Here is a 144,179-nt window from a genome sequence, read left to right on the forward strand (position 1 = left end):
GCAGGGGGGCTCCGTCCAGAGTGCCTCTGAGCGCGGGCAAAGAGCCTTTCCCTCCCCGCAATCGGTGACGCCGGAGCCGCGACACATCCTTTCAAAGTGGTTCGCGGAGAAGCTTCTCGTGAGAAGAGCAACAAGCGAGAGAACCGTGTTAAGAATGGACTTTTCACAAATATTGCTCCGAAATTCTCACTGGTCCTGTTCAGATTTTACTCGTGGTGGCGATAGTCTGCCTTTCTTCCAAGGAGCTCAAGGTACTATCAGCCTCCATTTCTCTCTCTCTAACCCCCACCCACCCCCGCCGGCTTTTATCCTCACAATAAGTCTGTGGTGTAGGCTAGCCTGAAATTAATCCTGGGAACTGTAGAGTACCCCTCTCGGGAGCTATAATTCCCAGAATCCTTAACAAACTGCGGTTCCCAGGATTCTTTTTAGGGTGGTGGGAGACAAGGGCTTTACATGCTTTACATACATGGTGCTTGTGCAGCCCCTGTTTCATAGGGGGGGGCTTTAACCTGCGTCTCTCTACTCCCAATCCAATACACTCAACTATTGCCCAACCCTAGCTTAAAAGATGCCTCTCCTGCCAGTGCCATTCAGCAGGCAGGAGAATGTGCTTGTCCTGTAGTAAGTTGTGTTTACAAGGACAAGGAAACGCTGCAAGGTGCCAATCCACCTGGCCTGCTGCCCTGTCCAAGCCTCTGAGTAACAGATCATTCCACTGCTTTAATGGTGTTTATGTTTTATTGTTATACACTACCCTGATGTTTTGATACAGCCATATGCATATATATAGTGTATACAAATAAATAAATGTCATATAATTTAACAGTATTGTAAAGCCAACATATTCAAGGTAGGGAACCCTTTTCATACTCAGGCCTTATTCTCATCTGCACAACCTTCCTGGGCGAGTGGCACATGCCAGTGGTGGGTGGGGGCAGAGGTAAGTGTGTGTGAAACAATGGGTTTGATTATTATTATTTTTTGGCCTGCGTGCAGTAGACTTGGTTCTATCCACACTCACAAACCTTCTCTATTCAGACAACCAAGAGCCATTATGAGAGTTCAAGAACACATTCCAGACAAACAAAAAAGTCAATGAGGTTCTATAAAGCAGGTCTGGCCTGGGGAGAGGGCCACATTCAACCTCCAGGGCTTGTGTTTCCCGCCCTTTTTGTGCCCTCTTCCATGTTGTCCGGGGGGGGGGGCGGTTACATCTTCCATCTAGTTATACTGCACTACTGGCCTGGGGCATTTAGAACCACAAGACAGAACAATACCTGTAAAAAAGGGCATAGCTTCCAGCTAATCTTGTTGGAAAGGAAGCATTGCAATTGCCAAGTGCATTCTATCAACTGTGGCATCTTGGAATTTGCATTTAGTGACTAGTTTCTTGGCAGTTGGTACTAGGGGACATGAAGAATCTTGTCTCTCTTCATGTGAACAAATGAGAACCCCTTCCTGCACCTGGGAATATAAGACCTACAAATGAGCATAAACTGCCTATGCTGGATTACTGTGTAGACTGTCTAAATCAGTTTGCCAGACAGCAAACAACCAGGTGCCCTGGGGAGTTTATATCCCAGCTGTGAATTTGAGGGACGGTTGTCTCCAGCACTGTTGGTTTGGCAATACAGTGGTACCTCAGGTTACATACGTTTCAGGTTACATACATTTCAGGTTACAGACTCCGCTAACCCAGAAATAGTGCTTCAGGTTAAGAACTTTGCTTCAGGATAAGAACAGAAATCGTGCTCCGGTGGCACGGCAGCAGGAGGAGGCCCCATTAGCTAAAGTGGTGCTTCAGGTTAAGAACAGTTTCAGGTTAAGAACGGACCTCCGGAACGAATTAAGTACTTAACCTGTGGTACCACTGTATACTACTGCTGTAAATGGAGGTTTCCTCTAGCTGTCATAATAGTCATTGATTCCGTTCCATCTAAACTTCTTTAAAAGCTACATATAAAAACACAAAAAACTGGTTGGGTAAACAATATACAGTACCAGAATAATAATTTTAAAAAAATCTTTTTAAATTTAAGGAACAAGAGAGGGAGATGACATGCAAGAATCTACATTCATTCAGAAAACTTTATCCCATTCTTTCGCCAAAAAAAGCTCTCCAGAATGGCTTATTGTTCATTTTAGAGATATATATTTATATATTTTTATATAACAACCAGAGTCCTTGCTTTCAGACATGACAGAAAAGGAACAAGGGATGGGGAGGGAAGAGAGCAACTGCCAAACTCCGCACCAAATCCTTGATGTTACAAGGTTCTTGTCCTGATCCACCGGCCCAAAGCAGGGCTTGTAGGAGTGGTTTGGTGCAGACACATTGAAGAAAGATGTCAAAAAACAACAGAATGATCAGTTCCAGTGCTTTATTTTAAGAAGGAAACGTAGGCTTACAGCACAGCCTGCAGAGCCCCACTGCCTTTGCATATGCAGGACGGACACTGCAACAGTGAGAGGCCATCATGACTAGTCTGCACCCAAGCAAACGTTTTATACATTCTTTATGCCCAAAGCAGCATGTGTCACTTTGGCCAGAACTTCCCATCACTTCACCTGACCGGATGAGAGCACAGGTGGCAAATACCCAAGTCTTACAGACAGTTCCCCTTTCTGGGCTCAGAGCCCAGCACCCCAAGCCCATCGATAAGGATAACATCAAAGCAAGGCAATCAGTTTATATCACAGCAAGTGAATATAAACATATATGAGTTCATTGTTACAACATCTACCAGTTAATTGTGGGGTTATCTTGACTATGAAGATGGTGTTTGCAGAGCTTCCGGAACAGTTCTTGTAACAGGGGATTGCTGTGGGGTTTTTTGCTTTGACAGTACCTGGGAAACAGCCTGGTGTAGCCAGCCTTCTTGGAAGTCACTGCAATTGAGCCATACCTTGTTGACCTTAAAGGATGACGACTTGGCGCTCTGAGTCCTTGCCGGAATCTGACACCACCTTGTTGGTTCTGCAGTGCCAACACCCGCAAAGCTGCTCTTCCTTACAGAAGAGTTGGTTCCAAAATCTTCGGGTGGGGTGGGGTGCCTGGCCCAGCCAGCTGAGAGTAACAGTCAGTGGAGTTGTTGTTTTCCCCACTACCTCCTGCTGCTGCTTCTCTTCTGCCATGAATGTCCTCTCTATGGGCACTTTCAAAGAACCACCTCTCCATTCTGTATCATGTAGTCCACCATACATGGGAAGGGTTCAGCGGTACAGCATATGCTCTGCCTGCGTAAGGTTCCTCCTTTTGTCTCTAGCATCTGTCCTGTTGGGTCAAGTCAAAGGCCTATCTAGTCCAGCATCTGGTTCTCACAGTGGCTAGCCAGTTGGTCTAATGGGAAGCCTGTAAGCAGGACCCAAGTACAACGGCACCCTCCTCGCTTGTGATTCCCAGCAACTGATAGAGGCAAAGCACTGGCATTATGGCCATAATGGTGGCATCTAAGTTGGTAGCTATCACTACACCAGGTATGGCTGGGAAGACCCCTCCCTGGAATCCTGGAGGTCTGCTCCTAAGTCAGTGTAGATTACTGAGCTAGACCAATAGCCTGACTGTGGATAAGGCAGCTTCCTATGTACCACCCCATTCTCTGCTTCTGTGCAAATTTGAGAGTGCAGAAAGACCCATTTCCTGACAGCTATCTGATATGCTCCAAAGTGAACTGAATCTATTGCAGTGTGTGAATGGTGCCCTATATTTGACCTCACATCTGCAAGAGACCAGGGTGGGAAGGTGTCGTAGAAGGCCATGAAGTATGCTAGTAGAAGAGATCTTGCATGATGCTTTCTGTGTTTAGTAAAGCCATCCGTACAGTGCCAATGGAGCCACCACACCTTTTCCTCCAAGCCACGAGAGGTTGAGGACGGTCTTTGCTGGAGCATCAGTCAGTGCCACCTCTGACAATCCCATAAACACAGCTAGTTGCTGGCCAGGACCCTTCCCCGCCCAGCCTGAAAGCCTTTGAAGAAATGGGTGCTTGTTGGGTCTTCAGCCCCACTACCGCATGCGATGTATGCCACCCTTTCAGTTGCAGTGCTTATGTGGGTGTTACTGGAACTCGCCAATAAGAATTATGATAGAGATGACAGCTCCCAATTGGGATGGCTCCAGGGGGTGTGTTTTTTTTGGGGGGGGGGCACTTTGGCTAGATATCCTCCATAAGCTTCCCACAACAAGTCTTGCTCTTCAGCAACACTATCACCAGCTGCTGCTTTTCCTTATCACGGCTATCCCCTGCTTGCATGCCAGGCAGAGCTAATGAGTAAGCGCAGAGTAGCACTAACTGATCCTTTGCCTGCTGCTGCACCCTTGCCTAGGCAGAAATGAGAGAGATGCAGGAAACCAAGTAGGTTGCAATGGGGGGCAGGAGGGGCAGGTCCAGGGGGCTCTTGGGAGTGGGGCCTTGACTGATGCCCCATCATGCTGACCCACCATGCAGTCATAATAATAAAATAAAATAAATAATAATAAAAACCACCAAAATAAGTGACATCTGATTCTCCTATGTTAACCAGGGGAGATGAGGGCTGGCTAGCTGGTTGGCCATTCATTATAAACCCTTTAACACAACGGCAGGTGTGAAGTAAATTACTTGGGGGAAGTAACTTGTTAGTTCAGATTAACATGTGCCAAAGCAAACACCCACACAGATATGTTAGCACAGATTTGTGTTGCCTGTCACATGCTCATCAAAGGGAGTTACCAGGAAATATTTCAAAGAACACAAGGGGGATAAGTAGGAGGTTGTTTACTTAAATGTTTGATCTCCATTGCAGGATGCTTTCAGTTTAAAAAAAAGCTCCTTGGATTGTGTTTTATTACGATTGTGGTTTAAGTTATTTTGTGGGGGGGGGGTTATATCATAATATGTTTTGATGATGTAAACCATCTTCAGTTCTCCCCTCTGCCCTTTTTAATCTTATGTTTGTTTTTGTTTTAAAAAAAATCTTATTTCTACATGTTAATATTTATTATTACCATTATCATTGACAAGAGATTTCTACCATGCTCCTACAACTCTAAAAGGGTTCAAGTTAGAGAAAGTTTTGCAAATCAAAAGAAAACTGGTTCTCCCTCCTTTGTAACAACATTTTTTAATATTCAATGTGGCTAATGTCACAGTTTGACTTCACCCCAGAGGTACATTCCATTGTCGCTCAAGACAGAGGGATGCCAGCAACAACATGTCACAAGTATAACCTGCCCTTCATCATAAGATGTTCTCAGGGCGGGTCACACTATATACCAACGCAAAACCACATATATACCAAAACCACATATAAAAACAAAACATGCTTAAAAACTCAATATACTGTTCAATGAAGACCCACTTCTGTTTCACAATTCAGCAGAAAGACCCATTGTTATTCAAAAAGCCTGGAAGAAGAGGAAGTTTTTCAAACTCTCGGTGTCTTGATTAAATACTTGTTGGCCTGATGAAAGACCTAGCAGATAGCATCCACTCCTTGTTAACCGTACCAGATTAATTTGGGGCTTTATCCTTTATTAGACATAGCAAACCACACATTATCAAACAAACACCATATACAAATTGTGCAAAATACGAATTCAGCATAACAAAGTTTGTCCCAGTCAGATCTTTAACTCCAGAGAAAATCAATTTGCATAAATAATGCAATATAACACTATCACATCACCAATCAATTAAGAACCACTAAATCTCTTTATAATGGCCCAGTCTTTCTACATGGACAGCACTCAAAAATTCAGCCACTATTAAATTAATTTGATCATTCCTGTCCAAGAGCAGGTCCTGAACCGTTGGTGGCATAGAATTGAGCCTGTTAAGTTGTAAGGCCTCTAATAATTGTCTTCTGGCATAAATGCCAAAATCACAAGAGAAGAAAATATTTTGGGGCTTTATTTTCTTTCCTAATGTAATTGTCTACTCAATGACACTTTAAAATTGGGAGAAAGTAATCACGCAGGATCTTAGGGGAAAGGAACTGCCCTCAATTCATTATACCGTCACAAGGGACTCCTAATAAGGCTTGGACATATCAGAGATAGTATGCACTACCTTTGACCTGTTGGATCCTGTGCCAAGAGGGCTCTCAGTTGGTGGGTTCCTTAATGGATCTAGGACCCAACAACTGCCCCTATCTTACCAGTGCATGGTGCCCGCTCTGGTTCAGCAGAGACATAACGTACATTGCATCCTCCATGCAGCGTATATTTGCACAACTCTATTTGGGGAGTAAAGCTCCTAGCATGGCAGCAGCTATTCACACTGATCTCTAGATTTATTGGCCATGTGCAACAAACAGTGCATGCAGAAGTTTGCACCATATGGATGTTGCTGAAGATTCTCAGCACCTTGCCAAAGTCACATGCCTGTCACAGCATTTTGCCAGGGCCAAGTGGGTCAGCAGCTTGCAAGCTATAGCTGTCTCAACTGGCACTACTGGTTGCAAGCCAATCAGCAGCAGGTGCAGTGTGTGTGTGTGTGTGTGTGTGTGTGTGTGTATATATATATATATATATATATATATATATATATATATGCTTTCGTAGATTTTCACGGGTACAGGAATGCAGGTTTTGGTGTCCTCGGGTGTCTTCCCGTGTAAAAGTTGGGGTGTCTAGGCGACGTTTCGACGAGGTCTCACTCGTCATCTTCAGGCTGGTGCTTTCGGCTTCTTGTTACTGGAACAGAGCAGGATCTCAGTGTTTGAGTTCCTATAAATACTGTAGAGGGGGTGTGGTGTATAGCTTCCAATGTTCTGGGCAGAGAGGAAGTTCCCAGGCTAGTGTGCCTTTTCTTCTTTTGTTCCTTAATTACTTGAGAGATATCTTGAGTGATTTCTTGAGTGATATCCTGAGTACCACTTAGGTGGGTCATTAGGTGTGGATTAGTTGTTAAAGTCTTTGTGTCTTGACCTCTTGAACTTTGTGAAGAGTTTTCCTGAGAAGATGGCTGTACTGTACTTAGTTGTGCTCTGGCTTGGCTTCGTGTATAGGGGCGAGCTGTGGTTTTGTGGCTTGTGTCAGCCAGATCTGTGTAGGGATTGCAGGGGGGTGCAGCATCCGGAGGTGCCACCATGGATTGGCTACTGGATGGTGTCTGTGATTCATCTGTGGAGAGGGTCTGAAGCTAATCCAAAAGGAAACACCCCCCAAAAACCAAGACACAGAAGAAAACAATGGCATGGCCCTCCTTCCTTATATCAAGGGCACTACAGATAAAATTAGCAAAATCCTCCATAAACACAATATCAAAACAGCCTTTTGCACCAACCAAAAAATAGCCAATATCCTCAGAAACCCCAAGGATAAAATCCAGTTGGAAAACCAAGGGATCTATGAAATACCCTGCAAAGTCTGCCCAGCCACGTACATTGGACAAACAAACAGACGAATAAATGCACGTATCGCAGAACACAAGAATGCCGTCAAAAAAGAAGAAAAAACTTCCTCTCTTTTCCAACACATGAAAGAAACAGGACACGAAATTAATTTTGCAGATTCCAAATTGCTCTTTAACATGGAACATCACCACAAGAGAATAATCATGGAAGCCATCGAGATAGAGAAACACCCTCACAACATGAACAAGCGTGACGACACATCCCGCTTGCCAGACATCTGGAAATTAGCCCTCCCCACAAAAACTGACACCAGATCCAGAGGCACACAGAACGCCAACACCAATCAACCACACCAGACCCAAACCCAGACCCTCTCCACAGATGAATCACAGACACCATCCAGTAGCCAATCCATGGTGGCACCTCCGGATGCTGCACCCCCCTGCAATCCCTACACAGATCTGGCTGACACAAGCCACAAAACCACAGCTCGCCCCTATACACGAAGCCAAGCCAGAGCACAACTAAGTACAGTACAGCCATCTTCTCAGGAAAACTCTTCACAAAGTTCAAGAGGTCAAGACACAAAGACTTTAACAACTAATCCACACCTAATGACCCACCTAAGTGGTACTCAGGATATCACTCAAGAAATCACTCAAGATATCTCTCAAGTAATTAAGGAACAAAAGAAGAAAAGGCACACTAGCCTGGGAACTTCCTCTCTGCCCAGAACATTGGAAGCTATACACCACACCCCCTCTACAGTATTTATAGGAACTCAAACACTAAGATCCTGCTCTGTTCCAGTAACAAGAAGCCGAAAGCACCAGCCTGAAGATGACGAGTGAGACCTCGTCGAAACGTCGCCTAGACACCCCAACTTTTACACGGGAAGACACCCGAGGACACCAAAACCTGCATATATATATATATATATACTGGATGAGTTTTGACCTCAGCTAACATTCACACAACTATGTTCCATGCGTGCATGGATTTACTCAAGCCACATATTCCACATCTCTAAAAAGTGACTACCACATTCATAGAATCATAGAATTGGAAGAGACCACAAGGGCCATCGAGTCCAACCCCCTGCCAAGCAGGAAACGCCATCAGAGTACTCCTGACATATGGTCGTCAAGCCTCTGCTTAAAGACCTCCAAAGAAGGAGACTCCACCACACTCCTTGGCAGCAAATTCCACTGTCGAACAGCTCTCACTGTCAGGAAGTTCTTCCTAATGTTTAGGTGGAATCTTCTTTCTTGTAGTTTGGATCCATTGCTCCGTGTCTGCTTCTCTGGAGCAGCAGAAAACAACCTTTCTCCTTCCTCTATGTGACATCCTTTTATATATTTGAACATGGCTATCATATCACCCCTTAACCTCCTCTTCTCCAGGCTAAACATGCCCAGCTCCCTTAGCCGTTCCTCATAAGGCATCATTTCCAGGCCTTTGACCATTTTGGTTGCCCTCCTCTGGACACGTTCCAGTTTGTCAGTGTCCTTCTTGAACTGTGGTGCCCAGAACTGGACACAGTACTCCAGGTGAGGTCTGACCAGAGCAGAATACAGTGGCACTATTACTTCCCTTGATCTAGATGCTATACTCCTATTGATGCAGCCCAGAATTGCATTGGCTTTTTTAGCTGCCGCGTCACACTGTTGGCTCATGTCAAGTTTGTGGTCAACCAAGACTCCTAGATCCTTTTCACATGTACTGCTCTCAAGCCAGGTGTCACCCATCTTGTATTTGTGCCTCTCATTTTTTTTGCCCAAGTGCAATACTTTACATTTCTCCCTATTAAAATTCATCTTGTTTGTTTTGGCCCAGTTCTCTAATCTGTCAAGGTCGTTTTGAAGTGTGATCCTGTCCTCTGGGGTGTTAGCCACCCCTCCCAGTTTGGTGTCATCTGCAAATTTGATCAGGATGCCCTTGAGTCCATCATCCAAGTCGTTGATAAAGATGTTGAATAAGACCGGGCCCAAGACAGAACCCTGTGGCACCCCACTAGTCACTCTTCTCCAGGATGAAGAGGAACCATTGATGAGCACCCTTTGGGTTCGGTCAGTCAGCCAGTTACAAATCCACTGAGTGGTAGCATAGTCAAGACCGCATTTTACCAGCTTCTTTACAAGAATATCATGGGGCACCTTGTCAAATGCCTTGCTGAAATCAAGGTAGGCTACATCCACTGCGTTCCCTTCATCTACCAGGCTTGTAATTCTGTCAAAAAACGAGATCAGGTTAGTCTGACATGACTTATTTTTCAGAAATCCATGCTGACTATTGGTGATCACAGCATTCCTTTCTAGGTGCTCACAGACTGTTTGCTTAATGATCTGCTCCAGAATCTTCCCTGGTATTGATGTCAGACTGACTGGGCGGTAATTATTTGGGTCCTCTCTTTTTCCCTTTTTGAAAATAGGGACAACATTTGCCCTCCTCCAGTCTGCCGGGACTTCGCCTGTTCTCCAGGAATTCTCAAAGATGAGTGCCAGTGGTTCTGAGATCACATCTGCCAGTTCTTTTAATACTCTTGGATGCAGTTCATCTGGCCCTGGAGACTTGAATACATCTAAACTAGCCAAGTATTCTTGTACTATCTCCTTAGTTATTCTGGGCTGTGTTTCCTCTGCTGAATCATTTGCTCCAAATTCTTCAGGTCGGGCATTGTTTTCTTTATCGGAGAAGACTGAGGCAAAGAAGGCATTGAGGAGTTCAGCCCTTTCTGTATCCCCTGTTTGCATTTCACCATCTTCTCCTCTGAGCGACCCCACTGTTTCTTTGTTCTTCCTTTTGCTACGAACATACCCATAAAAGCCTTTTTTGTTGCTTTTAACCTCTCTAGCAAGCCTGAGTTCATTCTGTGCTTTAGCTTTTCTGACTTTGTGTCTACACGTGCTGGCTATTTGTTTGAATTCCTCTTTGGTGGTTTCCCCCCTTTTCCATTTTTTGTACACATCCTTTTCTAATCTTAACTCAGTTAAGAGTTCTTTAGATAGCCACCCTGGCTTCTTTAGGCACCTTCCATGTTTCCGTCTCATTGGTATTGCCTGAAGTTGTGCTTTTACTATCTCCCTCTTAACAAACTCCCAGCCATCATGAACTCCCTTTCCTTTTAGTATTACTGTCCATGGGATCTCACCCAGCACTTCCCTAAGTTTTATGAAGTCGGCTTTCTTAAAGTCAAGAAATTGAGTCCTAGTATGCTTGGCTGCTCCTTTCCGCTGTATAGTAAACTTCAGGAGAGCATGATCACTCGCACCTAATGATCCTTCCACTTCTACCCCACTAACCAGGTCATCGACATTGGTTAGGACCAGATCTAAAATGGCTGTTCCTCTTGTTGCTTCTCCCACTTTCTGGACAATGAAGTTGTCTGCAAGGCCAGTGAGGAATCTGTTTGACCTTATGCTCTTGGCTGAGTTTGACATCCAGCAAATATCCGGGTAATTGAAGTCCCCCATTACTACTATCTCCCTTCCTTTTGCATGCTTGGCCATCTGTTCCAGGAAGGCATCATCTATGTCCTCCGTTTGGCTTGGGGATCTATAGTAAACTCCCACAATGAGGTCCCTGTTATTCTTCTCTCCCTTAATTTTGACCCAAATGCTCTCACTTTGGCTTTGAGGTTCTAAATCTTGGATCTCTTCACAGGTATACACATCCCTGACATATAACGCCACTCCTCCTCCTTTCTTGTCTGGTCTGTTTCTCTGAAATAGATTGTATCCCTCCATTATTACATTCCAGTCGTGGGACTTATCCCACCAGGTTTCAGTGATGCCTATTATGTCATATTTAGTTTGCTGTACCAAGAGCTCAAGCTCATCTTGTTTATTACCCATGCTTTGCGCATTAGTGTACAGACATTGAAGTCCATTAATCATTCCCCCGTGTCTCTTATTTAAGGATTTTTTCCTCCCATCACTAGGTCTGCGTGCTGTTTGCTCCATTCGGTCTATGACATTTGGACTCCTACCTTCAGGAGCACTGTCTCCCTCCCCCACATTAGTCAGTTTAAAGCCCTCCTGATGAGGTTTCTGAGATTTTTGGCAAAAACATTCCGCCCAACCGTTGTGAGGTGCAGCCCATCGCTTGCCAGAAGTCCATCTTCAAGAAACTGCTGTCCGTGATCTAAGAATCCAAACCGTTCCTGTTTACACCATTTGCGAAGCCAGCTGTTCACTTCCACTATTTTTCTCTCTCTCCCTGGGCCACGTCGTTCAACTGGGAGGACAGATGAGATGACAATTTGTGCATTTAATTGCTTCAATTTCCTGCCCAGAGCCTCATAGTCTCTTTTGATCTTCTGGAGGCTATTGCTTGCAGTGTCATTGGTTCCCACATGAACCAAGAGGAAGGGGTAAGTCTATTGGCCTCTTCACCCATTCAGCTGTACATGTGTCACTCAGTATACCAAAGAGGCTAATGGCAGGATGGGCTTCTATTCATGGTCTCAAAAGAAACAAGTCATTGGTACGCATGCTTGGGAATCACTAGTTTAAATCAAAGATATGTCTTGTGGGCAATATCTAGTTCCCTAAAGCCTGGGGGTTTATGGACAGTCTTCTTAGGACCTACAACATTTGTCTGTGGACCACACAAATGAAAAGTGTGGTTGTACACACACAACACTAAGTTATAACTGTGTCTGTGTGAGCTAAAAGACCACTTCTGAGGTTTCCCTTGGCCCATGAAACAAGAACACTTCTCTGTAGTAGCACTCTGTTCACTTGGGTGTTTAAAAACCAGAGAGCAAGTTTTAATTAAAAGAGAAAACCCAGAGGCATCTCAGCACAATGTGATTTGCAAAGGCAGCACTGAAAAGGCCATACAGCAAGTGGACTCCTACACAAAAAGAGCCAAATCCTATACTGTCCAGTCCTTCAAACACCATCAGCATGGAAAAAAACATTTAGCTATAGTGAAATAATATACTGTTCAACACTGGCATTAATTGTTTGAAAACACAGCACACAACAATAGCAGGGATAGGTATACGAGTGACATATAAAAAATAATTTAACGCATGTTAGCTCTTGTCTCTGATTCAAATCTTTCTTACATTATTTCATGTAGCTATTGCTTTCCCTTACCTGGCACACGCAAAAACATATTAAAAGCGACATTCCTTTGACATGTTGCTCTCCGCAGAATTGCTCTTGCATGCACCAACAGCACATAAGGTGTCCGGTTAGGATATTTTCCAGTGAAATCTGGACATACAAAAACATGTCTGATGTATTTCACCTGAAGGGTTTCAAACAAAGTCGGCCAAAGACTACCTGTGTAAGCCTCACTGAAAGGAATGGAGATTATTGCCTCAAAACCAACTAACAGAATCTAGCATTTATGTAGCACCCCTCCATACAATCACTTCAGAAAATCCTTCAACTTTCAAAAACGGATTGGCATTATTACCCCCATGTTACAGATGAAGGGCTGACACAGAACTGATTCACACAAGTATTTCTATCATCTGAGGACCTCAAACAGTGGGGGTGACTTACATGTGTGAACAGACTATTACAGTTAACTGCGAATCAGGTCAACCAGGTGCCTGTGAGAAAACCTCAAGCAGGATCCGAGCACATGAGCACTTTGCCCTCCTGTGGTTTCCAGCAACTGGTATTAAGAAACCTTCTTGCCTCAAAGTATGGAACAGAGCATAGCCACCATGGCTAGTGGCCACAAATTTGTCTTTTAAAGCCATTCAATCTGGTGGCCATCATTGCCTCCTGTGGAAGCAAGCTCCAGTTGGACTGTGCGCTGCCGTTATGCTGCAGCCCGGTTTTCTCACCACTTCATATACAATGCTCTTCAGGGCTGGGAAAGACTCTTGACTGAACGTCCAGCGAAGAGCCACTACAAGGAGACATTTGACCTCCAAGTCTGGGGGTACAGTAGAGACACAATTCTCGTTCTCTGGCCCTTTATATACACAACACATTCTGTATTTTTTTTTAAATCTGCCTTTGAATCTGAGAATAAGCTTGTCTATTATTATTTCTTACAAAATAAAAACAAACTGTGCACGTTCTGTCAGAAAGCATTTTGGAAGTTCTTATGAATCACAAAATCCCACAAGAGACGTGTTTGAAAAACCTCAAACTCCCGTCCAACAATGCCCTCTACTGGAAGAATTAAAGCATGCAAGAAAGAGGTTTGTCTAACAATACAGTGGTACCTTGGGTTACAGACGCTTCAGGTTAACAGATGCTTCAGGTTACAGACTCCGCTAACCCAGAATAGTACCTCGGGTTAAGAACTTTGCTTCAGGGTAAGAACAGAAATCGTGCGGTGGCAGCGCGGCAGCAGCAGGAGGCCCCATTAGCTAAAGTGGTGCTTCAGGTTAAGAACAGTTTCAGGTTAAGAACGGATCTCCGGAACGAATTAAGTTCTTAACCTGAGGTACCACTGTACTGCATTTGAAGAGGCCTCCATGAGAGAACACAAGAGGCATTTTCTGACTGGGGGCGGGTGTCACCAAAAGACAAGAGTAAATTACTTTCTCTGCATCGCCTAAACTTCCTGCTGCTTTTTGCATTGTTCTGTCAGGGTTTGCTGGACATATATACTCAGCTCCAGAGTTGCTTGTTAGACAACATGTAAAGTACTGTATCTAAATTCATGTATTTGTTCAGCCTCTAAATGCCTCCCCCACCCTGAAAAGACTAATCGATGCTGCTGCTCATCCTGTCCATATACCTATTGTAATGTATGTAGGTGTTCCTAAATGCTACTTTATAACTCCGCCCACAAATGTTAAATCCAGTATTTTAGGTATAATGGCAGGGATTTAGGTGTGGAACTGGATTGTCCACCTTTGGGTGTTGTGTTCAGCTGCCTTTTCTTTTTTTTCCCTTCTGCATTTTTTTAAACAATCCAACAAATAAGCACCTGTAATGAAAACCTAAAAAGAAAAGAAAAGCAGGACTGTAAAGCTCTTAAATGAAAAGGAGGCAACGGATGCATTCAAAGCCATCACAACAGTAATGGATTATTTTTATTTCAGCCAGGTAAGTGAACAGTTAGTGTTAATTTATTAAAGGTTTCAAGGTAAAGAAATCAAATACTGTATTCCAAACAAACAATTCAAATTTATTAGAGAAAACGTTTGCTCCTTAAAGCTAATGGTGTCGTCCCCCGCCATCACGTGACGGACATTTTGCAAAAACAGAACCGTCTTTCCAATGTGAATCAACAAGGTAGAAAAAGGAACTTAGGAAATTAATCTGTTCTTTGCGAGGTCCATAATTTTTGTAGTTGATCAGCCAGGGCATCTAGTTAAATCACTGAAACATTTTAAAATTTGAACATTTTATACCACTACGTCATTTGTTCCTTGTGGTAAATATCAACAAGAACTTCTAAGAAATAGTATGCATTAATACTAAACATGTGGTCTGACACATTTGAAATTTTAAAAAGTGTCAGATATATGGCATAGTATTCGTCTTGTAACAGCCCAAGAACTTTTCAGCATACTAAAAATGTATTTTAAGTAAGGTCCAGTTCTCACAAACAGCAGAGGAGATGGTTAAACTTGCTGGATTGTACCATTTTCAGATTTCAGGTGGGGGTTCACAGGATTGAATACTTCTCCATATGAAAAAAGAAGAAAAATACATCTGCATGTAGAATGCTGGCATGAGAGGGGAAGAGATATTTTCTTTGCATGCAGGTGCATTCAGGTATGTAAGAACACAGGTCTACCACGTCATCTGCAGACTGTGGGAACTAGCCCTCCTCCTGCCCATGGCCCAATAATATTTTATTTTTTCCCCAGCTCAGCGTACCACAAATAAGGATTTCCGGTGCTACAAGGAATAGTTAACTCATTGTGCACGAGTTTCTGAAAGGAAAGATTGAGGTCTTCTTCCTATTTTCGGTGGATTTGATGACAACATGGGCAGTCAAATAAAGTTTGGGGAAGATGGAAACACAGTTTAATAATAATAATAAAAATGAAGGCAACAAGATTCATTACTTTACTGCTCACACTATACTAGTTTTGCGGTTTCACCTGAAACCAACAGCAATCATGAAACGTCATGAAAGATTTAATAAAAAAAATCTCCTAGAGCAATTACTAAAAGAATAATTATATCACACTAGGTCAGTAAACCCCAGAAGAAAAATAATAAAATAAAACCAGTGTCGTCACATATCTTAGGTCCATTTCCCACACAGTATCCACTTTTTAGATACGATCCATAAAAATCTGCCATGTTTGGCCACATTGCACATTTTTTTGTCTTTAAAAAATGTTTTATACAGTTAAAAATGCCTCTTTTCTCTTTTAGATTCCTGGTACGAATTCTGAAGCTAATGTCCAACCCTAAAGTTAAAAGATCAGCTAAAAGGAGTTTAAATTATTATTTACAAATCCAGCAGGTAAGAGTGTCCATCATGGCTTCTTTCCATCCTCCTAGCAGCTGTCCGTCTTGTAGCAGCTTCTACAGGCATTGGGCTCCTGGAGGCTTCATCATTGATCATCTGTCATTTTGAGCAATTCCAGAAGGGCCCCAACAGCACCGAAATAACCCTTCAAAGTTATTGAAAGGAGAGGAAGGCGTTAGTACGTAATGTTATTTGAGCTCAAACCAATTGTCACAGAGTCAATGAGTTCAGCACAACATAAAACAAATGCGCTCTCTCTCTCTCTCTCTTTAAACAAAGGTGCAAGTCTGAAAACATCTGAAACATCAGACAAGCAGGTACTGCAAAACAAAATACAGTGCTGTTTGAGAGCAGAGGAAGGAATCCATACCAGCCAGGGCCAATTCTACTGGAAATTCAAGTGAATGCTGGGAGCAGCAAGCAAGCATATTGTCTATTCAGTAGAGCTGTTCTCAGAAGTTCTGAACGCTTAAAAGTAGTTGGGCCCAGTAAAAGATGACATAAATATTCCACATTTTGTACAAGTACACTGGACATGAGGCTTTTACACAAAAGCCAGAACTGATTTTATTTGCATGCATATGTCACTGGATGTCATTTGGAACTTCTTCCAGTGGAAGAAATGTTTGGACCCTTGGAAGAGAGTCATCGTAACATAAACAGGTAATTTTCCTTGCCTGTATTTTACTTGCACTGAGCTGTAAGTAAGGCGCTGGGTACAAGGCCTGAGGACGTGGATAGAGACTACTATAAGTGTACTATAAGAGTCACAAGGACATCTAAGCTTGCCGGTATGTTGTGGTATGGAAACAGGCCCTAAGGGAGATTTCACAGTTTCTTATAGCTTTATCGTTCTACTCTCAATTGGATAAATGGGGGGGGGGGGACATGGCCCAGCTTCTTATGCATTACAGGTGCCATTTGGAAACTACTTTAACACAGCGTGAGAACCGTAACTATGTGCTGAATTGTTTGCACCATTTCACCATGTGAGTAAAGCAGTTTTCTCCACAATGTTGGAAAGAGTCAGAAAGGGTTATGTGGAGAGGAAGGAGCATTTAAGGTCGGGGCAGCCCCGGCTCGACCCTTTTCTTTCTTTGCAGCAGCTGCGGTTTCCCACCCACCCGCCCTCTAGGTTTGCATTCAGACTTTGCTATGGGCTTCGGCTGGTCGCCGCAAGGGGCCTGGTAGGAGTTTTTCCATTTGGCTAATTGGCTGTATTTTAGAAGCCACTTGGTTTTTTCGCCTACCTCGTAGTAAAACGTCACAACACCTTTGGTTTGGGCGGTTAGACATTGGCAGGGGTATTGTTATGCAAATGAAGTCGGGGGGGGGGGAGGAACGCCATCACCTCCCCCAAATCTTGAAGGGTAGTTCGTTAAAAGACTCCGGGGGGCGTCGCCTCGTCCGAAACCTATGGAAGCTAGGGCCTAAAGGGTGCTCCCGAGCGGTAACCCCTTGGGGAGCACCTCGGGATGTGCATCTCGGGGGCTCCCCCTGTTGGTGCTTAACCCTTCCTGGTTAGACCGGATAGTCTGTTAGGGCCAATGCCTAAAGCCAATACCGCTCTTACCTGTAATCAATAAAGTTGTGGCCATTTTTCGCCCATTAACCTAAATTATGGTGTCCGGTGTCTTTATTTATTCCATCTGTGGGAGGGGGCAGGAATCGCCACGCAATACATCATGAATACACAAAAGATTGTGAATTGTTGTCCTGAGGAAGAAGTGCCCCTGATGCAGGCAATGTATTCTATTCAGAGCCAGTTTTTTTGTCTTTTCTGTTTTTGTTTTATTTGGCATTTTAAATTATGCTTGTTATACCTGGTTGAATTCTTTTATTCCTCTTAATTTCATTGTAGTGTCCATGTGAAAGCACATTTGCAATTTTAAATTTATTTGAAATTCATTTTTGGACAAAGGGTGGATTATGAAATTTTGCAATAAAGAAATGAAAGCCACCTGTCAGGAAGAGATGTGAGGAGGAAGCATGCAAGCCCAAAACTATGTGAAACTTGTACATGTCCTGGAAAATGATAGCATTGTGCAACATGCAAATGTAGCCAGAAACTCCCTGGATCTATCGCTACCAAGCACCTGTGTTCATGAAAACTAACTACAAATACACCTATTCGACCCTATAACACAAAAGATTTTATATTTGCATTCCATTGCTTCAATACTAATTAAGAAGCCTATTCAACTTCTACAGTTCACAGTCTTTCCCCACCCCAGCACAGTTTTGTTAAGACCCATCAAATATCCCAAATTAAAAGTGTTTCTTTCCCATCATCATTGGCTGGCTGCACATAAACTACAATGGCAGATATCACCTCTATATTTGAATGGGTCTTTCTATTTACATTTTGGGAACTGGAGAAAGTCCAATCATAACTCAAACCATGACTTCACTAGCAGATCAACTGAATTACATATACAGTGGTGCCTCGCAAGACGAAATTAATCCGTTCTGTGAGGCTCTTCGTATAGCGGTTTTTTCATCTTGCGAAGCAAGCCCATTGACAGCTTAGCGGATTAGCGCTATTAGCGGCTTAGCGGCTTTTAGCGATCAGCTGTTAAGCGGCTTATCAGCAGATCAGCTGATAAGCGGCTTAGCGGCTTAGGAAAAGGGGGGAAAAGGGGGGGGAACCGCAGGAACTCGCAAGACATTTTCGTCTTGCGAAGCAAGCCCATAGGGAAATTCGTTTTGCGAAGCGCCTCCAAAACGGAAAACCCTTTCGTCTAGCGGGTTTTCCGTCTTGCGAGGCGTTCGTCTTGCGGGGCACCACTGTACATATTTCTTTTGAACAGTCTTTACCTCGTGTTCCAAAAAGAGAGCTTTGAGTTGTCCCTTTGACCAGTAGTCCATGGCATATGCAAGTACCTTCATAGCGACCATGTTTATTCTCAGGAAGTTTCCGACAAACACCACCCTCTCAATGTTCTGCAAAAATTAGGAAAATATATACATTCAACAAGGTGCCATGTTTAGCTTAAAACTTATGGAATTGACAGCTATGATATTCATTCAGTGTTCATCAGATGTCTCCTAACAGTAAAGCATCAGAAAGACAATCAAAACTAGATTACCTTATTTCAATGGGATTGTAAATCAGTGGAACATTTCCCCTTAAACTAGAACACTTTTTGAGGGCAATGTTTTGAAGTTTCTGTACAGTCAAACCTCTGCTCCTGAATGGCTCCATTTTCGAACGAACGAGGTTTGACTGTAGTACTATTAAGACCATCAGAATTGTTTGACAGTGGGATGGACCCCCTAGGGAGGTTGTGGATGATTTTCACTTAGCAACTACCTTTTTTAAGTAAAGCAGCCCTCATGATAACACAACCTACCAAATGTCCTCCAGATAGCCTATAAAAAACTATACCATCCCATCTTCTCTCCCACCCGTACATATTGTGATACGTATTCTGTGAGAGATGAACAAACTAAGGAAGAAAACAGCAAGGGAGAGACACTCTGGGCTCCAGTCCTCTACACACACCCATCAGTATTTAGCATGACTGATCTGCTTTGGAAAGAACAGGACAGCTAAAATTGTTCAAGTTCACACTACTTAGGGCGGTCAAAGTGTTATCCCAATAGTGCAGTTTCAGTCCCAAACTGACAGTCCAATTAACACCCTTGGGGGCTTGGATGACTAAATAAGCACCAGCCTCTTCTTATGAATCACTGCAAGTTATTTTTTGCTTGGAAATCTTTCAGGTGTTAATGTGATAAGGACTGGTGTTAATCAAGCACATCTGAAGTCTGCCTCCCCTGACAACTCAGTGCTTTTCCGACATTCCAGTCAGTAAAATCAGAAAATACTTAGGTTTGGCATTTGTATGGTGCTTTTTTGAACTTCTCTTTGAAACCTCCACAGAACATTTTTATCTTTACGAGTACCCTGTTAAGTGGGCTGGTGCTGCTTCCATCCCCAAATCTGAAGCTAAGTGATGGCCATTTAGGGCCACCCATCTTGATTTGAGCGAAACTTGATTTGAGCGAAACCTGGGACACAGTCCATGCCCTTTACTACTTAAGCTTCTAGAAATGTTTTTTAAAACAAACAAGCAAAAATCCTAAATGTTTATAGAAACATGGAGGCTTCATTTTTATGATGACTTAGGGATAAACACAATGTATTTAGCTAGCTGTCTTACTGTGTAAAAATGTACATGGCTCAACCATGGTCTTAAGAAAAAATGGGGAGCTTAGGGAGGAAAGAACAATTTGCTACTTGCATTCCACCTAACAGAGGCACAGAAGTTTGGCTTTGTATTAGGCAAGCTTCCCATGTTCAATTCTCTGTTAAGGTAGCAATAATGGTTTGGAAGAACACAGGAAATGAGCCATAGATTAACAAACTCCAGACCTTTGTAAAAATGTTGTTTGGTTCAGAAGACCATTGGGATGCAGGTGCAAGCACAGAACCCTAAAATCCATTTTTTTCTCTGTCAAATATAATTCATTAACTCATTCCTTTATTTGTATGCCGCTTTTCCGCACACATATCATGCTCAAAGTGGCTTACAACAAAGCAACGGATGCATTTCAAACAATCACCACAAAAACTGTTTCATAATAACACAGCAAAACAATAACATAGCAACAATTTCATAACGTAGCAAAATAATAGCAATTTCATAGTAACAGTTTATCTGAATCTGTGCAATCCCATCTATTCATATTTGTATCGTATCACAAGTTCCTTCATGATATTCATGCCTTCAGAAGCAAATCACCATCATCCTCTTTCAAAACCAAGTATGTCAGGCTACAAGTGGCGATAAGTCTCTTCATTTTAAATGTACCCTGTGTTGCTCACTGTAGCTAACTCTCTATGCTTTGATAGCCCTGTACAATGCTGCTTGAACTCCATGCCACAAGGCAACACTGTAAAGAAGCTGAAAGCAAAGAGAAAGACTACTTGTTTCCCCGAGAAGCTTCTAAGAATACTTCGATATGAAAGGTTTCTTATATTCAGGAATATTGAAAGACGTTCTCAGTCGCCAACACTGAAGCAATTAACAAATTGATTCGTATGTACTGGATTTGCTGGGTTTGTTATATATTAGACTTCTGCAACTCCACCAAATGCCTCAAAGTTATGGCAGACATGTGGCTGTTGTCAAAACAGTGAACCTGTGTCTTTTCCTTCTCTCTCCCTCCCTTACTGCAAGAAGAGAAGCTACAGGGCACCAGGCAGAGGGCCTTCTCAGTTGTGGTGCCCATCCTGTGGAATGCCCTCCCATCAGATGTCAAGGAGATAAGTAACTATACAGCCTTTAGAAGATATCTGAAGGCAGCCCTGTATTAGGAAGTTTTATTGTTTAATGTTTTGTTGTGTTTTTGTATATGCTGGAAGCAGCCCAGAATGGCTGGGGGCAACCCAGTCAGATGGGTGGGGTATAAATAATGAAATTTTTATTTTTATGTGCAACGGAGTATTCCATTGTTGTTGAGTTTACCTGCCTCAACAAGTGACGCACCCATTAAATGAACAGGAGGTAAAATATGGAGCTTACATTAAATGTTAACTATAGATAGGTAAGAACTGTCCCTGCCCGCAGACTCATAAGTCTACTAGAAACAACACAAAAGGGGGGGGGGAAATAGGTAGAGAACAAGAAAGTAAACACTGGAGCAGCTGCTGTTTCAATGGCTGAAGGATGCCCTTGGCAAGAGGTATTGGCTTCACAACTACAGGTGCTGACTTGCCAAAAGCCACCACTGAGCGTCACTGCTGAACAGTGATGCTCTTCCTAGCTCTGCACTGCACTGGTGGCCAACTTGCAGGTGTCAAGTTAACAAATGCACACCTTCCAAGGTGCCATGCCATAGTCAACATCACTATCAAACCAGGTTCCATCAGGCATAAGAATATGACTGGAAGCTCTTGTGGGTTGACCTTAAAAAGAATGTAGAGGTGTTTTTGGACGCTACAGGATTCTCCAGACGGTAGCCCAAAATAATAATCATCCAGAATGCTTGAATGAATGACAACCAATTCGACAGCAAGCATTCAGGAAGTATTTCACACAAAGGACCTATCAGTGTACAAAGTAGTATTCACTACTAGCCTCATTCACCACCACATCAGTTCACACGGTTACACTGTTAATATTGGTGGTCTAAGAGGACAAAGCTGAGAAGCAGGCTTTGCACAGAGGTGGGATTCCATTGCTGGTGCTCAACTATAAGAATACGCCAGGAGACGTCAAGCACTGTGTATGAATGAAGAGGCACTGTGATTCTGTTCGTTTTAGCTATTGAAAAGAAAACTCTGTGGATCGTTCTGTCAAAGCTTCACATGAGAGCATGGTGTGCACTGCAAAAAAATATCCTTCGGTATTTAACTAATGGAAAACCAGAGATCAAAGTAACACAGTAGCACAACAGCAGCTTTCCAAAGCTTGCTAATCAGCATGTTCTTACCTCATTCAGAGCACACATCCGAGCGATGGAGCCGATGTTATTGGTGATGGTAACTAAGGTCGCTCTTGCTAGGTCCTCTTTACTGATGGAATCTCGCTTTTCTTTGCTCATCATGTTGCCGAAGCTGTGTGATAATACTAGAGGATATGATCTTTCTTACATTTTTCAGAAAGGTCAAGGTATCTAAAAAATACATTTTTCAGTAGTTTGCCCGGGACAAACAGGCGTCACCATTGCAGGATGCAAGACACGCACACAGACACAGAGGCCAACTTTGACAGGTAAGCAGACAACTTTACATCATATGGCTGGCATGGGTTGTCCTGCTCACCTGATAACGTCACTTGTGCAGCGCTTCCCAATTGCCTGACAGTCAGCTGGTTGTCAGGTACTTGGGAACCATGGTGCAAGGGCCTCTGACAGCCCTACGCCCAGCAAACGGCTGACAAAGGTTTCTGCAGGGATCAGTGCGCGAGTGCATTCCACATGGAGAACTCAAGTCACACGGCCAATTCAGTAGGGCTGAACTCCTCGCCTCTCAGCTGACAGATGGTAAGTTCAACCCTGTTTTCTGCAGTGATCCACTGCATGATCAATTTCCCCATGGGGAACACAGTCAAGCAGCCAATCCAACCGCCTCTCTACCTGTGCCACACCTGTCATCACACATGGGGGCAGGTGCGCAGGTAGAAGTTTGCCAGCCCTGCTTTAAAGGCTATTAATTTTGGTATGAAATACACAGAGAAGCTGTTGGATATTGAGGAAGGGAAAAATTCCTTTCAAGGCAAGATTAATGTACAAGCAACACATCCTGAAAGCAAAGCGATATGATACAAGTGAGCTAAAATTAATCAAACTAGGGTCCTAAGCAGTACACATAATTAATTATACCCACATAAGCATTACACATGGAGGCCCAGCTATAATTTTAAATACAAACACAGGCAACCAAAGTTTATTTTCAGGAAAACTGTTTCGGGAGGGTCCAATTTGATGCAAAACGCATGCAAAACCTTTTCCACAAAACCTCTTATCCACTCCAAATTAACCCCCAGTGATCTGCCCCTCCCCCCACCCTCGTGGTATTTCAAATGTGCAGGGAAAAAGCTTAGCAGGGACAATTTGAAAGAGAAAAGCAACAGGTAAGGAAATGGTTACGCAAAGCACACACACTTCTTTCTACTCCTAACTGTCCCTCCTGAAGCAGCTTTTCCTGAAGAACAAAATAGCTACCTACTCTGGTTTGGTTGCATGCAACATGTTGTTAGGCTCTCAATATCTAAATCCAAGATTTCCGAAACTTGGCTCTCCAGCTGTTTTTGGACTACAACTCCCATTATCCCTAGCTAGCAGAACCAGTAGTCAGGTATGATGGGAGTTGCAGTCCCAAAAACAGCTGGAGAGCCAAGTTTGGGAAAGCCTGATCTAAGTAATCTCCCATCATCTGCAATAACTCATTTATATGTGACCAGTTGATATTTACCTTGATGCTACGGCAGATCCCTGAAGACCAAACCGTTCATAGTCTCCTCCATAAATATCCTTCACCAGCTTATCAACATTGGTGCTGTCCCCTTTAGCTGCCATTTCCAGAGCTTCTTCAAAAGTCTCACAGCCAGTCAGCAAACAACACAGGCCCAGGAATGTACCACCACCGAGACTAGGAGGAAGAGAAGACTCATTTCAGCCAACTTGCAGATTTTCCTGTTTTGTTTTATGCTGGTTTTGCTGTATATGTGTTATTTGTTTATTGTTGTAAGTCACTTTGAGTTACTTTTGTTTGGGTTTTTTCAAAGCAACTAACAACTTTAATAAATAATAATTGTTAGTAGCAACTGCCTGGATTCCTAAATAGCCTGTTCTCTGGGCAAGCTTCAAATTCCTTTCTTCAAGAAAGCCCTCAAATTGAAACTTCGCTATGATGCACTGGTTAAAGGGTGGTGGAGGAACTGCATCTTGATAGTTTCAGGTATGATGCATCTGGTTGTAATCTGAAGACTGTGGTCTGTTCAAACGTAATCAGACATGGCTCCCCTGGTCAGAGCAGGAGTAACAAGTCATAAATCCTTGGTTTGTCACTATGTCGAAATCTGGGATTGTCTCTCCCACTGGCCCCCCAAAAACATGATCAGAAAGCCAACAAGAAGTCACAGCTTCATGTTGGCAAGCAACAGTGATTTCAGGAGAAAAAAACCACAATGACAAGCCGTGTTTCATGGCTTATTGCTGGTACCAGGGGAGGGAAGCAGGAAGGATCAAGCAGTTGCCACCAGCATCCTGTTCAAATCCTGATAAGCCATTGACCATGCCTTATCGTTCTGTGTGAATCAATCTATTGTCAGACTTGCAGGAAGGAAGATAGGAGCAGTACCTGATTTCTAGAAGAAAATGCCTGTGGAGACACCCTGTTTGAAGATAATACTTTTCAAGAATCTGATTTTCAAGCTAAGCTAAAGCAATAAATTGTTGATATCACACCTGCAAAATGTTGCAGATCTCTTAAGAACATTCTGCTCAAACATGTTGGCTAACAGTCCTGTGGAATTAAGTGGGGAAGTCTGCTTTGGTCTCAGATCCATAGAGTGTGTTCAGTAGTTCTGGGGAAGAAGGTGGGTTCAAATCACAGGCTGTGCCATTGTGTCCCTTAGCTCTGAAGCCTCAGCTCAGGGGCATTTTATTTTTCTGCCTCACATATGCTTGAGGAGGTTTAGATAGCATTAACCTGACTTCAGGAGGCCCTCTGTAAAAATAATAAAACAATTCAGAACCTCCAATCTAGACAGGTTGGTATTTTCTTTTAGCAATAGCTGTTTCCTGCAGATAGTATATTCACCTGGTCCCCGTAACTCTCTTATAGTTGTCCTTGGAATACACAGCTAAGATGCTGACCCCGGAGCCTATGTTAACCAGCAACATAGGAAAAGGATTATCAAGGCAGTAAGGCTTTTTCTGACACCGTTCAGGATCTGCGGGGTTTTCAAAATAATAGCACTCCGGGTGGCCATTGAAACCGACAGAATCCACATAGAGCAGGCCCTGGATCAAGCAGTCCAACTCATCTAGCTTATGAAGCTGGAGGTCAGCGATCTGGAAGATAAGTTAATAAATGAACACTCGTTGATACAGTGTTAAGAAACCTAATGGAAGAGTCAAAAGGCCCTGCTGAAGTACTTTGTACTGTTTGAGTTGCACAACAGGTCATCACTAAAGTAATTAAGAAGTATTTGCACAGGAAGTTCATAATCAAGCAAGCAGGTTGGCCATCAGCATGAAAACAAGCACATCACAAGGTCAAGCCATGTTGTGCATTTCGAGGTTTGGGGGTTGTTGTTTTTCACTCCTTGAAGACACTGCGATACAGACCATAGTTGCTTGGTTTTTTAAAGGAAATCTTAAATGGTTTCGAAAGAAGGAACTACCCATCCCACTTTCACCTGAAATCAAATAGGTTTTTAATTTTGTCCCCAAAGCCTACACAACCTGTTTTCCAAGAGATGAGTCAAACAAAATGCTTTTGTAACTTATGAGAAGCAATATTGCCCTCAGACATTTTCATTTCCCATAACAATGTATGTTGCCAGCTTTAAAGTGCAATTATAAAGCCAGAATCCAACTATGCAGCAAAGTCCAGCCTAACAGCAACTTTAAAACAAACGTGACCTTTCAAATTTGAGGGACAGGCAACATGGCCTTTGTCCACTGCCTCACAGAAAAAAAGGCCTTCTCTCTAGTGCAGAGGTTTTCAAACCGTGTGCCATATAGCTGCCAGCTCTATAGGCAAACGGTGACATAACTGGGTTTCTGAGGCTTGCAGCATGTTTCCCCACAGAGGAACTGCAGAAAGAATGCAGTTGGTCAAGGAAGCCGTAGGCTCAAAAAGGTTGAAAACCTCTGCTCCAGTGTGAATACCAACAGCCTGGGGATATGCTCTCCGCCTTGCACACCTCTGGTGCTGATCCCCACTTACTTTACTCAGGTACCAAATCTGCAGCCGTGAGATGCACACAGCGAAGAGCAAATACTCCACTGAATTACACACCCTGGGTTTGAGCTCCCTGGCCAACGGTTGCCAATCCCTCAGGTTGAACAAAATTTGTGCAGTTGAATATAAAACACCACACAAAAGTCGAGCCTAATTAAAAATCCACCTTTGCACTGAAGTTCCCATTAGTCATTATAGTTGTGGGTGGTAGGGAAAGAGGACTAGTTTTTACCATGAAAACAAAAACACACATACACACGTACCAAGAACTGGTCTGTTTTCTTAGTCAACCCTCTACAACCACACAGGCAATATAATTGAGTTTTGCATAATGAATGAAGGGTGTATAACTGAAACTGTGGTCCATCACAGGACTGGAAATATCAGCTGCTTCTGTTACAGTGTTGAAACAGCTCTGTTACCATCCCTTCCCTGGAGGGATCCATTCGTTAGTGAAACGTACAATCTGAAACCCATAGCTGTGGAACATCAGTTGTTTGCGTATAATGCATGCTCTGAAAATTGTGTTGGGTGGGGGTTTTAACTGACATTTCAAAAGTCGGCAGAGAATAATCGTTCCCACCTCTCTTCTAGAATTAAGGTGCCATAAGGTGAAAAACAAAAGAACGTGTATGCATGTGTTACATAATCCTCAGCGGCATGCTCACCCACAGAAAGCAATACAGAAAGAGTATCATCTTACTTACCTTGCCTCACCCATCGCCTCAGGACAGCAGCAAACACTGTAAACATTCTGAGAACTGTAAGTTGACACAGACCTGCCTGAATTCTTAGTGGAATCTGTTCCGGGGTTGTGTGATTTTGAAAAACAAATGCTTCTCTTGTACTTTTAAACAAGAAAAGCAGGCCAAGGAAGTACCGTATTTTTCGCTCTATAGGACACACTTTTTCCCCTTCAAAAATTAAGGGGAAATGTGTGTGCGTCCTATGGAGCGAATGCTTGGCTTCAGCAATAGCAACGCGAAGCCTCCAAAGCGCAGAGGGAGCGCTCCCTCCGCGCTCCGGAGGCTTCATGTTGCTTTTGCTGAAGCCTGGAGAGCAAGAGGAGTCAGTGCGCAAAGACCCCTCTCGCTCTCCAGGCTTCAGGGATAGCCACATGAACCGTTTGGAGCGCAGCGGAAACTCGTGCTGTGCTCTGAAGGCTTTGGACTTCAGCAGAGAGGGAGAGCTGCGCAGCGCCCCTTCAGCGAAGTGGGAGGAGAAATGGAAGGGGCTCCGTTTCTCCTGCCACTTCGCTGAAGGGGCGCTGAGCAGAAAGGGGGAGAAATTTTTTTTCTTGTTCTCTTCCTCTAAAACAAGGTGTGTCCTATGGTCGGGTGCGTCCTATAGAGCGAAAAATATGGTAGTTACTGTGCCTATGGGAACAGCTGGTATCACTCAAAGAAAAATTACATTGGGGGTTTGGGCATCTTTTTACAGGACTTCCTGACTTCAGGCAAAGTTTTGGAAGCAGCCAGAGAAGAACGTTCTGCAAAATTTATAGATCAGCAACTCCTGCTAATCTTCAGAAAATACCAAAGCTCCCAGTACAAGATCTCCATACAGCTATTTAAATCAGAAACTTTTTTTAAAAAGTCAACCTGCAATCCAGCATTGTTTTCTTTCTTTTAAATTAAGTGTCATGCCTATAGTTCTACAACTACGGCTCACCTGAGCAGACAGCCATGTTTGGAGGAAAGGAAAGCAGTAGCGCCACCAGTTATGTATGGTTTCTTGAAGTGATTCAGAAAACCAGTTCACTGAGCTCTCTCTTAACCACTCACTCAAGCGGCCAGTTTTCCTTAAAAAGCATGGATGTGTAATCCTATAATTCAGTGGTAACCTATCGGCCCTGCCCTCACATCTTTTACACACATACAGCAACCACATATTGAGGAATACCTGCAAAATGCATTCAGTTACTCCCCATAATCTGATTGTGTACAAAGCTGCAGATAGAAGCACACTATAGCCATTTCCCCGAACATGAGGCAGCTGCACAACCTCCATGCCCACAAAAACACCAACAAGGAACAGTCAACCTGACCCCAATGGAACACCAATGTCTGCTAACAAAAAACCAGGAACTTGCTTTGCTGACAGACTCCGACTACAATACACAGTTTGAGGCTGTGTGGCATGCTGAGTCGAAGCTGTGCTTTCCTGCATTTAGTCTTAATACTGATAAAAATAATAAATATAAGGAGAAAATTCTGAGCATGGTATATGTGTTAACACGGCATAACAAATATTGCCACCCCTGTGCCTCCTTTCTCTCTCCCCCCAGAGACACCGACAGTAGTTAGCACTTGTAGTTAACTACTCTCCTCAGTTTGCACTTATTGAAGCTTAAAGGCAGGTTTGCTGGCTTGGAGTGACAAAATAAACAATGACGTCCTAAGGTCTGACTGACACAAACACACCCCCTGTATTTGATCTGGCAGCACCAGGAAAGGGGTAGGAAAGAGCTCCTTAAACCAAGACATTGTGCAAACAAAACATACCGTTCGAAAGTCTTCTTCAAACTTGTAAGCTCCGCCTCCCGTGGCACAAAGCGTGGTGTGCAAGCTTGAGAAGTTCTTTTCACTACCCATCTGTATGAACCTGTGCATAGCACAGCTTGGAAAACGGATGAAATGAAGGTTCCCTTTCCGCCCACACATAGTCAAGTTTTTCAGTTCGAGGTGGACATCTCGAATCCCAGTTTTACCGTAAGCTGTATTGGAAGTCAAGTACTTTCTGATGCTTTTCAGGTTTTCCACCTCCTCCTGTTCCTCCTCAGCGGTAATGTCCTTTGGTTCAAAGTAGACCAGTTTCACAAGCGTCCCACCAATATCCATGCCAAACCAGGGGAACGCTGGAGAAGGGACAGGAATAGAAGGGAGACAAAAAGAAGAATTAATGTGAGCATTCTTAAAGTATTTCTAAAGGTGGGACTTTAAGGGTAACAAAGCCATTAAGCTTAGAAACGTGGCGCTGATTGGAAGTGATATTCATGCCCATGTATCTGAAAGCTTTTGTTTGTGTGTTTTAAGTGAAGTTTCAGGTGGCCTAGGATGCCATTACAGAAGGGGGTGGGAGCAAAGGGATTCCAGCAGGGATAGAGTCCCACGGAAAGTTTAAAGGTCCTCTCTTGGATATAATTCAATAATAAGCAGCAAAGCACAAATCATATTTTGGTTACTTATTTAGTACCTCTTCAAAGCAACCGTATCAAGACAGTTAAAATCATACTTCTCTCTCTCTCTGAGCCTGACATGCATATTTAGCATGCAAAATCACTGAATTGTTTATTACAATGGTAGTTTAGAATTTAGAACCAGTAAACTCGGTCACAAATATGCATTCTCCTAACCCCTGAACCTCAACCCCCAGTTGGCTGCAAAAACAACCACCACACCACTTTTCCAAGAGTTGTGTCAGCAAGTTCTGAATATTTCCACCCATTGTTTATTTTCCTCTATCATCTCTGCCCAGTTTCATTAAAATTTAGACTGTAAGCAACTTAGGACAAAGACTTGTCCCTTTTTAATTAATGTTATCCTGTTGTGCCAGGCACATTCACAGTACTAAGCATACAGGTATTTCCTGACATAGATGGAAAACAGAGCAGTGAAAAGCAATCACCTCCCAACCCTATTTCCCATAGCAACTTCCGTCTTAATGATAACCTGCACAGGTTTCCACAATGCTGGGGCTGATGGAGGCAAAGCAGCAGGAATACTTTGTGCTCGGAAGAAAGAGCAAGCAGATATCTATGTTCTAGGATGCAGCCCACTCACTATTCTACTTTTAAAAAGCAGCACTGCCAACACCACCCTCACTGCCCATGGAATTGTTTACCCATGCCTATTATTAAGCCTTACGTTCAAACTCAAAAGGAACAGCACACAAATGTAGAATTACGTATTTCTTATTACAAACACCTCCTCAAATCTGGATCTACGCACAGCAGGTATACAGTATGTTATTATGGTTGATTCTTAGAATTACTGAATAGAATGAGCCAGGATAAAAAGGGAAGGGAAGAACACTTCCTGGCCAATCGCTTTCCCTGTCTCCCTCCTTTGGGGAAACAACGCTCCCAAAATAGTTCCTCTGGTTCTATTTTTGGAACTGACACAAGCGCTACAGGGGGTGTTAGGAACATGCCTGCCCCAACCAGTTGCTCCAAACTGAACAAGGAAACAGATGGAAAACAGCCTCCCGTCAAAGGATAAGATGCCACCAGAAACATATGGGCTGTTTACATAATTTATCCTCTGTGTTGCTTATGCATCGTTGTTGAAATAAGCTACATTTATTTATTTGCTACTGGAAAACATTTAAACAGAAAGTCAATTTGAACAATCCATTTTCTGTGTTGTGGCTGCGCCCAAACCACCACAAGCCCATGTTCACGCTCCACACATCTATTATAGCATAAAGGACTAAAATCCTGGGAGTACATCCTACTGGAATTCAGTGGGATTTACATTGAAGAAGTGTTTGAAGCTCCCATTGTTCTAGGCGCACTTTGCAAAAGGGAATTTCTTTAGCACGGTCAGCTTCTGAGTTCTGGGCACAGTACTGCGCCCTCAGATTTCAGTTTAAAACTGCAGTGGAAGGAAAGGAGGACCTTTTTCTGCCTCCCCACTTCCAGCCACTCTCTGAAGACTAGAGAAGAGACCCTCTTAAGAGTATTAAGGGGGTGGTCAGGGGAAGGACTACTAGACCATGTGAAAAATGAACATAATATTTTAGCTGCCGTTCATTCATTTTCAGCTTTGTATTCTTGTTATAAGAAAAGTGTGCCTAGACACTGTTACACCCATAACCATGCTTAAGGTGTCATTTAGATCCTAGCTTTCATATCTCAGTTTCTAACACTGCTTTGAAGTACACATGCCTAGGATTCTATTTCAATGGGATTGACTACTGAGTAGGCAGAAGGCCACTCATCTATAGGCTGCATGAAGCATTGCAATGTCATTGTGTATTCTGGGAGAGAACTATATTGGCATGCAGGTACTACAGGCACCAGATAAGGCGGGGGGCGGCGGCATTAAGAGCCCTTTAAGTGATACTGCTGCTGCAAGGCATGAACTACAGTGGTACCTCAGGTTAAGTACTTAATTCATTCCGGACTGAAGAAACCAGAGGCCTTTCTCCTGGGCATGGTCGGCCAATTGGTGCTAAAGAAGGATAGAACAGCAGCAAGAATACTCATCGCAAAGCATTGGAAGACACAGGCTTACCCACCATGGAAGAGTGGCAGATGCAGGTAATGGACTACATGGAAATGGCAGAAATGACGGGCAGAATTCGAGATCAGGGAGAAGAGTTGGTGGAAGAAGACTGGAAGAAATTTAAGATCTATCTACAAAAACATTGTAAAATTTTTGAATGTTGATGACACTGAGATGAATTGAAGAGGTTCTAGTAAAAAAGGCAAAATAAGAATATGAAAGAAGGGATAGATATCAGATAAAAATTAGGATTAAATAGTATGTGAAGAAAGATAAATTAAGGATAAAATTAATAAGAAGGAATTTGCTAATTAATTTTAAACTGGAATACAAGAAAGGGAGGTGTGAGGAAGTCAAGGAAATAAGTTTATGGACGGCAAGAAACTAAAGAGAGGGATTTTTATTTTTAAATTTTTGAATCTTTTTAGTGTTTTGTTCTTATTTTCTTGTTTTTTCCTTTTTCCTTTTACATTTGTTAATTATATTTGAATGTTTATGTGTTTGAGTGCTTATTTGTTCTGTGTTTTTCTTTATGTAATTTCTTTCTTTGTTAAAACTTAATAAAATATCTTATAAAAAAAAATTAATTCATTCCGGAGGTCCGTTCTTAACCTGAAACTGTTCTTAACCTGAAGCACCACTTTAGCTAATGGGGCCTCCCGCTGCCGCCGCACCGCCAGAACACAATTTCTGTTCTCATCCTGAAGCAAAGCTCTTAACCCAAGGTACTATTTCTGGGTTAGCGGAGTCTGTAACCTGAAGCGTATGTAACCTGAGGTACCACTGTTCTGACACAGGGATGTGATTTCCATGTGGCAAACAAGGCCTCATTTAACTCAGTCTGGAATAGCAAAGCAGTTGGGGCAACAAGTGAGTGAAAAATGCAACTATTCTGCACAAATTTGAAGGAAAGAGCAGAATGTTGTCCCTTCTTCCAGTGACTGGTTTTTTTTGGGGGGGGGGGGAGTGGACTAACATTCTCAAGTTTAATTTTTAGCTAGCCATTATGAAGGGCTTAAGAACCAACAGCACTCTCTCTGAAACCTCCAAATGGGCAGCCTAAAAAACCTAAATATATTTGGTTTACACAATTAATTACAAATCAAAGGATGAAGAAATCTCAAAGAGAAACAAACCCAGCCGGTGCTGTAGCCAAGGTATTTCTATTCCCCACCATCTCCCATTCCTATACTTTTTCTGGACATGTCACCCACTCTTGGATAAATCTAACCTGTTGTGTAGATAAAAAGAGATAAAGATGTACCGGAATCAACCTTGCAGTCTAGAGCTAAGGCAGATAAAATAAATCCAAATACAATTAACAGAGATACCTAGACATTTCCCCAAACCCTTCATTAAAAGAATTATTTTCATCTGTATTTCCATTGTGTTGCTAGGACAAGGCTGACCATAGAAAGAGGCATAGTCAATTTCATAATAGTGGGAAGGGTGCTTTAAATTCCTAGAAGGCTCCCTCAGATTCTAAATGCCTACTGGTGAGCAGGCAAAACACTAGCCATGCTACAAATAGTTGCTGTCATAATATTCAAACGGTGGGTGTTGTTCAGTCCAATCAGCTTCTGGAGACTGCACAGCTTCTGGTTTTGGATTTTCATTCTGCGTTTCTGGCAATTTAGAGGAGAAGCCTAATGTTTAAGCTCTTACTGATAGTACCCTTATGACTGAAAGGTAGTGTTAGTATAGTATACATGTTAACCCAAAAACTTGATCCTATGAGTACTCAGAAGCAAGTCCCACTGAATTTAATGGGGCTTCGTCTTACATAAGCATGCAGAGGATTGCAAGTTAATGGTTCCCCACAGCCTTTTATGAAACCTTACACTTATTACAAATTGTTATTATGAGTTTCCCCTTCTTGTTTGTAATGTTACCCTGAGGATTTAAGGTCTTTCATTCATATTCCCAGAGCATCTCAAAGTCCATTTTATAGAAGTTTTAATTTCTAGCCCTTAAGAGTTAAAGAACATTATGTACCTAAAAGGAAAACTTCAAATAGGGCTCTTCTACACCCACAAACACACACAGTTCACAAAAAGCTTTTGTTGCTTCCAAACCTGTTTTACTTCACAGTTAAAAAAGCTAAACACCTCATCCTTTTGCATGTCTAACTGCTTAACGTATAGCAGTGGTTTTCAACCAGTGTACCGTGCAACCTGGGGTGCCTGCTTGCACAGCTGTTTATTGCAGCAGCCCTGGCTATAAGCTCTGCAGGCAAATGGTGCCTTTGGGAGGAACCTCTTCTTTGGGGTGGGGGCAGCTCAGAGACCAGTGACAGCAGCAGCAGCAGCAGCTGCCCAGAGGACTCCCAAGGAGAAAGGAGAGGAGACTGAGGGAACCCTCCACAAGGTAGGGTGTTTGAAAAAGGGTGAGAGGCTGCCAGCTGTGCAGGCAAGGGGTGACATAACAGGGCTCCTAAGCCCCACGGGGGTGCCGCAGAAAGACTGTAGCTGACCAAGGAAGCCATGGATTCAAAAAGGTTGAAAACCTCTGCCATACAGATTTCCTTTTCAATTCTACTAGTGTAATACACAAAAGAATCTGTCAACTAATGGGAGGTTTCTGCAAAGCCTTCTCTCCCATTGCAACACAAAATCATAGTTACACCCTCACCAGATGGATTTGTCAACCTAAGATGACAAAGTTGCATGACAGAGAAGCCATGCTGGCAGAAATGTTCTCTTATTTACCGGGTAATATATCCCAAAATTTAATTATTGCACTTCAAATACCATAAAGAAAATTTGTCATCATAGTGATCCCATTTCCAAGTAATCAGCTTCTGACTGGCATTTCTACAAACAAGCAAAAACAGGAGCCAGATTATTTCACACTCTAAATATTGATCCCCGTAATTTTTTTTAAAATGACAACGACTTCAGCTGTAGCACATAAAGGCTGAAGATTAAGCCATATTTGTGTTGAACAGAATCTGCGCTATGATCTCTTAACAAACACATCAAGGTGTGTTTGTTTAGTAGCTCCCAACGACAGGTTGTTCATAATGCTAGGAATACACATACTTGACTTTCCATTATTGCCTACCCCCTGATAACACCAGATTTCCTCCACCCAAAGCCGGTGCACAACTCACATCCGCTCACAAAGGACGTGTACTACTGACCAGCGAAAGAATGAAAGAATGATGCCTCATAGCTTGAACTGGCTGCAGCAACAAGTAATATTTGAAGTTCTACACCATTTACACAAAACTAACTCCCTGCTCTCTCACACACTAAAATGTACTCTGTTGTTAAAGTTGTTGTATCTGGGGGGGGGAGGGGGAAGCACCCCAGCACAGTGCATGCCAAAGTCTGCCCGATAGGAGACTAATCTATAAACCACCAGGGAATACTGTCAGTATATGTTTCTGCAGTTACCTGGTGCAACATAAAAGATCTTACTTTTAAAGAAACCCTTGTATTTAAGTACTAGCCTGGTACCCATCGGCAAGCAAGGACTGGAAGCAGGCAGGTGCATGAAATTATACCCAAACAAGTGAGTCACCCAGGCAAGTAACATCTCCACACACAGGATAGAAGCAGAATGAGCTGCCCTCTCTCCAGCACCCAGCATACAAATGCATTCTTTCAGTCAGTCCCCAACAGGCTGGTAACTTCTTTGGGCGGCGGGGGAGTTGTTACTTACAATGTCATTTTCATAAAACTCCAGAAGGCTTGCGGCCAGCGGCAACAGGATAATATTTTAGATTATCTAGATTAAACGCTGCAAAAGCTCACATCGTATTGCACTATGGTGCACTGAAGCTCATAACACTAATCCCATTACAGACTTACACCAAATCCTGGTTTTTAAACAACCAAGAACTCTAATTACAGGTAAATTCACACTCGCTCTATCGACTTAATTATTTGTGGATGGCAAATTAAAGGAACTTGCCCATTTGCACCACAGCGAAAGAGTTCGTCTGGCAACAGGTGTTCACCAAAATGAAAATGCAGAGCCAGCATAAGTTAGTCTCATCTACTGATGAGAAAGCTTAAAGCTATACTTGAATCTATACAAATCCATGGCCACCATTGATTGGAAGGCCTGTCCTTACCACCTGGAGCCTGGCACAGTCTACACCTGCACTTCAGTGCTACTCCACCATTCCTGTACGGTGAACTTTAAATTCAGGGAAATTTCAAAACACAGCTTCTGTTTACTGAGACACGCAAGAGGGGAGGAAAGTGAACAGTGTAAATAAATGACATCCAGTTGTGCCAATGCAAACTCTGCATCAGGCTACAGCCTGTGCAGACACAGTAGGTGCGCTCTCTCTCTCTGGATCATAGCTTATGGCTACAAGGACCTGACCTCATGCATAATCTGCGCAAATGGAACCCACCTGAACACAGGAAGATGCCTTATTTGAGTCAGACCATTGATCCATGCAGCTCAGTATTGTCTACACTGACAGGCAGTGACTCTCCAGGGTTTCTGGCAGGGGACCCTTCCTGGAGATGCTACGAGTTGAACCCACCTGAGCCCTTTCAGTGTCTTGCACTTCCTCTTCCCTTTGCAAAAGAGGAAGAGGGATTCTCCCATTGTTGGGAAGTACATACATCTTGCTACAAACAGAAACGCAAGTGTATTTTGACCTGGGTTTCCACTCTTATCAATTTTTAAGAGCAAGCAAAGAGATCCTGAGAGTTTACTCAGTCTGTTCTTGACAGTGGGCTTGTTTTATGTTCTGTGTAGAGAGTAGCTGCCTCTTCTCTTCCATTTGGGGGCAGACAAACAGAGAAAAGGATTTCGACTTCCCTCTTTCACCATCTATCACCCTAAAGCACATTTCAGTTTGCTTGCCGGTGTCAGCACAAACAACTTGCAGGCCCCCGGTGTTAGGAATCGTATTAATTCCTACACTACTTGCAAGCCATTAATCCAACACAAAGGAATTTGAACTGCAGAGAGGAAATCATATGACTGACCTATCATGGGCACGCAAGCTTTAAAATCCACATGAGGGCAGCAGAGAAATTATAGTACACAAACAAGACACTGGACAGTGGTATTGCAGTTATGTTAATTGCTTGTTGGCATCCATCTGTCTTGGAGGCGATGGAAGAGTGCGCCTTCGGGGGTGAAGTCAAACTGTTGGAGGGTTGCAGCGCCTGACGTGCTATGTATTCCCATGTGCCATGTGTATATATCCATTGCCACACTGGATTAGCTCATCCTGACCTACTCTCCAAGCAAGGCCTTTGGGGGCACACATTGAAGAAGACAGGCCAAAAGCTTTCTGAAAGACAATTCTATTTCTTCCAGCAACAATTTCGTTGGGAACAGAGTACATAGATCTATTTGGGTTTAACGTCTTCTCTCATATACATAATAGACATTAAACTGATAAAACCCATTCTGATTCCAGACATTCTGGCTTACTACCATTATGGAAACTGAACCCCAGGCCAATACTATATGCTTACTGTACCACACTGGTTAATATTTATTTCATTACAATAACTGTAACATGACAAGTCACAGGTTTCAGCTTGTGGATAGCACCTGAATATCCTAAGATTATTAGTTTTCTTGGGTATGGAATTGTTGTTGGTTGTTTTTTTTTTTTTTAGAGCATCCTTCCTTTAGGATTGAAAATAAGATTTAAAAGATGCCTTTAATGCTGTGAAATTCCCATGGCATTGGAGAAGTTACACCCCACCCCACACCCTTGGCAACTTCTCACTGAATTGTCACACACCCATTATTAACAAATCCAATTAAAATGTTAGCACTGTACAACTGTCTTTTAAAAGAAATCGCTGAATATTTTATATTATCTAAAATTATCATACCATCATTATTCATTGCATTGTTTGGGATTGCTTCTTTTTACTTCTCATCTGTTCAAAAGAACTTGTTAGCAATTCCTGTGCCTAGTCTCATTATTTTAACAAAATCCTGAGAGATGGGAGAAGGTGTCCACTACTGTTGTTATTTCATTTTGAACCAGGTTATAGGAACTTGCACTGGCACAACCCAGTTCTAAGTATCCGCCTGCCTTTTTAAAAAACTACAACTCCCATCAGCCTCAGCTGACATGCCAGTGCTTGCTGGAGCAGGTGGGAGTTGTAGTCCAAAATATCTACTGCAGGGATGGGGAACTGGCTCCAACTGGTAGTCTGGATCCTTACCTCCTCCATCTCGGACAGGTGGGCAGGGCTTGGTTGAAATGGCCAAATGGGCAGCCCTAAATAGATCTGCAGGCCAAAGTTCCCTCCCCACTAATCTAAAAATGTGCCCGACTGGGAAAGGCTTTTATAAAACTGTGGAATGTTGAAGGAGGAGGACGAGGATGTCAAAGGGTTCAAAAACCAAATCCTATGTGAGGAACAACAGTAGGAGCTGGATATGTTTGACCTTTTAGACAATGGAAAACAACTGCCAGGTAGAAGGGGGAACTTGTTCTGGGCTGCACCAGAAGGCAAGACTAGAACTAACAGGTGGGAAATTATTAAGGAGGCAGCAGAGTTCAGCTAAGAGTTAGGGAAAACTTCTGAATGCTAAGGGTTGATCCACAATGAAACAGGATGCCTCAGGAGGTGATTGTCATCATGAAGAGGGTGGCTGGATGACGAGAGTAAGTGGAAGGAGCCAGGAGAGGCTGAACAAGGGGAAATCCTAGTGGGGTGGGAGGGGGTGATAACTTGGCGCCATCATAGGATTCTGACCCAGGGGAAGGTCCCAGAGGATTGGGAGATCTGGATTCAGAGGAAGGGCCCTGTCAGAAGAGCAGCCTGCCTCCGTGGCATCGAAAACCCCAAGTGATACATCACCAGCTGCGGCGGTGGCTCCAGTGCCTGGGTTCAAGCCCAACTATGAGTAGGCTATATCAACACAACCTCCATCTCCCAAGGACGCAGAGGCGCCTGAGTGAGCAGGCCATGCTAGCCCAGCCTCTATGGAGGAGTTCCTGTTTGCTTGCCCAGCCCTGAGGCTCAGGACATCAAGCATGTGAATAAGCTGTGCACACCTTGCTCTTCAAAAGGAAGAGTGTGGGGGCCATGCCAAGTATCGGATCAACATCTCAGGTAAGCCTACACATGTACGTATTTTACTGCTCTGTCATGTTTTACCTGCTTGTAACCTGTAGACACACGTTGGGATGCTACACCGACTTCATCAATAAAAGTTTCAAAACCTCCAGTTGTGAGGGTTTAAGGTCTGAGAGGAAGAGCAAGGGCAGTGATGGGCTCTCATTTGACAAGAGGTATTTAGCAGAGACTCAATGGTATAACATAGTTGCAGCCTCCATTATACATCCTGCATTAAGGCAGGGGCTGGATTAGACCAGGCATGGCTAAACTTGGCCCTCCAGATGTTTTGGGACTACAATTCCCATCATCCTTGACCACTGGTCCTGTCAGCTAGGGATGATGGGAGTTGCAGTCCCAAAACATCTGGAGGGCCAAGTTTGACCATGCCTGGATTAGACGATCTCAAAGTTCTCTTCCAACTCTGGGTGCTCTTAACCATTCAAAGAAAAAGCATATGACTGTGGCTTAGTTCTCAAAGTCATATACTTTTGGGGGGTGGGGGCATGTATGATGGTATGCCCATGGGGGGGGGGTAGAATCCTACATAAAAAAGGAATCCCCCCCCACAAGCTTAGGCTAGGTTGGAAGGCCTTCTCTTGACATCTAGCTTCCTATGTGCAGGGAAGTTCTTTTTTCTGGACAATTCAATCATGTGAGCCCCTCGTGCTTTTTGAAGTGGTACAGCTCAGACCCATGTTTGCCACCTCAATGAGAAGGAGGTCTAAAGCAAACAGGAGGTATCTAAAAGATTACAAGGATCACTTAACTTGATGGCTGCTAACAGCTGGACAATCTAGGGGAAAGTTCATTTGTGGATACTGTGAGAGTACCTTTAACACAGTTCCCGGGTGCACTTTAAACTGGACTAATTGTCCAGAATTGGGAAGGGGGGGAAACAGTCAAGTTGTGTGTGCTATCTAGATTTGGAGTAGGGAATTCTAATCTACTTTACTGATTGAGGGTATAGAGCAAAAAATGGGTAGTTCTGCAATTATCTAGATGGCCTACAAGGGTGAGATCTTTATGTACGAAGTTCATGACTTTTTCTCCCTTGCTGGAAAACCCTGTGCATAGCAACAAGGTTATCGCCCCAGAAAATGCATGCTTACATTTTCATTCATATATTATTATTTTTTAGATCTTTACATGGAGACATGAATCAAACAACAAAGCAAAGCCTGCTGCACATCACACATTACTCTAATGTTCAGACTGCGCACGATAAGATCACACCAGGTCATTCGTTATTGCAACACATTGCAAGTCATCTGCCATGCAGTCAAGAAGTGCAGGAGTCATAAGTGGAAGACTGCACCTCTCACCCTATTCCTGCGACTGCAATCTGTTTTAAGCTGATTTTAATATTATAGTTTTAAATTGCTGTAACTTGCTCTGGGGTCTTATGGTGAAAGGCAGGTAAGAAATGGGGTAATAATAACAACAATAAGTACATGGTTGTGAGGGATGACACAGCTTCTCCCTCCAGTCCTGATGTAATCACTTGCCTAACAAGTACTTAGGCCACACCTAACCTCAAGGTGGGTAATAAATAATAACAGTCACCACCAATAAGCTAGTTCTCTTGATTTCTTCAGATTTGGTGACTTGCAGCAGAACACAAGGACTCTGCTGAACACCATTGGGTTTGCATTTTCATGACAGTTCTGCCTATGATGTTTAATCTGTCCTGCATCACTCATATATATACAGATGCATCATTCATACATATACAGTGGTACCTCGGGTTAAGTACTTAATTCGTTCCAGAGGTCTGTTCTTAACCTGAAACTGTTCTTAACCTGAAGCACCACTTTAGCTAATGGGGCCCCCTACTGCCGCCGCACCACCGCCACACGATTTCTGTTCTCATCCTGAAGCAAAGTTCTTAACCTTAGGTACTATTTCTGGGTTAGCGGAGTCTGTAACCTGAAACGTATGTAACCTGAAGCGTATGTAACCCGAAGCGTATGTAACCCAAGGTACCACTGTACACATGATGCAGGTTAGAATCAAGCCTAGACTACTTCACCAATACAAAAAATGCCTAACACTGTCCAGTTTAGGGTTGTTAAAGTGATTTCTAGAATGAGGAATTATTTTATTGGATTTATGGAATCACAGGATTGTAGCATTGGAAGGGACGCCAAGGGTCATCTAGTCCAACCCTCTGCAATGTGATCAGGGTTCTGAGGGCTTAGGATAGGTGACAAAATGCCATTTCCCTCCCCCCCCCCCCACTATTCTCCTTCCCATCAGTGGTTTTAGTCAAGCCTCTAGAAAAAGATACTGTATTTTTCGCTCTATAAGACTCACCAGACCACAAGACGCACCTAGTTCTGAATCCCAGAAGCCAGAACAGCAAGAGGGATCGCAGCGCAGCGAAAGCAGCGATCCCTCTTGCTGTTCTGGCTTCTGGGATAGCTGCGCAGCCTGCATTCGCTTCATAAGACGCACACACATTTCCCCTTACATTTTATGAGGGAAGAAGTGAGTCTTATAGAGCAAAAAATACGGTAGTTTCAAAGTTGAAGGGAAGCCTATGGACTGGATTGAATAGTTAAGAGAATCATTAATATCATAATAAAATATAAGAGTGAGGGCAGTCTTCTGGGTGTGCAGGACCCGGGCTATTTAGGGTTTTACGAATGATTGCCAGCACACTGAAATAAGTTTGAAGCACTGGAAAGTCTTACGGTCAACTCTGCTCTCCGCAGAGATGCAGAATTTCTGAGCATTTTATAGGTAATAACACCATTATCATCACCACCACCACCACCAATGAAAAATCCTCTTGGTTTTTTTTGTGAGGAGGGCACAGAAAATGGAAATACGTGCAGCATTTATTTGACTAGCACTACTCAACTAAATTATAATCCTGGGGCATGAAAGGGAACATTCAAAAGCATTAACTCTTGAATCCTCAGATAAGGCTACTTCATTTGCATTGGTTTGCAGCCAGTTTCTGTACAGGCTTTTTTTTTTTTTAAGAGTTTGTTTTGGTAGCCAAGGTACACAAAGCATGAAAAGCAGTTGCATACTGCCACGCCGGAAAAAGTGCTTTCTGGCAGGCAGGGAAGAATATAGACTCAAGGATAATTCTATACACAAACAGATATTGGCCTATTCGTATGCTGGTCAGCCCTGCCCTGATTCAAAGCACTGGACTCAAATCTGCATCTCTCTATATTCCCCACCCTTCAAGGTACTTTGTGCAATGAACCTTGGGCACATGCAAGCTGGAAGAGCTCAGCTCATCCAGGGAACGTCTGATTAAAAAATAACTTTTGAGAAGTTATAGTTTTGAGAAGAAAGAAAACGAACTACAATAGTACCACCTGCCACTGCTGCTATTGGATAACTCTTTCTCTTGTTTTTCCCTCTGCCCAAGGAGGTGGCTATGACCAGTCTCTGCAAGGAAGCTAGGCAGCTCAGAGTTCTTTCTCCAGAACTGGGATGCATGCCTGACCCCATGGCATGCACTGAAGAACTGTGAGCACTCTCTAAGAAGCTGCTGCACAAGGGAACCCTGAACCACAAGTAGGTTGAACAAAATAAACACTTTAAACCAGGGTAGTCAACCTTTTTATACCTACCGCCCACTAATGCATCTTTCTTGATGGTAAAAATTTCCTTACCACCCACCAGTGCTCGATGGAAGAATTCAGCTTGTGCCATAGAACCCCCTACCGCCCACCTAGAATCCTACCACTAGTGGGCAGTAGGGACCAGGTTGACAACCCCTGCTCTAAACAGATGCAACCCATAGACATCACCTGGCTACCAAGCGTGAGATCACCACAATTTCCATCTTGAGACCAGTAATGAAGGTTCCATCACAATGCAATGGAATATATCTGTTGAATCCAAATAGAGTTTCAACATAACACAACATGAGGTCCATTTATTTCAAGTAACCTTCTTTCTCCACAGGTCTGGGTTTCCATGCTGCTTGCTACCAAAAAAAGAGAGATCTCAACTAGTGTACATTTAATGTCTATATAGCTCTGGCATTATAACTGGACTGATTTTTTTTTTCTTCACACTGAAAAAAAAATGTTTTGTGCCATGCAAGAAATTAGTGGTCGGAGATGTACAATTTCTGGAGGCATGTGTTACCAAGACCTTTTCATTAGCAAGTTCCCTTCCCACAAATCAGCTGATGCAATTTTTGTTGCACCCTTTAACATACATAGCTAACAAGCACCTTTGCAGGCCAATGTTGAATAATCACATTAAACCAGTAAGACTGGATTTTTCATTGTTATGTTCTACTCAGATCTGTTCAGTGCCAATTCTATTTTAGTTTATTAATGAGGGCCGGGGAGAATCACCCAGAGCTTTCTTTCCAAGATGGCCCAAATGTATCTCAGTGTAAAGATTCTGTACTGTCGTTTTACATTATTTTTGCCCATTCTCTTTAGAAAAAAGTATTAAAATAATATGTTATTGTATCTTTAAGGTCTATGTAAAACAACACAAGTTGCAACCTGTTTTGCAAAGAATTTTTTTTTAAAAAAAACCTTTGCATTTGAGTATAAACTGGAACTAACATTATCAGCACAAACGTACTGGCCTAATATTTATTTCATTTGTTTATTAAATTTGTCAGTTGTTTTATCTTGCCCAGGACAACACAAAGTGATTTACAACCAAACAAACAGTCAATATACCCCACATATATACATTAAAATCAGAAGGAAAGAGAAATAAAAACATCCCGCTTTGCATTTGTTGAAGATGAAATGAAACACTGTCTTTGACTATTTTTCTTAAACACAGTGTTTAAACATGACATTAACAACAACTGAACAAAAGGGAATTAGAAAGTTTCCTTTCACCTTTGCTTACTCAAGCCAGGTTTGAAGATTACATGTACAATCTACAGAAATCAAATGACCAAATTCACAATGCAAAACTTTTTTAAAGTTTTGCTTGATATCTAGAAAGAAACATACACCTTCAGGGTGCTATCTAACTCATACTCAGGGTAGACCCACTGGAATCAATGCATTTAAGTTAACAATGACTAACTTAAGCATTTTTATTTTAATAGATCTCCTCTGAGCATGACTTTAGTCAGATGCAACCCATAGTAAACAAAATTGGGAGGGGGAGGATGTAGTAGGCCAGCTCTGTAAACCTGCAGACAGGAAAAATATGCCCTACTATCTGGAATACTGTCTATTTTTAAAATTACTGTAGGAAATGAAATAGAAAAAATGGCACTGACACAGAACCATTAACTCCAGAGGAGGGGAAAGAGTCAATTGGCACTTGAGTGACTCCATGTAGTCTTACTAACTTACCTGCATCAGAATGAACAGTATCTTTGGAAATTTTGCCTTTTTTAAGTAAGATGAGTAGGTTCCACCTTAAAAGGAAGGGATGCTTAGGCTTAATCACCAACAGTAGGGCTGTGCATTATTTACAGAAGTAAGATATTCATCCAAAGCAGCTCATGAAATTCTGATACCACAATAGTCAGTGGCAAAACACTCATCTTTAGAAGAGATGCAATTTCTGTATTTGTGCTGTCAGCCATAATAAATAAATCCATGTGTGAAACAGGATTTAAACCTCAGATCCAGTGAATATGTGATTCCCATGTGCTCAGGTTTACTTTATCATTTCTATCTCTTACCCAGCTATAGAACTGATCTCTCATACTAGCCTGCTCTCTCTCATCATGCATCGATGATGCTACATAATGAGATAACAATAAACTCTCGAGTATTTGTTTTCAATGGAAGTCTGAGGGCACATTTTCTGGCTCAGCAAGTTATCCAGAGAGATAGTTGGCTTTCCTTAAAACAAACAAACAAAAAAGCAGAAGAATGACAAGTCTACATTGCAGCTCAATGCTGTTAAACCTAAACATACCAACCAGCAAGTCCCACTCAAAACAATGGGTCTGGCTTCCATGTAAACAAAATTAGGAACAGGCAATTAATCTCACCATTTCAGTCATTTCCAAGGCCCCCTTTAGGGGCAAAATATGCTATGAATTTCTAAGTATTCTTGATTATTCACTTTTTTGGGGGGGATCACACACATACATGAGCCCCAAGATGCGTGCAGATCAGGTGAATCTCAGAGAGCTCAGATTATTTCTGCATTATAAATAAAAAAGGAAGCAAATTGCATAGACCCACAGGGGTGAAAAAGAGCCAACTGATTATCAACTAAAACCCACTCATCCAAAACAGTCTCACCTACTGGAGTTTAACTCTGCCACCTAATCAAAACCTTCCTCTTTTCTTAAAATGCTTTCCCTAAATTTAATGGAAGGCAAAGAGAGAAAGAAGTTCAACTGTCAGTGTGCCATTTACTTACAATGCCTCTCATCAATTATAAGCTTCATTTTGAGCTGCTAAAAGACCGGCTTCCAGGAGGCTGACAATCCAAGCCTGCGAGACTTTTACACCCCCCCAACAATCGGCATCCGCTTTAGCAAGGTCACATTTATGCAGGCTGTAAATTGAGAAATCTCTCATTTTAGCGACTTGCACTCAGCGGTGTAGAAACCGAGGCAAGCCCACTCCCTCCCGGCCTCCTCATTGGTCGGCCGCGGGACCGGCCTACGTGGTATCAGTGGGTGTGATCGCCGGGAGTGCGGCCCTATTGGTCGGAGCGAAACGGTACTTAATGAACTGATTGTTGTGCGTTCGAGCAGGAGGCTGCCGCACGCCGCTGGCGGAGCGCGCGCGCAGGAGGAGCTCTTTGGAGAGAAAACCAAACAATGAGAAGGAACGATTGGGTCCTTTAAGGCAGAAAAAGGCATAACGAGCGCGCTAGTAGGGCAAATCAGCTTTTCTAATCTTACCTCCTTCCTGCCTTAAAATACTGTATGTATGTATGTATGTATGTGTGTGGGGTGTGTATACACACACACACAGTATACATATATATGTGCATGTATATGAGATTATTATCTGCATCCAGCTAAGCAATCAAATCGTTGCTCTTCAAGCCTTGGATTTCGTCACGGGCAATCACATTTGACAGCACACACGTGAGCAAGCCAGCAGCCAAGAAGCGCCCTCGCCTCATTCACAAGGCAGCCCCCCCCCGCCCCGAGGTGGCCGAATGGTGGTGACTCAGGGCTGCTTGCCACACGGCTTTAACAGCCTGGCCGGCGCTGCATCACGCCATGCCAAGAGCTCCTGCCCGCCTGCCTGGAGATGCACAGATGCACGCGCGCGCGCATGCTTGCAAGGCAAGCCGCGCTGCCCCGCAGCCCGAGGCGGGCCCTTCTCCGCATTCCTCACTTACGTGGCCTGTTTTTCTTGCCCGAGTCCATCCTCCGGCGCGTCCGGCATTTCTTCGTCGGCGAGCCCTGGCTGGGCACCGGCGGGTCCTGTCGGAAGAGCAGCGAGCGCGCCGGAGCCTCCCCATTGCTGGGCAGCCCGTGGAAGCCGTTGTGCAGCAGCCCATTATGCAGCGAGCAGGTGGGGGTGGGGGCCGGCGCGGCCGCCGAGGAAACGCCGGCTTGGCTTCGCAGCCGCTCCCCCATGGCGGCCGCACCGACGGCGACGAGGAGGAGGCGGCCCCTCGCCCGCTCCCTCTTTGTCCTCCTCTCCCCTGCAGCGCGCGAGCGAGGCAGGGAGGAGACTCTCAGCGCCCGCCGCCTTCGCTCCTGCCTCCCCACAGCGGCTCCCTGGCGCCCGGAATGCGCCGCCCTCCCCGGCGCAGGCGTCCTGCCCTCCGCAGGAGAGAGGGAGGACTGACGAGAAGGGGCGGAGGCAGCCGCAGAGTGCCCGGCTCCTTCCAGAGCTGGAGCGGCGGCGGCGGCGGTGTCGTCCTGAGGAGGCACCTTCTCCCTCTCGCGCGCGGCTTTTGCCTGTGCATGAGGCGGGATTGCGCCTCTTCCAGCGCGAGCGCGCTCCCCCTCCTCCGCGCGCGCACCTCGTGTCTCACATAAGGGACTCCTTAACTCGCCCTCGCGTGGAAGACAAAACGTGGTGAAATAACCCTCCGCGACCTTTTGTTCCCAGGACGCCTCGCGTCTTCTTGACAGCTCTCGCCTTTCCTGCTGAAGAGCTCAAGGCGCAGCGCCTGGGTTTCCACTCACAACGACCCTGTGAAGCAGGCTAAGCTGGAGGGATGGGGATGGTTGCTGAGCCCTGGTCGGCAGCTAGGGAGCCACAATTCCCTCAAAGCCTCTCGCCCCCCCCCCCACACACACGCTAAAAAGTTACAGGCCATTTGAGGGGAAAGAACAAACCTGGTAAAAGGGTAGCAAAAAGTCCTTGCTGGGCATTGCTTGGAGTATTGGACTAGGACTGAGGAAACCCCCGATTCAAATAAATTTCCACTCAGCCGTGTCTCTCAGTGGGGGCAGAATCGTTATAAACAGCATCTCAGGTTGCTGTGAGAGGGACAAGCGTGTTTACTGACTCTCTCGAGCTGTTTGAAAGTCATGGTTTCGTTTTGATTTTTTTGTTTTTAACTAAAAATAATATATCCTTCCCACTCATCAACCTGTCCCTGCTTGCAGAAAATGCCATTTCCACTTGATGGGTGTCAAAAATTCTCTCTTGCCCAAGAGACCTCCCATTCCCAGCCTTGTTTGTTGACAGTATCTGTTCGGGATCTTAATCCACAGTCCTGAAGTTTTACTTGGTGCAGGTTTTATCACCCTCATCTCTTGGTCTCTTTCATGTCCTTTTCCTGCCACTGTGGATTGTGTTTATTTCATAAAATGTAAAGACCATTTGGTTGTAAATACCTCAAAACAGTTTACAAAGAGAATAAATGGATGCACCTAAAGGGGAAAAGGGTGTCAGATGGGGACAGCCTCCCTTGTTTCATCTTGGTGTGTGCTTGACACAGTTGTAATTTGCAAATTGTATTTCCCCATAATGATTGATTTCTATCCCTTTCACCAATCCTGTGAAGTAATATGCTGTCATTAGGACTACTTCATACTTTACAAAATCCCTTCTGTGCAATAACAATTTGCGACTTATGTTTGAACTGTCACGCAATGATTGCACAATCAAGTTTTTCTGCAGTATGTTCGCACAATGTGGACACCGATAAGCTATAGTCAGTTGCAGGTTTCAGTGTTTGTACAAGTCACTGTACACGTTACACCTTATTCCCTATGCAGAGTTTTGTAGGAAAATCACAGATGGAGAATCAAGGCCAATAAATACAATTGAATCCTATGCACATTTATTCAGAAGTATGTCCCAATTAATTCAACAGGACTTACTCCCCAATAAGGATGCTTAGAATTGGAGCCATTGTGATTCACCCACCTGAATTTGTGGCTAAGGCAGGATTTGCATCCTTGCATGCTCCTGTTGTTCGGTCCCAGCTCCTGTACACTTAGCAGTTCAAAAGCATGTCAAAGTGCAAGTAGATAAATAGGTACCGCTCTGGCGGGAAGGTAAATGGTGTTTCCGTGCGCTGCTCTGGTTTGTCAGAAGCGGCTTAGTCATGCTGGCCACATGACCCAGAAGCTGTCTGCGACGCTCCCTCGGCCTATAGAGTGAGATGAGCACCGCAACGCCAAAGTCGTCCACGACTGGACCTAATGGTCAGGGATACCTTTACCTTTACCTATATGCTTTTTGTAATGCGTAATGTGAGGGTTAAACCCTAGACCCTTTGTTATTGTTTCAGTGCCAAAGCTTAACCCTGGAGAGTGAAGTGATAACTCAGTATTTTTCCCTCACCTCTGAATAAGCATAGTGAGTTCTTTCACTGCAGATTTGAGTGAAGAGCTCAAAGGGCATGATTTCTAGTGCCTCTGTTTTTAGATATTATGAAATCCTGTCTATGCACAATCAACTTCCATAGGTGGTTCCCACTGCATGTGGGCCAACTTAGGGATCACACAGTTCTGCCCCTGAGCCAAGGCCAATATTGCAAATACATGATCACATCATGGCACACTTTCTGCGTCATACAACATGGAGTCACATCTCCCATTACCTTTTCCACAGAATCCTTTTCTAATGTGGGTGCATTTTAAAAATGTGTGAATTGTATTTTAAGTAGTGTGAATCATGAATAAAGGACACAATCACACCGTTCTTCACACATCTTATTTTGCAAACTCCTGTGAGTCAAATATAAACATACTTTTCAGTTCTATGTCAGTATGGCAACAACTACCACCAAATTTCTATATTCAGAGCCACTAACATGGATCAAATTCATTCTTCACTGATAAAGGTGCATGCCAAAGGTGGGAAAATACATCTTTTTAACCACTCTAATTTTGAGTACAATAAATATGATGATAAAATGTATTATAGATAGTGGGTAACAAATCCAAGCTGATTGAACTTCCACTATTGTTACACCGTTGACTGACAATTCCTTTGTGTTATAAGAAAAGAAACCTGCTCCTTTTCCCTTATGGGGTATCCAAGATCCCGTATAGAGTCCTTAAAAGGGTTTCCTTCTCAGTAGGAGAAAATAACAGAGGCCAACCAAAGAATATTGAGAAGCAAGGCAGCTAGTAAGCCTGATGTTTATTAAAGCTGTTACAACAGGGTGCTCCCCCCCCCCATACACACAAGAGGGAGGAGGGACCCAGAAAAAAGGTGTGCCCACCCTTATATAAACTTTTTAAATTGCCCACCCTCAAACTTCAGACCACCCCCAGAAACATCATACATACATCACAGAAGGGGTGTATCCCAGAACAACCACCCCAATGCATCGTACATACATCACAGGAGGGGCGGACTACAACAGAAATCAGTGCGTTGTTTTTATCATGGCTGCCAGGTTACCTGTTAATGGTCACTTGACTGGATTACAGTGGCACCTCAGGTTACAGGCGCTTCAGGTTACAGAAAAAAGCCCCTGTATAAAAAACAAATATTATAAAGGTACTGTAAGTCTGCTGCAGTGTTCTCTCATCCAAAGAATGCTAAACCTGTACCAGTTCCCCTATAACATATCACTGTTTGCAGCTGTGGAAAGTGCACTGCATTATATACAACAGAACCCTAATAATATTTTCTTATGTTCCTACTTGGAAGTAAGCCTGCTGAGTTCAATAGGACTTTATCCCTCCTTAAAATGCCTATGATTGCAGGCTAAATCATCAAATGAAGTCTGAAGTGGGTCTTTTAACACCTGATATTCTTGGTGTGGGTGTTTATGTGGTCTTTATATAGAAGCCATATTATCTAAATGACAGTCATCAAAGCAATCTGCTTATAAAAAAATAAAATCCACTTCTCTCCTCATTGGTATAACTGTATGTAAATAGTACTCCTCTTTATCCAAACATCTCTGGTTTTATCCAAACAAATCTGAAGGGTTGTAAATCTCTCTTACACCATGCAGATGAACAAAATGTTGTAGAGTTCGCTACCGTGTTGACATGAATGCATCAGTCAGTGTAATATCTAGCACAGTATGAACACAAATTCGTTTGAAGATTTGATTCCCAGCATTTACTGTGAAAACTGTATTTTCCAGTATTCAAATGGCGATACTTCTTTCCTGCTATTAGAAGGGGCTGTGCTTTCCCATACAGATGCACACCTGCTTACCTTTAACTCTGCAGCAGGCCATTTACTTGGCTCCTACTGTGAACCTTATATCTGTGTTTCTCATCTACATAGGGAATTTGGGAACAGATAAATACGAATGGTACTAATGTGTGTAAGTCAGCTTCCATCACTCAGATCTAAAACCATGTGTGTACTTGTCACTTTCCTGGGCTTTCATAACACTGCATAGTACTGTTACAGTAAGTCAGCGTATACACATTCTGTGCAGCTCACACTTCAACAGATAAAACATTTGCTACTTCCATGTGTTGCCTTGCACATGTGATTTTCACATGTGAGGATAACTGGCGATGTTCATTCCTCTTACCAGATGGTAAAACCTAAGGATTTTTCTGCATTATGTTCAATGGGATGCCATGGCATGTCCTTTGTACTCCATGTTTTCTTATGTTCTGCTTCTGCAAATGTGCCTGTATTACCTTTACACCTGTGAATGTTGTTTGAGCACAAAATAGGAGTTTGCACCAGTGTTATATCATTTCTGTTTCTGTATTTAAGCAGTTCAGGGGGACCTTTGTCACATGTGACTCAATGCCTTTTCAGTTTCTTAGCTTCCAATACAAGTTTTTTTCTTGTCTAAGTTATTCAGCTATAATAATGATGATGATGATGATGATGATGATATAGTGGAGCAGAAACAAGCCTTCTATTAGGGATTTGCATGGGTGTGGACTTTTAGTTATCACTCTGAAAAGAATGCAGTTAAAATACTTTGCTTTCAAATTAAGTACGCAGTCTTGTCTACAGATAAATCAAGGCTGGTACAACTGTGACGAGTAAATACCGCTTTCAGTGTTTGAATAGGTGAACATGTCCTCTGTGGAGAAGAGATGGCTGGAAAAATCTCTTCCATATGAAAATGATCTTGCTTTCTGTACTTAGAAAATTCTGATATATTTAATACTACCAGATAAAGACTACCCTAACAGTAACTTACCACGGTGCACCCATTCATGTTTATTATTTATAAAATTATTTTTATGCATAGCATACTCAATATAGCTCACAATATCATAAAAATGCAATGAATTTTGAAAGTAATCAAAAGTGCCAAAGGGAGCAGTATTAACAGTTATTAAAAAGGACCAGATAAAATGAACAAGAGACTCCATTATTTGTTTACAGAGCCTAACTATTTATTTTTAAAAAAGCAATAGTTAATATTATTACGGAACTGCTTGGTAAACCAGCCAGCTGCATTTTCCTGCCAAGCAGTGAGAAAAATCTAACTGCGTTTGTATGTTGCATCAGAAATCCAGGTTTCCGGAGAAGTAGTAAGATTTTTTTTAAAAAAATTACTCAACAGGACAATGCAGATGATTGGCTTACTAAGCAGTTACGTGCAAACCAATATATGTACGGTACGTCTTACACTTCAACAGAGGAATCTTTACTGATCTAGAAGGAAACACTACTGATTTATAACTGAATATGTACATGCTGAATATGTACACATGTGTGTGTGTCTATCTGTCTGTCTTCCTATATGCATATATGATGTAAGTCTGCCTAGAAAGCTAATTGGGTATTCAGTTTCATTGAGCCCAAGCCTTATATGAGAGGGAGAAAAACTTTTTTCCCATTCAATTTTACAGTATACACTTATGCTGCCTTGTCTTACTAAATGATGTTCTAGGGACATAGCTCCAACCTGGTATGTTAAATAGATACACACATTAAATGGGTTGGGGGTTGGGGTGGTAGACTGGATGACCCCCCCCCTTTCCCTTCCAAATCAGTAATTCAGACTGTTAAGATTGGAGACTGGGGAAGTATCTGCTGAAGTGGTCAAGCCTGTTAAGACAACTTACTTTAATAGCTTTGGGGCCTGCCTCTTAAGACTTGACAAAGAAATTTGGATTGCCAGGATGACCCAGTGATATGTTACCATGGGAACTAAACAGTTACTAGTCAATTGTTTTTCAGTACAGGACCATGTCAAGGAGCAGTGGCAGATCAAGCACAGATTGCAGTTTGAGGAGAGACAAACCACTGGCCTTGGGCTCTGAAAAGCAATCAGAATCTTAGGGTCCTGGCTAAGATATTCTGAGAAAAGGAGATTTGGGCAGCATTGGGAGTGTTAAAAGCTGTGTTTCCACCTTTGCTCAATTGGAGTATTTGTAAATAAATACGAATATTTCACAATACCATAAGCCTCCTGTGACCTCCTTTCTAAGGGAAGCCAAGCCTGGGAAAGCACTGCTCCCCTAGAGCTTTTCCCTTTTGATGAGGGGGAATCTTGGGGATCAAAGACGAGAGAAGAGGAATTCTGCTGACACAATGTGGGGTATCATCCTACGTGTCAAGATTCACAGACCCTGATCAGTAAGCCACAAATTAATTTGCATATTGCATCTTTGTTCCATTGCTATACAGTAAGCCCACAACTTGACTGCATTGAACTTGTGCACATTCAGCTTTACATGCTTAATAATAATAATAATAATAGTTTAAATGGGGCAGGCATCTAGGAAAACCCCACCATTGAACTGAATGTGTTTTGACCATACACAATTTTGGCTTTGGGTGTGATCTCTGGAATGCAACCCCTGTGTAAGTTGCAGAGTTAAAGTAAGGCATACTATGATTTTCCTGACACATTATATGAGGCCATTGACCATGCTTGCTGGGGCTGATGGGAATTGTAGTATAGCAACATCTGGGGGAACAAATGTTCTCCACCCTTGCCTTATACTTTAACAACTTTACTTGAGATGGCATGCATAGTTCAGTTGGTAAAGCATGAGACTCTTAATCTCAGGATCCATTAAGCAAAATATTACTGCATTTTCAGGAAGTTAGACAACATTACTTCCACGGTCCCTTCTAACTCCACAATTCTACGATACTTCTGACTTCAACACTGCAAGCTGATATATGTTGACACAAAAATAAGCTACGTTGACTTAGGTGGGAGTTAACTCCTGGTACTGGCATCTGTCTTTCTTGGGAGACAATGGAGGAGTGCACCTTTGGGGTGGAGTTAAACTGTTGACAGGTTACAGCGCCTGCTGTGGCTGTAGAGACCATTACGGGAGAGACATGTTTTCTTGCGGATAGAGCATTTCTTCTCCCTGCACTTCTCCCAGCGGTCATTCCTAGGTAAGTGAGCACAGGACTGCAGCCTAAGAATCTGAAGTCTTTGTTTTGCCATCTTTGAATCTGAAGTTTCGGTTTAAATCATAGTTACATACAGTGGTACCTCAGTTTAAGAACAGCCCTCTTCTTATTTTACTAACTCTGCAAAACCGGAAGTAGTGGCCCGGTTTGTTAACTTTACCTTGGTCTAAGAACAGAAGCCTAATGGTAGAAGGGCACCGGTGGTGGGAGGCCTCATTAGGGAAAGTGTGCCTTGGTTTAAGAACGGTTTTGGTTTAAGAACGGACTTCTGGAATGGATTAAGTTCATAAACCGAGGTACCACCGTACCTCGTACTGTACTTCCCTTACTGAAATCACACTAATGAAAGTTAAAACAATGCAGCAGATGCCCTAGTCGTTTTATACCCTGCATCTCAAAAATGGTAATTAGGCACCAAGTTCCCAAAGATATTGCACAAGGCTAACTTCTCTTGCATTGTTTGGGGCTTCCAGACCTCTGGCTGCAGGCTAGGTCAAAACAAGCGTAACAGGTGCAACATATACTTGCAACACCCAGGAACCAAAAATATTTCCCCAGAGCATTTCATGTGAGTTATTCTTATGCAATGCCAACTTGAGAGAGTGAATCGTGTTCTGGAAAGCAATTTAATAAGTAGCATTCATGCGCCTTCTCAAATGACAGAGAAAGTACTGTGTAGGGCAGATAATTACAAAAAGAACTTGCTACAGTTACTAGCAAATCTATGCTCCAAGAATTGCCATTCCTTTCCATTTTACTCTCTCTGCATTACTGCAGACTTATAATGCTACTTATACATTTCTGTTCAATAGATTATACTATGCCTTAGCGGGACAACCCTTCTTGCCATTTCTGCTCACTGAGTTATATATATTCAACCTTTCATAGCCTGTTTTTCTTTCTTTCTAAGGAACAAACATACTGACTAATCTCTGCTGCTACACTTCCAAGGCAGAGATCACGCCTTCTTGTCTGACTCTCAGACCTTGTGCACCTGGTAGATGAAGTTCCACCTGGCGCTGACAGCAAGGAGGCACCGTTCAGTTTAGGATTTTATTAATGCCACTGTAGTTTTATTTTTGGCCTTTTACAGGGACCCATCTGCCATTATATTTATTCTGCCTGAAAAGCAATTTAAAGAAAAACATAATAACATTAATTTTGTTTCATAGATTATACTATGCCTTAGTGGGACAACACTTCTTGCCATTTCAGCTCACTGAAATTTACAGCCTTCTATAGCCTGTTCTTCCTCTCTTTCTAAGGAATGAACAAACCTTTTTGGGGGATCTCAAAGAAAAACACATCTACAACTAAATTCTATTTAAATTTACAATATATTTTTTCCTATAATACTGAAACATTTATTTTTACAGCTTTGTTTTTTTTAAAAAAACACAACATAATAAAATAAAGCTGAACGTCCATTCTGCATCAAGATCTATATTTAAAATAAGGGTTTTCCTCCTAATACTTCAGAAGATTGCCATTTTTTACTTGAAAGGTAATAAAAGCTTTCTGGGAGATGATATATAATGAAATGGGGAAAAAGGTTTTTAAAAAAACCTTTGTTAAGAAACCAGAAGCTTTTTTAAAATTAGTACCGGTAATTACAGGTACCAACATACCAAAGGAGCAGAAAAGACTTTTTATGTATGGAACAACTGCTGCCTGGATGTTATTAGCCCAGAGTTGGAAAGAAGACAAAGTCCCTACCAGAGAAGAATGGCAAACCAAACTGATGGACTATGCCGACATGGCAAAGCTGACTGGAAAACTCAGAAGAGGATAAAATATTTATAAAAGAATAGGAAAAAAATTATAAGTTATTGTAAGCAGATGGAAACAAGAGCAGGATTTTGACCCCCTACTATGAGCAATACGGTTTGATAAAGAAATTGGAGTACGGATGAATATGCAGTTGTAGATGTTTAAAATAAGACTCCATGGAGGGGGTGGGGGGAAGTCTCAATATTCAGAGAATCTTCTTATACAGATTCTAATTTTTACTAGTTTGTGCTTATTTGTACTTTGTATTTCTAAAACCAATTAAAAAAAATTATTACAAAATTGCCCCTTTTTTGTCTTTGTTCACGTGTAGTGCAATGTAATTTGGCTTTTAAATCACCAAAGATCCCAGTTGGACTGTTCTGAAAATGCCTACTGTTTGCAGTCCTTGATTTCCAGGAGTAAAGAGCATCTTCTTCTGCGTCATCACTTGTTTGATTTTTAGCCTGCCAACTCGGCAGAGTCCACAGGATGATGAAGAAACTTCTTGTAATGAGAAATACCCCATTTATGTCAGCAGTTGTCTTCTCATTGCATCAGTTGCTTCCATGGTGAGCAATGTTGCACATCCCCTGTGCTGTTGAACATCTACATCTACTCACAGTCAACACTGCTCCTTGCAACATCTGCATTTATTCCATCCAAATATGTGAGTCAGCATCTAAGCAGCCATTTGTCAATAGGGGTGGGCTGGTAATTAAATCCACCTGGTTACATTCACTCCATGAATGAAATATGGCCATGGCTGTAAGCTCCCCATCAGCATAGAAGGGCGGTAGTCAACTAAATACTTGTGCCAGCGCAAGGATTAGCACCAGTGCCACAGGATTTGCCCCCTCTCCTCCCACATTTGAGGAGGGATATTGGTTTGACAGCTTCCATCCTTTCCTAACCTGGTGAGGATAAGGTTCTTTTTCCAGGGAAGAACTTTTATTTATATATAGAATTTATATCCTGTTCAGCACAAGTGATCCTGGGGCAGTTTACAAGAATTTAAATTACAATAACTAGTACAGTGGTACCTCGGGTTGCATACGCTTCCGGTTACATACGCTTCAGGTTACAGACTCTGCTAACCCAGAAATAGTACTTCAGGTTAAGAACTTTGCTTCAGGATGAGAACAGAAATTGTGCTCCGGCGGTGCGGCGGCAGCAGGAGGCCCCATTAGCTAAAGTGGTGCTTCAGGTTAAGAACAGTTTCAGGTTAAGAACGGACCTCCGGAACGAATTAAGTACTTAACCTGAGGTACCACTGTAAAGACAATAGTTATGATGCGAGGAGAAATCATGGTCACCAATCTACATTTAAATATTACCAGTAGCCTGGCCATGCTGCCCTTGCACAGCAGGTCTCCGCTGACACCAAATGACAAAGCAGCTGCCGATGAAGCTCAGGAGGAAGAACCATTTGTAACTGAATGCCCAGACTTCTGTCCGTGAGGACACTGCCAGAAGAGGCTCCCCAGCTGATATCAAGGCTTGGACAGAACTATATGAGATAAAGGCATCCTACAGACACTAGCCTCCTAAGTTATTTAGGGCTTCCTAAACTTTGATCTAGGCCCAGTGACCAACAGGCAGCAAGTGAAGGTCTTTTGAGAGGCAGTATTATTTGATCTCTCATAGATATGCCCATCAAGATCAAGATCAAGTCTGGCTGCTGCATTTTTCACCAGCTGCAGTTGCTTAAGCACAGAAGTGAATTGGACTAATCTAGTCAGGAGGTTACTACTGCACAGATCACTGTGGCCAAATATCTCTGTTCAGGAACAGCTGAAACGGAAAAGATCAGGGTCCCAATTTGCATTATCACCAAGATGCTAGCAACAGCCACCTCAATGTATTATTCAGGGTGGCGGGGTAAACAAAATCAACAGCAGCCAGCTTTAGAGTTGCTTCTTTTTAATTAATTCCCTGACAGTATGTCAGCCAGTCATCACTGCTAATTTTATAGTAACTGTGATGAAGCTGGCCTATATTCATCATGGCTTCTAAGGTTTGGTCAGGTTGGTGATTAACAATGCCCAAATTCTTTTTATTTTAGACTGTTGTTACCAGAAACAAATAATAGTCCAAAATGTTTATAGCATGTTGTTGTTTGGTCGTTTAGTCGTGTCCGACTCTTCGTGACCCCATGGACCAGAGCACGCCAGGCACTCCTGTCTTCCACTGCCTCCCGCAGTTTGGTCAGACTCATGTTTGTAGCTTCGAGAACACTGTCCAACCATCTCGTCCTCTGTCGTCCCCTTCTCCTTGTGCCCTCAATCTTTCCCAACATCAGGGTCTTTTCCAGGGAGTCTTCTCTTCTCATGAGGTGGCCAAAGTACTGGAGCCTCAGTTTATAGCATAAATACATCTAAACAGTAAAGCCATATATTACAATGCATGATAATACCAAATCCTAGGTACCGGTGAGGATTCCTATTATTACCTCACCCTAGATAGATAGATAGATAGATAGATTCTTTATTGTCATTACACAAGTGCAACATTGCACAAGTGCAACGAAATTGGATGGCATCCCTTAAAAACAACAAAAGCAAAACAACAACAACAACCAAACAAACCACATTCCAGCCACACCCACACCCACACCCATCAAACTCCCAGGTCACACTATCGAGTTACTGCATTTAAGAAGGCCACAGCTCTTGGATAGAAACTATTTTTCAGTCTATTTGTCCTTGACTTGATGTTTCTGTATCTCCTGCCAGAAGGCAGTAGTACAAACAGACTGTGTCCCGGGTGAGATGCATCCTGCAGGATATTGTTTGCTTTCCTAAGACAACGGGAACCGTACAGTTCTTCCAAAGATGGGAGGGGATGACCAATAATCCTTTGGGCTGTGGTTATGACCTTCTGGAGCACCTTCCTCTTCCTAGCTGTACAGCTGGAGAACCAGGCACAAATACAGTATGTGAGAATGCTCTCTATGGAGCCTCGGTAGAAGGACACCAGCAGTCTCTCACTCAGATTGTTCTTCTTTAAAAGTCTAGGGTTAGAGATTGATACTTAGATAGTTTAGGGCCCCAAATGGGGAAGTCAAGGGAAGTTGGTGGTACTGTATTTATAAGACACACTCATGCTTATAGTATTTCCTTCCTCCTTTTCTTTTTTGAGGTGAGACAGATGATGTATTGTTGTCCAATCTGCTAGTTGAAGAAAGTAGCTTCGCTAACCCTCATGGTAGAATCATGGTGTCAGGGCATGGGGGAAATAGCCAACTTACCCATGTGAATATGTAGTGTCAACAAAGAAACCAGCAAAGGTTCTAGATTGAGTAACATTAATGAAATCTTTTATTAGGGTTCCTCCCACACTGGAAAAAAAAATGCTGCATAATGACCTTTAATCACTTCACCTCATAGGATGGTGTGAGGCATCAGTCCTACACCCACTTACCTGGGAACAAGTTCTTCTGAACTCCTTGGGAGTGACTTCTCAAAAAGACGTGTATAAAACCCAGCAAAACATATTAGCAAATGTGATCAATAGGTGGTACTTGGGGTCAATTCCTTTTAATATTAGATTACATAGGGGACATCACCTTTGCAAACAGAATGAATGTTATATCAGTGCTATTTTACTGATGCTTTGTAATTGTTTTATTGATGATTTGTTAATTATGCTACACGATTTATGTTGTAATGTTCTATTAAGTTATTGTTATTTATTGTTTGTAAGCCACTTTGTGACTCCACCCATTCTGGGGTTTTGTTTTAACTATAAAAGATAAAAATGTTACTTTAAGGCAAAATTGCTACTGAAGGAAGTTTGCTTAAATGAGCATCAATAGCTTTTGTTGGCTGGTGGCCATTAGGCTCACGTCAGTACCATTTGATAAGATCCTAAATAAATTACCCTAATCTGTAAAGCAACATTAGTTTTCTCACAAAAGCAATCAGCATGTAGCTGTTGTGCACCCAAAGTTGCAGCTTCCTAACCAGTTGCAAAACTCTTATTTTGTATCCTTAGCTAACTAGATTACAGCTGCTAAACTATTACTTCACAGAACCTAGCTCCATTTTTGCAAGTTATAAGCCACATTGGTTAATCTTTTCACACCCATAATCCTTAGTAATGTTATAGAAACTAAGGGGGTTTACTTCTGCTGCCCAAGTCCATGATTAGTCAGAGATGAATGGAGGCAGGATGCAGTGAAAAGCAAGGCAGGTCCTTATTTTTCTGTTGCAACAGAGTTCCCTCCCCTCTTTGAAGGAGGCAACAGAGACCCAGAACAATGATGTGCAAGCTCCTATAGAAAGACTTTGAAAATTGCTACCCTGTTGACATTGTAACATAAGAGGGTACAATTTTAGCTATTTGCACGAATGTGTGAGTTATTTCAGGCTCAAAGAGACCTTAAACCTGTACAAAAAATTGACCCAAAAAAATTATTTCAAAATTAACTTATTTTATAACTACACAAAACAACCTCCTTATTTTTAAAACATAACAAGTACATGGTTAGCCCATTCTACAACAAAAGTATGATACACGTGATAGTTGTGGTTTGCGCGCTACGACTTATGGAACCTATGGGGAATAAAATGACAAAAATTTACTTTTGAGTGGTCGGTGACCCTTTTCTGTTTCACTTCATACCTTATTTTGAAAGAGACCACAATTAGCTTAATTTTGATACCAAAATAAGCCCAATCGGTTGAAAAGTAAGCGAAACAGGAGGTTTTTTCTAAACTGATGCAGAAATTTCAAAAAATTCTCCTGTGCCCAATTTTGTACCAAAAAATCTTAAAAAATTAATTTGAGGTTAACTCATAAGTATCTTACACACATTTTTTTTTTTTAAAGAAAATCTGAATCATGAGAGCACAGTCAAGTATTAAAATCATTTGGCGTGGAATGACTCAGTTAATAAGATTTTGGAATGCAGAAATAAAGTAAATAATCAATTCACCAAATCTAGAATGCGGGAGGCCACTTTATCTAAATCATATAATTCGGTATTTGAACGATTGGTATTAATAATTGTATTATAAATTGGTATTGTTATAATGAGGCTATTATTGGATTGTAATTCAAAACTAATGATTTTATTTTTTTAAAAGAATCTTGCCAGACTGGATTTGCAGGGAATATTTGCAAGTGAAAAGACAATTGTAAAGTTTTCCCCATCCGCCTACTGCAGAGAAATATTTGAGGTTCTTTTCGGAGAGAAAAGTTGTAAGGAGGATTTCCGGGCAAAATGATTTGTTTCTAATGCATGTTAACTCAAAAAGGGAGCTTATAAAAGGCCTGTTTTTCAATATATAGTGCATGATACGTTCAATGATCTCTTGTTACCCTAAAATACGCAAGTGAAAATTGTTAAGTCACATGGAAATGAGTGCTTAATTTAATGCTCGTTATTGTACTGCTCTTCTGTAATAGAAAAACCTTCAGATCAACCAACCAGTTTAAATTCTGCCTTTCTCGCCCCTACCCTGTCTCCCCCCCCCCAATTAAAAAATACAATTCCAAGAGTAGTAAGTTAATAGGCAGGTCAAAGATCCCAGGGGAAGGGAGGCAAAAAACACACCAGGGCATGTTCGAGCTGGATTGTCTCCATGTTCTATTTACAGGCAAAATAGCTATCTTTCTACCGGTAAAGGGGGGGGGGTGTCACAGGAAGGAAACAAAGTCGGAAGGGGGCCACAGTCTGGAAAAGGTTGAGAAGCACTGTCTTAAACTGTCCCTGTCCCTAACCCCTTCCCAAAATTGCATACCATTCATTAACCAATCCCTTACGGCCTGAATCAAAGTTGCCCTCTCTCGGCTCAACTAAGTGTTCAGAACGAAACTCTGAAGCCTTCTAACTTGACTCGCGTCAGGCATCTTGACAAATAATGACCCTCCGAGCAGCAAAATAATAACAACAGCAACAACAACAATAATAATAATAAATTATTCATATCCCGCCCAGATGGCTGGGTTTCCCCAGCCACTCTGGGCAGCTCCTAACAGAATATTAAAAACACGATAAAATATCAAACATTAAAAACTTCCCTGAAGGCAGGGCTGCCTTCAGAAATCGTCAGATAGTTGTGTATTTCCTTGACATCTGATGGGCGGGCGCTCTACAGGGCGGGCGCTCCCACTGAGGAGGCCCTCTGCCGTTCAGACATGCAGCAGGAGGCCTTCACGTGCAGTGGTACCTCGGGTTACATACGCTTCAGGTTACAGAGTCCGCTAACCCAAAAATAGTGCTTCAGGTTAAGAACTTTGCTTCAGGATGAGAACAGAAATCGGGCTCCGGAGGCGCGGCGGAAGCAGGAGGCCCCATTAGCTAAAGCAATGTTTCCCAACCTTGTGCCTCCAGCTGTTTTTGAACTACAACTCCCATCATCCCTGACTAGCAAGACCAGTGGCAAGGGATGATGGGAATTGTAGTCCAAAAAACAGCTGGAGGCAGAAGGTTGGGAAACACTGAGCTAAAGTGGTGCTTCAGGTTAAGAACAGCTTCAGGTTAAGAACGGACCTTCGGAACGAATTAAGTACTTAACCTGAGGTACCACTGTATTTGGGACTACAAATACTCCACGTATTTGGGCAGCGGTTTCGTGGTCCAGGAAACACCAGGAGGGTAACCAGCTTGGCAGAGGCCTTTCTCCGCTTCCCTTTATTTATATCGGACTTGAGAGCGCACGGAGCCCAAGAACGAGGCCGAGCCCCAAACCCTGGTTCCAAACGAAGCCCTGCCTGCTGCCCCGAGCTAAGCCAGCCGCTGTTCCCCCGTGCGCGTTCGCACCCCACCGCTTTCCGCGTCTCCTGCCTTCCGAGAGACACCCAGGCGAAGCTGCCACCCCTACCGTCAACAATCCTTCCTTAGTTCCCGGATGGACGCGGAGCCTCTTGGGATTCGTAGTCTTTCGCCGCGCCCAACAGGCTCCTTTACAGAGAAGCAGCCGGACGCTGCCAGGCCTCCGCGACTACATTTCCCAGCGTGCTCGTCGACGCGGGCGGTTGGCTCCCATGAGCCTCGGCGGCGAGGTTTGAAAAAGAGCGCAGGTGAGCTTCTTTAGCTGGGGCGGCGAGGCCGTTGCCGCTTTTAGGGGCGGCTGTGCGCTTAACGGGGCGAGAAGGGGTGCCGTTGGCTGGGGCGCCGTCCCTGGGATAGGATTGATTTCTTCTGTTTCGTGGCAGGAGACCAGCTGGTTCTCGCACCCGATTGTATGTCGTTTTAAAAGTAAGTAGATAAATGGTGGCTCTGCCTTTGCCCTGTTCGGTCTGCATTCGGGTCCGGAGTCCGAGCGGAACGGCATACTTTATTATCAAAACCAAAGCTTAGCTGGTAGCAAGCCTGTCGTTGCTGGCATCGTTGCATTATATCTTACGTTTTTGAAATAACGCACCTGCGCTTTGAATCCGAATCTTGGTAGTGCAAAAGAAAGAAAGAAGCACGCCAGACTTTACTAGAGACGAAATTTTGAAGCCATGGGGGAGAAAAACAGCTTTCATTTTCCTGAAGCAAATTCACAGGACAATTGGGGAGGAAAACAAACCCACAGTGCCGTGTTGTTGTTTTTTAAAGCACTCCTTACATATCAAAAGCCACTTGAGGAATAGAATGATCATGTCTGGTTTATTAAAAGTACAGTTTATTCAGGCGATAGTGGCTGTGCATCTGACCCACAGGAGCCCCTGCTAACATGCTAAATCTGTATTTTCACTCTAAGTCTGTAGGTCACTTTAAATACATGTAAATCGGAGGTATGGCATAGGATGCGCTCAGTGTTTTGCTATAGCTGCACATTTGTGGAATATCAGCATCGTTGCTGGGCCATCGTACCTGAAACTTGACCATGTTTCTTCTTATCTAGGCTTTTGGTCCTTAATTTGTAGTGTTTTAAATACTTGTTACCTCTTTTCAAAGGTTGGGATGTGTTAAGCTTGCCTTTGATATTACAGGTGTGTTTTTTGGTTTTTAATTTGTTTTGGTTTCATAGTACTTTTCTTCGGGACGCGGGTGGCGCTGTGGGTAAAACATCAGCACCTAGGACTTGCCGATCGCATGGTCGGCGGTTCGAATCCCCGCGGCGGGGTGCGCTCCCGTCGTTCGGTCCCAGCGCCTGCCAACCTAGCAGTTCGAAAGCACCCCCGGGTGCAAGTAGATAAATAGGGACCGCTTACCAGTGGGAAGGTAAACGGCATTCCGTGTGCTGCCCTGGCTCGCCAGATGCAGCTTGTCACGCTGGCCACGTGACCTGGAAGTGTCTGCGGACAGCGCTGGCTCCCGGCCTATAGAGTGAGATGAGCGCACAACCCTGGAGTCTGGCAAGACTGGCCCAAATGGGCAGGGGTACCTTTACCTTTACCTTTACCTTTACATAGTACTTTTTAACTTTGCACTCTTTTGTAAGTTAATTTGGGTTACTTTTTGTGTAAAAACAACAACAACAACTAAGTGCAATTAATGCTACTTCGCATCCTTGCAAAGCTTCCAGTGAAGGTTCCAAAGAAGACACTCGAAGGACTATGGCACTAAATTGGCCTTCTCAATATGGTGTCCACTGTCCACCAGATGTTTGGATTACAAGTCCTGACAACCTTGGGAATAGCCAGCACTTCAAGTAATTGTACTCCAAAACATCTGATGGGCACCAGGTTGATGATGACTCCGTTAAACTGTACTGTGGCTGTGCCCATTTTTTCACTCTCCTCTCCTTTTCTGCAAGGAAAGTTCAGACAAACAGGACAAGTCAACTCTAAAATCTGATTAATACTTACAATCTGACATATGAGTTCACATGATGAAGAAATTTGTGTAGAGGTCCAAATTTCATGTTATTGGATGTTCCATTCAAGCAACTCTCTCTCCACCCCCCGCTTTGTCTTCTTTAATAGGATGGAGTCTAATTTGGATAAGCCATCAATGCTTAGACCATCCTTTATTTCTGCTGTTGAATTGTCCCCAAGAATTATCCCTGTGGATGTTAGTGACATTAGGAAGAATCTCTATAGTGATTTATCATCAATCTCTGATATAAGCCAGGTAAGGGAATTGGACGACTCCAAGTGATAATGACAATGTCTATTGTACTGTACTTGTGAAAGTGATCCACGCAGAAATGGCTGAGGTGGGTGTGATGTCTTGGAATACTCAGTTGCTCATGGAATTAAACAGTTGGTAGTCCAGCTTCTGTGTGGGAAGTTGTTCCCCATGTGGAATAACTTAGCTGTGTATAGTCTATTGAGATTAAAGGCTCATAAAACCAAGAGCCTTGAGTATATGGCAATATTGTTGGACAGCACTGTGGTTTTACTCTTTCCCTCTGTAGAGAGAGAGCTTGGAATCCAGAGAACGCATTCATGTTTGCCTGCGCATTAGACCGTTGATGCAGTCAGAAAAGGAAGGTGATTCTCAGGTGTGATTTAAAAATAAATTCTAAAAGCAAAATTTGTTTAAGAATGCCATCTGCTTAACTAAAAATATCTATATCTATCTCCCCTTTCTTACAGAATTGTGTTTCTGTTCTTGATGCATCAAGCGTTATATTAAAAGCTCCCAAGTCTTCCAAGGTATTCCGGCTTAGTGAAAAAAACTTGCAGCAATTGGTGCAGAAATTTACTTTTTCACAGGTAAATAAAGTGTAAAGGGCTATTGGCGACTCATAACCCTTAGTATGGAAACTTTGCACATAATAATGCTTGAATACATCTCACTGATTTGAAAAGCTTAAGAAAATATAGTCTTGAAAGAAATTGTCTGGAATTTCAGTATGGAAAGCCATAAAATATCTTCTTATTAACTTTTTAGGTATTTGGCCCTGAAACAACCCAGGAAGAACTCTTTGAAGGGACTGTGAAGCAGCCAGTGCAAGACTTCCTGAAGGGACACAGTCGCCTTGTATTTACCTATGGTGTTACAAATGCTGGGAAAACATATACATACAAAGGTACTACTGAGCATCCATATTTCTCTGGACAAAATGTTAACTTGAGTTCCGTGTTACTTGTGTATGCTCTGTGTCATCAAACTGTGTGCTACAGTTATTTCAACTCTCTGAACTACTTATTTTTATTTGGAATATGTGTATAATATGATGTTTTAAAAAATACATTTTGAATTGGAACATAGGAAACTGGTTTTGTAACCGTGTATAGTAGTAGTAGTAGTAGTAGTAGTAGTAGTAGTAGTAGTAATAATAATAATTTATTATTTATACCCCACCGATCTGGCTGGGTTTCCTCAGCCACTCTGGGCTGCTTCCAACATAATATTAAAAATACAATAAAACATCAAACATTAAAAACTTCCCTAAAAAAGGATGCCTTCAGATGTCTTCTAAATGTCAGACAGTTGTTTATTTCTTTGACATCTGATGGGCCCTCTAGGTACTCTAAAGCAGGGGTCAGCAACCTTTTTCAGCTGTGGGCTGGTCCACCGTCCCTCAGACCATGTGGTGGGCCAGACTATATTTTGGGGGGAAAAGGAACAAATTCCTACGCCCCACAAATAACCCAGAGATGCATTTCAAATAAAAGCACACATTCTACTCATGTAAAAACTTACCGTTTCACAGACCGTCCTCAGGCCGGATTGAGAAGGTGATTGGGCCGCATCCGGCCCACGAGCCTTAGGTTGCCTACCCTTGCTTTAAAGGGTTGTTCCGATCCCTGCCCCCTGAAATATGAGTGAATGGAATAGATCTAAGTATGAACAGCACAAATGGATTTCTAGTTGACTGCCTATATGGGTTTTCCCGGGGTGGGGGAGGGATTACTACATTCAATTGACTTGATCTGTTTTAGCATTTCTGTTTTAGTAAAGAAAACTGAAAGCGCATACTGTGATAATTTTATGCTCTGTATAAATATTTCAAACTTTTCCAATAGCCAAAAGTATTTGAAATGAAATACTTGACTTTGGTGAGTAGGGGTAAAGCGTATTCAGTGTGGTTTAAATGTTGCTTTCCAAAATGGGGGTTGAATATATTTTTATTGGAATGCGGATCCAATCACCTTGTGCTTACTCCAAGGGCAGCTCTAATTCCACATGTATACAGTTCATGTTGCCTCCTTGCCCCCTTTTCCTGATTCTGCTTCAAAAGAGTGTTCAAAGTTCTGTCAAATCGTCCTCATGACAGGTACTAATGAAGATGGTGGCATTCTCCCAAGGGCGCTGGAGATGTTGTTTAAGCGCATCCAAGGCAAACTGTATTCAGAGATGGATCTCAAACCCCATCGTTGCCGAGAACACAGAAGGCTGACTAAAGAAGAAATCAGAGAAGAAATGTCTGTCAAATGCTCACTTCTCCGTCTTATAAAAGAGGTGTGTCAATTTAGAATGCAATCCTGAATACTTACTAGGGATTTAAGCCCCACTAAATCAGTTGGACAGATTTAGAATTATGATAAGTTTTAATAACAGCCATTTGTAAAGAAACTGAAAATGGTTGTGTATGTGTGTGTTTTTGTATGTGTGTATACATATACACATATTACAAAAATTCACTATGCTCTGACCAGAGTTTTCTATGTTGGTGTGATGGTTTTTTTGGCTGTGGGAATTCTTACCTATTTGGCAGAGACTCATTGAGATTAATGGACCACTTGGCCATGTCCATTCATTTGGTGAGTCAACTCTGAGTAGGATTCACATTGGCTGCAACCCATGTGCTTGCTGTGATTGTCCAAAATGCCAGAGAATCTGCTGTGCTTCTGCCTTTACCTTTTCTGCAGTTTGACGTATCTTCATACATTTCTGTTCAGTTTTGTAGAATCTCAGTTCAAGAATAAAAGGTGATTTGACCATGTTAAATACATAAAGAGAAAAAAAAATCCCTGCCTTTCAGTGACAAATCATATCCGAGGTGCCATAATAAATAGTCTATATTGCAACAAAGTAGATTGTCAATGTGATACCAGTACAGTGGTGCCTCGCAAGACGAAAATAATCCGTTCCGCGAGTCTCTTCATCTAGCGGTTTTTTCGTCTTGCGAAGCATCCCTATTAGCGGATTAGCGCTATTAGCGGCTAAGCGGCTATTAGCGGCTAAGCGGCTATTAGCGGCTTAGAAAAAGGGGGGGAGGGGAAAAACTCGCAAGACGTTTTCGTCTTGCAAAGCAAGCCCATAGAGAAATTTGTCTTGCGAAGCGCCTTGAAAAACGGAAAACACTTTCGTCTAGCGGGTTTTTCGTCTTGAGAGGCATTCGTCTTGCGGGGCACCACTGTAGTAGAGAGTGGCATAATAAAAACCACATGGGCACCACATATTATGTAATGATCAAAGCTGTTTGTACAGAATATAAAGGGCAAGCAGGTGTGTCCATTGAATTTTGCAGAGGCGGAAGCAGGAGCTGGCCTCATCCTGACGTTGCTATGCTAGTTGTACATGCATGGGCACTTCCCTTTGAAGGTTTCTTCGCCATGATTAGGACCCCATTGACAGGATTCACTTAATGAAACCCGTCGGCAGAATCTTAGCGCAGTGGGGCTCCCATCGCCTTCTCATCCCCCCCATGGCCACTTGAAATTGCCTTATGGGGGTCAGGAGAATCCTGGTACAGTGCTTGGTGGGAGGAGAGATTGTTCTGCCTGTCAAGCTGGGATGCTTGCACAGATGAGACATTTCTAATAGTGTCATTTTGAATTCCAGCCTAAGTGCATACCACTCTTTGACACTAACTGGGGGGGTCGGGGAACTGCCAGGAGAATCCTACCAGCAGGGGTGGGGGGAGGAAGAAAGAGCTTATTCTTGGAGATGGGATTGTAGCACAGCCCCACAACATTTTTTTTTAACACAACAGGCCTCAAATTTGTTCGTGCTACACATAATTATTTATTGATAAAATTACATTGGAACTTGGAAAACGAAAAGAAACGACTCCTACCATTACGTGATTTATATAATAAAAAGCGGCTACTTTATAATATAATCATGGGGCACCCAGAAAGTATAAAACAATGCAGCTGCATAAGAACATCAATCATTCACAAAATATAAATGAGCCTGTTACATATATACAAACTCAATGAGAGGTGTGAGCTTGCTTTTGCCAGGAAATCTCATTTATATTAGGTCTAGTTTGAGGCAAACAAACTCTCATCTCATCAATGCAAATAAGTTTCTCTTTTCTGATCTTCCATATTTGTCAGAGTTGAAAATGCCTGTTCACAATATTATGTCATGGAGAACTGTAGAAGAGTAGCCAATGCTATTCTCCAGCACTCCGTTCGAATGGTGATTCTGGATCACAGCTAGCATTGTCCTCAATATCACTTGATGCTCTTGTTTTGAAAATATATTTATCCATATTCTACACATAGATAGATGGGCAGTATACTACACTTAAATGATTAAATGTTTCTTTGGGTGTCCTTGAATCTTCCCACATTTGCCATCCTCTCCTGCCACACCCTTTGAAAACTACTGCCATAGGCCATGTTGTCTGGGGCTGGTTGGACCTGGCAGCCAACAACTTATGGAGGGCACTATGTTGAGTTCCAGCTAATGTAACATTGCTTCGTCACAGAGGTCCATCCCTGTACTGTCCATGCTTCCTTCCTATGCCATTGTTCAAACTTTTTTTTTTTTAAATATTGCCTGACCAGCATGCAACTGTTATCAAAAAACAGGAACAAAGGAAGCTGTCTTATATCATTGGTCTAGCTAGCTCAGTATTGTCTACACTGACTGGCAGCAGCTCTCCAGGGGTCCAGGCAGAGGAAATCCCCATCCCTGCTGGCGACTGAACCTGCATTTGCAAAGCCGATGCTGTCACACTGAGCCATCGTACCTTCTCAAGTGCTAAGTATGCTCTGGTACGAATACCGTCTTGTTGTGGAAATTGTGGCATGAGTTGGAATCTGCTTCATCAGGTGCATGAGAGGAGGAAGAAAACTTGGTGATCCAAAGGCAAAAAAATACAAGAAATAGCTGTAGGTGTTTCCATTGCTATGCAGAGCATAAACTCAGCAGCCTCATGTTTGAACTTTTCTGGAGGAGTTGTGGAATTGTGGTATTTCCATGGAGATTGAAATGTTCTTCTACTGACTTCTGAATTGTTAACATATCCAGATTACTTTGTGAGCTACACAAAGTGGGTTCTGGCCCATGAATGCTTATTCCTTTGGCCCTTAAAGTGCCATACAATGCTGCTGCTGTTGCAGCAGCAGCAGCAGCAGACTCGTATAGGTATGCCTGGTAAGGCTTGCTATGGTTACCATAGAAATGGCAATTTCATTGCAATGATCCATTAGCACATCCTAATTTTCCAGTCCTGCCATAGAAAATACGATAGATGATAATATCAGTAGAACATCTAGGATAACCCATATTTTGTTTCTGTCTTAATTTTCAGGTTGATTATCCAAGTGTCGTTAATGGGAATCGCAGTGGAATTGCTGATAATTCTGATGGTAAGTTACGTATCCGAAAGCCAAAATTAGGCTCCATAAATTCAGCGTGCACTATTGCCATAGTAAGTAATGCTGAAATGAGACTTCCTCTGATACTTTGAAAAGCTGCCATTTTCCAACCTTGGATCTTGTGCTGCAAATAACAATGCTGTCTGAACAATGTTCAGTGCTATTGAAGCAGCCTGTTTTAAATCACATCGAGATGGACTCACTTCAGCAAAATGTTAATGCCACTCCATTGTTCTGACAGAGTTGGATGAACTAGCGAAAGAAGCTGAACAATCTAATGTGGATGAAGGGAGAGGTGCAAAATTCTCCATCTGGGTTTCGTTCTGTGAAATTTATAATGAGTGCATTTATGACCTGCTGCTCCCAGTGTCCAATGATAGAAGAAGGAAGGTGTTGCGTCTGTCACAGGATGTAAAAGGCTGTTCATATGTTAAAGGTAACAAATATCTTAAATCTTTGGTAACCAGTTTCAGTAGCCTTAAGGTGTCCTGCTTATTCAGTGCCCAGGCTGTGTGCAAACTAGCTTTTAATTCAGTGTAATGCTCCTAACTCACATTCTTATTTCCCTAAATTTCTTGCTTTAATTCTTGTTCAGTGGTGAATAATGAACCATTTCTATTTCTTGAAGATCTACAATGGATTCAGGTTTCAAATTTCAAAGAAGCTTTTAAGCTCATGCAACTAGGCCTGAAACATCAGAGTTTTGCTTCCACAAAACTGAATGCCAATTCCAGTAGAAGGTAAGAGGCCGATAGTAAAATCAGGATATGTTCAATGTGTAGTAGTTCACTTTCAGCTTTTACTTGCAAGTTTATGCAACACAGACTTGTTAAAGTAATGCCCAGTACCTAAGGATCCCTACACCATGCTCAGATCTGTTTCATGAAACAATCACCCACATGCTTGTATCTTGTGCTGAACTTTGGGGCTTTTAATTATGTGAAGTTTTCTGTGATTTAATAAATAGTAATGGGTAGGTGATTCCTTGGAGATCCAGTGTGATTTTTAATGTTAAGTACAGTAAACACACAACACAGGGCTTGCGTTCCGGGCGATAACGCGTAAAGCCAAAATTGCATATGGTCAACACACATTGGGTGCAACAGTGGGTGGGATTGCCAAAGTCTTTTTTCCAAGACACCTACTCCCTTAAAAAAATATTCCCCAAGTGCATAAAGCTGAATGTGTACAATGTGTGTAAGCTGCAGACTTACTGTACTCCATTGGAGAATAGGGCAGTGAAGAGGCCTGCAATATTCTAAAATCCTTATCTGGGATGTTAAAAGAAGTTAATATGCATGTTTATGTATCTTCCAAATGGTATAAATATATCTTAAAATCTATCACTATATACTAGAATGGAAGAAGTGCCTCGAGGTTAGGAGCTATTAGGATTTTCAAAATGGCAGAAGGCTGCAACGTGTTCACTGATGTTTAAAGATAGCATTGCTGGCAGCAACGTCTGTGTATTTTTGATCTTTCAGCCACAGTATATTCACTGTGAAAATGCTAAAAATTGATCCTGAAGCAACTCGTGTGATGCAAGTCAATGAGTAAGTTTTGTATTTCATGTGTTCTTACCGATTAAAATTGTAAGACCAGGTAACCTAAATTTCCCACTCCTTTTCTTTATCTCCAGATTATTCCTCTGCGACCTCGCTGGCTCAGAGCGTTGTACACGAACCCACAACGAAGGAGAGAGGTTGAAAGAGAGTGGGAATATTAACACTTCCTTGCTCATTCTAGGCAAATGCATCAGTGCCCTGAAGATGAGCCAGCAATCAAAGTAGGTTCTGGGAAAGCGTTTTGCTTCATGTTAAGGGATGGGGGCGGGGGCTTCTAGCAGCTCTCTGTAAAGAGAAGGAAAACACCTTTTGAATGAGAGAAGTATGCATATTCCTCATGCAGATCTCTGCTACCTTTCATGTAACTTAGGTGTTTAAGAGAGACCTAGACTGCTTAACAGCCTGTCCTTAACCCCCCCCCCCACCTGACATGATCCCTACAGGATGTGAATCCTAACAAGCAGGAAATGGTGTAAAAGGAGGCAGAGTGCTTTAACGTCACCTTTAAGCCTTTAACCAGTCCTTAAATAGGAGTAAGAGATCTTTCCATTTTTAGGGCAAGCACATCCTTTTGCTAGTCCGGTGAAGCATGATACATGACCAGTTCTCAATTGGCAGTGCAGTTTCCAAGCTAAAATAATAGATGATGATGATGATTTTTCAAAACTGAACTAAAACATGCAAGTGACAGGGCCATAATGCGATTATAATATATTTAAAAAGCTTTCCCCTGCCAAAAGTGCTGTGTTACCCAAGTTTGCTTGATCAGAGAAGCAAGCCAAAAACCTCCCTGACTGTACAACACTTACTTTAAAAATGGATGCTCAAACCAAGCTTGCTGCATGTCTGCTACTTGTTTCCCAGTGAACACCTGCAGTGTTTTGAAAGGACAGTTGATGTTCATAAGCCTGAGAGGTACCCAGTGAGATGTTGAATCTGTGTGCGGCTGCCCCATGTGGTGAACCACTGCAGGTAGCAGCCTTCTCCGCCAAGAACCCACTCTTCTGCTCTGGAAGGGAGTATTCAATGGCTTTCTATTCTGGCTGAGCCTTCCTTGAGCAACATACTCTGCCTGAGCTCTGGCGTACTCACAGATTGTTGGTTTTTGTTTGGTTCTGGCCTACCCTTTGTTATTTGGTCCCAACTACTGACTTTCTCCTATGGTTTTCAGTTTGGGGCTTCCTTCAGGCTGCTGCCCACAACCCATCCTTAATGACAATAATCCTTTACCCCCTTGTCTTTTGGATCTCTGTAGAAACGTTTTAAAAACAAGCAAACTGGGAAGCATGTGGTGAAGAAGCAACAGGCCTGAATGGACCTAAAGCCTTTCAGTCTATGCCTCTTTAAAATGAAGCTTGGCCCCATATCCTAGAAAATGCGCTTGAAAACACTCTTCGAAAAAGTGAACTGCAGCTGACTTGTTTGTTTCATTTTCAGGCTGCAGCAGCACATCCCCTTTCGGGAAAGCAAGCTGACGCACTTCTTTCAAGGCTTCTTCAGTGGTAAGGGGAAGGTGTGCATGATAGTGAACGTCAGCCAGAGCGCCTCTGCGTATGATGAAACCCTCAACGTGCTCAGGTTTTCAGCAATTGCTCAGAAAGTAAGTGTTCACATTTGTATGAAACTGGAAATAGATTATGAAACTGGAAATGTATGAAACTGGAAATAGATCACCATGCAGTTACAGACATGCAAAAGACTATGGGTCAGCTAGCTGGCTTCTGCCCTTAGAGCTCTTTTGAAGGGCAGGTGAATGTTTCAGAAGTCAGAGATGGATCCCTGGATGGAGAGGGTCTCCGGGTTATAAAATGCAGTGCTCCCATCTTATTGTAAAATGAGACATAGCACCTTGACATTAATGACCTAGAGAGGCAGTGGGCTCTGTCTTGTTGGGGGTCTTCAGAATGAGGCCAGACAGCTGTTACTTGGGGTGTTCATTCAGTGGATTTCATTCAGTGTGTTGAGCTAGTTGGATGGCCTGCAAGGAGGTGTTTGGTTACCTGAATGGCATGCAAGACCCACTCCACAACCTCTGCTTCTGTGTCATAATAAAGAAGCTATATGGCATGGGTTCGTGCTGGAAGAAAGCATGGATTCTGGAAATCCTTAAAATGAGCAGGGTTTTGTTTTTGTTTGTTTTGGCAGGAAGCTTTAATAGCAGCTAAAACCACCGTCACAAACTGGCTTTCATATGTTTTTTGCTTCCTATCTAAATAGGTCATGGTCTTAGATTCCAACGATTCTCCCCCAGAAGAGTCATTTGAGCAGATGGCTGTTAAAGCTGAATCTGAAATGAACACTGAAGAAGATGTGCGTTTACCCGTTAAAAGAGCAACTGTACTCTGGGAGAGGACTTTGGAGGATGTGATGGAAGATGAAGAGGAGGGGGAGGGGGAAGAGCTAGAAGAAGATGGCAGTGGGATGTATGAGGTAAACTCTGTGGCAGAAACCAGACTTGACAGAGAGGCTGAGCCTGAAGAAATGCCAGACCAAGTGGGAGATGAAGACAGTGACATTGTCATTGAAAAAGAAAAGTACCAGGTATGCCCTTATGACAGGAATAGCTATGTGAATCTGTTGCAGCAAAAAGGAGGAATGCTGGAAAATAAGAGCCACTGAGTTAATTTGGGGCGTTTACAGTCCGCCTTTCTAAGGTGTTTCATACTTCAATCTGCTTTCATTTTTTAAAATGAACGTAGCAGCCAGTTTGAAAACAATAAAGATGCACTGAAAAATGTCTGCTGGATAGGGCTGCCCACCTGTCAGATGATCTGATGTCACGATAATACCCTTTTTGCCTGCTTGGTTTGAAATCAGTTGTGGGTGAAGGCATAGCTTGCAAAGTTTCGGTAGTCAGACCGTCAGTTCCTGCAAAGTGCTTTGTAAGGGGCTTTGCAGGATGGCTGTTATGAAGCCCTGTGCAAAGGGCACTGCAGGTATGATAGGTGGGACCTGCAGATGCCCTTTGGACTGAGCCAGGCCTGTCCCACACTTAAGGTTCTATTTGAGATTGGGTGTAGGGCAGGGCACAGTGGCTTGGCTGATATACCCTCGTGAGCCAAATGGGGTGGTTCTCCACCATTGCCACAGGTTAAGGCTTGGGATTCGGTGGCCTCTCAAACTTGGTAATTTGATTCCAGGACTTCCTGCCTTTCTATAAACCATTTTAGGTTTTCCACGTCTCCCTAGGGATTCACTAGAATGCATTTTTATGTCTGCCTTTCTTGTGACTCACAACATGAGAAGCCACAGGCTTTGGGGCTCCCCGTAAACAAAATGACGATGCGCCACGACAATGAATCCCTAAACATGCCTTCCATGTGCTGACTCTGCTCCCGGTGCTCCTGTTTAGAGGCTGCTTGCTATAATAGAAGATCTGAAAAACAAGCTGATTGCCGAAAAGAAGGACAAGCTGCTCATGGAGCTGAAGATCCGTGAAGAGGTCACACAGGAATGTGCTCAGTATTTTGCAGAAAAGGACAGCCATTTCAAGTAAGTTTGCTGATCTTGTATTTCCGGAGGGCTTGCCAGCATTGCTTTAATGTTCGGGATTGGCATGCATCCACATACAGCCCAATCCAGCAGCCAGCTGGCTATGAACTGTGCGCTGATACCCAAGGGAACAAGGCACGCTTAATGTGTGTGGCTTCTTTATGTGCAAACACGTCAGCTTTCAAGGTGCCTGGTTGAAAACACTCCCATGTGCATCTTGCACCATGTCCTCTTCCATTCTTTTGTCTTAAGACCTGCACCAGCAGTTGGTGCTTCCCAGGAGCCCAGGGGCTTAGCATCATTGCTCTTCCTGACATTTTGCCTTTTGCTGCTGCTGCTGTCATCCTCCTCTGGAGTATAGAGGTTTCTCTTTGGGAGAACCATTTGACATGTATTTCATTTCCGTCACTTGTTAAACTTAGGACATTTGTTGGCCTTACGCAAGAAATCATGGAGGACAACTGCGAGGAGCGCATGCAGATTTACAAGGACTTGGTGAAGGAATGCATCCCACTGCCAAATAGCAGAGAAGAAGCAGAAGAGACTCAAAAGGTACAGCGTAATAAGACTGGGAATGCCAGTAACCTTATTCTCCCTCGAACCTCTTAAGAGATGTATTTCTAAAGTTTAGCTCTCAAACTCACTGGGGTCCTAATGTAAAAATGGCACCAAACCAGTGTGGTTGTAGGGCTCTTGCTGTGCCAACAAAGTCAGACTGTATAGTTCTGCTACCTGAAAGACACTTGAGATGCTCGCAGTTTGAGACTTCAGGGATCTTTCCAAAGCTAAAGCCCCCTTTCTACCTGAAATATAAACCTTTCAACAGATAGGTTAGCTAAGTCTAACTGCTGGGTCCCCTGATTTTGAATGCATTGAGGAAGAACAAGAACGTGCAGCCATACAGAAGGACCACATTTCAATTGTAGAACTTCTGCTTTGAATGCTGAAGTTCCCCAATTCAGTCCTCAGCATCTCCATGTAAGTGCTGGAAGAGAACCCTGACTGAAGTCCTAAACAGCAACTTGCCTGAGTTTCACCTGCACAAACTCGGCTTTATGTGGCTGAAGGCCATCTGCTTGAAATCGCACAGATCCAGCGGAGAACTTCAATGCTCTTTTTGCACAGGGTTTCTTTGGCATGGAAAGAGCTTTTGAGCTCTCAGACTTGCTTACCCCAGACTTTGGAGAACTTGGACCAGCCTTGCAAGATCTCACAAGAGCCTCCCAGAACCTAGCAAGCAATGGAGAAAGCTTAGAAACTGTCTCCACTGATTGGGATGGTAGAACCTGTTTAGTGCACCATCTCTGGAAGGTGAGATCGCTCACGCGGGGGCAGTTCCAAGGGGGTGGTTTGAGTATATGCGTTGTTACATATACCCGCCACCCCCTGAACAAAGCCCTTGTGTAAGATGCAAGTTACCTGTACTAGGTGGTGGACTGACTCTTGAAGATGCCATATACAATGCTGCTTTAACGTGAGGGTCAGTCCTCATCATGCCAAATTAGCTGGGGTATATGTGTAGCGTTGGCTGGTCTACCAGACTTCATGAAGGACCCTCCATTCTTGGCTCTCTCCCCATCTCCCTCCAGAGGACTTTTCCAGTGGTCCTCTGGTGTGATATTGCCTCCTGGTGGCCAGTGAAGCTCCTGTATGAGCAATGAATGAATTAATCTTTGCGTCAGCCATCGGCCATAGCAACAAAAGAACAATGTGATATACAAAGAACAGAAAGAAAAAGTCAATTATATAAAACACACTTTAGGGTCCTGAATCAACAGTCAAATAGTGGACCTTATTCTGATTGCCCCAGCTAAAAACCTTGCAACCTTTGTTGTCATCTGCTCATCTTGATCTGTCAAGAGAAAAGACACTATGGCAGTGGTTGGGCGACCCGGAATGGACAATAAAAGAGGGGTGATAAGCCTGTATGAGCAAATTTTTATTGTTCCCCTTTATTTTTGTGTGTTTCTTTCAATAAGGGAGCGGAAGCTAGAGAATCGGGAAATCCAGCTGATTTTTCCTGCGTGGTCGAGTCACTGCAAGAAAACGTCTCTGATATTAAGCAGCAGGCCCAAATAGCGTATGGGATGCTTAGTGCCTTAGAAGCGCCCCAAATAACTATTGAGAGTCTTGAAAAGCAGTTGGCAGAGGTAACAGCTGCGTTATCTCAAACCCAGGAGGAGCTCTTGGCCAGGAAAGAAGGTAGGTATGATGGAGAAACTTAATAAAAGTATTGACTAGGATCTAAAGAAACAAACAGCCAGTTCCATGCACCCAGCAGGACTTTGGCCTTGTGTTTCTTGGCTAGCAGTCTTTCATTACCAGTAAACTTACATGGAAAAGCAATTTGGGATGTGGCATTGAGACGGGGAAGGGCTCTGTTCTTAAAGGGAAGTAAGTCCAAAAGCCCAGTAGCCTTTTACTTAATATATTGTGTCTACTACTACTTTAAAGTATCAAACTTTGCAGTATCAAATACAGAATGTGGTTAGAATGTCTAACGCATCTCCCAAGCAAATTTGAGCATTTCTTTCCACGACATGTATTTAATGTTAACTTTTAATCACTCTGTTACAGAGCTGACAAAACAGGAGACTCAACTGAGTGAATCTGCTAAAGTGGTTCAAGATGCTACTCAGGTAAGTGTGTTTAGATTTCTTTAATATCTGCCTTTGTAATAGGAGTCTCCACCTTTTCTGGACATTCTGGTTTTGAGTTTTGGGTACCAGTCACAAAATGGCTGGGGGGGGCATAGCATAGCCCAAAAGGACTGTTATGAGGGGAGGCATGGTATAACACAAAACTAGTGATACTTTGTTCTTGCTGACCCCCCCTCCCCACGTGAGAACCTCATGCTTGCCATGGAAAGTCAGCTATGTCTGCTGGTCCTCACTGTAGAAATACAGCTGTTAAATGTACAATAAGCCTTTTTCTTCCAATGCCAGAAGGGAGGAGCTCTAAACCCATAGCTTATGAAGCTGTGAGAAATCGCCTGGACCTGGCCTACACTTTGCCTCACTGCATGTTGAGTTTCCAAATGGCCACATATTGCAGTGCATTGTCGCATCTAATCCTAAACTTATTTACCTTCTCCTTAAGAAAATGGCTCTTCAGAACAAGCGCATACAAGAGCTAAGTGAAATTGTGGAGCAAAAGGATGATGAAATAGCAAGGCTGAAAGTTCTGATAAATCAGCTGGAGGCGATCATAAAAGAGTCTGTGAGTGTTTAATTTTCCACTTGTTAATCTCAAAAGTAGCAGTTGCCTGTTGACATGGTGGTGCCAAATTAAAATGCTGTCCCAGAGCAAAACTGGGCTCCAAAAGCGACATGCTTAGTACAGTTCCCCCAAGGGGATCTTTTAAGAGCTTTATTTTTTGAACAGCAAGCCTCACGAGAACACTATTAAAATGGAAACTTTCAGAAAAGGTGTTTTGTGATAAGACATGAGTGCCTGCTGTTCAAAGAAAGTTAAACACACGCTGCATGCATAAGCCTTTGGGTGTGTCTAAAATATGGCTCCTGGATTCCCGACTTAAAACTTGTTACTTGTATTTTATCTTACCATGCAAGCATAATAGGATTTGTCTTGCTGCCTTTGGACAGAGCAAATGCATTTTTGTTCCCAGGGCCTGGTCTGAAAGCACATGATGTAGCAGCAGCCTTTTAGAAGCTAGGCAGGTCTGGTTCTTGGGAACACCATGTATAATGTCTTGAAAAGAAAGCTTGGCTGTAAATGCAGTCAAATTTTCCTTAGAAAAGCACCAACTTTGGATTTCAAGAGGGGCAGAGGATCGTCTACCTTAAGGCAGATTTTAAAATGGCAGCAATCTGCAAGGAAGAATGGTCAGACTTTGGAGGGTGGAATGGGGAAGATGGTAGTAAGAGTGAATGGCAGTGGGGTAAAATAAAGGGGGAGGGAAGGAATGTATTTTTCTTTTTCGCAAGAGGCTTCACTGTGTGTCAATCACAACAGTTTTCATCAAAATTGAAGAAATCCCAAATTCTCAAGAGGAATAATGTCTAATGTAATCTTCCACAAAGTGAGACATTCCCAGTTTCACTGGGGTCCCAACTCCCATCAACCTGCATTTATGGCCAATGACTAAATCTGATGGGAGCTGTCATTCAGCAACATCTGGAAGGCCGAAGGTTCCTCACCTCCTCTCTTAAGGCAATGTGAGAGCTGCTGAGGGAGTGGAAGACAACAGTGGTCTCTAGCCACTGACTCATTGTGAAGCAAGTGAACGTGAGCAGGTACTCACTGGGTGCAAAATAAGGATCAGGCAGACTCAGCAAATGGAGAAAATGAAGGTGAAGTTTATTGCCAGGCAGTAAGGACCCAGTTTGGAATCTCTTCCAAAAGGAACTGGGACCCCGATTGACACAAATCCAGAGGTCTTTATACCTGAGTAGATCACAGCAAATCATAGATCATGAGACAACCATGAGACAGTCACGATATTGTCAGCAAAGAATAGCCAATTAGCAAGCTTCTTGCCATGCTTCCAGCACCTGGTCAAGCACTGGTCAAACACCGAGTTCAAGTTCTGCTTTCCGATGCTTGCAGTGACGCTCTGTCTAACCTCTCCCCTAGTTATGACAGGACAGGGGGTTTGGAGATTTTGTGGTTTTGCTCTTCCTGTTCTGTGGATTAATTTAGCCTGTATCTGAGGGGATTTTGTACCAGAATCTCTGATTCACGTCTTCCCCATGACCAGGGTACACAGATGTTTGTAGGGGAAAGGTCGGCTCTTAATCTTGCTGTTTCAAGCAGTATGCAGTTAGCTAAGGCACAGCTTCCCTTTGATTCAAAATGGATTATAAAATACTGTAAGCCTTGATTTATGTGTGAGCATATATGAATATATTGATTTCTGATAACTGATTATATGAATAGCATCGGGGTAGCCCTTGTTCCTTGCCTCAATTGGTTATTCAAGCACCAGACCAATGAAATTGAAATGGCTATACAGTGGTACCTCAGTTTTCAAACGTAATCCATTCCAGAAGCCCATTCGACTTCTGAAAAGTTCGAAAACCGAAATTCAATAGCCAACAGCTAGGACTTAGGGTCTTACACTCTGCAGAAGCCGCCTTTCCTGTTTGACTTCCGAGGCACGTTCAAAACCCGAAGCAGTTACTTCTGGGTTTTCGGTGTTCAAAAACCGAAAAGTTCGACTTCCAAGATGTTCAAAAACCGAGGTACCACTCTACTAAATTGCCTTCCCTTTTTATATTAATGCAGGAGAGCACAATAGCCAGTATTAAACGACAAATGGCGCAGGAAAATGCTACCAGAGAAAGCTGCTCCTGTTCTCGTCAGCCTGTGGAGAACTGTGTGGGTGGCAGAAGAAAACGATGCTTAGAAGATGCAGAGGAGGTGGAAGGTCCACCTGCGAAGCAAGGTATCATTTCCTGTTCTGCAGATGCAGAGGCTCCTGAGGTCAAAAGCTAACAGCTTGTTAGAATGAGAACAAAAGAGCCCCAGCATAAAGGAAGGGTTGCGAAGAAAGCTGACTGTCAGATCAAACCAGCATATGCATCTTGCCTGAACAATTTGTTGCTTATTGTTTTGTTTTATACAAGTCTGAAATAAAAGTGTCTTAATTGCAAACTTCCTTTTTCATGTTGTGTCTATTCCTCATAGAGTAGGTGTAAGTTATCCTTCCACTGTATGAGCTATGCTTTGCTTAGTGAATCTTCTTGTTCAGTTCCTGTGTGCATGTAACTTGATTTTTCTATGTGTTCTAGTCAAAAGAATTGTCCAAAATATCTGTGTAGGTCCAGTGCAAGCGTGATGCTTAAGCATCACAATGCTTAAACAATGCTTAAGCATCAGGCGTCTTCTGCAGGTTCCCACCTCTCTTCCATGCTCTTCCTTCCTTTTCAGTTTTTGCATGGTGCACAGCACTGTTATATCCACACTGAGGTTAAACAGGCCATGGTTAGCATTATTTGCCAGGTATTTGAGACAACAAAACAACAACACCACAAACTGGCTTATAAGTATAAAACCAAATTTACTAGAATAATAGCTAGAATAGAGATAGACTTGTAACCATTCAAACAACAAACATACTAAGGTGCCATGTGCAAAACAAAGCCTGGAGTTACTGTAAACCTGGAGTAGATAAATGTACAGCTGTATCTTAACTAGTTACATGTGCAGTAAACGTTATACAGACAGGATAAATGAACCACTCAACAAGTAGCATGAGTCCAATCACAGAACGGCAGCCCCGTGCCGCCACAACAGCAAGGGTAGCACACTGGAGAATATGAACAAGTTTTTCAAAGCTGTGTTTCAAAGATTGAACTGGATGAGATGTTCTTCAATGGGTCTTGAGTTAGAAACACATGGATCAATCATGGGAAGGCAAATCAAGGCAAATGGGCAAAAGGAGGTTTGTGCCTGTGAATACTTTCTTTATCCTGAGCAAACCATTTTGTATGACTGGCTTTTTGGACTGATGAAGTGTGTAGCGAAACCTGTAATATATCCGGAGAACAGGTGTCCTTTTGCCCACTTGAGCTATTCTCACCAGGGTGGTGGCTTTGATTTGCCTTCCCATGATTGATCCATGCATACGGCTTTGTGTTTCTAACTCAAGACCCATTGGAGAACATCTCATCGAGTACAATCTTTGAAAAACAGCTTTGAAAAACTTTTTCATATTCTCCAGTGTGCTACCCTTGCTGTTGTGGCGGCACGGGGCTGCCGTTCTGTAATTGGACTTGCGCTACTTGTTGAACGGTTCATTTATCTAGTCTATAACGCTTACTGTGCATGTAACTAGTTAAGATACAGTTGTACATTTATCTACTCCATGTTTGCAGTATCTTTAGGCTTTGTTTTGCACATGGCACCTTAGTATGTTTGTTGTTTGAATGGTTACAAGTCTATCTCTATTCTAGCTATTCTAGTAAATTTGGTTTTATACTTATAAGCCAGTTTGTGGTGTTGTTTTGTTGTATTATTATTACTGTCACCACATTTGATACTTTAGGTATTTGAGACAGCCAAAAAACATTGCTAGAGAACCAACTGAACAAACAAATCGCTTTGTGCAACAGGCAACACATCCTACCAATATGAAGGAACCCCTCCCCACAATGATCTATTGATGTTTGTGTTTAATTTTCTTTTTACAGTGGTGCCTTGCAAGACGAAATTAATTCGTTCCGCAAGTTTTTTCTTCTTGCGAGTTTTTCGTCTTGCGAAGCACGGTTTCCCATAGGAAGGCATTGAAAATCAATTAATGCGTTCCTAGGGAGACCGCCTTCAGACCAGGTCTGAAGGCTGGTGGGGGGAGGACTTTTCTCCCCACCGCCAGCCTTCAGAACAGCCTTCTGAAGGCTGGCAGTGGGAAGAAAAGCCCTTCTCCCGCTGCCAGCCTTCAGAAGAGTTCCTGCAGGGCTGCCTAGGCTGCGGATAGCAGCCTGCAGCCCGGTGCGAGGGGCGTTCTGAAGCAGAGCGCCCCTCGCGCGGGGCAGACATCTGCAGCTTGGGGAGCCCTGCAGGACTTCCCCGCAGGGCTCTCCAAGCTGCGGATAGCAGCCTGCTGCCCCGCGCAAGGGGCGCTCTTAAGCAGAGCGCCCCTCGCGTGGGGCAGACATTCGCAGCTTGTGGAGCCCTGCAGGACTTCCCCGCAGGGCTCTCCAAGCTGCGGATAGGGGCAGCAGGCTGCTTTCCACAGCTTGGAGAGCCCTGCGGAGAACTCTTCTGAAGGCTGGCGGGGGAGAAGGGCTTTTCTTCCCACCGCCAGCCTTCAGAACAGCCTTCTGAATGTTGCGCGCCTTCCCCTCTGTTCCCGGACCTGTCCTGAAGGCTTGCGGTGGGAGGAGGGCTTTCCTCCCCACCGCCAACATTCAGAATGCTGTTCTGAATGTTGGCGGTGGGGAGGAAAAACACTCCTCCCACCGCAAGCCCCGGGAACAGAGGAGAAGCGCTGCGCGCCTTCTCCTCTGTTCCCGGACCTCCCACCGCAAGCCTTCAGGACAGGTCCGGGAACAGAGGAAAAGGCGCGCTGCGCTTCCCCGCTGTCCCCGGAGATTTCCCTATGGGCTTTCGTCTTGCGAAGCAAGCCCATAGGGAAATTCGTCTTGCGAAGCCGCTAAAAATCGGAAAAACCCTTTCGTCTTGCGGGTTTTTCGTTTAGCAAGGCATTCGTCTTGCGGGGCACCACTGTACTTTTAACTTATTTCTAACTTTTTATGACTTTATTGTCTGGCCTTACATTTTCATATTGTTGTAAATCGCCGTGATATATTTTAATGACATAACGGTATATAAATGTTTATTATAAATAAATTGAGAAACATCTTGTACTTGGGCCCAGTGCCTAGAGCTGAAGAAATTGTATTCTGGGCCTTTGGTAGGAAAAATATTCAGATGATTCTTTGCCATTTTAAAGCACGAAAGTGGTTCTTGTAATGTGAATATGGTACTTACTGGTAAAACATCTCAAAGCAGGATTACTCAGTATGGCAAGACCAGAAACAAAGCTAGCCAATAACTGACTGTAACTTAAAGGATAGTATTTAACTCCGTTTACAGTAACTGTTAAAGTAAGCTTCCTAGGTCCTTGCCCAATGATGATGCTCATATCTTTTTAGGTGTTGTAGTTGCCTGATCTTATCCCAAGATCCGAACTTTAGAATGGAGCAGAAATTAAAAAGATGGTCTCCAGCTGTGTGAAAGCACATCCATTTCTGAGTGAACTTGTACTATCCAACAATCTTTTTATTTCCAGATCCTCTGGAAAATATTTGCTTGGTATTGGCTTACTGTTGGATAGAAGTAACCATCTTTTTAAAAATTTTGTAGGGTCAGTTATCAACCAGTCTAAAGATGCCACAGAGACAAAGAACACCAAAGAAATGCAAGAAATAAAGGAAAAGGGAGGAATGATGGCATTGCAAGAAACGAATCGAAAGTTAGAAATGCAGTTGGCTACGCTCAGGAAGGAGATGGAAAATCAGAAAAATGAGAGTGAGGGCTTTTCTAGAAAGATAACCAGCTTGTGTCAGGAACGGTTTTCTTCAGAAGAAAGGGCTTCTATCTTAAGCAGGGAACTCCAACAGCAGCTGGCTAATTGTGAGAAGATAATGGCTGAAAAAGTCGTGCTGAAAGATGAAAATAAGGGTCAAGAAGAGAAAATTCAGGCTCTCCTTCAAGAACTAGAGGCTGTCAGCCAAAATATTGCACAGAAAAAATCCAAGGTAAAAGAGGTTGAGGTAAAAATAGGCGAGCTAAGCAAGCTAGACCCACAGTGCCTCACTGTGGATACTGACCTGGCAAATCAATCGAAGAAGGCAGAGATTGCCAAAGGAGAGCCTGAGGAAACTCCTGCAACTGCTGTTCGAAAGAGCTCCTTTCATTGCAGCATTGAAATTATCTGGGAAATAAGCAAGCAGATCATTCACGCATCCTCTCAAAAGAGCGCCCGTATTGAAGACCTCCTCCAACAAGTTGAGCAGTTGCAGAGGCAGGCCTCTGATGCTGAGGATCAGGCATCTCAGCTAAAGTTAGAGCTGAGCGAAATGACCAACCAAAGGGATGTATCCTTGCAGGAAAAGGAATGCCTCTTGAATCAGTTAAGGGACCTGCAACAGGAAAACCTGTGTTATGCTGAAAAATACAGGGAAGAGCAAAACAGAGCCCTTGGCTATTTAGAGACGGTTAAAAAAACTGATGGCCTGTTGGAAGAGTGTAGGGTGAAAGAGGCTGGCATAGCATCTCTGGAGCAAGCACTGAAAGAAAAAGAATCTGCAGTTTTAGCCATGGAAAGAGAGGTGAAAGACATGCAGGAGAAACTCAACCTTTCAGAATCCGAAATGCAGAGGTTAAGTGACCAGGAATCTCAACTGAAGGCAGAAGTTCTAGAGTTGAGGAATAATTTGAGAACCGTTGAAAAGAATAATGAAGAATCAAAGCAAGCAATGGAACGGTAAGAAACTATTTTATCTTCCTAAAATGCAGACAATAGCATAAAAGGATGTTAGTTCTTGTATTGCTCTGTTTACAATTCTTTTTCCCAGGAGTGGTTTACATTGTGGTGGTCTCCTATCCCAACATTGCCTGGGGTCAGGTCCCCATTCCACCTTTTTAGCTTCAGTAGTTGAATTGTATTATGTAACAGATTTCTAGATTGGCCCTTATGGTTTTATTGCAAATTGGTGTCGTGTGAAGAGACAGCAGTGAGAAAAATACAATGAAAACTTATGTGTCTTCAGACTATTCTGAGCCATTTTTTCAAGTTATGAGCTTTACCTTTGCAAGCTGTTCTAAACTAGTGTAGATTAAATTGAGGAGTGTGTAATAAAGGCATGACGAAGGCTTCAGACATGTGCCGTTTCTCTGGGAGTAAGCCCCTCTAATCAAGAATGGCATTTGCTTCTGAATAAGCAAGGTTGGAATTAGGCGGCACATAAAAAAAAGGCTTTGAAAATAGATTCATTGGATCTGAACACTGTTGAGTAACTGATGTGCCTAATGGGTAAGGGGCACATGGCACTGGCAGTTAGTGACTTGTGGCGGCACCTCCTCCAACCTGGGGAATTGTGGTTGTATCGGCCAGGTTGTCCTATTGCCTACCTACTCAGGGCAGCATCAGGGCAGATTTGAGAGTCAGCAAGGGGGAGTTGCTGTGGTCTATAGAAATCCCCCCTCCTCTCTGTCCAGTGGGTGGGTGGGTTTAGAGTGTGTGTTTCTGACGTTGGGCAATCTGGACAGATTAGGGCTTCTGCTGGTTTACTGCCTGCCTCATTGCCCAGCAGTCTCCCTGCTTGAGCTGGTTTTGGAGGCCATGTTAAGGACTCCCAGACTTCTGGTTTTGGGGGATTTCAACATCCATGCCAAGGTGACTGACTCTGGGGTGGCTTGAGATTTCATAGCTGCCATAATAACTGTGGGGTTGTCCTAACATGCTGCCAGCCCAATGCATATGGCAAGCCACACTCTCGCCCTTGTTTTCTCAACTGGACAGGAACCACCATCGTTCTGCCCAGACACTGAAGTCCAGCACCGAGGGCCTTCTGGCGGTTCCCTTACTGCGAGAAGCGAAGTTACAGGGAACCAGGCAGAGGGCCTTCTCGGTAGTGGCGCCCTCCCACCAGATGTCAAAGAAATCAACAACTATCTGAAGGCAGCCCTGTTTAGGGAAGTTTTTAATGACTGATGTTTTAATATATTTTTAATCTTTTGTTAGAAGCCACCCAGAGTGGCTGGGGAAACCCACCCAAATGGGCGGGGTATAAATAATAAATTATTATTATTACTATTAAAAGGGTGATGTAAAAATGGAGGATATTGACATCAGATCACTTTCTGTTGAGATATAGGCTTTTAGCACCTTTTCCCTCTCTGTAGAGGCAAAGGACCCATTAGGGAAGTTGCTCTCAGAGGCTGATGGATTCAATGGGTTTTCAGACAGATCTGAGGGATTTTCTGGCTGATATGACTGGTGCTCCTGTCGAAGGCTTGGTCAACCTTTGGAGCATCCTCCCAGGCAATTGACAGATCATGATGGTTTTGCTATTCATTGCCGAAATGTTCTTGCTGTTGAACTTTTGCTGCTACTTTATTGTATCTGTCTTTATAGGTTATTGTACACCTTTTATAGTAATGTATTCATTTTTTTCCAATTTTGTGTTAACGTTATGCTTCCGACTTTATGTTATGCAATTTTATTTTATGTTATTTCATTCTCTTAAAAAATTTATTTCATTCTCTTAAAAAAAATTGTAAGCTGCTTGGAGAGTCGTGTGGCAAGCGACTAATAAATTAAATCATTAATAATAATGTTATAATATTTCTACCAGGCTTGCTGAGCCTGATTGGAAAGTGCTAACAATGGTGGCAATAGCTGAGGCTTGGCTCATGCAAGCAGATGAATTCTACCGAGGCTTTAGTAGGGCATTTGCTGGGTGAGAAGTGCATACTGAACCGAAGAATCTGCAGTTGATAAAAGCTCCTGGAAACCCTCATTCTCTTCTGCTTTTTGATTTCCTAGAATTAGGCCCCAAGGCTTAAAGAAAGGAATTCTCAAATAATCCGCCCCCCCCCCGCTGCTTTTACTTTTCAGGTTGAATAAGGAGCTCTCTGAGAGCACGACTTTTTCCTCCTGTCTACAAACAGAAATCCAACAGAAAAACGAATTATATGCTGAACTGAAAGAGAAACTGACTGATGCCAAAAAGCAAATTGAGCAAGTTCAGAGACAGGTTTGTAGCAGGAGCAGTCAGGAAAAAGCAATTTCTTTAATTTATATACCGTATTTTTCGCACCATAGGGCACACTTTTTCCCTCCTAAAAAGCAAGGGAAAATGTGTGTGCGTCCTATGGAGCGAATGCAGGGGGGAGGCAGGCGGGAAAAGCCCCCAAGAGCTGCACACAAGCTCCGTGCGCTCTTGCGGGCTTTTCCCCAGGAGGGAGAAGGAACTGACTGGCCGCATCAGTCCCTTCTCCCACCTCGTAGAAAAGCCCACAGGAGCCACGCACCCTTTAAAGAGTGTGTGGCTTCTGCGGGCTTTTGTGAGAGGTGAGGGAATTCCCCCACCTCCCAGAAAAGCCGGGAGAAGCTGCGCGCTCTTTAAAGGGGTTGCGCGGCTTCTGCGGGCTTTTGTGAGAGGTGAGGGAATTCCCCCACCTCCCAGGAAAGCCGGGAGAAGACGTGCAGCCCTTTTAAAGAGCATGCGGCTTCTGCCGGTTTTGCGGGAGGTGGGGGGAATTTTCCCACCTCCTAGAAAAGCCAGCAGAAGCTGCGCAGCACCTTTAAAGAGCGCACGGCTTCTGCAGGCTTCTGCGGGAGGTGGGGGAATTCCCTCACCTCCCGCAAAAGCAGGAAGAAGGTCTGGGAGAATTGCACAGGCTGCCTGCAGCCTGTCCGCTGCTCCCAGAGCTGGGGGGGGGGATCATATTTTTTTCCTTGATTTCCCCCTCTGAAAACTCGGTGCGCCCTATGGTCAGGTGCGCCCTATGGTGCGAAAAATACGGTAATTCTTTAATATATATCAATAGATATCATTATTGTACCACTGGAATTAGATTACTTGCTCTTTATGCGAACTGCTTTGAGCACAGATGTGTGTGTATGGAAAATGCAATCTAGAAATGAATTTGACCCCGAGGAAATATCTCCTCCTGGCAATCTTTCCCAGTCAGCTGGGGAGTGCAAGAGGTTGAGTGTAAGAGGTTGTGGGGTTTGACCCCATCCAGTGCTGGCTGCTGGTCTGGTAGCTAAGAGAGAATTTGGTGCTCCCACTCCTACTGGACACCATTAATCTTACAGTATGCTTTGCTGGTTCACTTTGTTTCTGTGTCCTGCTCCTTGTGCTCCAAGTTGCAACCAAAGTGGGCGACTTTGAACCATGCAGTTGCTTGTGGCTTATATGTGCAGAAACAATAATACAGCATCAAACACCTACAGAGATCTGAATCTCCTTGCAGGTGGGGGACATGCGTGCCGAAGAGAAACTACTACGGAATAAAGTCAGTGAACTTGAAAAGGCCAAAAACCAGTTATCTGAAGAGCTAGTCATCAAACAGCGAACTATCCAGGAATTTAAGAAGGTACTTGTTGTTGTTGTTGTTGTTGTTATAATAATAAAAATCATGTCTGCTTTTGTGTAATATTGTGAGAACTCCCTGCATAACAAATACAGAAGTGTTGGAGTATAGGGATTAAGCATATGACTAGGCTGTCCTAGGCCCTGACTGGTTGTGGCTGATGGGAGTTCTAGTCCAGCAGTTTAAGGTTACGTTCTGCTTCCCCTGTTGGACACAGAATACCTACTGTCGGGAATCTCAACCGGGGAGGGTGCTGTCACTTGCATGTCCTGCCTTCAGACTTCCCATAGACATCTGATTGGCCACTTGTGAGAACAGGAAGCTGGATTAGATAGACCTTTTGGTCTGACCCAGTAGAATTCTTAGCATGGGTTACTCCTAACTTAAACATAGCACTATCACCGTCTGTTCCCTATATTATGGATGGGATAATACAGGTACTTTGCACTGTCCCCGTTACGATATCAGAGGTTAATGAAGCACATTGAACACTTTTTAAAATGCAGAGTGAAAGTGTCAAGAAGCGTTTATACAAAACAGATCTCAAATAAGATCAGGAATAGGTCAAGAACCTTTGTGTGCCTATGTCCATATATGTTGTTCTCTATGCTGCACGGGTGCCGGCTTTTTTTCAGTCTTACAATGAATTTTCCACTGTGTTTTGCACCTTTCTCCTGCATCACTATAATCCAGTAGCCTTCAGACCTGGGACCCATCTTTTTAACCCAAACCTGCATTGAGAGACCTGTTTAATTTCTCCCCATATATTTGTTTGCTGGTGGTACTGCTGTTTCGACCCATCTTGGATCGGGGATGATCTAGTTGTATTTCCCAACCCACCAGTTGAAGACCAATGCATCAATCTACCTTCCAGATTTGCTGACTTTGCCATAAGTGAAGCCAGAGTTTCATAGTTGAGCTCAGTTTTAGAGTTAAGCTTATGCTACTGAAAAGTTAGGCTGGATCTTGCCCTTCATCAGCATTAAGTTGGTTCAAAAGAAAACTGTTCAGTAGAGTTTATTTCTTAGATTGTTATTGTGTAACAAGGCTTTAAATTTATGAACAGCTATTGATATTGATGTTGTTTTCATTTTTGCACATATGCACCTTTCCCCCCTCTGTGATCCAAATTAGGAAGAGCTGAATAAGAAACTTGAGGAAGCTTTGCAGCAGTATCAGAAAGCATGCAAGGGTATGTAATGAACAGAGTTTGTATATTTTACAGAGATGTGTGCCCTAATTTTAGTTTATGCAAATTGCTTATTGGGTTCATGGTGTTGAATGTTTTTGTTCTGGACTATTATTTCAGTAGTCAAACCTTGCTATTTTTAAATATTGAGTTTGGCTGCAGCTCTAAACAAGTACAGTGGTACCTTGGTTCTCAAACTTAATCCGTCCCGGAAGTCCATTCCAAAACCAAAGCGTTCCAAAACCAAGGTGCGCTTTCCCATAGAAAGTAATGCAAAATGGATTAATCCGTTCCAGACTTTTAAAAACAACCCCAAAGACAGCAATTTAACTTGAATTTTACTATCTAATGAGAAATGAAAGCAATAAACAATGTACTGCAGTCACACAATCAATCAATCAGTAGCTGAACTGGGTTCCACACGGTCACAAAAACAAAACAAAAAGAGCCACAAAAATGCTAAATAAATAGCAAAAAGAGACAGACCTCAGCGTAACACTCAAATCGGAAGCGTAACACTCAAGACGGATCATGTTCAGCTTCTGAAAAAAGTTCACAAAAGTTTGCAGTGTTTGGGTTCCAAGTTGTTTGAGTACCAAGGTGTTTGAGAACCAAGGTACCGCTGTATGTCAGTATTTGTTAATCTTTTTATAGATCTATGTTCCAAAGAGAAAATCATTGAAGATATGAAACTGACTTTGGAGGAGCAAGAACAGACTCAGTCAGAACAAGACCAACAACTTGAAGCCAGGTTTGAAGAGAATAATAAACTCATGGCAGGTAAGTTATGAGGACAGGACAAGCTCCTTTACCCCCTTTTCTGAGCCCAACCTTCCCCCTTTGGTAAGTGTGTGTGTGTATCTCTTAAAATATATATGCTTTATAGTTAAAATTTTGTCAAAGCTGCTGTTGAATTTGAGAGGCATAGCCTTGTTAGTACCTTATACAGTGGTACTTTGGGTTAAGTACTTAATTCGTTCCGGAGGTCCGTTCTTAACCTGAAACTCTTCTTAACCTGAAGCACCACTTTAGCTAATGGGGCCTCCTGCTGTCGCCACGTTGCTGCGCGATTTCTGTTCTCATCTTGAAACAAAGTTCTTAACCCGAGATACTATTTCTGGGTTAGCGGAGTCTGTAACCTGAAGCGTATGTAACCAGAGGTACCACTGTAGCAGCTTGAAGACTAAGAAGTCTTGCTATGGCATAATAAATGTCCATGAACCAGAGCAGGGCTAGGGATGATATGATGCAACCTGGCTTGGGATAGGCAATTTTGGAGGATACAGACCTTCTAAATAAATAATATTAAATAATGTTAAATTGGTAATGGGTGGTGGTAGGGAAGAGAAGGAAGCAGAGTAGTTGAATGTCATGCAGTGCAAAAAGAACAGTTTCTGACAGTACATTTCAAGTTGAATTTGCTGAAATCCAAGCACATATGAGCAGCTTTTAATAACAGAGAAATGCCAGAATCCACAGTTGGGAAATACTTTTATTTGGTCCAGCCAAAATGCCACAGAAGCAAGTTCAGGTTCTCCAGAACTCTTCACTGGGCAAGATGTTAAACAAATTAGGATCAGGGTGAGAAATGAAGGAGCAAGTCCAAAAAAATCCCTCCGACAATGCAGTTTATGCAGCCTCGTGCATTGTTATAAATGCATCTTCTCCTGTAGATCTGGAAACGTGGAGGAAAAGGTACCGTGACCTAGAGGAGCAAATGAAGAGTCTGGCACAACAGAAGGTTAGCACAGAATGTGAAAAAAGCACAGAGTTGCTCCGTGAAGAACTAAAAAAGCTGCAAGAGAAGCTGAAGGTAATGTTTGGGTTGCTGTCATGGTTTAAAGATTCTACATGACTTTGTTGCAAACCACTTGGAGTACCTCATTGCCATCTGTCCTGCCTGTTGTCAGAAGAATATTAATAAACTGTTACTGGATAATCTTGGCAGAATTTTCTGAGGGTAGAAGGGGCAGGTAAGCCTGAGCTAAGACCTGTGTGTCTGGAACATCATTATCCAGGTGGTTTAATGATTTTCCACTTGCTGTGAGTCTCTCTTACTTGAGCTTACCTTAGTGACACATTTCATTGCACATCTTAAAGTTCTTGCACTAGGGGAACTGCTTAGTTGGGTATCACCCATAGCTACCATGACAACATTATTTGGGTGGAATCTGCCTTTCCTGAGAGTTGTTCATGTGGCTGTGTACAATTTCCCAGACTCTGATGAAACGGAAGCTTCAAATTTCTCCCCTTTGCATGTCAAAAAGAGAGTGGGCAAAAGAAGAGCATGCAAACAGAAGGCTTGCTAATGTGGTATTCACATAATGCTAAACCATGGTTTTGCACTGCCTCTGCAGCATAGCTTTGGAACTACTGTACAAATAACTCAGCAAGGGTGCTTCATGTTGGTAGATTGACACTTTTTTCTGTAGAAAGGAATAACACGTTCTTTCCAGACTGTGTGACAGCTAAAATTTTAACATTTTGACAGGAATATGAAGAACAACAGAAAACGGATTGCAAAAAGTGGCTGGGAGAAAAAATGGCTCTCATAACTCAGGCAAAAGAAGCAGAGACTCACCGTAACAGAGAGATGAGAAGATTTGTTGTAGACAGAGAACATCATGTGAAGCAGATGGAAGAAGCAGTGAGTAACCATGAGCTCCTAATGCACTAACCAGTTCTAAATGGAAGGGTCAAATAGCAGGTGTATACAGGAGGGGTGTGCTAAGAAGTAAGTTCTGCTGTGTTCAGCGGGATTTACTTTCAGGTAACTGGGTGTAGGATTGCAGTCTTAACCCTTCAAAAGATCAGCAGCCTCTTCCATAGAATTGTAGAGTTGGAAGGGACCATGAGGATCATCTAGTCCAACCCTCTGCAATGCAGGAATCTTTTACCTCACGTGGGGCTCGAACCAACACTCCTGATATTAAGACCCTCATGTTCCACCAGCTGAGCTATTTCGTACTGTTCCTACTCATGGCTCATAGCGTGAAATACTATACCCCATTACCTTCTCTCCAGAGTGCACATTTATAATTAAATCACTTTTATTGATCATTTTCATATCCTGCCTTTTCTTCAAGCAACTCAGGGGGGTGACAGAGATGCTGCACTTTATCTTTATGACTATTCTGCAACGCAAGTTAAGCAGAGAGATGGTCACTGGCCCCAAATTACCCTTTCACCTCTGGTCCCACTCCAACCCTCTGTCTGTACTGGAATAGTATAATGCATTTTATCTTGGGCCGCCCTTGGAACTTTAATTTGTTCAAACCGAGGCATCACAGCCATTAGCCAGTGCTGATCACTCAGGCTGTATACTTGTGTCAAGAGAATTTCTCTGGCTATTGGTCAATACTTTGAATTTCAAATTTAGACCTTCAATCGGACTGGAGTCTCTTAAAATTCCTCCTTCCATTCAGTCCCCTTGCCATGATCTGCAGATAGCGCCTTGTTCTAGGCTAGTCTTCCCCAACCTGATGCTCTCCGGATATTCTGGAATGCAGCTCCTTATCCCTGACCTTCAGACATGCTGCCTGGGGGCTGTTGGGAAGGTATCAGCTGGAAGTCTGCACTGTGCCAATAATGTTCTCCTTTGGGGAACAAAATCCTGTACCTTCAAAGAATTGAAGGAGCTCAAAAACGTAATCCCAAATGTTGTAGATAAATGGGAATGAATTTACCAAAGTGGTGGGAAACCTTTTTGGATCAGATCGGTATCTTCCCCACCCTGCAGGTCAGCTTTTACAGGTCCTAATGATGTCAAGTGATTGATGAGTGGGTGTTCCTGCCCACCTATCAAAGTTGGCCTGTGAAGGTGGAGATAGAACTTTCTGTGCATTAACTGGTGCACAGGGAGTTAAATCCAGCTTTCTGCAGGGATCACCTGTGTGAGTAGCCAATCCAGCCACATCTCTATGTGTGCAGCAGGTAGGAGTGGTTTGGGGGAAGTGACCTGGGAGTCCAAATGGGAAGGCCTGGCAGGAATAATTTGGCCCATGAGCCCGAGGTTCTCCACCCCGATCTGCTACTTTACCAAATGACACAAACTAGTTTACAATTAGAATAACTTGTAAAAATACAAAAGCTTCCCTGTATTAAAAAACAACAACCCTGAAACAACATGTCCACAAAAAGTCATGCAGCTGGGACAATTTCTCCCTAAAGGGTTTTTACTGTGATTTTCAATTCCTTGCCTATAGGAAAAACTTGTGACCGAGAAAGATAATGATCTCCAAAAATGGCGGGCAGAGAGAGATCAGCTGGTGGCAGCTCTGGAAGTTCAGCTTAGCGCTCTACTTTCAAGTAATGCACAAAAAGACCAAGAAATAAAAGAACTGAAGGAAATTGTACTGAAAACTTCTGGCAAGGTCTGTGCAATGCCCTCTCCTTTGTTTGCATCTGCCTTTTTGTATTGATGTGTCTCTCACACATGTATTCTGCTTTTTGTGAAATGTAGTGAAGTATGCTTAAGGGTCTTAATGACATTTCCCCCACTAGAACTTGTTTGATATTTACAAGTCCACTGCTTGGCCTACTGGGTGTTCCATGACTGTTAGCTGAATGAGTGATCTGACTCCATGAAACACATGGAGGATGATCTGAAAGTTCTGTTGGTGTGGCATTCGGTCCGTGATGGGCCATTCGCGCACAATGTGATCACTTAATGTTGACCACCAAAAACCCCCGAGCATGTGGGGTGCAAACTTCTGAATTAAAAGTTGCTGTGGAAGAACAACAGCTTTTGCCATTGGTGGCCTCACAGATCACATCTGGCAGGCTACACGGCAAAACTTTGTTAAGCACTCTTGCTAATCTGCCTTGGAACAGGAACTATGGCATTTCTTGCAGTTCCAGATTCTTCAAGAATCTAGCTTGTGTTTTTGTAGCTGCTGAATCATGATGGGCATCTTTTTTGTACTATGTTCAATACAAGCTGGCTTTTTAATCATCAGGGATTTCTTTTGACAGATTCAGTGTGACAAATATGATTTGCACGTGTATTTTCAGAAATATTTTGGACTCCTTTTTTAAACAAACAGAATCGTGCACTGAAACATCCACACTGAACGTATGTTGCAGTTGGATTAGCTTGTTTTTATATAAAAGAGTGGAATCTAATGTAGTGCACTTTAACCTGTGCTTGACCATTCATTTCTTGATAAATATAGTGAAACACACAGTGCTTTTCTTTTCTTTTTCTTTTAAAAGGATTGCAAAACTACAGCTAAAGAATCTAGAGACGATGTAACAAATAATGTAAGACGAGTTAGTTCTGAGAAATCTACAACTATGTCACCCATTCCAAAAAAAGAAGCAGAAAACAAGATGGACAACATCTGCAACTATAAACTGGTAATTTAATGTTTTTAGCATCTTACAATGGAATCCTATATGTTACCACTGTTCTCAATGGGACGTAATAAAAATAAAAAAGCTAACAGGTCTATGCCACTGTTTAAAACATTTTCATTAGCAAGACATTGTTCTGCTTTTAATGGTTTTGATATTTTATTGTGTAGTGTATTTGTTGTACAATACCCTGATGTCTTATGAGGAGCAAAATATAAATAGTTATATAAATGGACATTTGTGGCTTTTCAGCAGCAAACAAGCTCTACAGAAGGAGGGCAATTTCAAAAGACAGGCACTGTTTTGTAAGATAACTGGTTCTTCATCTTTTATTTTCTTTTTCATGCATATTCTGGTAGGCCTCCATCCTCCAATCTCTCCTTTTCCCTCGGGGCTCATGTGGAACTTGCCCCGCCACCTGTCACTCTGAGCGTTACCTGTGTGATTTTCGTCCTCTCTTCTTTCTGTTTTACGCTGCTTTACTCCAACTGTAGGACCAGTCAGACACCATCCTGGATTCTTGCGAAGTATCTTCAGAGAGCAGCCAAACCAGTCGATTTCCAAAACCTGAAATGGAGATTCAGTTCACACCTCTGCAGCCCAATAAGATGGAAGTGAAGCATCAGGGGAGTTCTGCCACAGTGACCATAAAAGTCCCCAAGGCAAGGAAAAGGAAGAGCAGTGCCATGGATGAGGTATTTAGTCATGAGATTGTTTAATGTTGTTCAGGGTGTGTGCACATACACTGTAAATACAGTTGTACCTTGGAAGTCAAACAGAATCTGTTCAACTTCTGAAACATTCAGAAACCAAGGTGCGGCTTCCGATTGGCTTCCAATTGCACAGGCGCACCGAAAACAATAGCGGAAGCTGCGCCGGGCATTCGGCTTCCCAAAAAACCAGTTGAAAACCGGAACACTCACTTCTGGTTTTCGATCGTTTGGGAGCCGGAGCATTCGACTCCCAAGGTCGAGGTACGACTGTAGTACTTAAAATATTGATTAGAAAAATCCCCAAAAGTTTCAATCCTAAACACATCTTAAAAGCTCACAAACCCATTTGATGAAGTGGGCATGAAACCTTTATGTCAGAATACATCTGTTATTCTTTAAGGTGCCGCAAGAAGCTTTGTTGTGTTTTAATTATATCATATTTTAGTTGCCCCTCTGGACTGTTCACAGCCGGAAACATAAATTCCATCTTCTAGTCAGTTGCTGTCATCTAAGCAAAGGCAGCACAAGCCAATGCATAGAGGACATCTCTGAATTTCCCAGGCGGAGAAGGTCACAGCCCAGGGAATTTGAATTTTACTTTTAGATTGGCTTTCTAGCTGAATGCAGCCTGTACTCTGATTATTGGCAGCCTTCCAATCAGTATATCATTGACAGTGGTAGAAGTGTGCGTCAGGTTGTGCCCATAAAATATCTGGCCTTCCCTTCCACATAAGAGTCCCACCAATTCATAATTAATTTTCACACTAATGGTAGCTTTCTGCTAAGGAGAGCAGTGTGTGATCCTTTTGGATCACTATCTGTGGCAGATACTTTTGGATACTTCTAACATCTGGTGTTAAAACTTCAAAAGAGTGCTGCAGAAGGGACCACATGAATTCATGAATACGTGGAGGAGGTGAGTTCACTGGAAAAATAACTGGTCTCCTCAACTATTTTTCTTCAAGACAAATACACTCTCAAGATGCTGGAAAAGCAGAGTTAGGAATAAATGCACTTCAGATGGTCTCAGTCAGGTACTGGATCTCTTTGAGCTCCATGCTCTAGATGTATGTGTAGATGACAGCAGTATTAGTTCTTCATATTTCATGTGTTGCATCATAACACTTCAATGAAACTAAACCATAGCTAAATTCAGCTTCCAGAGCCCATCTCTCATCAACCACCTATTACCTATTGTGGATAATCTGCTATGCTAGTATACTTGTTTGTCATTCAGAACAGGAGATGTACAACAACTGAAATCAGCCTGCCAGTAACTTGTGTCAATTAATTCTATGAGGCACTTGGGCTACAGTCTTAAGCACCTGTACCTGAAAGTAAATTCTACTAAAATGGGTTGGATTTCCTGCATCAAATGGTTTTGGTGTGTGTTTGTTTTATTTTGCAAGTTTTGAGAAACTTGCTCAGGAACTGGGATTATAAAGCTGGCCTTTATTGGTGACAGCACTTTAAAATTCAAAAACTAAAAAATAATAATGAATGGGCTGTTTTTATTTAATTGAGTGGTGGCGATGGAGTCCTGAACTCGATCATCTTCCCATTTAGACACGCAAGCCCCCGCTATATATTCTTTAGTGGACTTTAGTGGTTTATCAAATAGTGTTTGCTACCTCAACCTTCATTTATCCTGAACCTACAGGGTGTCGACATCTTGTCAGAAACCTGCAAAAAGGTCCCGACTATTCCACCAACCCGCATCATGCTAGCTATTCATTACAACATAAGCAAACATTCCCATCTCTTTGGCCTATGTGCTGGCTGTCAATGCTAGATGCTGCCATACTGACTTCTGTAGCTATTAAAAAGTTGCCCTTTCACTTCACTTTATTATATTTCTTTGCATAATTAACACACAGAAGAAATTAGGTGAAACTGGATTAAAACAGCGGTTTCAGTCTCTTCATTTCATTTCAGAGCATGCTTCGTGTTTAAGTAATGTATAACAAGTTCATGAATTTCTGAGCATTGCTTTTAGGTAGATTTCTAACAATAGTTTTCTTTTTCCTTTGAGAAACAATAGTTTTCTTTTTCCTTAAACGGCCCTTCTTAGAAATAGTACTTGGGTGCTGAGCATGCTGCTTTGTTTTTAAGGACTTCCTGAAGAGTGAAAATGAGAAGAATGCTCCACCCCCAGCTAGTACCTGGTCCGGTTCATTATCCAGAGAAAAGAAAAAGGTAGGTGTGTGTGTGTGTGTGTGTGTGTGTGTGTGTGTACATGTGTGTGGGAAGGATTGTATCCAATGACTTTAATGATGCAATTGTCCACTTTAATATGAAATCACCATTTTGACTAGCAGATGCTCCCTAATGCTTTGGGCTGTTAAAGGTCATACCCACTTTGCGTGGAGGTTCCGTTTCTGGCCCCTGCACGCATTGGTGAAGTAAGCCCATTCCACCCTCTTTCAATTGGACGTGTGCAAAATGGTCATCACCTGTACAGTCATACCTTGGAAGTTGAACAGAATCCAGTCTGGAAGTCTGAAATGTTCGAAAACCAAAGCACAGCTTTGGAAGCTCCTGCAGCCAATTGGAAGCCATGGAAGCCCTGTTGCATGTTTGACTTCCGAAAGAACATTAAAAAACTGGAACACTCCTGGTTTTTGATCATTCGGGAGCTGGAAAGTATGGGAGCCGAGTTACGACTGTACTCAGAACACTCGTAAAGTGTTTTGGAAATCCCATTGGGGCATACCAGCACTCCAGAAACCATTAGTGTAATCCCCCCGCTGGCCTCTGGAGGGTAGTTAAGCTCTACCTTAAAATCCTGTGCAAATACCATACTTTTCGCACCATAGGGCGCACCTGACCATAGGGCGCACCTAGTTTTTAGAGGAGGAAAACACACAAAAAAATACTCTGAATCAAATGTTGCACAAAATTATTTAAAGCAGCAAAGCAGGCGGCTCCTGTCCGCTTTGCTGCTTTAAATCGAGCCTCAGAGGAGGGTAGGAAGGGGAACCATGGCTTATCTAAGTCCAGTTAATAATGCTGAGCCTGACTTATGGCCATCGAGATTAGCCTGGCCGTCTCAGTGGAAATCTGGGAAGGCTGAGGTGGACTTTCCAGTGGTCAAAGTGTGGTTGTGTCTTCCTGCCCGGCATCTATTTCCTGCCCTCTTTCCCCCCTGCACCCCGCACCCTGCTTCGAGGGAAGGAAGCGGAGCCATGGATCCTCTGCTCGCAACTGCAGTGGATTCCCTCCACTTTGAAGCAGGAAAGTGGGAGAGGAGCTGCTTACACAAGTGTAAGCTGCTCCCCTCCCACTTTGCTGCTTCAAAGGGAGTCCAGGAGGAGGGAATCCGCTGCAGCTTCCCCCACCTCCCGCAAAACCGGCAGAAGCAGCCAGCTCTTTAAAGGGGCTGCGCGGCTTCTCCTGGCTTTTCTGGGAGGTGGGGGGGATTCCCCCACCTCCCGCAAAACCGGCAGAAGCCGCCAGCTCTTTAAAGGGGCTGCACGGCTTCTCCTGGCTTTTCTGGGGGGTGGGAGAAGGGACTGATGCAGCCAGTCCGTCCCTTCTCCCTCCTGGGGAAAAGCCCGCAAGAGCGCACGAAGCCTCTTGGGGGCTTTTCCCGCCTGCCTCCCCCCTGCATTCGCTCCATAGGACGCACACACATTTTCCCTTGCTTTTTAGGAGGGAAAAAGTGCGCCCTATGGTGCGAAAAATACAGTAACTTTTATAATAAAGGCCTCAGCTTTATTAGTTGTATTACACTGTAGCAGGATCCTGCCCCTCCCTCCAGAAGATCAGCTGCTTGCTTGCCCGCAGGCAATTGGTTATATGATGGCAAAAGTCTTTCAGGCTGCACTAGATCTTAAGCCTACCATCCTAAGTGTCTGTTGTGATGTTTTGTGTCCCTTCAGACTGCTCCTGATGGCTCTCCTAGAAAGGATTATCCCTTAAGAAGCAAACAACTTGCATCGGCTATAAGGTCACCTGGAAATGTGGGTGGGGCGCTACAGAAAGTTGGCAATTTCTTTCAGAGTTCTACAAACCTACAGTCCAAAGGTAAACAGCAAACCAGAGATTAATTTATTTCATCTCCTAAAGGTTTTCTGTAACTCCTACTCTAAAGGAGACAGCTTGTATTGAATCACATGGGGGAAGAACAGAGTTTTCATGTCTGAGGGATCTGTTTTCCATGTCCCCTGTTTGCAGTATTTTCTGGGAGACACACTTAGAGCTGTAATGACATTCTTGTAGTCTGATCTTCTTGCAGAGCTAGGACTTGGAGATGGCTTCAGCCCCTTTGCTGCAGCATTGTCAAACATTGGTTTGGGTGTGAGACTAGGACTGGGGAGACCTGGGTGTGAATCTCCAGTCAGCGATGAAGCTTGAAGGTGACCTTAGAGCAGTTGCTGTCATGGATGCAGAGGAGTGCGTGGAGGCACCGGCTGGGAAACCCCAAGGGGAAGAAGGCTCGGAGCCAGGGGCGTGGTGGTGGGACGATGATGAGCAGTCAGAGGGAGAAGAGAGAGGGGACTGAAGAGGCAAGAGAGTTTAGTGAGCAGGAGAGGCTGTGGCAGAGGGCAGTCCAGACTCAGAGGCAGGAAAGGAGGGGGCAAGGAGACAGAGATAAGGCAGGCTGCTGAAGAATCTAGGGAAGCCCCCACTCCTGCTGCAACCAGCTCCCCTCTCCCTGGTCTCCGAGAACATGCAGAGAAATGAACGAGAGTCAAGATGACAAAGCCTTAGGATGCTGGTGAATGAACTGGGGGGGGGGGAGATCAATGGTGGGAAGGTGAGGACTTTTAGTCCTTACAACTGTCTCATTGGGGCAAGACCTATTGGGAAGGGCTGATGGGATCACTAAGCCTGTGCTGTATTGGTTTCTTTGAATAAAGAGTTAACTTCACTGATGGCAGTGATTTTTATTGCTAACCGACACCTGACTCCTGACAACTGCTTTCTCTCAACCTGACCCTTCCTCAGGGCTGTTGTCAGGTTAAAAGGGGAGAGGGGGGAAGAACCACATATCCTACCTTGAGCTCCTTGGAGGAAAGGCAGACTATACACTGTGCCCATTTTTGCTGCATGCATTCCAGTTGTCTTGGTCCTGGTTTGTGAAACCAGACATCAGGAGAGTATCTTTTTGATGAAGGTTTCGGTGTGGTGGCTTAGGTAAAAGAACAGCACAAGCAATAAGGTGTGCTTGCCTTATATTTACATTTTATATGTACATTATACAGTGGTGCCCCGCAAGACGAATGCCTCGCAAGACGAAAAACTCGCTAGACGAAAGAGTTTTCCGTTTTGGAGGTGCTTCGCAAAACGAATTTCCTATGGGCTTGCTTCGCAAGACGAAAATGTCTTGCGAGTTGCTGCGGGTTTTTCCCCCTCCCCCCCCTTTTTCTAAGCCGCTTATCCGCTAAGCCGATAAGCCGCTAAAAGCCGCTAAACCGCTAATAGCGCTAATCCGCTAAGCCGTCAATGGGCTTGCTTCGCAAGACGAAAAGATTCTTTTCGTCTTGCGAGGCACCACTGTATTTACATTATTTGCATTATACTTATTTCCAATGGTTGCTATTACAGTGGTACTTCAGGATAAGTACTTAATTTGTTCCGGAAGTCCGTTCTTAACCTGAAACTGTTCCTAACCTGAAGCACCACTTTAGCTAATGGGGCCTCTTGCTGCCGCTGCACTGCTGCTGCTCGATTTCTGTTCTCATCCTGAAGCAAAGTTCTTAACCTGAGGTAATATTTCTGAGTTAGCGGAGTCTGTAACCTGAATCGTATGTAACCTGAAGCATATGTAACCCGAGGTACCACTGAACATTTTTTTAAAAAATGCTACATTTATTTGCTGTTCATTTGATATATAGTCTGCTGCTGTGGATGCAATCCTGAGGGGAAGGGATGCACATGTGCAGTTTTGCACATAACAGAAGGGTAACATGTTGCGAAATGCCTCTTCCAGCCAAGAAGCTGATGTCAACGATGAAATCTCCCAGATCTACAGAGAAGGAGTCCATTAAAGAAAACGATAGCAAGCCAAAGCGAGCGAGGCGCAAGCTGTACACAACGGACATTTCTTCCCCTATGGAGTTCTCTGGACAAGTGGTAAGCGGTATCGTGAAAAATGTTTTTTAAAGGAAGCTGCCCTTGGGGGACAACTCATCTGATAAATTAATTTATTACCTCTCCTTCAGTCCAAGATCCTGGAGTGGGGGTGTATCATAACAATTTAAAAGACAACATTAAAATATTGTTTAAAACAAATTGCAATCGCAGGGATAGAGTGGGTCCTAGACAGTTACATCTCATGCCAAAGGCCAGGGTAAAGTTTGTGTCTTCTGCATACAGTGAAAACTACTGTTGAAGGTACCAGATGCATGAGCTCCACAGTTTAGGGGCTGCCACAGAGAATGGGCCACCTCCAAGCACCTGAGAGTGTAGAACAGCCAACAGGGCCGCCTTCGTTCATCTTAACACCCGTGACGTGCTGTAAGGAGGAAGTCTTTAAGCTAGTTGGGTCCAAGTCATTTAGGGCCTGCTAATGTGAGCATACCTTGAATCAGCCCTGGAAATGAACTGGCAGACAACTGGACACTATTATATAGCACAGATAGACGAAAGGGATTTAGGCTGTGTTTAACCCTCTTTCCCTATGCCTCCTGCTATTGGAAGCTGCATTAAACAAATATGCTAGCTTAATCTACTGGAAGAATGGCGGAACAAACACATTTCATTTTATGCCAGAGGCTCTCTTCCCTCTCCCGCCATCAAGCTGTGATTTTATGCATATCTGCTAAGGTCCACTGGGACTTAATCCGAAGTAAACACACATAGAATTGTAGTAAGGACTTGTTACCAAGGGCAAACCTGTTTCAGCTAGGGTTTCCAGGATGGCTTCTGATTCCCATGTGGTCGACAATGGCAACAACTGAGAGGTGTCTTCCTCTCTAAATTAGGCTATTGAAACAAAGTGGATTTGGGGGCAAGGGGCAGGAGTGGATTTTGTTGGGAAAGGGTTATGAGCCCAGCTCTGATTCTGAACACGATTCCTGGGATTAGGATGTGCTCATAGGTACCCTGTTTCTTGGTGCACATCCTCTTTCCTGAGCTGCTATTTTGTACCTGTCTCTGATTGGTTAACTTCAGGGCTTGTAGAACCCTGAGGAGTGCCAACGCCTGGTCTGAATAGTTAGTTCATCATGAGTTCAGATTCCTTGTCAGCCCACATGGGACAGAGTGTAAGATGTTCATTTCTACATGACTTAGTCAACTAACTTGTGGGAGGGGTTCAAGAAGCTTTATTATGAGCATAGGGGTGCAATTACTGAGAGAGCAAAGCCATTTGTCCCTGAGAGTAAGCTGTCCAGGCACGCAGGGCCCTCAATCATGGAAAACACTCTGAAGACTAGAGATTCCTGGCCATTGATCTCACACTTCTATACCGTTCCAAAAAAGTTCTTAGAAAAGTTTCACTTACTTCGGTCCAGTAGTTATTCACTTGATCTGTTAACTGCAGTTCCCTAAATTCCTTTTTAGATCGTGATGGAGCAAAAGGAAAGCGATCATGAAATCATCAAGCGACGGCTCCGAACAAAAAAACCACATTAATTTTAGTGTGGGTTATGTGTTGTTGTGTTGGGTTTTTTTTTTTTTTTTACAGAGAATCATGTACATAATGTAATCCTCAGCAGTTGAATTTCGGAGCACAGCTCTTCTAAAGTAGAAAGTGGGTGTAGATTGGAAATGGTATAGCATCTGTACTATTAGTTATATGTACAACTTTGTGCATCCTACTAGTGTTTTGAAATTCCTGTATAGGCTTTGTTGCAGCTGGGAGGATTAAAATAATCGACATCATTTTGATGTGTGTGTTTGTGTATGTCTTTGTTTTCATCTACTCTCTCCAGAGACAATAATCCACAGCAGTTGTTCTGATCCACAGACCCAGACGAGGGTCTGTGTGAGTGGTTTGATGCAGGGATACCAAAGTAGGTTGTCAAAAATGCCGGAATGGCCAGCTCTAATGCTCTGTTAAAGAAGGGTGAAAACTTACAGCACAACCTGCAGAGCCTCGCTGCCTTTACAGACATGGGATGGACACCACAGCAGTGAGAGGTTGTGATGACTTTTCCACCAAGTGCTATTATGTTAACCATTGCTTATATCGAAGACAGCATACATCAGTTTGGCCAGAACCTCCACCTGACCCATGAGGGCATAAGTGGCAACTATCCAAGGCTTACTGATATCTCCCGTCTCTGGGCCCAGAGCCCAGCATCCCAGGGCCCACATAAAAGCAAGCCAATTAGCATATATCAAAGCAAGTGACTATAATCATATATGAGCTCACTCTTGTAAAAGCTACCAATTAATTGTAGGGTTATCTCAACTACCAGAGTGGTGTTTGCAGGGCTTCCAGAACATCTTCTTTTTTTAAAAAAAAAATATTTATTAAAGTTTCAACAATTACAGAAAGAAAAAATAAACATACCACATTAAACAAAAACAAAACAACACACCACAATATAAAAAAGAGGGGGAAAAAAACCCAGAGAAATAAAGCCCATTAAACAAAAACGCAAAAAGGAAAATGCATCAGATCTCCTCATTACCATTCTTTCATTAGCTTATTTCCTTGACCTCCTCACACACCCCTTTTTTGTATTCTAGGTCTATTATCTATTTCAGCAAATCCTTTCCATCTTTTAAAATTTTTGTCCTGTAAATTGTCTTAATATAATGTAGCTTTACTTTTCCTCCTTTCACCAATTAACAGTCAGTTATTCCCAAATCCTTTATATCCTTCCTGCTAAAATCATATAATATTGTTCCAACATCCTTCTAACAGATATTAATTTTACAGTGTTTCTGTAAATAGTCTTTAAATTTCCTCCAATCTTCCTCCACCGACTCTTCTCCCTGGTCTCGGATTCTGCCAGTCATTTCCGCCAGTTCCATATAGTCCATCACCTTCATCTGCCATTCTTCCCGGGTGGGTAAATCTTGTGTCTCCCAATACTTCGCGATGAGTATTCTTGCTGCTGTTGTAGCATACATAAAGAAAGTTCTGTCCTTCTTTGGCACCAATTGGCCGACCATGCCCAGGAGAAAGGCCTCTGGTTTCTTCAGAAAGGTATATTTAAATACCTTTTTCATTTCATTATAGATCATCTCCCAGAAGGTCTTAATCCTTGGGCACGTCCACCAAAGGTGAAAGAATGTACCTTCGGTCTCTTTACATTTCCAACATTTATTATCGGGCAGATGATAGATTTTTGCAAGCTTGACTGGTGTCATGTACCACCTGTATATCATTTTCATTATATTCTCTCTTAAGGCACTACATGCCGTAAACTTCATACCTGTGGTCCATAACTGTTCCCAGTCAGCCATCATAATATTATGTCCAACGTCTTGTGCCCATTTAATCATAACAGATTTCACCGTTTCATCCTGAGTATTCCATTTCGACAGCAAGTTATACATTCTTGATAAGTTCTTAATTTTAGGATCTAGCAGTTCTGTTTCCAGTTTTGATTTTTCCACCTGGAAGCCAATTTTTTTGTCCAAATTATATGCCTCCATTATCTGGTAATAATGAAGCCAGTCTCGCACTCTATTTTTTAATTTTTCAAAACTCTGCAATTTTAGTCTGTCTCCCTCTTGTTCCAAAATTTCCCAATATTTCGGCCATTTGGCCTCCATATTGAGCTTTTTCTGAGCTTTCGCTTCCATTGGTGACAGCCACCTTGGGGTTTTATTTTCAAGCAAGTCCTTATATGTTATCCAAACATCTTCAACACGGTGTTGAGTGCATTCTGTGAGTCTGTACTTGCACCAGGTCAAATTAGAAATTTGGCATGGGGCTGACAGTTTCAGAATCTTTGCTTTCATTGCATATTTCTTTTTATCAACTTCATCATCATCATCACTTATATCCACCTATCTGACAGGGTTGCCCCAGCCACTCTAAAATCTTCCCTAAACAGGGCTGCAATCAGATGTCTTCTAAAAGTTGTATAGTTACGTATCTCCTTGACATCTGATGGAATGGCTTTCCACAGGGCGAGTGCCACTGCTGAGAAGGCCCTCTGCCTGGTTCCCTGTAACCTCACTTCTCGCAGGGAGGGAACCGCCAGAAGGCCCTCAGTGCCGGATCTCAGTGTCCAGGCTGAACGATGGGGGTAGAGACTCTCCTTCAGGTATAATGGGCTGAGGCCATTTAGGGCTTTAAAGGTCAGCACCCAGACTTTGAATTGTGCTTGGAAACATACTGGGAGCCAGCAACCTGAGTTTATAGACTGGGGAGTGGAATCTTAATTTCAGGCATTCTTTGGCATTCTTTGGTCCCCCAACATTGCAGTCAACTCCTCCTCTCCAGAAGGCTGTTTAAAACTTGCAAGCAGCGCCGGGTGAAATCTTGGGGGTGGGAGGGTTGTGAAGCTGAGCGGTACGTCAAGTATTATTTGCTTCTGGTAGTGGCACTCATAAGAAACTTCCACCTGAGCTCACCTTGTGTGTGTGGGATCACCTTTATGAGCTCCGAGAAGTGGCTGCCCCCACTAAGTTGCTACAAGTATATTAAGACAGCCTCTGTATTCTATATTTATCACTCCAGATATGTTGGCTCCCCCCCCCCCCCCATCATTTTGTTTCAATGACAGCAGAGGCGAACACTTCAAAAAACTGCCTGCTTTTCTGTGAAACAATGGAATTTAAGTGAAATTCCATTAAGAGAAAGAGCTCTTCAGCTTGGTTAGGCTGTTTTGATGTACCCAGTTCTAAATGTATCGGTTTCTCACTGGGAAAATCTCTGTTTTTAAAAGAAAAACAAATTAACAAGTGTTCTTGGGCTAAATCCGAACAGTATATATTTACTTTAATGACTGTGCTAATGCACATTTGTGCAACTGGCAGGGAGCGAAATTAAGCACTTCAAAAAGTCTCACCACATTAATTCTTCACTTCCCTCAGCCAACACAAAACGTGTGCTCTTTATCTTCTAGTGTCCAAGCAACATAGGAAAGTATTGAGGACTGAGCCCCACATAAATTCTGTGTGGTAGCTCCATGTGGGTCGCCTTCTGGCAATGTTTGCCCTCCCAGTGTTGCAGTTTGAGTGTGAATTTGTTAGATTTGACAAAACCAACGAGCAAGAAAACCGGCCTTTTCATTGCTCCTCACCAAGCTTCCAACAGGTTGTCAGCCTTAGTTCAAAAAGCTGTGTAGGTGTGTGTGTTCAGTTAATATATTTGTTCTTCTTAAACAAATATAATATGAAATTCTAAATTTTGGGGAAAAAATGGACTTTTAATGCGGTTTAATGATGTCAAAGGATTGCAGTCAGTTGGCAGCGCACCCAGCAATGTCTTATGCTATAGAGCAGGGATGGGGAACCTTTTTCACCCTGGTATGTGTTTCCTTCTGGACAGCATTCTGAGGACCACATGCCAGTGGTAGGCAGAGCAGTGAAAGCAAAATTTATGGTTGCATAGCTGAGCCGGCTATGTTCTACACCCCTGCCCTCTGTATCCTGCATCTAGGCAAGCAAGATGCTTTATTACAGTTCAAGGACAGATTCACACCAGGCAAAAGCACTTGAGGGAGAAAACAGGGCCAGTAATTCTGTGTGGCCAGACCGAGAGTTCCATGGGTCACCGAGAGAGACCTAGAGGGCTTGCTGTTCCCATCCCCTGCTATACACAGACACAGCTGGTTCCCCCCCCCCCCCGAGCTCAAGATATTTGAAGACGATTGAATATTACTTTATTTTATATAAGTCACTCCATTTTAAAGTTATGTTTTAGTATGACTTTCTTCTATTGGATCTGATCATCATAAGGTGTGTGTTGTATATTTTGTTGCTATAAACCACCTTGTGTATAGTAATACAAAAAGGCAGTATACAAATTAAAATGAAATGAAAGACAGGCTTGGTAAGAAGATAGTTTATCTGGACAAAATGCAGTGTGTTTGCTTCTGCAAACAACTTGCAGGTCAAATGCTGTATGTCTGCACAAAGACTTGGTCAAAACTCCACATATCCGCTAGATGGCGCTTCAACACTTAAAAACAAAAATCACATTTAAAGAAAATCTGGTCTCAAACGACTTATTTCCCCTGAGCCACAGAAATAAAAGGGAAGTAAATAACTTTTTTTTTAAAAAAAAATCTAAACAAAGACATTAAATAACAAGGCCTACGGGTCACTTTTGAGGACTAGTCTAATTTGCGCAGCTTCTAGTCTTTGTTAGAATAAGGCAGGAAGTAATAAATTGCACATGGCATGGCCTAACGTGTGGCATGTCAAGCTGCTACAAATAATAGATTATTTGTTCTATAGGCGGGAAAGGTTTTTTGGCACAAAAACTTCCAACCAGTGGCTAGACGGCAGTCCTTGCCTTCCAAACTATTTTCATTGCTTTTAAGTAATCCCTTTTAAAAAGAATTTGTTTAATAGCCAATCACTCCTATTTATTTTAATGCTGGTATTATTACTATTATTTTATTTATTTGTCACTGAAATTATGTTGCACCCTTCCTCCTCAAGGTGCCCAACTCTAGAAGAGCTGCGAAAGCAAAAATATCTAACTTGGGTGGTGCTTCTTAAAACCAACCCAAGTACAAATGTATTGGCATAGTCATTTCTGCAGCATCCGTCACACAAGAAAAGGTAGAAGCAACAAACTTCATTAGTAGCTACAGAAGCCGCTTTTAGGCATCCTTGTTCAGGCTGCTTTCCAAAACTGGATAGGTCTGCCCTCTGTTGGAGAAGTCCTGGAGTAAGAGGTAGATCATGTGAGACCAGAAGGGCTTTAGCTCGGTGGTGGAACATCTGCTTTACACCCAGAAGGTCCAAAATTGAAACACAGCATCTCCTGGAAGCATCTCCGATGAAAATAGGGATGCCCCATTCCATAATGATAATTTTACTATTTATACCCCACACACCTTATTGGGTTACCCCAGCCACTCTGGGTGGCTTCCAACATACATAATGAAACATTAAGCATTAAAAAAAACACTTCCCTATATAGGATTGCCTTCAGACAGCTCAGGGGTTGCATAGCTCCATACCCTCCAACATTTCTGCAACGAAAATCGGGGCATCCTAAGGAAAAGTGGGACGTTCTGAGATCAAATCAGAAACCAGGACTGCTGCTCTAAATCAGGGACGGAAAATAGGGACACTTGGAGGGTCACTGTAGACATTACTGAGCCAGAAGGGCCCAGTGGTCTTGATGCACATAGAGACCTATAAGCTCAGCTAACTAGCCAGGCTAGAGGCCTTGTGTCTATTGTTTCTTTGTAGTGCCTTATCTTGTGCTAGGAGCAGCTTTACTCCCAAGGTTGTAAGCACATTCCGAAGTGTCTACATTTGACGATGAGATGTGCTGTGCCCAGATGTGCTAAGCCTCTCAGGTAGAAAGGAATGCAAAGAGAACACATGCAGCAGGGGTTGCTTAGTGAGGGAGTCCTTTGTTTCCTTGCCTAATGAATAGGTAATGAAGGAAAGACCATACATGGTATAATTAGTATTGTGTTGTAACTTTAGATTGGAGGAAGTTTATGCATATGTGTTGCTTTAACAGACAACAGCTATGTATATTAAGCAGGCCCCACCCTTTTGGGCTGGCTCAGCTTTTGGAGAGTGATCCCTCTGAGCCTTTATTGCTAGCAATAAACACCCATTGTTTTCTCACCGCCATGTGATTTCCTTCAGCCTCAAACGTTATTTTTGTTACAGTCTGACTGTATTAGACATCTTCTTGTGTTCCTCTGGCAAAGCGGCAGGATGCTTTCTCAAGAATTCATCTACAGTTGCACATTTCTGCTGTACTTCTTTGTGCTTTATCCCTCTGTGTACTTTGCACACATTTCCTGGTGGAAATGATTATATAAAAAATGAGGTTGAATATGGCTGTATCATTCCCTATCCACGTATACACACTTTGCTTCAAAGGGTTTTATTGGCCCACACTTTGAAATGATTGTTACTACTGCTCTGTGGCTTTTACAATTATGCTTCCCCACCCTGCTGTGCTCTGTTGATCTGCTGCAGCCATTAATCTGGTGCTGGATTTGATTTGTGTTTTTATGTTGTCTGTTTTGAAACTCTGGATTGTATGTGCATTTAGCTGAAAGGTGGGCTACAGAAGCTGGTTTAAAAAATAATAAAAAATGCCCAGATTACAGGTTGCCCTCTGTGTAACTGGAACCGTATACGGTCAGGAAAAATGCAAAGAGCAAAGAAAATGTGAGATCTGTGTGTGGCGGCAGCAGGAGGACGGACGGATGACGATATGTGTTATAGCTCTGGTTGGTTTAGCTACTAACAACAAACTCTAATTTACTGGGAACTCCAGGCCAGGACACCAGGATACCTTAAACTACTTGGCCCCATATCAATCTCTCCAGCCTTTCAGATTGGCCTTGTCCTAGCCAGATAAGAAATTGTGCAAGCTTGGGGTGGCTCCATGATTGGTGGTGCTCCCATCATTATGGAGTTCCCTCTTGATGGAGCTTCACCATGCTCCCTCTCTTTTGAGGCTTGTGATGGAAGGTCTAGAGCAGCTTTCCCCAACTTGGTGCCTATCAGGTGTTTTGGACCAAGTTCCCATCAGTCCCACCCAGAACATCACAACAACCCTGTGAGATAGACCTAGGCTGAGAGAATAATTGACCTAAGCTTGCCCAGGGAACATAATCACTCTGCAAGGATTTGAACACAGGTCTTCCCACTGCAAGTCCAACATGCTGTCTACTCTGCAACACTGGTTCTCAAGAAGCATGAAGGTGGACGCCATAAGACTAGACCTTTTTTGCCTTCTATCTGTCCAGAAATATTTTGGGCCAACAATAACATTTCTACAATGTGTGTGTGCATCATGTGTAATATGTCATTTTAATACTTGACCTTATCTTTCAGAAAGCTCTCTATCCTACTCCAACATGCCCCCTCTGATCCATCCCTGTGGACATTATGTTCATATCTCCTTCTGCCCTTAATCAAATATTTAGATCTCTTTAAAAATACCACGCTGTCATCTTGTTAATGTTAGCTATGATAAGGGGAATGAAGATTTTGGCACAGCGCAGCACTATGTGTCACTCAAGAGGGTAACGAGATGGAAAAAGGACCTCCTTAATGGAGCTGAGATGGAAGAGGTGGCCAAGTGTTGAGTGTTTGCTACAGACCTGCCATTTCCTGTCATTTCCGATTCTGTTTACAGAATTCAAGCACCGAGTGGCTCTGGATGGACAGGACTGTTCTAGAGAGCCTAGCTTTAAAAATTGTGTGTGTGTGTGTGTGTGTGTGTGTGTGTAGCATTTAAAGATATTATCTCCATTGAAGGAAGAATGAGCAAAACAAAGAATTCCAAATACGCTGGCAAAATGCCCAGGTATGTGTGTGACACAAGGGCTTGTATACTGCAGCGATGCTAGGTGTGTACTGTGTTCCTGACTGCTTTTCAGGCAGTCGTTTGTTTCATGTGAGGAACTGTGAGGGGTGATGCCCTTAGATTGCTGGAGTGAGGGTCATTTATGGGTAGGGGGGCACACTGGTGTTTCTCTTGACCTGGACAGTTACATACTGTTGCCAGAATGTCAGACTGACTGGCGCCACACATGACAGCCACATTACAGGTGCACCACTCCACCCTCCTTAGAAGTTATTTCCAGAAGTCTCTGTATGTTCTTCAGCTCTCTTAAGTGCTCTACAAGTATAAAGATCAACTGCACAAGTATTAAAATAGAAACATTCATAATAAAAACACACGCAAAAAATCCAATTAAAAATCAAAGCAACCATAATTAAAATACCCCCCCCAATCCCATTGAAATAATACAAACATTAAAACAAGAGACCCAGGTTGAGGAATTGGGGAAATGCCTGTGTGAACAGATGTGTCTTCAAAAGCCGGTGGGATGCCAATACAGATGGGCAGAGGAGTTTGGTTCATTAAGACCAATGGAGCGCTGCCATGCCAATCTGAGTCTGCCCTTAGTTCAGCCCCTACCAGTCTGCCTTCTTGCTGGAATCCTCCTTCGTCTCAGTGTTGCCTTTGCAGAACTCATCAGGGAGGAGGATGGAAGTAAAACCAGGGTGGATTGGCTCCACCTGTAATTGGCTCTAGCTCCACCTACTGTTTGTCTCAGTGGGCACCTGGCACTACAGAAAATGACAATTCTCTTGCAGCTGATCATGCAAAAAATGGGGGAGAAGGGAAGCAAGCTCTCCTCAGCTCTTCTAGCTGAAGCTAGGTGGGATTCTGTGAGGCAGGAAACAACCAACAGCCTTCCTCTGTGTGATGTCAGTGATTGACTTTAAAGACCTCCTGAGCTCTGGGATCTAAAGTATCCTGGATCCAAACTTTTCAGGGCCTTGTATATTAATTTGAGGATGAGGCATATACCCTCTGTGGGGACTTGTACACAGAAAAAGACTGCAGAGACATGTTTTACAACAGTAAAGGCAACACAGATTTCAGCATGAGTAGCCTTGGTTTCAACCCTTAGCTTTCAGATTTTGAAGGCAGAGCAAATTTGGGAGAGCCAAACCGAAAGCACAAAGCAGACACACACAAACTGTTTCTGACCATTAATCCAGTGTGAAAAGTTGATCTATATAACTGCCTCTTGTGGTGGTTGTGGGGAGAATTATTTTAAACATCTCTTTCTTTCACAGTAAGTGTCTCAAAAACAGTGAGAAGAGGTTGGTGAATGATCTTACAATGTTCAGTTGCTGTAAACTCAGGGGGAAATGCCATCTTGAAATGTTTTGGTGCGCATTCTTAAGCTTGACTCACGAGCTGTGCTTTTACATTTCAAAACGCTGCCTGAAGGATGTATCACTCTTTTGACTTTCGAAAATGGCTTCTTAAGAAGAAGAAGTGCCTGGATATAAAGGAACTCAACTGGCAAAGCATTTTGCGCACAATATTTTTTTTACAGAAGAATGAGTTGTTACAAGTATCAGAATTGCCATCTTTCCTATGTCTCCTGCTTCATCTGTTGTAAAACATGTCTCTGCAGTCTTTTTCTGTGTGCAAGTCCCCACAGAGGGTATATGCCTCATCCTCAAATTAATATACAAGCCCCTGAAAAGCTTGGATCCAGGATACTTTAGATCTCAGAGCTCAGGAGCTCTTCAAAGTCAATCACTGATGTCACACAGAGGAAGGGTGTTGGTTGTTCCTGCCTCACAGAATCCCACCTTGCTTCTGCTAGAAGGAAGCCATTTAGTGTTGCTTGTCCATACTCTTCACTAATATACACATTTGAGGAGTATGGGGTGTTAGGGGAGGGGGTAGTACCTCTGGTGAGAGACGTGTTATGCTCCTTCTGGGATTGTTTGTCTACCTTTGGTCTCCATCCTGCACTCAGTTCTCACCTGTGGCTCCTAGAAGCTACCAGCTAAACCAGGTGAGGGTAGTCAGTGGGTCCCAAACCCCTGGTGAGTTAGGAATTTCCCCTGCATGTGAAGAAGGGCTCCGGCAGATTGACCAGACAAGACAAATAGTGGGTCCAACGGTCAAGAATGTGGTTTCTACAAGTGCTGTAGAGAGAAGTAAGGGGCAGTTGGGGCTCGTCAACCTGGGAAGGTAGGCAGTCTAGGAGAAGGAAAACTCTGATCCTAACCTCTTGCGCCTTGTAGGATATATTTGGGAGGAGAAAAGGCTAAAGTGTAAACCCTACACAGATCTGGCGAGGAGTCCCTCAGATGGTTGGATAGTGACTTATACACTTCCTTCCAGCAACTCCTGCAGCCAAGTTGGTGCTAAAACGTATTGCTCTGCTTTCCTTTGGACAACATCAGCGAGGCCAAAAGGAGGGTCCTGTCATCTGGGCAGTCAAGGACCTCCATACACACTTCCCAGGCTTGCACTCCGGAGAGGTCACTTTGGCGCTGCAAACACAATGGTTTGATTTCACCCCTGGAGATGCACTCCATTGTCTCTCAAGATGACAACAACAACATATGCATTTATATGCACACTTTAGTACATGCAGAGCACATGACTCAGATAAGTGTGAATCTTGAAGGATAGTTGTATTTTAGTCCACCTTTTGTTTTAGATATCACAGATAAGGTAAGTTCAGCTTGAAATGTGAACTGGGTCGAATTCTCCCCTGTTGCTCGGTGTGAGGCACAGGCAGAGGGGACCAAATGAAGTCATCCTGCAGTGGCGGGAAAGGGAAGTGGATTTTCTCCATTGCTAGCAAATGAAACTGAACTGATTTAAGGTTCCGGTAACAAGGTTTCTGCCGCTAGAGCTCTCTGGAGTGGGATTGTTTCTCAGTGCTGAAGGGGAGAAAATGACTAAGTGGGTGTTTGAAAGAGCAACGGCAAAACAGCTTGACAGATTTTTAAGTAAAGACAAAACTTTTGTGGTAATTGCATTTATGGGATGAATGTCCCTTGTTGTTGCAATAGTGATGCCTCACAGCAGCAATCAAGGAAGAAATGCCCTCTGCAATCAATACAGATGTTGTTTGAGACTCATTTCTCTCTTGGTAATTTCCTGAGAGCCAAGGTGTTGATTCTCTCCCCACCATTCTGATCATGCAAACGTCTCTCTCTTTAACCTCCTGGCTCCATTTCTACATGTGGTACTAAAATGCATCACTCGTCGTTTTCAGATCTATTTGGTTTTCTAAAAAATGGTAAATAGCTGATGGAGGAAGCTCCTAATGAAGACTGCAACCACATCATGCTGGGAGAAGGCCTTATCCTTTCTTTCGTTATTGTGGGCCTGATGAAAAAACCCTCTCCCCACCCTCAGTGGAAGCTACAAATAACACTGGGGGGGGGGATAGTTGCACTGTGCTTGAGGGTGGGGAGAGGAGGAGAAGAGGTCCCACTCATACATGATTGTGCAGAGTAGGAACCTGTGACCCACCAGATGGGACTCCAACTCCCATCAGCCACCCCAACCAATCATGATTGATGTTGGGAGTTGTAGTCTAGCAGCATATGGAAGGCCACAGGTTCCCCACCCCTGATGTAAAGTTTGTTTTTGTTTTTAGTCGTTTAGTCGTGTCCAACTCTTCATGACCCCATGGACCAGAGCACGCCAGGCACTCCTGTCTTCCACTGCCTCCCACAGTTTGGTCAAACTCATGCTGGTAGCTTTGAGAACACTATCCAACCATCTGGTCCTCTGTCGTCCCCTTCTCCTTGTGCCCTTCATCTTTCCCAACATCAAAACAAACACTTGCACTCTTCTTCAGAAGCAGCAAGGCACAAAATTTCCCCCTCCATTTTTAAAAAATGTACACAACCCATAAAGACTGGAGTGACATTCTTAGTGCCCTCTGTTCCTCTGAATAATGGCTATAAAGCAATCATAAAATGAAAGTTCTCACTCTTTGGGGAAAGCTGGACGTAAGGTAACCTGCAAGACTAAAAGATGAATGGAGAGAACAGAAGAGCCCACAAAGGTTACGAAATCTGTAAAAAAAATAAGCTTGCAGAAGCCCATGGCTTCAATGTGCTTTAGGTGTACCTCTATTGAATTGCTGCAGTGCAGCTCAGATTGAAATGTCTTTTTATGAGTGAAAGGGAAATTGGTTCTTCAAGGATTCTTTCTGGCAGCAGATATTTTTTTTCCAGATACTGGTTAGGATCCAGACTGTGTTAGCTGAACCTAGGTCCCGTTGATTTTCAGTGCGAAAAGTTTATCACAACAACTACATTATTTTGCTCTTATTTCAGTGGGGACTAAGTAAAGGTAAAGGAACCCCTGACCATTAGGTCCAGTCGTGACCGACTCTGGGGTTGCGGCGCTCATCTCGCTTTATTGGCCGAGGGAGCCGGTGTACAGCTCATGTGGCCAGCATGACTAAGCCGCTTCTGGCGAACCAGAGCAGCGTGCGGAAACACCATTTACCTTCCCACCGCAGCAGTACCTATTTATCTACTTGCACTTTCACGTGCTTTCAAACTGCTAGGTTGGCAGGAGCAGGGACCGAGCAATGGGAGCTCACCCCGTCGCAGGGATTTGAGCCGCCGACCTTCTGATCGGCAAGTCCTAGGCTCTGTGATTTAACCCACAGCGCCACCCGTGTCCAACTAACTAACTACTTCTAACCCATAGTTGTGCCCAACAAAGAAAGCTGAATAGGAAACACCACCTGTTAAAGAAGAAGCATTTCCTGGTAAAGATGTCTGAAGTTAGTTGGGCTGTTTGGGAGCATTATCCTCTTGTGCATTCCTGATCAGATGTAAAAAGAAATATGAGTTGCACAAGCTGCCTTGCTGAATCTTGCCAATTGCCCCCCTGCTTCCAGCGTTCCTGTCCATGGAGAGACATCTCCTTAGCAAATGTGATTCATTGACTGCTCTGCCAGGGTCATTGCCAGCATTTCTGCTTTTGTCTCATTAGTCCTCCCTTGCCCATAGCTCAGTCTCATAACTAAGAATCACAGCACTGTGAGGGATCCCTCAGATGGCCAATCCCCTGATTGACAACAATATAAAGTTACAATCTGCAGCCTATTAGGCTTTGTTGAAACAGTTTATTTACAGTATAACTATTACATGTGGCCACCCTGTTCTGGCATTTTTTGACATTAATCTACCAAATCCACATGGAAGTTTGCATTTTTAATATGCATTTTTAAAAGTTCTATCCTCTATCTATTACACTGGTCAACAACAAATTTGTTGTCTGCGTTTTTTCAGTTGATTTAGGACGAATGTGATGCGCTGAATCCAAAAATCACGTTTCTTTTGCTCAATCAGGTCAAGTTTTTGAGCTATAGCCACATGTCATTTTTTTACGTTTTTGTTCACATGTACGCTTGTGTGGAGCATTTTAGAAGAAGTTGGTGGGGGGTAAAATGCCATGTCGAATAATTGTTTTGATTGGAAATGATTATTTTAATGACAAGAAGTATTCAGGTCCGATAGTTCTGGGTGATTATGTTGAAAAGGGATCAGTTTGAAGTCATAAAACCTCGAAATCTTCCATAAATTGGTGCGGCAAAGCATAAAGTTGGGGGATCAAAACTAAGTTAATGGGGCAGCCGCCCCACGAAGTATCCTGATCTTCAATCAGCACGTCGTCCTGTAGCTCATTGTGAGGAAATTCCAGTGCCTATCTTCGGAGAACTTCCTGACATTAGTGACGAAGATGCCTCCAGTGTTGAAGGACATGAAGAAGAAGAAGTGGTTCTTGAAGATGATGCTCCACATCCATTTTTCCAAAAGGAGTTGAATGATCTAGTTCGCGACCTCAGCTTGTCAAAGGACTCTGCCGAACTGTTGGCATCCAGATTGAAGGGAAAAAACCTCCTCTCTGACAGTGCTCGCATCAGCTTCTTCCGCAAGAGGCATCAAGAGTACCTCCGTTTTTTCTCGGAAGAGAAGGACTTGGTGTACTGTGCAGATATTGCGCAGCTTCTGCTCAAGCTTGGAGTGCCACAGTATGAACCCAAAGATTGGAGACTGTTCATTGACAGCAGCAAGCGATCACTGAAATGTGTTCTGCTACACAACGGCAACCAGTTTGCCTCTATAGCCCTGGCTCACTCGAGTACACTGAAGGAGAACTATGAAGCGGTGAAGTATGTGCTGGAGAAAATTGGTTATGATCAGCATAAGTGGTTTATTTGTGTTGACCTGAAGATGGTGAACTTTTTGTTGGGACAACAGTCTGGCTTCACCAAGTACCCATGTTTTCTGTGCATGTGGGATAGTAGGGACCGTGCTCAGCATTACACGAAGGACTGGCCTGTGCGGGAGGAATTGGTGCCTTGCAAAGAAAGGAACGTCATCAACGACCCTCTGGTGGACAGAGACAGAATACTCTTCCCACCGCTGCACATCAAGCTCGGCTTAATCAAGCAGTTCACCAAGGCTCTGGACAAGGATGGTGACTGCTTCACTTACTTGTGCCAGGCTTTTCCAGGACTGACCATGGAGAAGTTGAAAGCTGGCATCTTTGACGATCCTCAGGGAAGTGTGAATTTTGAAGGATGGCTCTTTTCCAGTTCTTGAATTGTTCTGGAAACTGTGAAATAGGTATGTCATACTTAAATGCAAACTGAAAAGAAATTCTTCCTGATCCCTAACTACAACTTTCAGTAGCCTCAGCCAGGTGTACTCAATTGTTAGGATGATGGGAGTTGTAGTCAACAACGTCTGGAGGGTGTCACCATGGCTAAGTAAAGGTAAAGGGATCACTGACCATTAGGTCCAGTCGTGACCAGCTCTGGGGTTGTGGCGCTCATCTCACTTTATTGGCCAAGGGAGCCGGCGTACAGCTTCCGGGTCATGTGGCCAGCATGACTAAGCCGCTTCTGGTGAACCTGAGCAGCACATGGAAATGCCGTTTACCTTCCCGCCGGAGCGGTACCTATTTATCTACTTGCACTTTGATGTGCTTTCGAACTGCTAGGTTGGCAGGAGTAGGGACCGAACAACGGGAGCTCACTCTGTTGCGGGGATTCAAACCGTCGACCTTCTGATAGGCAATTCCTAGGCTCAGTGGTTTAACCCACAGCGCCACCTGCATCCCATGTCACATGGGTGCCACCATGGCTACTCGTCTTCTAAAGACTGGTGGCTTGAGATTTCATTTAAATGCATCTTTACTGTGCAATGTGGATAGGCAACCTTGCTTACTGAATGCACACATTGAAAGCTAGAATAACCCGTGTATGAAGGCTGGGATGCCAGTCACAGATGCCCAAGGCTGCTGATCACAGTTTGAAGCATTCCCCCCCAACTCTTCACACCACACGTATAAAAAAGAAAAAGTGAAAATAAACAGCCCTGCTTCTCTGTGTTTATTTTCTTCATAAATCTCTCGAATTATGAGAAAGGAGAGGAAGAAGCATCACAACATTTTGATTATGCATAATAAATAGCACAGCAGCTTTTGCAGTGTTTGATCTCAGTAACAATAGTAATAGTACTTAGCTCTTGCACAGTAGTCAAAGGCAACGTATGTCACCACAGTAACGATCCGCAATCCAAACAAAAAGAAATCAGACAAGGAGAGGCATAGCACAAGAGGTCTGTGTGTCCTGTAAGGTGCTGGCAGGGCAGCTATTTAGGCATGGCAAGGTGCAATGTGCCTCCTCTCCAGGTTTCAGGTCACCTATGCTTATTCTTAGCGGAACACGGGTGGCACTATGGGTTAAACCACTGTGCCGCTTGGGCTTGCCGATCGAAAGGTTGGCGGTTTGAATCCTTGTGACGGGGTGAGCTCCTGTTGTTTGGTCCCAGCTCTTGCCAACCTAGCAGTTCAAAAGCACCCCAAAAGTGCAAATAGATAAATAGATACTGCTCCGGCGGTAAGGTAAATGGTGTTTCCGTGTGCTGCTCTGGTTTCGCCAGAAGCGGCTTTGTCATGCTGGCCACATGACCCGGAAAAACTGTCTGTGGAAGTGGATAAATGCTGGCTCCCTCAGCATGTAAAGCGAGATGAGCGCTGCAACCCCATAGTTGTTCATGACTGGACTTAATTGTCAGGGGTCCCTTTATCTTTACCTTTATGCTTATTCTTAGTGTGGAGTGCAACCGTATCCCTTCTTATTAAGAGCTAACATAAGCTCAACAAATGCCCATAAGATACCCCAACCACCCTCCATAAATAATATTGATTGTAGTAGTAGTGGCCAACCTAGTGCCCTCCAGAAGTTGCTGGCCTACAACTCCATAATCCCTGACCATCAGCCACAATGGTTTGGGTCCGTGGACTTGTAACCCCGGACTACAGAATGTTTAAATGATCCCACCAGGTGGCCATCTATGTAGGCAGTGGAGCAGGACTGTCCCTGCCTCCAACTTCATGTACTCTACCGGCCCCACTCCTCACAACAGCACAGTGCTTGAAAGGGAAGCGCAATACACACACAGTTCTATGTGTACACGTTCTCCATGCAGATTGAGAACATTCAGAGGGAGAGGCTAATTGCATGCACTGCTGTAAAAGCATGGGCTTCTCTTTCAAATGAGTCTAATACTTGGAAGTCATGGTGGTGTGAAGCTGGGGTATGTGGTCCTGTTCTCCCTCTGTGCGTTGAATGTTCATGGGTGTGTGTCTGCTATGAGTCATTCATTCCCCTTACATTGCAAAACAGATCTTTGAACCTTGTGTTTTCCCCATTCTCAGCACGACAACCTAAAACACCAGGTTCCCTAGCAGTTTGGGCTGTGGTGTATGTTTTAAATTTCTTTTACATGTACTTCCCCCAAGAGGCATCAGCTGCCATGTTCATTAAAAAATGTCTAGAATGTTTTTGCAGGCGTGTATGTGCGTATTTGCAAATGTGCCTAGTGATTTGCTTTATTTGAACTCTGTTACAGGTGCATGAAAATAACAACTGCCCTCAAGACACATCAACATCCACTCTGGAGTTTCTTATGACTACATTGATGAACAGTCTTCTTAGTGCAGAAATTCAACTGAAGTAAGCTCCAAAGAATTTATATATATCAGATACAGCCAGACATTTACCTTTAACGTCTCCGAAATCTTTGGTAGTCTTCCTGCTAAAAAATTAAGGCCCGGTGGGCAGAGTCTCTCAGAGGTGTGTCTTCTCCAGAAATCCCAAAGTTTAATTTTAGTGTCACGATGCTGATACACAACATAGCAAGCCTGTGCCACACAGTTTAGAATAGCCCCTGATACAAAAGGCACAGAGCCATGCTGAGAAATTGTTCAGTCCATTGAACATTATGTACTTGGATGGTGACATGGGTGGAAACATGAGCATTTCAGAGAGGATGTGAATGGTTAGTGCAGAATCATTATCAGTTTCTTGCGATGCAATTCGTTAATGCCTCACAATTAGTCTCTCAGACCTCGTGAATCGCAGCTCACTGCAGTGAAGCATAAAGCAGCTGACATTCCTTCATTTGGAGAAGAGAGCTGATGTTGATGGAGACTGCATTTTTCGACAAAAGTCAGAGCAAGTTAGTAAATTGAATTGGAATAAATTGTGTGCGTGTGTGCGTGATAAACAGAATATGGGCCCTGCTGTTTTAATGAGGTTTGTCTGCCAAATTTCCTAAAGTCACATTGGCTGGAACGATTAACTCACCCTAGGATGAATTTGCCTTTGCTCAGCACAGTGAGAAGAGAAATCATATCCTACGGATTCAAAGGCATTAAAATCGCACAGCAAAGCGCCCCCACTTGCAAACTGCTTAAGCAAAACAAAGAGCTGGTCCTGGTCCCAGTCAAGAGAACCACACAATACTTATTTATATTTCACCAGAGCAAGGCTGGCAACCCTCTACAACTCCTAGCAAGTTGAGCTATGGGATACCACTGGGACAAAGCCTACTGCAAGTGTGTTTGCCACACCAATACCCACACCAATTTCAAACAACTGTGCCCTGGTTTACCCAATCTTGGTGTCCTCTCTCATCCTGCTCCTCCCAGTCCTGTTCCATTCCTAGCTGTGGACATAAAGGGTCAAAGTTCTACCAATGGAGGGCAATAACCATTTTTGCTATAATAAACAAAGCCATAGCAAACTCCTTAACTGAACTGTTATCCAACCAAGAGGGAGACTACTGGGGCATAAAGGTCTATAATGAATATAGCTTGCATCATTCTGTTGATTGTTTTCAGTCAGAAAGTCTTGACTGCCAGACAAATTAAACCCACATGAGAGAAATTTGCAGTCTTTGTAGATTCCCTTCCAGCAATATTCACTCTTTCATGATTTTGCTGTATATTTTTGTTGTGGTTCTATTAGGTTATTGAATGGTTTTTAATATGAGGAATTGTTCTTTTTCTGATTTTATGTTAGGCTTTATTGTCTTGCAATTTTGTACGTTGCATGGAGACTCCTAAGGTGGCAAGCAACTAATAAATTGAATAATAATAATGATTCGTTGCTAAAATCTTCATTACATTGAAGAACTGATACTGTAAGAAGTTCTGCCTTTAAATTTACACAGGGAGAAACCCTTATAGGGCTGCTCCAAATTCTTTTCCTGTACTTTTCCAAAATGAATAGAGCTGAATCTCATTTTGTTGAAATACGTTGGGTCTCCACATTTTCTCTCTCTTGGGCATTAGTGCAACATTCAGGATGGGGGGCAGCTCTGTTGAATTTTTGTCCAGCATATGGTAATCCCTAATTCTTTATTTAAGCAGATGAAAAATGAAGGCAGAGTACCAGCAGCCAGGCGTTTGGTCTCCAGAAAGATGAGAAAAGAATATCTCTCCCTTTTAAGCACAATGCTGCTTTTGCATAAGAAATAGAGGGATGGGGAAAATGAAATTTCTCCTGCTTCCTGCAACATCTGCTTCCAGCACTCAAGAGTTTGCTGTTTGCTCCTGAATTAATGAGTTTCTATGCCCATATTTTACTCATAACACTGTTGTGGTGAGAGGGGGTGCTTGCAAGGGTACTTTGGTAGCTGGGAGAGAGCATGCTCAACCCTTGACCCCACCCACTGGCTCTCCCCAGCACCTAGACTTCTCTACTGCTGTTTCATTGATTTCTTCCGAAGATGGACTCTGTAGCCAAAAATAAGCTCAGCTGTGGGGGAAACGCCTGGGGTGGTTATTAAGGGAATTATTAGTTGTGCATCCCCCCTAGTCCCATCCATTGATCCTCCTCTGTATGTGTCCCCAACTTCCCCATTCTCCTTCCTTTGTTAAAAGTAAAATAAAATAAAACCAAGGGCTTGAGAACACATGTCAAGATGACAACTAGCTCTGCCCTCAGCTATCCATTCCTGTGCAACAGATTTTCTTCATAGAAGTGTATAAAAAAAGTTCCACCTGGGATCGGCTGCAAACGATGGGCATTATGGAGAAGCAGAATATACACATTGTTCATTGGAATAAATGTGCCAGCAGCTGCTTTCAGCTCAGCACAAAAGAGCCCTCTGCTTTTTGCTGAGCGCCAGTTCACAAGAGCAGCAGGACACATGTCCCCTGCGCCGAGAGGGGAGGGAACATATCAATATTTCCTTTCACTCAAGCCAAGTCTGCTCTAGTGCAATGTGTGCTTTCCTTCTCGGCGCTTATTCTGGAGACAGAACCGTGGTGCTTTTGGAGACGCAGGTCACTGAATCAAATTAACCTCTTTCTGAGCACAATTTAAACAGGCAAAATTTTAACTCAAACTAAGAAAAGTTTCTTTGAAGACAACCAGACAACTTGGGGGGGGGGGGCAGTTCAAGGAAGGATCATGGTTTGGAGGGGCAGAGCTTAATTTGCATGTGGAAGGTTGCAGGTTCAATCCTTGGCATGCCCAGGAGAAACGCTGGGAAGCTGCTGTCAGTCAGTACAAGCCATACTCACCACAGGTCTGATTCAGTATAAGGCGACTTTCTATGTAAGCATGTATAGTATTCCGATTCTGTTGTCTTCCATGAGCATTTTCTTCCCAATCATGCTTATTGTGCCACAATAGTCACACTTCATCCCCAGCATGAATTTCTACTTGAGAGACAAAAAACACACCTGTTCCCCACTACAAAAAGAAACCCTCACACTCAGAGAGAAACTTGGCACAATTCAACTAGAGTTAAACACTCTTAATTCTCATTCATTTGAAGCAGAGATGGGGAATCTCTGGTTCTTCTCCACCTTCTATCAGCTGCAGCCAACATAGTCAACGGACAGGTCCAACCCCAACCCTCAACCCCAGAAAGCCACAGCTTCACCACCTCTGGTTTAAAGTGCTTACACCTCTCCTGTGGAAGTCAGTGCAACTTTGTAAATAAGGGAACATCTCTTGTCTCCCCAAGTGAAGGCCAGCTGCAGCCGAGGCTGGAGTATGGGCTTTGGAAGGAAATTTTAGTAGAAGCTCCTAAAACTCCAGCATTATACAACCTACTTGCAGGTTAGGAGAGCTTTCACCTCTGTGTGAGGCGAGGAGACTGAAGGGTTTGGTAAGAACAGAGGAGAACATCCTGCAAATTTCTCTGTAATAAACTCCACTTGTCGATCAAGCTGAATGTGTGTTTGTGATCATATTTGGGAAGACCCCAAAGGGAACAAGGGCAAGAAGAAAGAGAAAAGACCAAAGGAAAGGCTGAACAATCAGAAGAATGGAATAAACTAGACAATGAGCCAGTCCGGTACTGTATATCTCTTTCAATATCATTGAGGAACCTTCTGAGTGTTCAGGAAATTGAGCAGCAGAAAAAGTAAATAGTCCACCTTTGAACTCACTGAAGTCCTACTGATTTCTTTCAGTCCTGAAGGGCTGCGGGGGGTGGGGTGGGGGAGGAATACTGTAAGATCAGTATATCAAGGCACATTTGAAGCTTAACAGACTGGGACTGATTGGATAATAAAGAGCCTGAGGCAACAGAGTTTTAAAGATGTGAAGCATTTGAATTCTAAAGAAGCAAGACAATAGAAAGGGATGGTAAAGAATTAGCTATGGAGACTCTATAAATTATTCTGGAAGTCTCTCAAGTACTGTGAAAACGAGTTAAAAAACCAAAAAACCTTTTTAGATGTAACAATTATTTGGTTCCATTTAAAGTGATTATATAGGGCACAAATAAACTTTATTCAGAAATTTTATTTCCCAGACCTGATCAGCAATTGTTATTTGCAACATACACACAAATTCATTCTACAGAAACAGAAGGGATAAGAAATGAGATTTTGTGAGGCATATTTGAAACGTTGCATAAGCAATTATGTGCATGAGAGATATTTAGCAGATTGCAAGCAGTCTGTACATAGAAAACATGGCAACAAATTATAGAGTGACCCAAGCCCCTGATCTGCTGCACTGGAGGAGATTTGGATTGAGTAGAGAAGCCCCTCTGTTCAGCTCTTTCTGACCCAACCAGCCTCCACTAGTTGGGGAGCTCTGCTGTCTCTGGGGAGCCTCAAGGGTGCACTGCACCTCCTCAAATATTGGGTGGAAGCTACCACCCAGCAGAAACCTCGAAAACGGGGTGTTTCAGCTGAGCCTAGCACTGGATGCACAGGATCCAACCTGGGAACAGTTGCAGCAAAGCAGCATTTCTTCCACCCTGGGCTGTGTGAGCATTGAAGTTGTGGATGCAGTGCTTAAGGAATCTGAAAACTACTGTCGCAAATTCTGTACACCTGAATTTCTGGACAAACTGGTGCCCGAGGCAGTTGCCTCCCCTTGCCTCATGAGTGGGCCGGCTCTGGCACCTGCATCCACTAGCTTGGACACAGGACTCAACCTTGAAACATCAAGGGCTTCCAGTCCATCATGCGCAGGGCGAATGATAGGCACTCCCACCCTGACTCAGAGAGGTCTTATGCCCACCATTATTGTGGGCTCTCGCTGCATTTTGGAAGTTGCTAAGGGGAAATTTATATAAGTACAAAAGAACTGGCTAAGATGAAAACCATGTTATATTGCTCAATTGAGCAGTTATAATTGCCTGTGTATCGCCACCCCCTTGCAGTCACTTATACCTCAGAGGACCGGGGATAAAAACGAGAGGAAATGTAACACAAATGTTCCCTGTCACTTGATATCCACTGAACTGTGCTGGGAGTCCTGACTTTCAAGGCCTTCAGTATCAGTCTGAATGTGACCTTTACCTGATCCCAATTTAAAACTGGCAATTTTTCGATAGGGAGCAGCCCTACCCTGGCAAGGACATCGATTAGATGAGCCATCAAAACTTTTCTCATTTTCATGAAATATTGACTATGAGATATCTTGACTGACCTGAGCCTCCAGTGCTGCTCTCAAACAGAAGGTCTTCAGATGCTTTATGATTCTTCCTTAGAAAATTGGATTGTAATGCAAAACGAGAGCTGTTAAATGGTCCACAAATCCTTTTGTGGGTAGGAGGACAGTATTTTAATTGTACTAATAGCTTTAATAAAAAGAGTGTGCTCTTTTGTGGGGTTTGAAATTTTGTATGTAACCAATTTATAGAAGGAAAAACTGAACGGGAGAAAAGAGGCCTATGCTTTAAGATAGTAACAATTGTCTGCCAGATTAAAATGCTTTTTGAGATTCTTAAGAAAATAACACCAGGGTTTTATTCCCCTCCATGACCCATGTACACAGTAACTGGTGTGTGCGTGTGTGGAGGGGTGGAAGGAAAGACTTAATTTTGCTGTAAATCTAAAGCGTGGCACACCAACTCTTCAGGAAAATACTATATAAATAAACCTTTCATTTAAAAAATCCCCTCACTGAATACACTGCATACAATACATAAATGATATCTACTTACATCACAGCAGATACTGTGTCCTGTGTTAAGAAGAAGGTAAACCTTTTCAGTCTTTCAGCTCCCTTTTGCAACTTTGTTTTAGCCCCAACCTGCTGAAAGTAACCACTTGATGTGTTGCAATACATCTTAGTGCCATATAATGAATTACCGTATTTTTCTGTGTATAAGACTTTTTGCTTTTTGCTAAAAGAAAATTAGCTTTTAGCTTTTTGCTAAAAGAAAATTAGGCAAAAATTCTGTGTCGTCTTATACACGGATAGTGAATGCAAAGGGGAGACATGCGATTAATGGCAGCAGCAAGCAGGAGATTGACAGCGGCGATTGGGCAGGTGATTGGTGGCTGTGGCAAGGCCTGCTGGCAATTGGCTGTGACCGCAGCAATTGGGCAGGCAATTGGCAGCTGCAGCGAGGTGTACGATCGGCAGTGGCGGGCAGGCGGGTGAGCGATTGGCGGAAGTGACCTCCCCACCCCCCCAAAAAAGCTAAACTTCTTAATTTTGGGTTTAAAAAAATAGGGGCCGTCTTATACATGGGGGTGTCTTATACACAGAAAAATACAGTATAATACGTCTTGTTGTGTGACATTGTGTGAGTCAGATTATGAGCAAAACACACAGAACAATTTCTGCATATCAAACCGGTGAAATGAATTGTGACCCCTGCACATACAGGCGCTGTGTAGCTTTTCTTTTGGAATCATCTCTCCTGCTTTTCATGCTGCGATAACCTCTGCTAAATCAAAATGAAAGCTTTCCCCAACGTTCCTCCTCTCTCCAGAGGTGGAGCTGCTTCACTCATGCATTGCTAATGACCTTCAAATATACCCCCTACTGTGCTCTGTCCTATCATGCCATTAAGTAGCATAATTGACAAAAGAGTTGAAATATTCTCCCCCCGCCCTGATGATTGCAGCTATTAATACTTTTTAATAGTTTTAAGGGGAAAGGAAAAACAGATCCTTCTGGGGAAAAACAACAACAGCAACCACATTTTGATGCAACATGCATCACAGACTTTCCTACATAGTGAACAGTACAAAAAACTTACATGGAAGCACTGGAACCCTTTTGGAAGCCCAAGGGGCTCCTTGTTGTGCAAACGCAAGGTTGGGGAGCCCCGGCTTCAAACAAAGACTCAACCGTGACCTTGCTAAATGTCCTTAAGGACTCAAAAACATGAGAAGCAATTGACTCATTTTACATAAGGCTGTAGAGTCTCCTTAGCACTTTTGGAGTGTTCACAGCAGTTCACACATATTTTTTCAGGAAACCTTACAAAGGGTTATCCCCTTGTGTTGCAGCTGAAAGGATACTGAGGCTGAGAGATAACAGTCTAAGGCAGGGGTCAGCAAACTTTTTCAGCAGGGGGCTGAAAAATTATCCCTCAGACCTTGGGGGGGGGCGGACTATATTTTTTTTTGGGGGGGGGAAAGGAACGATTTTTGCCTGCTCGCAAAGAGGCCTGAAGATGCTTCGCTTTACCTGTCGCAGTTGTCGCCCCAATAGCCACAGTTGGGCTTCTCCAGCCAGCCAGGTGCCGTGGCAGGGTAGGAGGTTGTGTTGGCAGGTGAAGACAGAAGCAGCAGCCCCAGCGGAGGAGCCGTGGACGGAGGTAGGGGAACCAGGGCGTTGCTGGAGCTTTTACCCACCACCTGCTGCTGATACTGCTTCCTGAGAGGTACTGTGGAGAAGAAGACAGCCGCCTGCCAACCCGCAAGCTGCGGCCACGGCCACGGCCACTGTAACAACCTGCCTGAACACCGTGGGAGGAATGAAGGAGGGAGGTAGGCAGGCAGGCGGTGACGAAGAAAGCATGTGAGAAAGTGGCTTGGAAAAATGGTGGAAAGAAGGAAGGAAGGGCGGACTGAGGGAGAGGCAGGAGGAGCAGGAGGAAAAAGCAGCAGCAGCCTGCTGAGGTGGGCAGGTGGGCAAGCTGATTCCTGCTGTCGACAGTGCCTGGTGTGGGACAAGATTGCTCCGACCCTGAGGAGAAAAGCACCGCCGTGTGAGGGAGAGGGAAAGAATGGGCGCGCTGGCGATCCACACACTGGCAATCCATGCGGTGATTCCTGGACTGTCTGCGGGCCAGATCTAGGCAGCGATTGGACCTGATCCAGCCCGCAGGCCTTAGTTTGCTTACCCATGGTCTAAGGCCACACCTGGAGGTCATAGCCTGGGGAGCAGAAGGGCTGCTGCTTGTGAAAGCCAGGGAAGAAGATGGGGGGGGCAGCACCAATTTTTGGGGCAGCACCCTTGGTTTTTGCTGGCTGATGTGGTGGAGAGTCCTGGATCAGGCTGATGGCCCATAGCTGGCCCAGCTTAGAACCCAGCGTGTCCTTCACAGGCCCAGCTGCACTCCATCCCACCCCAGAAACTTCCCATTAATGGGATTCTTTCCAGCTGCCGCTGGCAAGGGTACCACCGGTTGTAACTTCTGCCCATCCACATTTTTGCGTGGTGGCAGAGCTCCTTGCCAGCAGAGGCAGGCAGAAGGCTGCTGCTGCAGCCAAACCGCCACCAGTATGCTGGAATGGGGGTTTGGATTCCTCGGCTTGGCATGGTTCAATTCTGCAGTTTTCTAGCTCACCACTCATAATATTGGCTGCTATGCTAAAATCTCCTGATTAATTTATATGAGGAATTAACGGAAATTCTGTGAAACAGCAACACAAACTAACTTGTAGTTAAGGGTGCAATGTTTTGTTGCAGGCCTCTCTTTTTTAGCCTATTGTCATTTTCAGGAATCATTACATTGCAAATCCACAATCCCCTGTTACTATCTAGTGCATGTTGTCCATTTTCTTAAGGCATGTATGAGAGAAAGTCTTTTCAGTGTTGGCTCCTCAACGCTTGAGTGTTGGCTCTCTCTGCCTGGCACCTAAAGTGATATATTTTCAGCATCAGGCAAAAAAAAAAGAATTTTTTGTTCACTTTACCCTGACCTTTTGACACCTTTTAATATTGTGTATCCCAGTAGGATTATTGCACCAATTTTTAATGGGGTATTTTGGGGGGTTGATGTTGTCTTTTATCTAATTTCATATTTACCTGATAAATTGATTTGTCTTTTATTTTTATTTTTTTAATAATTATTTATTTTGGTTTTATGTAATAAAACAAATATTACAATCAAACAAAACAACAGGAAAATACAGTAAAAAACAACATAACAAACACAATATAAAAACATATAACAGAAAAAATAAAAAAGAACAAAAATTAAAGAAAAATTAGGGTTTTTTGATTCTTGTCTTTATAACCCTCTTTTCTGACTTCCTCACATCTCCCTTTCCTGCGTTCCCCTTTACTCAATCAAATTTAGCAGCTCCTTACCCTTTTTCAAATCTTAATCAATATTAAACATTCCAACCTATTATGTCTTCTATTTCCCCTTTCTTTTTAAATACATTCTTGCATATTCTTTGTAACTTAATCCCTTATATCCTTTGTTTAGTTTCGACATAATTTTACTCTGGTCTTACCCTTTTTTCTTAAAACATTTTTACATATATTTTTTTACCATGTCACTGATGCCATATTATCTTTATATCCAACATCATTTTAACATTCAAACATTTTGCAATGTTTTTGGAGATATTCTTTGAACTTCTTCCAGTCCTCTTCCACCGACTCTTCTCCCAGGTCTCGGATTCTGCCAGTCATTTCTGCCAATTCCATATAGTCTATCACTTGCATCTGCCATTCTTCCAGAGTGGGCAAATCTTGTGTCTTCCAATACTTTGCGATAAGTATTCTTGCTGCGGTTGTTACATACATAAAAAGTGTTCTATCTTTCTTTGGCACCATTTGGCCGACAATGCCCAGAAGGAAGGCCTCTGGTTTCTTAGGAAAGGTATATTTAAATACCTTTTTTAGTTCATTATAAATCATTTCCCAGAAAGCCTTAACCTTTGGGCATGTCCACCAAAGGTGAAAGAATGTACCCTCAGTTTCCTTACATTTCCAACACTTGTTATCAGGCAGGTGATAAATTTTTGCAAGCTTGACTGGGGTCATGTACCACCTATAGATCATTTTCATAATATTTTCTCTTAAGGCATTACATGCCGTAAACTTCATGTCGGTGGAATTGATTTGTCTTTTAATTTGTGTTGGCTACATTATTATGTGCCACCTAGAGTCTATGCTAATAGGTAACTCATCACGATAAATAATAAACAAATATGTGCATTGAAGTTTATAGGTAGATTGACAAGAACATTAAAAATAATGAAATTTGTTGAGGAATTGAAAATTAAGGAAACACTTCCTAGCATCTCGGGTTTTTTTCTGTCTCAAAATCCCCCTGCCAGGCCTATGCATTAAAAAACAATCCAGATCGACAGCAGCATTTTCAAGGACACAATCAGCCTCCTTTCTTTCATCTTTGGGCTTGTTATCTTCACCAATGAACTCTAGCCAAACGTATATTCTGGGATGTAGGTAATGGAAGGGAGCTGCTTGCAGTCTCAAGTAAAGCTTGCAATCTTGTGCACCTGAGCTCAGAAGAAAATCCCCTTGAAAGCAGTGGGAATTTGAGGCATGATCAGTAAACATGAATAGGTTCTGGCTGACATTATAGGAATAGAACTTTCAGTGAGTGATGAGGGGATTGGTCTAATTCTCAGTCCTTTTTACTTTCACATATGTTTACCCAGAGGTCTGCTCCATCCAATTCTGTATTAATCTGCATTTTAGAAAAACCAACCCTCAAAAATTGCATTTAAATCCGTATTTCTAAAACACTTTCCCCCTCACAAACACAGCTTCCCATGCATATTTGCATTGTTCTGAGTTCAGAACTGCATCGGCAGGAGCGTAGGAGGGAGGGTGTGGGTGGTGTGGCTCATCCCGGTCCCGGGTGTCATCCTTGGAGGGTTGTGTGACAAAATGGCACACCGCGGGGGATGGCACTTACCGCGGGGCCTGGCCTGCAGAGCACCCGAGCCACATGTCTCTCCCAAAACGGCAGCGTGGGGCTTATGTCCACCAGGCGGACTACGTGGGTAGCTTGCCGTGCCACCCACCTGGGTGGATGGCCGCAGCACCCTGTGTTCAGATCGCCCCGCCCTCCTGGGCAGCTCACTCTGCCCCCGCCACTCCGGGTGCCAGAGTAGCTAGCTATGCCCCTGTGCATCAGAACATTGGGGGAGACTGGAAATTGATGAGTAGCATACGTTCTGATCCATGTGTGTTAGCCTGGGAAGTGCAGATCATCTTGGTTCTTCTCAGAATTCATGAAAATTGAATTCATCCAGCCTAAAAAGCCAAATGTACCTCTGGGACCAAGAGGCAGGGAGCATTAGATGGGGCAAATTATTAGTGGGTCAAGACTCCCCTGGCTTGCCACTGCTTCTCCACTCAAAAGAGCAGTGTTTTGGTTTTTATTTATTTTATTTATTTAAAAAAACCCTCTAAGGCATTGATACACACACTTGTGGAGAATTCCCAGCTTGCTTCTTGGTATGTAACCTGAATATTCCCATTTTGCACAGAAATACAAATTCATGCTGATCAGGATCCACTCCAGGGTTATTGTATCAATGCAAGAGCACACACACACACACCACACTTTAAGTGTACTTGAATGGCTGTTCTGCATTATTTATTTCTGTGAACAGAGTTATGATTGATGGTTTGACAGATTTAACAAATACACTTATCTCTGGTCATAAATTGGGGGACTAAGCAGCACAGTTATACTCAGCAGTATATTATAAAATCATGCTGAGCACTTACGTTGTGTAGATCTTGTTGATCTCTACCATTATGAAATGGTTTTTGGAGGGGATTGGGTATTTGATTGTTCCCCTATTTTTTAAAAAAAGCTAGATGCAAAACTTCGATGCTAAGGACAAGAGAATGTTTTACAAAGAAAATCTCTAACGTGGGGATTCACATCCTGATCCGCGGTGTAATTGTTGATTATCTCTGAACTTTATTGCCAACAAGCTTGGCTCTAGGTCAGGCATAGGCAAACTTGGCCCTCCAGATGTTTTGAGACTACAACTCCCAACATCCTTAGCTAACAGGACCAGTGGTCAGGGATGATGGGAGTTGTAGTCCCAAAAACATTTGGAGGGCTGAGTTTGCCTATGCCTGCTCTAGGTTTTGAAGGGCCCTGGGCAGGATCCCCACTACCACACGGGTCCCACAGTGACCCCCTTAATTGGACCTCCCAGCCTCTCCTTCATGCTTGCTAGTGGACTTACCTAGTGACCCTGCAATGGGCTGGAAGCCAAAAAACCTGAGCTAGTGGCCACCAGATTTGTTCTTCCACAACTTTTTGTAGATAAAATTTGGTTGTCACCAAGCCCTGATCAGAGCCTAGGAGTGGCTTGGCCCATTAAATCATCTCCACTACTGGGAAAGTCTAAGGCTGGTGGCTGCCCAGGTAGTGGCAGGAGCTGTGGGAGCACAGCCAAGACATCAGCCAGGTGGACACTGACAAATGCCCCACTCTGCAGATAGGCTGATTGCCAGAACTGGTGAGCAGGCAAAATGGTGGCAACCAGAAAGCTCACAGCTAGGGCCAATACTGACTTCAGAGCAAGACGAGGAGAAGTCCTAGGTGATAAATACATGGGGGAGGCATGCTAACACCCACAGTTCATCATACTACCCATTTTCAGAAGACAAGAGGAAAGCCAGATACACCTTTTCAAAAACAATGTTTATTTTCTCTCGCTCTTAATGGTCCAGCCATAAGGGCCCCTCCAGATGTTCTTTAGATTGCACATTCCTGATGAGTTGTGCTCATGATGCTCTTGGGACAGTCATACATGATTCCAGTTTCAATACACTTTGCACCTGCAAGCATTTTAGGGTAGTCATAATGCTTCATTTCCAATCAATGAAAATCTTGTAACAGTAAGTTTTGACTTGATGAAAACAGAAACGAGACAGGGAATTGAGTGTTCCATTATTCGTCTTGTGGCTGGAACAGAAATCCATGCAGTGAATGTGATCAGTATTTGCTGCTGTTGATTCAGTCTGCAAATGATACGCAATTGATTACATCCTCCCCATATGCATTGAAGTTCCTTTGCACTGAAATGTGTGGGGTGGAATAACATAATGATAATGCACTTTACATAATGAATTACGTAAGTTGCGTATGTAATATAATCACAACAGACAACAAGACAAAGAATGTTGGGGGTGAAAGACAAACTGCAGTGGAAAGGAAACAGCGCTGCATGCAACAAATTCAGGGTGGAACAGAAAATGATACCTTCTTAAATCCCTAGATAGGAGCAAGAAGAGCAGAAACTGATGGGGATATTTTTAAAAATGCAATCACACTGCATCTCCTTTCTTGTCTTAGTTGTTTTTCACAAATGATCCCACTCATAGCTTAGGCCAATAGGGGTGGAAGGCGGTCCTTTAGAAGCTTCTGCTGACTTCTTGGCCATATCTCCATTAGAAGCTAAACACTACAGGAGCTCTGCAGCAGTGAGAGAAATCTGCCTTCAGGCATGCATTTCAAAGCACATAGGAAGACTCCAGCTACAGGCTGGGCTATTTGTAAGAGTGGCTAGCAGAACAGAAGGGGTGTGTGTCTTGGCATCCTTTTTTCATTTACTCAGCATAAGTCTAGACTCTAGGCAGTTTAATTAGGCTCCTAAGGCTGGCAGCCAGGACAAATAGCAGCCAGGGCACTCCAGTTAGTGCTGCCTCCTACTCTGCCTAGGGAGTGTTTGTTTCTTCAGGAGGCAGGAAGCAGCTAAGGAGAAATGCACCCACACAGAGACCTTGTCTGCAGATCAAAAGAGCCAATGCAATTATTTCTTTCTCCCTTCCAAAGAGGTGCAAACTTTAGCAGCTAAAAAATTTGGAATCCCACCAGACTATGTTCTGTGACTTAGAGAACAAAATTAAGTCCCTGAATATCAGACCTGTTGCTGTTGTTTACTTATGAATTAAACTTTTAGACCATCCTGCAGGATTTCAGGGCGGTGTACAAATAAGACCTCTTCTTCACAGGCCAGAAGTGTTTTTCACAGCACTGGATTTTCCATTTGCAAAGAAGAACTCTGACATTCAGAAATTAGAGCTTTGTTGTTGTTGTTGTTTTTTGAAGCAGGGATGGTGGGATGTAGAGTTCTCCATTTGCAAGGTCTGCCCTCCTTTGGAAAGAAAGAAATCTGTTCATTATTCATAAGTGGCTATTTTATTTTGCTCTATGCTTTGCAACGACAGCTCATATGTAAATCATTTATATGCGACCTGCTTTTATTTTCTTGCAGTGACAACCAGCTCTAAGAAACAACTTCACTCACTGCAAAGCGATACATGCTCCAGCCTACCTCTGCCCCCACACAATGATACATAGTAGTAAAACACATTACCCACCAACTCCTGAAAATAAAATATTTTTCCTTCCAACAGAGTACAGATTTAGAGAAATGTTTTTAACTGCCAATGAAATACAGGAAAAAATAACTTGAAGCATTCCCCCCACCCCCTCAAGTGTACCAGTCCCTATTTGAATGTTTTAAGATTTATAAGGTTAACCATATTCCCCCCAGCATTCTACAGCATCCCTGGCTGCCCATGCCTTCTGATTTGAAAAAAAAAATCAAGGGAGGAGCTACCTCATCATAACTTCCCTTGGATTTTAATTGAAGCAGAAGCACCCAGGGAGGTTGCAGAGTGTAGACCATTGGTGAGATAATTTGTATAATGAAAGAGAGGGCACTCACAAAAACCTATTGGCCAGTGCTTGGTAAGGAAACTATGACACAAACCATGAAGTCAGCTCATGAGAATTTCACCATTTTTTCCCTTTCCTCTTTGATAGTTTCTTTTCTTATTATTTGATGGGCAATAGTGTGTGTGGCAAGGGGAAATGCTAAGCTGGCCAAATGGACACTGATGGTGAGGTCTGTCCTTTGTAGGACAGTACTATGATTTTGGTAGACATGCTATTCAGCATGACATGTTCAGGTGTGCGCCTGCACTTTGGGTGAGGGAGTCCCGTTATTGGACATGAGCTTGACTTCTAATGCAAAAGGTTTGCCTTCCTTCTAATGCCTAGCGCAGTCTTGCAGACCTAGCTGAGCTACAATTCATCCCAGCATCCCTTTAAAAACCAACAAACCAGAAGGTACTACATCTGTAAACTTCCCTTCCCTTGCAATACAACAAAAGCAATGCTGCAGTGCAATAACACCTTCATAGCGTCACAGTTGGGGAAAAGATCCAGAACAAGACTCACACTTCAAGGTGGTTCCTCTAGTGTTTTGTTTTGTTTTTAACTCTTAGATGGTTTTTCAATAAAGAGTCAGTGTGATACAATCATATATCGGGTTACAGACGCTTCAGTTGGGTTTTTTCGGGTTACAGACGCGCTGAAACCCAGAAGTACCGGAACGGGTTACTTCCGGGTTTTGGCGGTAGTGCATATGCAGAAGCGCTAAATTGAGCTTCATGCATGCGCAGAAGCACCAAATTGCAACCCGCGCATGCGCAGACATGGCGCTGTGGGTTGTGAACGTTGTGGGTTGCGAACGTGCCTTCCACACGGATCACATTCGTAACCCGAGCGTCCACTGCATAGTGATTAAAATGTCAGGGTAGGACTGGGGAGAGTGGAGTTCAAAAGTTTAAAGAGGAGAAATTAATACATTCACTTTATATCAAGTGGTAAAAAATGGAACATTAAAGAACACACAGATGTCGCAAAGCTACACATGGCTACTAAGTTTAACTCAGTTCAATGCGAGTTATTTCCAGACAAATGAGCATAAGATTGCAGCCTTTGTCTCCTTTATCTTATGGATTAGTTTATCTTCCTCTATGAATCATATAAAGTTCATTGCTGACATTATTATATGGCATGGCCTTAACTGCAGTAGAACTGTATGCCCTTTTATTCTTATAAATTGAAGATTGACGGCATACATTCTATATTTGAGTTATCTATATTTGAGTTTACTTTGGGAGGAGGAGGAGGAAATGAATTCAACCAAGTCAAGTTATTTTCAGGATTGCAAATGGAAATAGTTTTTTTAAAAAAAAATCATTCATGCATAAGCTGCATTGAATAATATGGGAATCTATCTGGTGTTGTGGTTAGCATGTCAGATTAATGCCAGGATGATCAAGGTTCAAATCCCTAGTTGAGCATGAAAAGCACTAGTGGATAGATTGCTATCTCTCAACATAACCTACTTCACAGGCTTGTTGTGAAAAAAATGGAAGAACCATGTGCTTTGCTTTGAAGATAGAAAAGCTAAATACGTAGGGAAAAAAGAGTTCCCAAGGAGACATAAACAAGCTAAATGAAAGTCCTGTAACAATTATGGTTAATCTGAACATCAAGGCCAATACTGATGAACCCTTAAGGTAGAAGATTGTAACAATAGCCATATATCAATGACTTGCATAAAAACGTGAAAGACTCACCCAATCAATATATATATATATATATATATATATATATATATATATATATATATAACCAGTGTTCTTCAGTGAATCTTTCAAACATCATACACATTTCAGCTTCCTGATAGCTATCAGCAAAAGTTGTATCTTGAGACATTGCTGAGCATATCATTTGAAGTTATAGGAGTTACCGTATTTTTCCATCTATAAGACGAGGTTTTTTACCCAATCTTTTAGGTCTAAAAAGGTGGGTTGTCTTATCCATGGAATATAGCAATTAAATATATAAATAAATATGGAACTTGCTTTAGCAACCGCAGCTCCTGGCAGTGGCGAGCTGCGGGGCCTCTGTAGTCTGCTTGCTTCCTCCTGCTCTGCCTGCCCTACAGTGGGGAGGGAAGCAGTCCATTTTTGCTGTGCAGTGTCTTCACACGGCTCCATTTGTGCATGGGCAGCGCAATGTTACACAGGAGGAGCACGGCGATTGAAGTCATATCCCCCCCCTGCACTTTTAACATCGGCGAAACATTGTGACTTGAGCTCCTCCTGTGTAACGTTGCACCGCCCGCACACAAATGGAGGTGCGCAAAGATGCTGCACAGAAAGAACAGATCACATGCGCAGCCTCCCCCATGCAGCCTCTGCCTGTAGGGTGGGCAGAGTGGGAGGAGGCAAGCAGACTGAGAATGCCCTGTGGGAAAGGTGCTGCTTCTCCAGTTGGCTGCGGCGATCGAAGATATCTCTCCCCTCTGTGCCTTTACTGTGATGTTCACTGATGTTAAAGGTGCAGAGGGAGGGATATTACTTCACTCGCCATGCTCCTCCTGTATAACGTTGTGCCGCCCGTGCACAAATGGAGCTGTGTGAGGACACCGTATGGCAAAAATGGACTGCCTACAGCCTCCCAGCTGTAGGGTGGGCAGAATGAGAAGAGGCAAGCAAAATACTGTACGGAGGCTCCGTGGGAAAGGCGAAAAGTGCTAAAAGTAATTGGAAAACAAAGCTTCACCATTCTTCCCCCCCAAAGCTCAACTCTGCCCCCCCAAAAGCTCAGCGATTGCTGATGAGGGAACAGCTGATAGACGGCCTGTTAGACACGTGGGGCTGTTAGCCTCGGGGCAATCCTCCCCCCCCCCGAATTTTGACAAGTCAGGGCAATTTCCCCCATTTTCTTAATTTGGGGTCCCCCCAAATAGGGGGTGTCCTATACATGGGGGCGTCCAATACACGGAAAAATACAGTATATGTTTAAATTATTGTACCTGGGTTTTTTTTTGTTTTTCATTTTTGGCATTTAGAACTCATGCTTAAAGAAGTTCTGCACATGAATATATATATGCCATTGAGGAAGGCTGACCTTTATTGATTGGGCTGCATTTTTCTGCAATAAAATGGCTAGCACATTTGCAAAACTAATCTAGGTCTGGGATGGTTTCAAACTGGCTGGCAAACCGTGTGTTGAGATTCTTATATTGGAGGCGGTTGGACTGGATGTATCTCGGGGTATCTTCCAACTCTAGGATTCTATGTTTTTATACATATTGTTGATGTATGGCTATTATAACAACCCTATAGCTCATGGGTTCAGCCACCTGAAGTTTTTGAACTGCACAGGTTCTGCACAAGGCCGTACTTTTGAAGCTTTTAGAGTTCTGTATCCTTGTTTTTAACTTCTGTATTTATGGTAAGGTCAGATTCTATTCTTATCACACGAGGAATCCTTAGCCACCTAAGTGGGTACAAAAGCTACTTATCCTCCTCCCCCACCCCGTACGAGCTAATAATAACAGCTGGGAGGCATTTGGATCATGGCAACAGTGTGGGAGGAAGGAATTAAATAAAATCCCTTCCCATAACACTCAAACAAATTAGCATCCCCATGCAAGTGCTTTTGAAGCGAACCCTCGGGTACTAATTTTGAAAACCTGTGGGAGATCCCAGTTGCAGATCTCACATATCTTATATCTAGTTGAGCTGGGTATACATTTTTGTGACTGTGCTCCTCGAAGCTGTCTAGTGAACCAGCTGTACTAGAGAAGGGTGGGGAACCTTCCATATCCCTCTGCCTGGCTCCTTTCTAGACCAAATTTCCCATTGGCCAAGCTCTAAATCATCCTTGACTTTTGGGCCTGGGTGGGATGTGTTCCTGGACAGTAATGATGCCTGTTGTTTGCCTGGACAGTGGACAAAGAGATGCGTGTGACTTTTGTGTGTCTGGAATGGCATCTATTATACAAATGCAAAAGTTCCTTCTGTGACTCTGCTCCTTTCTGGCTCCGGCTCCCAACTAGGGATGATGGAGAAATTTGATTCAGTTCACATATAAAGGTGAACTTACCTAACTTGAACTTTCCAAAACAATACAGTCATACCTTGGGTTAAAGACTCTTTGGGTTGCGTGATTTCAGGTTGTGCACTGCGCCAAACCCAGAATTACCGGAATGAGTTACTTCTGGGTTTCGGCACTTGCGCATGCGCAGAAATGCTAAATTGCGCTTTGTGCATGCGCAGAATCACAACCTGCACATGCTCAGATGTGGCGCTGCAGGTTGCGAACACTGCGGGTTGCGAATGTGCTTCCCGCACGGATCACGTTCACAACACGAGCGTCCACTATACAAAGAATGAAACACAGTGATCCGTCAAAAATTTACACTTCTCTGAATTTTCTTTAAAGCGTGAGGAAGATTCTCCACATATTGGGGCAATTTCTAATACAGTACATACAAATATCATGTTGTTCCACAGGGCTGAACTACACATGGTTCTCAGTATATACCTCTTTTCCCCCTCTTTGGAAGAACTCAGCCTTAGATGGGGTTTTTTTGGTTCCGCAAGGGAAAAGATGCAGATGTTTGTACCTTCATAACTGAGAGGGAGTGATTCATTGCAGGAAAATGGCGAAAGTGAAAAGGACAAAGAATTTCCTGCCCCTTCTCCTCCCTCCCACTGCTCTTTCACTTCAGTTTGCAGCTTTGGTGGCTGCCTATTATAAAATAAAATCCACAGAACTGAGAGAGAGAAACACCCCCCCACACACATGATTGAGCATCATGTGTACTTTGGCCCATGGTGCCACCTCATTTGCGGCACTCACTCGGCATTCATATCTTTAATGGCTTTCTTTTTCCCCCTAAGTGCATTTTCCTGTTGTTAGTTCTTAAAGAAACAGGTGTTTGTGAGGGAGACTGATGTGCAATTTGTGCCTTTCAGAGACAATTTGTTCTGCTGCTGTACTCATCATCCCAAATACAGAGCAGGGTCACTCTCTTGCGCTTGGGGCGGGGGTGGAACCAACATGTACCCTGAGCAAACAATGGATGAAAACGTAAGATCAAGATGCATATACTCAGGGAGATTCAAGCAGCTCACAGAGACCCCTCCTCCACTCGGTTATCTCCCTTCTCTTTTTGCCTTCTCAACCTCACAAACGTTTCGTAAAAGAGCGAGGCTTTTTCCACGAGCCCCTTGAGACCTCATTCTGTTTGGATAATTCTTCTGTTTTCTCTGGGATGCTGATCAACAATATATTAAAACTCTGGTGATTCATCCTCTGAGCCAAAATGACGGCAGAAATAATTCATCAGATTGAAACGTCCAAGCTTCTCTGGCATTGTATTCCTTATTAAAACAAGCTCTGAAATTAGTTATATTTCTCCCTCGTGGGTCAAGCTACATGTGACTGTTGGATTTTGGAATCAAATGTGCAGGGTTATTTTGAAAAATTATAATCATGCAAATGGCAACAACTGCTGTGGGTATGCATGCATGCCAATGGGAGACTTCCTCCTACAACAAATCCTTCAGAAGACGGGTTTCTTCAGGACTAGATCCATTTTGGGTGACTTTTTTGCTGCTATCTGGTGCTCAGTAAATTGTATTCTCCCCCACCCCTTTTTAATAATTTAAGTATTGTTATTTTTATTGTTATTTGTATACCACCCTTCATCCGTAGATCTCAGGGTGGTTCAGAACATAAAATCACAACATACGATACACAAATACACAATAAAAATAAGAGCAAAAAACAAACCAATAATCCCCCTCCCATAACACATTTAAAAGGGCATCGGTTGTCAATAAGCCAAAGGTCTGGTTGAAGAGGAAAGTATTTGTCTGGCGCCTAAAGGTGTCTAATGAAGGCACTGGCCAAACCTCCCTGGGGAGAGCATTCACAAATGGGTAGACACGGCACCCTCCAGACTTTGAATAGAGGAGGCACACAAAGAAGGGGCTCAGAAGAAGAAGAAGAAGAGTTTGGATTTGATATCCCGCCTTTCACTCCCTTTAAGGAGTCTCAAAGCGGCTAACATTCTCCTTTCCCTTTCTCCCCCACAACAAACACTCTGTGAGGTGAGTGGGGCTGAGAGACTTCAAAGAAGTGTGACTGGCCCAAGGTCACCCAGCAGCTGCATGTGGAGGAGCGGAGACGCGAACCGGGTCCCCAGATTACGAGACTACCGCTCTTAACCACTACACCACACTGGCTCTCCAGGTACGTCATATTGAACAAAGTACATCAAAGACTTGTCCCGTGACCAGTTGGAATGACTCCTTCACTTCAGATTGATGATAAGAGCGACATCTTTCTATGGAACACAACAACAAATAAACTACAGAGAAGCTGTTAAAAGTTCCAAGGGAACTGTGGGGAAAACAACATAACTTCAGGCAGGTGCTAAATTTGTTAAAGGAAACCGAGCCAGCTACATAGCTCAGCTGTACATTATTTTTATTTATTTATACAATGCCCGTTTGTGCACTTAAGGTTTTAAAACCTGGCTTCTTGCTGCACAGAGCTGTAGAGTTTAAATATGAAACATAAACACCAGCAAGGGCAAATGGAATAAGATGAACCAGTTGAACTGCTGTGCTTGCACAGGCTCCTACATTTATTCTTGCTGAACTCTTTGCTTTTACCCCTTTGTTTTTAAGACCAGCTTGCAAAGTTGCCTCATCTTTGTAACTTCTCATATTGCAACCTTATTAAGCCATGGCCAACTAGACAGGAAAGGGACAGATCTGTAAATCCAGCCAGCTGGCCACCAAATCCCTAAGTCGTTAGCCAATATGGTGCCCTCTAGATGTTGAGGAATGCAATGCCCATCAGCACAAGCCTACATGGCCAAGAGCTAGGAATGATGGGAGTTGTAGTCCAAAACATCTGCAGGGTACTATGTTAACTATCCCTGCCCTATATATAGCACAGAGGTTGAGATTTAGGGTGCCTCCAGACTGTTACTATTTTGGGGTGGCATTCCATCACAAGGCAGCAAATTTAGATTGCATAATTAAAGTTGACTTGGAGATCATGTGCAACAAATTCACTTTGCCTCCGAAAGGGCAAATTGCTTTGCAAAAATGTGTTTATTGGGGGAAATTGCATGCAAACATACATACATCAGGATGAATTTGCACTAAAATGCTGATGAATATTCATGAGGACTTGTTTTTTAAAAATGACAATTTGATGTGTGAATGAGGAGAGCTGAACTGAAGATTGGAAAAATAAGAAACCAAGAAAAAATGGCATTGGTATATTGCCCATCCCTACACAATAGCATTCAATGAGCCACCTCTCTCTCACACACCAATGACAACATTTCCAGAATCTGAGATTACTACACCACCAGAATCCCTTTGTGAGACTGGAGGGGCGGGCACTCAAATTATCTCAAAGCTTGTAGGGATGCAAAAACGTTTGATGCTTCTTAGGTCATATGAGAAGCAGTGATAGCGACAAAGCCAGACAGCAGCTATAAAAACAACTATAACAATTGAGGACCGAATATGAATAATAGCAGGCAGCGTTCTGGGGATGACAGCAGCTTAAACGTCAGTACAAAGTGATGAAATGCAATGAGGCTGTAAGAACTGCCGTCTGATAAAAATATAAAAAGGGATTTAATGCAATCTGACTAAATTGTCTGCACATGTGAAGGACATTAATGCCATAAGAGGTTGAAGGCTGCAGTCTTACATGCATCAACTAATGCTAAGCTTTGCTGAAAGCCCTGGGAGCTATTTTAGGAGAATTGAGTTGCCAGATTCCAAAGGAAGACACTGATGGGCTGGTTCACACACGCATTGATGATTTCAATTCCATGGATTGACTTACATGTGTGAATGAGCCACCCAGAGTCACTTAGGGCCATGACATAAGGGCAAGGGCTGTAGCTCAGTAGCAGAGCATCCCAGGCATCAATCCTAGATATAGGAGCCAACTCCTAGGGGTTGAAGGTTCTTCGTCCCAATAAGATATCTGAGGGAGCTGGGGCCCCAAAGTTGATGGGCATTGCCATTCAAACGGTGTGCGTGCACCGTGTCATGTGATCAATTCTGTGGGACAGGGCTTATCTGCCCATCCCCTATTTTATTCAAGTTGGCACCTTTGGCCTCAACATCTCCAGGCAGGACTGGGGATGTCCCATCTCAGAAACCCTGCAGAGATGCTGCCAGTTGACATTGACAGAACTAGGCTAGTGATGTTTGGCCATCACTGAGCACCCATCTATGACTCATGTGGGCATATATACACATATATGCACAAGGTCAAGATTGCTAGATGCCAACTTGCTTTCCTGGTAAGTGCCAGAGTGTGCCTTGCAGTTGTTCAGTTAGTTTTTGCTTGTACACCTGTCTTGTGTTTTGTTCACCTTACCACCGGAAGTGGTAGCTGTGATGTAGTTGCTGACCAGTGTATGGGACCACACAATTACCTCTGCTTGCTTCAGTTATAAGGATGAACCATTCTAAGAGCGATTTAATATGCACCAATAGGTTTCTCGCTAAAGTACAGTAAAGTGGATATAATTAGAGCAATGTTATAAATATTTAAGGTAGTGCAAGTACAATGAAAGTGATTATCCTGGATTTATGGAATGCCCAGTAATCACCCAACTGTCTAGTGAAACAGGCTTTTTGATGGAACTTCTGACAGGGAAGCTTCTATAATTTCTATCATTTTTGGTACTGAATAGATTGGTTTTTGATTGGCTCAGTGAGCCCCTGTTTTAAAGCTTGCAACAAAACATCTCATTGTGTTTCGTCTTTGAATGGGTATTTTCTTTAACAAGTATTTCCACTTGGGGCTGAAAGTATCAGTAGAGGCCCCTTTGAAAACTCATTTTGAATGCCTTGGAGTTCCCTAGATGTACTTCAGTAATAAGAAACTATGAAAACAGAATATTTCGGCCATTTGGTTCTTAAACTGCAATCCAACCTTGTGGTATACACCCTCTGCTTCCACTTGGGGGGTGCCACTGCTGCTAAGTCCTCCACCCTGCCCAGCTGGGAAGGAACCTACCACCAGTGGTTCTTCTGCTGGTGGCATCCTGTGGAAGGACCTGAAATGGGTGTCTAATGAGAGGAATCCAAAGAGCTGTAGATCCCTGAGAGTCCTGATCCTTGGGGCCCCCCAGCTGTGTCTCTCTGGAACTGGCACAGTAACCCTCTTCTACCCTGGTTGATGTAGGTCAACAGAGCTTCAGAAGCAGCTTCAGAAGTTGCTTTGCTCTACCGTGCTGCTCCTTGTCTGGAGGTAGGATTTCTCTCTAATCTGGGGCTCACTTGAGTCCCTCTGTGGACAGGGGGCATTACTTCTAAGTAAACACGCACTGAAAAACGTCTCACTGCAAGCTGTGCTCGCCCTCTTTCTCAGCCTTTCAGATCTGTCAACCCTTCAGCGAGCAGGATCTGCTAATAATCATTCATTTATGTCTCCAAGAGTTGTCATAAAATATTTTTACACTCCCCGATCCATCACTCTTTCTGTTCATTCTTAACAGGGTCTAAAAATAGAGAGGAGAGCTATTTATTGAGAAGAAATAAAACAAATGGAGGGAAATAGTTTCATTCTCCCTTGGCACTCAAAATTCCCACGGCTCTTCAAATCTCACCCCAGTCTCCCTCACTCTCTTGGCTGCTTGCGGAGTGTTGGCAGTGTGGGAACTTTGACAACGAAGCTCCTTGCTGCATTGCTTGAGTCATGTGAGATGTGCTGAGACCAATGGGAATTGCCCATGGTGCAGCTCTACATCATGCCAGCATTACCCTTGGGGCAAATTGGAGAAGCATTGCTGGGGTATGTGGGAAACATAGGAACAAAGGCAAGGAACCATTAGAAGAGCATCATAGCTCAGCAGTAGAACATTTCCTTTTATGTAAAACCTCCCAAGTTCAAACTCATAAGTGCATGCAGCACATTAAAAAAGCAACCAGGGAATTTTATATTTTTACTTATTAAAGAAAAGGCAAACTTTCACTGAATACTCAGTCATAAAGTACATTGTTTTCATTCATCAAACACACTATAGCTTAACTAAACTTTTTTTTTAACTAACAACTAAACTTTCCTGGGAAAAAATACAAAATTTGAAAATGAGACACGAGATACTAGATTTTGGTGATAACAAGGCATATGCAAAGATACAGTCAGTTTTCATGATCTTTAACTTGATAAATGGA

The 144,179-nt window shown here is 43.2% G+C and overlaps 3 protein-coding genes and 1 long non-coding RNA gene across 7 annotated transcripts in view; 2 read left to right on the forward strand and 2 right to left on the reverse strand.

Moving 5' to 3' along the window:
• Positions 1 to 11, reverse strand: part of SLC16A12 (solute carrier family 16 member 12) — a 40,406-nt gene extending 40,395 nt beyond the window's left edge. For both annotated transcript variants that reach the window (XM_081861878.1, XM_081861877.1), the window contains exon 1: positions 1 to 11. This exon is cut by the window's left edge and continues 659 nt beyond it. The gene's annotated coding sequence lies outside the window, so the exon portion shown is untranslated.
• A 14,309-nt stretch (positions 12 to 14,320) lies between these two features.
• On the reverse strand, positions 14,321 to 46,232 carry PANK1 (pantothenate kinase 1). 3 transcript variants are annotated; one of them, XM_081861890.1, is made up of 7 exons: positions 45,741 to 46,139; positions 28,681 to 29,033; positions 25,028 to 25,281; positions 23,678 to 23,854; positions 22,195 to 22,318; positions 18,571 to 18,696; positions 14,321 to 15,898 (listed from the first exon to the last, which is right to left on the reverse strand). In XM_081861890.1, the coding sequence occupies exons 1-7, from the start codon at positions 45,979 to 45,981 to the stop codon at positions 15,839 to 15,841; spliced, it is 1,335 nt and encodes a 444-aa protein (XP_081718016.1). In that variant the 5' UTR covers positions 45,982 to 46,139; the 3' UTR covers positions 14,321 to 15,838. The 3 variants fall into 3 exon arrangements, 2 of the variants coding, with proteins under 2 accessions (XP_081718016.1, XP_081718017.1); XM_081861891.1 differs by lacking the exon at positions 45,741 to 46,139 and adding an exon at positions 44,802 to 44,952; XR_014156611.1 differs by lacking the exon at positions 14,321 to 15,898 and having other exon boundaries at positions 22,195 to 22,331; positions 45,741 to 46,232.
• A 9,068-nt stretch (positions 46,233 to 55,300) lies between these two features.
• Positions 55,301 to 60,376, forward strand: LOC309341997. Its single transcript, XR_014156646.1, has 2 exons — positions 55,301 to 55,815; positions 59,989 to 60,376. It is a non-coding gene; the product is annotated as an uncharacterized lncRNA (long non-coding RNA).
• Positions 60,377 to 61,933: 1,557 nt separating this feature from the next.
• On the forward strand, positions 61,934 to 103,011 carry KIF20B (kinesin family member 20B). Its single transcript, XM_081861748.1, has 33 exons — positions 61,934 to 62,105; positions 63,764 to 63,911; positions 64,198 to 64,284; positions 64,379 to 64,498; positions 64,677 to 64,815; positions 66,007 to 66,191; positions 69,223 to 69,280; positions 69,531 to 69,725; positions 69,918 to 70,029; positions 70,774 to 70,842; positions 70,929 to 71,075; positions 72,292 to 72,454; positions 73,072 to 73,395; positions 74,207 to 74,346; positions 74,769 to 74,898; positions 76,326 to 76,548; positions 76,924 to 76,985; positions 77,446 to 77,565; positions 79,594 to 79,753; positions 83,176 to 84,298; positions 86,435 to 86,573; positions 87,799 to 87,921; positions 89,053 to 89,110; positions 89,762 to 89,887; positions 90,781 to 90,920; positions 91,599 to 91,754; positions 93,313 to 93,480; positions 94,322 to 94,465; positions 94,957 to 95,157; positions 97,288 to 97,371; positions 99,057 to 99,201; positions 101,111 to 101,253; positions 102,685 to 103,011. Exons 2-33 carry the CDS (start codon positions 63,765 to 63,767, stop codon positions 102,754 to 102,756), a joined length of 5,403 nt encoding a protein of 1,800 aa, XP_081717874.1. The 5' UTR covers positions 61,934 to 62,105; position 63,764; the 3' UTR covers positions 102,757 to 103,011.
• Positions 103,012 to 144,179: the final 41,168 nt, after the last annotated feature.

The sequence above is a fragment of the Podarcis erhardii genome (genome assembly GCF_964252035.2).
Source record: "Podarcis erhardii genome assembly, chromosome: 5".
In the NCBI taxonomy this organism is placed as follows: Eukaryota; Metazoa; Chordata; class Lepidosauria; order Squamata; family Lacertidae; genus Podarcis; species Podarcis erhardii.

What these genes read in the sequence shown, in the direction of transcription:
- KIF20B (XM_081861748.1), top strand. Translation starts at nt 63,765, where the DNA reads ATGGAGTCTAATTTGGATAAGCCATCAATGCTTAGACCATCCTTTATT. An exon ending in TGGTTCAAGATGCTACTCAG is followed by an intron (nt 76,986 to 77,445) that starts GTAAGTGTGTTT and finishes CTTCTCCTTAAG; the next exon opens with AAAATGGCTCTTCAGAACAA. An exon ending in AGAGCAGTGCCATGGATGAG is followed by an intron (nt 95,158 to 97,287) that starts GTATTTAGTCAT and finishes TTTGTTTTTAAG; the next exon opens with GACTTCCTGAAGAGTGAAAA.
- PANK1 (XM_081861890.1), bottom strand. Translation starts at nt 45,981, where the DNA reads ATGGGGGAGCGGCTGCGAAGCCAAGCCGGCGTTTCCTCGGCGGCCGCG. An exon ending in GGGCAAGAAAAACAGGCCAC is followed by an intron (nt 29,034 to 45,740) that starts GTAAGTGAGGAA and finishes TCCCTTCTCCAG; the next exon opens with CGTTCCCCTGGTTTGGCATG. An exon ending in GGATGTGTGCTCTGAATGAG is followed by an intron (nt 18,697 to 22,194) that starts GTAAGAACATGC and finishes TAATTTTTGCAG; the next exon opens with AACATTGAGAGGGTGGTGTT.